At 44.4% G+C, this 144,179-nt stretch overlaps 2 protein-coding genes across 4 annotated transcripts; both read left to right on the forward strand.

The window, feature by feature from the left end:
- The first annotated feature begins 3,580 nt into the window (after positions 1-3,580).
- On the forward strand, positions 3,581-101,834 carry SPAG6 (sperm associated antigen 6). 3 transcript variants are annotated; one of them, XM_006119524.5, is made up of 11 exons: positions 3,583-3,796; positions 3,906-4,001; positions 23,199-23,365; positions 32,893-33,076; positions 60,289-60,494; positions 61,446-61,619; positions 63,611-63,763; positions 71,366-71,557; positions 72,582-72,698; positions 94,660-94,805; positions 100,423-101,834. In XM_006119524.5, exons 1-11 carry the CDS (start codon positions 3,772-3,774, stop codon positions 100,487-100,489), a joined length of 1,527 nt encoding a protein of 508 aa, XP_006119586.2. In that variant the 5' UTR covers positions 3,583-3,771; the 3' UTR covers positions 100,490-101,834. The 3 variants fall into 3 exon arrangements, with proteins under 3 accessions (XP_006119587.2, XP_006119586.2, XP_075778623.1); XM_075922508.2 differs by having other exon boundaries at positions 3,583-3,782; XM_006119525.5 differs by lacking the exons at positions 94,660-94,805; positions 100,423-101,834 and adding an exon at positions 84,220-84,612 and having other exon boundaries at positions 3,581-3,796.
- LOC149525437 (uncharacterized) lies at positions 77,834-78,926 on the forward strand (the record flags this gene model as incomplete). Its single annotated transcript, XM_089775910.1, has 1 exon — positions 77,834-78,926. A coding segment is annotated over one exon (1,092 nt), but the record flags the coding sequence as incomplete, so codon positions are not given.
- Positions 101,835-144,179: the final 42,345 nt, after the last annotated feature.

Genomic DNA, 144,179 nt, shown 5'->3' on the forward strand with positions numbered 1-144,179 from the left:
GCCAGGACGGAGATTTATTTTCTATAGAAGACACTCAGTGGAGCAGCGGCTGCTTTTTCAGCCAAGTGGTTGGCAGCAGGTCTCCTGCCAACCCCAAATGTGGGTTTAGGGAGCTCACCAAAACTAGCCGCCTCCGTCAAGCTGGGTTGCTGCCTGCAGCACAGTCCTCCTCAGAAGGCACCAGCGCTGGCCTTCCAAAGTACCCCCCTCCGGACCACCGGCCAGAGACTAAGGCAGGAGCGGAGCCGAGATTCAGTAAATGCCGGTACTGAGTTTGGAATCACCACCAGATGCGACGCACAGACATCGCTCAGGCAGCGAAGTGAAATGAGTCAAGCCCGAGCCTGGGAACATTCGCTACCCCAGAGCTGTGATTGCTGCTGTGCGCAGTGCGCAGTGCCGTGGAAATCCCTGAGAGTGCCCAAAGCAATAGACGTTGGGCGGAAAAGCGTCCCCAGGGAATGCCCGCAGCATCGGGCCCGTTGGCTGCAGCTCGTGTAGATACCCGGGGAAGCAAGAGCCAGCTCTATATGTTCCCTACTGCAGAGTCCCCCCCCCCCCGCCTCGGTTTACGAGAGACTCGAGCACTGGAGGAGGCAATCGGTAGCCTCGCCTGCTTAGCGCCTCGAACCGCTCAGTTCAATGCCTCCCTGCTTGCCCAAGGGGATTTCTCTCCTCTGGCTTAGGGCTATGGCGGAGAGCAGCGTGCAAACGCAGAGGTTGCTGACTTTCTCTAAAAAAATGTTTTTTTACACTGGATTAATTCTTTAATCCAGTTACAGAGAAAGGAGGGGCAAAGACAAATTGTTTCCGATGTTTAAATCTTTTTTGGTTAAGACCTTAAACAGTTACAGGAGACGCAGCTGGGCTTTGTTAAAATGTCATTTGAGTTCTTGGGAGATATTGATTTTCACTAAACACATTACTATTTCATCCCTTCCAATTAATAAAGCGGAGGGAAAACCCAGAAGTAATGAAAACAAACAGGATTTTAAATTAAACCACAAAAGTAGACCTGCTAAATCTTACTCAATTGAGGGGCCAGAGATCCTTTAATTTGAGATTAATTTTAAAGCAGCATTTAAAGACCCTCCCTCCGTGAAGGAAGGATTTTGCTGTGGCTTTCACTGAACCACTTACAATTTCATAACTTTATTAAATCTTTCTTCTCATGACAGAAGGATTTTTTCCTTCTAGGTCATGAGCACAGTGAATTTCAAATGAAGCTGAAGGTGTTACACACAAAAGGTCCGATTTTAAGAGATGCTTATGTGAAGAAAACAGAAATGTCCCTATAATATGAAATTGCAGGACTACTAACTGTGATATGTAATTTATTAAATCAGCCTCTGTATTAGATGTTGGTGGATAGCTAGTGGGACAGTTTTTTAAAAAAAGGCTTCACAGGTGATCTTGGCAATTACAGGCCAGGAAGCCTAACCTAGGTACCACCTAAATGAGTCGAAACTACAGTGAAGAACTATTTATCAGACACCTAGCTGAACATGATGTATTGGGAAGAGTGATCATGGCTTTTGTAAAGTGAAATTATGCCTCATCAATCTTTGTTCAAGAATACTAACATATGGCTAAGTGTGATCCAGTGTATATAGTGCACTTGGATTGTCAGAAAGCCTTTGATAAGATGACTCACTAAGGGTTCTTAAGTAAAGCAGGCAGTCATGGAATAAGAAGAAAGGTTCTCTTATGGATCAATAACTGGTTAAAAGACAGGAAACAAAGGGAAGGAAAATTGTTAGTTTTCACAGTAAGGGTGGGGGTAAATAGTGAGGTACCCCAATGATTTGTACTGTGAACAGTGCTGTTCAACATATTCATAAATTATCCGGGAAAGGGAGTAAACAGTGTAGTAGAAAAGTTTGCAAGCCATACCAAATTACTCCAGATAGTAAAAACTTAAAAAAACAACAAATAGTTTAGTAGCACTTTATAGACTGACAAATCGTGTAGATGGTATCATGAGCGTTCCTGGGCACAGCTCACTTCCTCAGATGACTGGAGTGTTGAGCATCTGAAGGAGTGGGCTGTGCCCACGAAAGCTCATGATACCATCTACATGTTTTATGAGTCTTTAAAATGCTACCAGACTATTAGTTGTTTTTTAAGTTTTTCCTGTTACAAACTAACTCCGCTACACTTCTTAAGTTTTAGATCAAGATAGTAAGTTAAGCCCAAAGCTGACTGCAAAGAGATGCAAAGGGATCTCACAAAAACTATGCAAGAAAATGCCAGATGAAATTCAGTGTTGATAAATGCAAAGTAATGCATTTTGGAAAATGTCATCCCCAAAATACATACAAATGGAAAGGTCTAAATTAGCTGTTACCACTCAAGAAACAGATCTTGGAATCATCATAGATAGTTCTCTGAAAACATCTTCTCAATGTGCAGTAGCAGTCAAAAAAGCTAACAGAGAATTAGGTCTTATTAGGAAAGGGATAATTAATAAAGACATGAAATATCTTAACGCTGTTATTTAAATCCATAGTATGTCCACACTTTAAATACTGCATGCACTTCTGCTGTCTCTCTCTCTCACTCTCAAAGAATTAGTACAGAGAAGGGCAAAAACATAATTAAGGATATGGAACAGCTTCCATATGAGGAGCAATTAAAAAGACTGGAACTGGTTATTTTAGAAAAGAGACAGCCCAGGAAGATATGATAAGAGGTCTGTACAATCATGAATGGTGTGATGAAAGTGAATAGGAAAGTCCTCTTTATTCCTTCATGTTACATAAGAATCAGGGGTCACCCAACGAAATTCATAGGCAGCAAGTTTAAAACTCATATGAGAAAGTATTTCATACAAATCAACCTGTGGAACTCTGGCCAGGGAATGCTGAGAAGGCCAAAAGTTTAAGTGTTCAAAATGGAATTAGACTCATGGAGGATGGTTCTATCAAAGGCTATTAACCAAGATAGTTACAGACACAGTCCCATACTCTGGGTGTCCATTATTAACCTTTGTTAGATGTTGGGACCAGAGGACAGGGTATGGATTACTGACTTAATTTCCCTGTTCTGTTCACTTGCTCTGAAGCACGTTGGAACTGGTCAGTGTCAAAAGACAGGATACTGGGCTAGATGGACGATTGATCTGACTCAGTATGACCATTATTCTTATGTTCATGAATGTGTGCGCTCCACAAAACGCTCAGTTACTAGGGAGATGGCTTTCCTTCTAGTTAGGAAAAAAAGGCAATGAAATAAACAAGAGCACGATATAACCACGTGATAAAATACAGGCTAGCGTGGATGTGCAACTATAGCGAGTATATACACATGCCATGCATTTTTTGTTGGCAGATATCCGCCGTGACAGCCCGGATCCTGCACTCCCACACTTGTTTAACATGCGGAGGAAGCAGCCAGCAAGTTCCTTGCGCTTTTCGCGCGGCGTGAACACGCTCCTCACAGCCCCTGGCGGGTTTGAGGCACCCAAGGCACCCGCGCCCCCTGCGCCCCCGGCCTGGGCAGCCCCCACCTCTGCGCGCGGCGTGGCCCGGCGGGAGCAGCTCCGCGCGCTCTGCAGCCGGGTCAGCCACCTGATGTCACAATCCAGAGGAGGCGGAGGCGGCCTCCCCCCGCCCCCAGGCCGGCTTCCGTTGGGTTACCTAGGAGAAGATACACACTCCAGCGCGCCTGGTCCGGCGCGGCCCTGCTCGGCTCGGGAGCCAGCGTGAGAGGCTTGGCGCGCGGCGTTGGTAGCCGGAGCAGGGGGCACCAGGTGCCCCTGTCCCCGCCGCCATGAGCCAGAGGCAGGTTTTACAAGGTAGTTCTTTATCGGGGTTGCCGTGGGGCGGGCGCAGCGAGCCCCTGGCTGCAGCCACCGGCGGGGCGGGCGCTCCCCCCAGGCTAACTCCGTCCCCTCCCTCTTGCAGTGTTCGAGCAGTACCAGAAAGCCCGGACCCAGTTTGTGCAGACGGTGGCAGAACTTGCTACTAGGCCGCAGAACATCGAGACCCTCCAAAACGCAGGTGAGGCGCGTTGGTTCTGGCGCCGAGCCGAGCGGGGGCAGGCACCAGCCGTGCTGCTGACTTTGGCCCTGCCCTTAACGCGGGTGCAAGTGGGGTGAAGCGAGAGAGGGAGTCGGTGCTTGCACCTTAATACCAATCTGCATTTGCTTATGGAGCTGATATGTCCCCAACAAAGGAACCCCAAGTGCGGCAGTGGCATGATTAGTTTCATAATCGCTGCTGTGCCAGGGAAAGAGAGGAAGTGAGGGTCATAGAGCGAGTATCTATAGGAGTCTGTAGTAAATTTTTTTTTTACTTCCCTCCGCCCCCCCCCCACTGCAGTTATGAATGGAAAAATAATTCGGGTGTTGCATTTAAAGAAAAAAGCTGGGATTTATCTTCTGCTATTTTCGAATTGTGTATTTAAGCTATTGATGGTAGAAGGATATCATTTTACCTGGCCATAATAATGGGGTCTGACGACAGGGGAGTGGAAATATTGATCTCCATTGATAGAGGCGAAAAGAAAACTTTACAGCTGTACAGAAATATTTGAAAATAGAAATGGTTCCTGTTACTTTTAGCTTTTGTGAACTTATTTTAGGCACATTGTGCTGAAAGAGAAAATATCTGTACATTTTTCATATTCAAGCATTTATATGTGGAATACATAGAGACATTTCACGACTTTTTGTTTTGTTTTTGTTTTATCTGTTGCGTCGGTGTACAACTAGTCAACATGTTAGGTACTCTATAATTCTCACTGCAGTCATATTTGGGCACCTTATCTGTTTTATCGTCCTGAGTGAAATTTAATTATGCTTTTGGATTACCCACACATTTTTCTTAATTGGTTGCAATTTTATTTCTGATTTTTTGAAGACTATGGATACCTTTGATATAATATGCAAATTCTAAATTACTTAGAATTTATATTTAAGGGAACATTTGGCAATATAAATGAACATTTTTATTCTATATATAAAACTGTATTAGGAAGCTTGAGGAATCATTAATAAACAGATTTTTAAATGAGGTTAACAGTGATATTGTAAAGCAAAATCCTGGTCACAAAATAAGCAGGTGTACATTGTGATAGTTGTTGAATGCTTTCAGACAGCCATTGATGGGTTCTGCAGTCATTCAGAATTTTGAACTTATTGCTATTATAGAATGTAATAAATCAAAATAAGAATGGTCAAGCATGTGTACTGATGAACATTACAGCCTGATAAACTTATCAGACTACTATAAACATTTGTTTACAAATATTTGTTTTCCAAGACACTTAAACCAGTAGTTTTCCTGAAATGAAATAGAAAAAAACAGGTACATTACAACTCTATTAATATATTTTGAACCAAACCATATCACTATACCAAAGTTCTTTTTAAAGAAACATTGGGCTTGATTGTGCAAATGATCCATGAATAGAACACCCTTTAGCAAGCCTTTTATAGTATTAGATGACTGTCTGTACTTCTTGATTTTTGTTTTCCACAAAAATGAGGGCATACACAACGTGATCCCAAGATCCTTACTTATGCAATTTGTCCTCATTTGTGAAACAGAACTGTCTGTAAATGAACTACTCATGATTAAGGGATTTGGGATTATGCTGAATATTTTAACACATTGATTTTGTTTTGGAAACAGTCCTGCAAAATGTTTAATTCAGGATCAGGCCTCATATTTGCTATTTTAACAAATGACTGCAGAAAGTCAATTGTTTTGTTCACTCTCTGAAAATAATAGTCAACCAAATTAAACCCACCAAACAAACAAAAAACACCTAACTTCCAAGCACAGAAATACTTTACTTTATTATTTTTTAAACACTTGTGCTTGATTGATTTGGCATAAAGCTATTTGGTTAGTTGAAATTCTGATTACTTTATAAACCTGGAGAAATGCATTGTCTCTACAACTAACTAACAATTAGAAAAAGAAAATATAAAAATAGCTTTCTGAACTTAAGTAAAGCGGGGAAAAAAGTTTAAAATATGGTTTAGATGAACAATAACTAATTTTAAAAAGAGGAAATGGGTTTAATGCACTAGTGTTTCACCCCAGTGACCTGAAGTCAAATAGTAGATTAGCTTGCAAGTGAGAACAAGGGCTCAATATTATACCTGCTGACATCAGTGGAAGCACGACTGGGAGGTGAGTTGGATAGTTTTCTCCTAGTTTCCACTTGTGTGCATCATAAAACCACCATAAAAACAAATTGGCACGATTCAGCCTGTTGACATTATCTGTTCAAGATAGGCCAAAGACTGGAATATCTGAAGTGCTCCAGTTCAGTATTCCTGTTCTGTTTTCTAAAATATGTGTTCTATGAATTACTTTGGGGGAAGTCCTATGGCCTGTGTTATACAGGAAATCAGGCTAGATCACAACAATGGTCTCTTCTGGCTATAGAGTTATATGAGGGGCCTGATACTGTATTTGGTATACAGCCAGAATTCCTACTGAGTTTTGGGTGGGCATGGAATGCAGGTTCAGGCTCCAGCCAACTGTTGTATTAGTACAGCAATGCACCATGTTTGCCTGTCAGGTTTGATTCAGTTTAGTCCTGTTATTCCTGTTTCATAAGTTTTATTTTTTTTCTCCAAGTTTAGATATGAAAAATAATTGTAATAGTTGTGTAATTTCTTCAATTGCTGACATTCACAGACATTAAAAAGGAAACCTGAATCCCTCCTTTAAAACCAATTCATAATCATCTGACCGCAACAATAGCTATTAGTAGGGAAATATCTCAACAGATGTGTCAAAAGGATGTAAGCAACTAGTTGACTACCCGATAAGCATATGCTTATGGGGTAGTCGAGTAGTGACTATACTAGTCGCTCCCCCCATTGCTGCCTCTATCAGAGAGAGGCAGCAAGGGGACAGGGAGCAAGAGCTGGGTGGAACTGGCTGAAAAGCTGATTTCCCAACCTCAGCACCATCTCTGCAGGGAAGGCAGAGGAAGTAGAGATGCAGTGGGGAAATGGTGCAAGCAGGGACTGAAGCAGTCCCTGCTCCTGCCAGTCCAACTGTTGTGCCTCTTCCTTTGAAATGTAGCAAAAGCCTCACGGGAGAGGCGGAACCCAAGGCGAGCAGGGACTGCTTGAGTCCTTGCTCCATCTCTGCCTTTGAAATGTAGCAAGAGCCCCACAGAGCTCTTGCTACATTTCAAAGGGAGAAGCAGAACCTGAGGCAAGAGGGTACTGCTTGAGTCCCCATTGCTCTTCTGCCTTTTAAATATAGTAATTACTACATTTAAAAGGCAGAGGCAAAGTGGGAATAGTGAGCACCACACACATTATTGACTAATCGAGTAGTCAATGGAAATTCCATTGACTACTTGATTAGTCGATTAATCAAAATTTAACATCTCTAATGTCAAATGCATAATTTTTAAAATTGAATGTGGTTAATGGGCCCTTTAAAAAAAAAAAAAAAAAAAAAAGGACCAAGAACGGTGTTCCCTTTAAACTACTACAGCACAGCTTCACAGGTGATTAATCGGCCCTGCCTAGTCAGTCAGCTTCATGCACAGAGCCTTGAGTCTCTGTCTGGGTGGGGCTGATTAATCATCTATGAAGCGGTGCTGCTGCACAGGTTAGATGTAACACTGACCAAGGATCATATTTTCAGCATTGTTGTCTCACAAAAGACTGTCGTGTCTTTTATGGTGGTCCAACTGAAGTTGTTTCTAATGAAACAAGAGTGGGGTGAGGTTCCTTTATTACATAAGAATTAAACCATTCTATATAGTGTATATATACTTTAAAAGTTGTCTCTTTGCTTATCCTTGTGAAAAAGCTCATTATTTATTAAGCAGAGAACTGTTTTAAGAAGAGATAGCACTTGACTATGAAGCTGCTGACTGCCTCACTTTCACTGACTTTAACAGGAATTGACGGTGCTTGTCACCTTACAGGAAAGGGCCCTCATATTGGATTTAAAGGACAGTCAGGCCTGATGCTGCTCCCAGTGAAGTAAATGGTAATATTGCTATTGAATTAAATTTGAGCAGCACTCGGTCTTTAAATAATTTACTTTACGGTGGTCAGTGTGGAACTCCTTAGCAATGAATACATGAAGTTTCTGAATGTCATTTCAAAAATGAAATAGAATTTGAGAGGGATCTTGCTCTCTATTAAACAGTGTCCTTAATCAAAAGCATCCAAGCTAGATATGTTACTTTTAAAAATTTTGATTATGCTTTAAGCACCACTTATCTAATATCATAATAGATGCCATTTGTGGAATCAATTGTGAGTAACTGGAAATGCAATGTCAGTGACAATTGCATTGTGGTAGTAGGTAAATAATACCAATAAAGTAATTGAATTTAAAATGTAATGGCTCAGATTGCACTTTTAGATTTGTGCGTACAGATTGCCACCACGTTTTGCACAAAAAGAGAGTCAGAAATAGTACTTCATTTTAAATGAAAGAGCGGTCAGGATTCAAGTAATTCTTTTACTTTCATAAGTGACACACCAAGTCTAAGAGGTGTCTGGGCTCAGCTCTGGCACAAATGAAACATTGTGCAGAACACTTAACAACACCATTTTGCCCTCTCAGAGCCTGTGGAGACCTTTTGGCATGGTCTGGGCTCCGTGCTAGTTTTGACTGGGGGTGTGTCTATGCTGCAACTTGGAGTGGGCTTCCTAGCCTGGGTACACAAACTTGTGATAGCAGGGCTTAACCGAGTGCTCTAAAATAGCTGTGCGGATGTTGTGGCTCTAGAGCAGCAGTTCCCCATCTTTTCCAGATGGGGACCCATTTTGACAATTCAGGAAGACTTGGTGACCCAAGGGGAGGACAGGGGACAGAGACACCTGGGAAGACACTTGGTGACCCTTTTGAAATGTAATGGCGACCCATAGGTTGGGATAGTTCCTGAACTCAGATGTATAGGATTCAGGTGACCTTGAGAAGCCAAGCATCATCATCTACCGTACTATTCTTAAGCGCACTGCCTTGAGCCCCACTGATGCTACTCTGTCCACCAGCACTTGGAAGTTTGCTGTCAGCTGCAGCCTAGACATATACTGAGAGGATGGAATGGAAGCGACGAATCTTCCCACCCCAAATGCACAGACACCTCTTGGACTTCGTGTAGAGTCCTCAGTAAAGATTGTATATCCCCAGGCTGCATTAGTCTGTATGCAGAGTCTCCCCCGCAATCCTGTAGTCAAACTGACCAGGGCGCTAGGGGCCATTGTAGATCATGCTTCATGGAGGCGGCTCTGGCTTTCCTTGGATACCTACATTTGAAGCAGTGTGTGCCAAGTTTGGAAGCTACCCCTGTGGCTTCTTCTGTGTGGGAGCAATACCCCTCATGGGTCAGTAAGAGATCATTGTGAAAACCTTCACAGAAATTTCCTCCCTTGGAGCTCCTTCTTGCATGTGTGCTTTCCTGCTGGCCATTGTTCCTGCCTTGGATGTTTTTGTGGATGTGTTTACTCACATGTAGTAAGTGGTACTTATTACTCAAGATGAGTAAATGTTGCAGAATTGTGCCTTTTTAATTAATAATTAATACAGATATATGGTAAGGCAAAAAAATCCTCCCTCTAAAACCTGCTTAAATTGATGAAACTGAGACACTGAAAAACAATTCCCTTATCAAGTTTCATTTTAGTGGGTAAGGATTTATGGAAGAAATCTGTTTTGATGTTAATAGTTTTACACATTTCCTTTAAAATAAATCTGTTCCTTTAGCAGGTACAGCCCATGAATTTTGGTACCAGAATAAATTATTAAAAGAAAAACAATGATTTCAAATATTAGAAATTGCATATTTTCAAGAATAATTAAAGATGGACTGGAATCCACTCTCTACCCTGTATGATCTGAGCACAGCTGGGTAAAGATTATCCAATAAGTTCTTGGAATGTCTGGAGACAAATTTTTATTTCAGAAGGTTGAGAAAGCAACTTGGGGGAAGCTATTCTAGATCTGATTTTAAGAAATAGGGTTTGAGAATTTGAAAGTGGAAGGCAGCGTAGGTGAAGGTGATCATGAAATCTCAGAGTTCATGATTCTAAGGAATGGTAAAAGGTAGAACAGCAAAATAGAGACAATGGATTTCAGGAAGGCAGACTTTAGTAAACTCAGAGAGCTTATAGGTAAGATCCCATGGGAAGAAAGACTAAGAGGAAAAACAATTGAAGACAGTTGGCAGTTTTTCAAAGGGACATTATTAAGGGCCCAAGAGCAAATATTCCATTGTGTAGGAAAGATAGAAAGTATGGCAAGAGAGCACTTTGGCTTAACCAGGAGATCTTAAATGATTTAAAAATAAAAAAGAGTCATATAAAAAGTAGAAACTAGGTCAAATTATAAAGACTGAAAATAAGCAAATAATACAAGTATGTAGGGGCAAAATTAGAACGGCAAAGGCACAAAACGAGCTCAGTCCAGCTGGAGACATAAATGGTAACAAGAAAACATTCTACAAATATATTAGAAGAGGAAGACCAAGGACAGGGGAGGCCCATTGTTCAGTGAAGCAGGCCACAAAGTGGTGTGAAGGTTTTAAAAAGATTTTGTGGAAGAAAACTGTTTTTAAGGAGTGATTTGAATGAAATGGTGACTATCAGGTGCAGACTGAAGGAGTTCAAAGCATAATGAGTGGCAGAAAAATATTCTCTTTGTGTCCCTTTACATTAATTTTTTCTTTTTGAAATCAGGTGTTTTCCCCAAGCAGGAAAACCAAACAAAGGCTGCTGTCTCTTGCAGATTATTTTTTTATTTGGCTATAGAGTCTTGGAAAGAAATACCTGGAACCTGTAGCTATCCTGAAGGCTTTTTCCTGATAAAGGTAGGCAGCAGCCAATACTTGTTTGCTGAAGTAAAACAAATCAGGGCTTTGCAGAACACCACTACTTAAAATAGCAAGCTAAAGGTGATTCGACTTCTAAAAGCTTTAAGGTTTATTTGAAACAAAAATGATGAATTAGAAATCATAGCTAGAAAGAGGAGTCAGTCCCTATCCAAGGTTAGTAGTCACTGTGAGGTTATATGAGGGAGAATATTTGGTTACATGTTCTTTGTTACTTCATCTCTGAGTAATTAACAGGAGCTCTTCAAAGACAAATCTAGTCTCTTCTTACTTTCTGCATTGTCTCATGCAAAGAAAAGTTTGGGAATTCCCAAATAAAGTTTTCCTGCCTCTGTAACAGAAGACTTACCTACAGCAGGACCAAAAATCAACCTCTCTTCAAAGCTCTATAGAAGGATACCGTTACTCCCAGTTCTCGGTCTGCTCCTTCTGTTTCTCCATGGCTATGTCTAGACTGCAAGCCTCTTTCGAAAGAGAGCGTCTAGACTGCACGTTGAACTTTCGAAAAAGCGGCTTGCTTTTTCGAAAGAAAGCATCCAGTGAGTCTGGATGCTCTCTTTCGAAGAAGCCCTATTTACATTGAAGAACGCCTTCTTTCGAAAGAGGAACTTTCGAAAGAAGGCATTCTTCCTCGTGAAATGAGGTTTACCGCCATCGAAAGAAAAGCCGCGTTCTTTCGATTTAATTTCGAAAGAACGCGGCTTGAGTCTGGACGCAGGTGAGGTTTTTTCGAAAAAAGTCTACTTTTTTCGAAAAAAACCCTGAGTCTGGACACAGCCCATAGGAATTAGTTCAGCCATCTCCTGCATAGGTAGTAGTGTTGAAAGAAAGAACTTCCTAAGCTTTTTGACTATGTGCAGAAACATTTGGCTCCCCCTTTATCTGGTACATTTTTCTTGTTCAGTTCCACATACTTGGGTGTGGTGGTGGCAGTTCCCTGTAAGATGGCTTCCTTTCCATGTCTGGTCATCTATATTTGTGGGGTAAGGAAGTTATGTTCTTCAGGCTACTTCCTTTCCATGGCTGAATTCTATTTTGGAGCGAAGTTAGGAAAAAGTGATATGGGTCTTTTATACTTGTTCCTCAATAATCATTGCGGGAAGAACCTTCCTCATCTAGTGAGACAAACTGCAGCAATTTGAAGAAGATTAAATCTTCTCCAAGAAGGATTTGAGTTTTACATCTGTTTTGTTCAGGTTCTTACATTGATCCCATCATCATGGTATCTGAGTACCTTCCGGAAGGAGGAAGACGAGTGTGTGTTTTGTGCTACTTGTTGCTTATCAGGAAAGTAAAGGTGAAGATGAAAGTCCTGCACTTTGACCAGAATGTGATGAGCGTTATTGCTAACAGGGGTGTCTAGCAATGTTTGTGCCAAAAATTACTAGATGCGCTTGGTTTGCTGAGGCAAATAGATTGTGTAGCCATTGAGGCCTGCTGGGTATACTGTGGGATAGTTCCTAACATAGGATATTGCAATGAAAAGGGAGAGTGTTCAGCAAAGCAGTGGAAGATATATAGGGATTAACAAATATGAGTAATCTGAATTGTGGTTGGAGTAGAATTAGTAGCATTTCTTCTCTTAAAGGCACAGACCTGTTAAATTGTGTACAATTTAATGTTATATAAAACATTGTTAATCTTAAAAGGATGTCCTCCATATACATTTTATGATCGGTTCCCCTAGCAGAGGGGTGGGGAACCTCAGGCCCGGGGACCAGATGTGGCCCGCCCCAGGCTGCACACCATTAGCGGTGGCTGGGCCGACTGGGCAGTGCATGTGCTGTGCATCCACCCATGCGCCTCAGGGGCGGGCCCGCACATGCGTTGTGCACCTGGAGGCGGGGCCACGTGTCCCGGGGGCAGGCCTGCGCATGCATTGTGTGCCCGGAGATGGGGCTGCGTGTCCCGGGGCGCCAAAATGGCTTGAGCCGGTCCTGATCACAAGCATGTATCCTGCTTTGCATCAAACCATTTTGATGCTGATATCATCCTTGGTGCGCCTAATGGCACAATACTTCAATAGTATATGAATGTTACTCCACCAGGAAGAGGATGAGGATCAATCTCAGATTGGCATGGAGTCACTGTTCATGCAAGCCCTTGTGCTGATGCGAGGGCAGCCACCAGTCAGTCCTGTGGACACAGTAGAACACCATTTTTAGTGCTGTGAGACAAGCACAGACTAGTGGGACCGCATTGTGTTGCAGAGATGGAAGGATCAGCAGTGGCTGCAAAACTTCTGCATGCGCAAGGGTCACTTTCTTAGAATTTTGCAAATGGTTTTCCCTGCCCTGAAGCACAATAATAATCAAATGAGACCCGCTTTGACCATGGAGAAATATGTGGCTGTAGCCCTCTGGAAGCTTGCAATACTAGGCACTAACATTAAGTTGGGAATTAGTTTGGAGTGGGGAAATCTACAGTGGGAGCTGTTGTTATACAAGTAGCACAGGCAATCAATACCATTCTGCTATGGAGGGTTGTGACTTTGGGAAATGTGGATACCATAGTGGATGTCTTTGCTGCAGTGTGGTTCCCTAACTATGGTGGAGTGATAGACGGAATACATATCCCCACCTTGGCCCCCAGCCACCTTACCAAAGAGTACATAAACCTCAAGGGGTATTTCTCAATGGTGTTGCAGGTGCTGGTGGATCACAAAGGCTGTTTCGCTGACATCAACATGGAATAGTTGGAAAAGGTGCACGATGCATGCATCTTTATGCCCTCCTGCTCTTCAGAAAGATGCACACTGGAACTTTTTTCCTAGACAGGACAATCAGAAACAAAGAGGTGGAAATGTCAATTTTGATCCTTGGTGACCCAGCCTACCCCTTACACCTGTGGCTCATGAATCCATACACAGGCAGCCTGGACCCCCGTAAGGAGTGGTTCAGCTATAGGCTGAGCAAGTGGAGAATGGTGGTTAAATGTGCTTTTGGATGTTTAAAAGGGTAGGTTTAGTAGTCTTCTGACTAGGTTGGACCTCAGCGAACACAGCATCTCCTTTGTGGTATCAGCCTGCTGTGTGCTCCATAATCGTTGTGAGAGAAAGTTATCTGGCAGGGTGGGCAGTCTGAGGCAGAGTGCCTAGTCAGAAACTGAACAGTCAGACACCAGGGCAATAAGGAGAGCAGAGCGTGGGACAATGCAAATCAGAGAGACTTTGAAGGACAGTTTTATGAATGGCCAGTTTTGAGACTCATGCATGTTGCTCTCAGCAAGGTGCCCCTGCATTCCTTGTATTTGCCTTTAATCCCCCCACCCCACCTCTGCAGTAGATCAATAAAGAGACTGTTAGGGAAAACATTAGGGAAATAAAAAGTCCATTGTGGGAACCCAAAGGGGGGGCTCAGAAACATGAGAAGGACTACCTTTTGCCTCCTGAAGTCCTGGATGTTAAGGCTGCTCTTTAGTTCCCTTCCCCTGTGTCCTGAGGACACAGGGTGGATATTACGGAACTGGGGGAGGAGGGAAAGTTATTTTGCTTGGGATGGACAGGGTTCTGGAAGGTTGCCTTCTCCAGGCATGCAGTCAGGCACTCCATCACTGTTGTCAGGGAGGCAATGATGCTGTCCTATTGTTGCAGCTCCCTGCACATTCCTTTCCTGGTGTTCAGTGATCCTGCCGCTCTGCCCGCATCTTTTCCATAAGCATATTCATGCAGTCCATTTGCTCCTTGAATATATCTTTCCTTGCCCCGTTATGCCTGTGGATCTGCGCCAGGTGGACAGCTGTTGGAGATGAGGGAGTACGTAGTGAACTCGCTGCTGTTTCCGCTGTAATGAAAAGTTACAAAGACTCACATTACAGGAGATAAATTGTGTTACCTAACCGTAATTTGTTAGCATACAGCAAAGATCTCTGTAAAGACAATGGAGATGTTTTCTGTGCAAGGCCAAAGTTTTGCTTTAAAGTGGCCACTGTACACAGAGTTCTCAGGGGATTATCTGGGTTCATGCAATTCAGAGGCAGTATATTTTGGAGAAATTAAAGCTTACATTCTTCAGAATCTGTATATGTTATGCAGGCCAAAATGAGTAGATCTGGCACTTGAATCCTCACATCTAGATTGCTTTAGTCTCTGTTGCATTGAAAGTTTGATCCACTTAAAACGTTAAAAAGATTGTTGACTTTTAAGCCCATCCACGGATGTTCATAGAAATGCAGGCTTGGAAAAATCTAGGAAAGAAAAATATAGAATGATTATTTTCCTTCTTTTCTCTTGACAACTTAATAGAACATTTTATAAAATGACCTGAAAAAGGACATGTGCTTCCTGCGATATGATTCATACATATTTTATTGATTATAATTAATTAACAGGGTAAGAATGAATGAGTATGGATATGATATGATTGTGGGAGCAGAAAAAAGAGGCCAAAGACAGGCAAAACATCAGGAGACCCGATTACACAAAGTGACTGTGGGACAAACAACATGAGGAACATGTGATTAAGAGCATGAGAAAAGCATAACTAAGGACAGTGACTGTTTGTGTGAGACACAGAGTAAAAGCTTATGCAGCAGTTCCAGAGAGAAGTTTTACAGTTTCTCAGTGAATCATCAACAGAGCTACTGATTAGAAGTGTATAAGGGTCCTTTGCACCAGGGCATCAGTGGAGACGAATCAACAGACGCTAAGGCAACACGTGCACAGCCAGATCTCCAGCCTCTTCCAGCTGCTATCAGGGTTGGCCACCTGATAAGTATGCTTGTGTGAGTATGCTTGAAAAGGGGAATAGGATATATTGCAATTACATATAAGCCATCTTAACACCTTTGTCTGTTGATATATGGAATAAAACTAATAATATACTCATCCTAGTCAGTTTAAAAGTAGCACTGCTCTTGTTTGCTGAGTTCTATGTAGCTGGGAAGATGCAGAGAGCATCTGATCATTCTGTGCTGAAACAGATCTTTGGGGGCATTTTGCATTGTGTCAGGGATGCAGGATTAAGCATTCAACATTTCATTTTGAAAGGAAAGATAAATTAATGGCTGTAAAAGTCAATGAAGAGGAAATTGATGGTTTATCAAAGGATGAGATTATAAAATTTGATGACATAAGATTTTTGGAGTTGGCACTAGGTCTTATCTTTTAATATGCTCTGTAAAGTACCTAGCATATTTCAAAGTGATATATAAATAGGGCTCAACAAATTAGTCAATTTTAAGCCGGCACGGCGCTGCATCGCGATCAGCACATGTGCAGCGCGGTCTGTGCATGCGCAGTGTGCCAAACCGCGCAGCTGGCGAGCAGGGCTCGCCGCCGCTTGTCAAGCCCTGTATATAAATAATTATTAATAATGGGCTCGCAGAATGGGTGGACAATAATTTGGTGGCCAATTCTTTGAAATAATAAATGTCTCCTACAAAATGGTGCTTGAACTCCCATTAATATCATATTGGAAGGTGTATAGAAGGATCAGGTCCTTGATCTTTGAAAAAGTGGAAGTCAAATCCTAGTGAGGAAAATAGAAAGGAGCATAAACACTACCAAATTAAGTGTAAAAAGAAAAGCCAAAAAGGAGTTTGAAGAACAGCTAGCTAAACACTCAAAAGGTAATAACAAAATGTTTTTTAAGTACGTCAGAAGCAGGAAGCCTGCTAAACAGCCATTGGTCCCCTAGAAGATCGAGATACAAAAGGAGCACTTAAAGAAGATAAAATCATTGTGGAGAAACTAAATGAATTATTTGCTTCAGTCTTCATGGCTGAGGATGTTAGGGAGATTCCCAAACCTGAGCCATCATTTGTAGGTGACAAATCTGAGGAATTGTCACAGAATGAAGTGTCATTATAGGAGGTTTTGAAATTAATTGATAAACTTTACAGTAACAAGTCACCGGGGCCAGATGGCATTCACCCAAGAGTTCTGAAACTATGGTATTTAACCTATCCTTTTAAAACAGCTTCTGTACCCAGTGACTAGCTAATATAAAACCAATATTTAAAAAGGGCTCTAGAGGTGATCTCAGGAATTACAGACCAGTAAGTCTAACATCAGTACCAGGCAAATTAGTTGAAACAATAGTAAAGAATAAAATAGTCAGACACATAGAAGAAAGTAATTTGTTGGGCAAAAATCAACATGGTTTCTGCAAAGGGAAATCATGTCTTACTAATCTATTAGAGTTCATCAACAAGGGATCAACAAACATGTGGACAAGGGGGATCCCGTAGACATGGTGTACTTAGATTTCCAGAAAGCGTTAGACAAGGTCCCTCATCAAAGGTTCTTACGTAAATTAAGTTGTCATGGGATAAAAGGGAAGATCCTTTCATGGATTGAGGACTGGTTAAAAGACTGGAAACAAAAGTTGGAATAAATGGGTAAATTTTCAGAATGGAGAGAGGTAACTAGGGGTGTTCCCCAAGGGTCAATCCTAAGACCAATTCTATTTCATTTATTCATAAATGATCTGGAGAAAGGGGTGAACAATGAGGTGGTAAAGTTTGCAGATGATACTAAACCGCTCAAGGTAGTTAAGACCAAAGCAGATTGTGAAGAACTTCAAAAAGACCTCACCAAACTGTGTGATTGGGCAACAAAATGGCACATGAAATTTAATGTGGATAAATATAAAGTATTGCACCTTGGAAAAAATAACCCCAACTACACAGTCCATATAAAGGGGACTAATTTAGCTACAACTGATGAGGAAAGAGATCTTGGAGTCCTTGTGGATAGTTCTTTGAAGCTGTCCACACAGTGTGCAGGGTCAGTCAAAAAAACAAACAGGATGTTAGGAATCATTAAAAAAGGGATCAAGAATAAGACGGAGGATATCTTATTGCCCTTATATAAATCCATTGTACAACCACATCTTGAATACTGTGTACAGATGTGGTCTCCTCATCTCAAAAAAAGATATACTGGCATTAGAAAAGGTTCAGAGAAGGACAACTAAAATGATTAGGGGTTTGGAACGGATCCCATATGAGGAGAGATTAAAGAGACTAGGACTTTTCAGCCTGGATAAGAAGAGAGTAAGGGGGGATATGATAGAGTGGTGTGGAGAAAATGAATAAGGAAAAGTTATTTACTTGTTCCCATAATATAAGAACTAGGGGCCACCAAGTGAAATTAATGGGCAGCAAGTTTAAAACAAATAAAAGGAAGTTCTTCTTCACACAGTGCACAGTCAACCTGTGGAACTACTTGCCTGAGGAGGCTTGTGAAGGCTAGGACTATAACAGGGTTTAAAAGAGAACTAGATACATTCATGGAGGTTAAGTCCCTTAATGGTTATGAGCAAGGATGGGTAGGAATGGTGTCCCTAGCCTCTGTTTGTCAGAGGGTGGAGATGGATGGCAGGAGAGAGATGGCTTGATCATTACCTGTTCGGTTCACTCCCTCTGGGGCACCTGGCATTGGCCACTGTCATTGGCAGAGAGAATACTGGGCTGGATGGACCTTTGGTCTGACCCAGTATGGCCGTTCTTATGTTCTTATTGTTTTGATTTCAGAGACCCCCTCTTGGTTTCATTGGCTTGCACAGAATAGGCCCCAAATATATCTCCATGACCAAAACAAATAAAATAAAATTAGATTAGACATAGGGTATGTCTACGATACTCCACTAGTTCAAACTAGCGGGGTAATGTAGTCATACCGCACTTGCAAATGAAGCCCGGGATTTGAATTTCCCGGGCTTCATTTGCATAATCCGGGCGCCGCCATTTTTAAATCCCGGCTGGTTCGAACCCCGTGCCGCGCGGCTACACGCGGCACGAACTAGGTAGTTCGAACTAGGCTTCCTAGTTCGAACTACCGTTACTCCTCATTCCACGAGGAGTAATGGTAGTTCGAACTAGGAAGCCTAGTTCGAACTACCTAGTTCGTGCCGCGTGTAGCCGTGCGGCACGGGGTTCGAACCAGCCCGGATTTAAAAATGGCGGCGCCCGGCTTATGCAAATGAAGCCCGGGAAATTCAAATCCCGGGCTTCATTTGCAAGTGCGGTATGCCTACATTACCCCGCTAGTTCGAACTAGCGGGGTAGTGTAGACATACCCATAGTGTTTACCTTTTTTTGGAATATGGCCTAATGATGAATAATTGAAAAATTGCAAAATTACCAATAAAAAGAAAATCCTAGTTCACCATTAACTCCAGAGATGCTATTAGTGCCTTCATAATACTGTGCATATATTAGAATGTAATTTTGGATTTCCTGCTGCATATTCTCATTTGTAGAACAGGATTTTAGGAATTTTCTGGGAAGCAGTGCCCATTGTGGTTGCACAAGATTCCTCTTACAGCTCTTGATGCTGTGAGATGAGATTTTGGAAGGGGTTGTGTGACCCTAGATGGTTCTGTTACTTCTTTTTCACAAGCTTCAGGAGTAGCCAAGTTAGTCTGTACACAGGATAAACTTAAAAAACAACAAATAGTCTGGTAGCACTTTAAAGACTAACAAAAAATGTAGGTGGTGGTATGAGCTTTCGTGAACTCAGCCCACTTTTTCAGCTGTGCCCATGAAAGCTCATGATACTATCTACGTGTTTTGTTGGTCTTTCAAGTGCTACCAGACTATTTTTTGTTTTTTAAGTTTATTCTTTTTCACAGTCTTCTACAGATGTAAGGTCATTTTCTCCTTGTCTGTAACAGTGTCTTTTTCTAATGAATATAAAGCTCTTTATTTCAATGTGGTGTTAATTTAGTTAGCTAGCTAGTAAGTGTCAGGCAATTGTATATAATTTTATAAGGGACCTAGGCCATTATATATATTTTGGTCATGAACAGTCAGGCCTCTGAGAACTTAAATAACGAGGGTGGAATCAAGTGGGGTTATTTCGTGTTCTTCTTCCCTGTTCCCAGATGCAGATCAGCATTCTTGCCAGATGTTCTGTTTGGGGAAAACCTATTTCCTGATTTGTTACTTGATGTGTAGGGCTTTTCCACCTTGACTATACACCATTGGGCAGATGAGGCTCTGTGCATTCCTCATGGAGAACAATTACAAGCCTGGCCATGGATCTGATATCATCAGATCAACCATCTGCCCTTGTGATTGGACAGAATCTGCTACTTTCAGCGTCAAACAAGTCAAGTCAGATGACACAGGCACTAAAGAAGTTAGTATGACAGATTCAGATATGTGGCTGTAGTGCCTAAAATCTTTTTAGGCCCAGAGGCTTCATTGTCAGGGAGAATCTCAGCACAATGTTCTGTGCCAGAATTTCAATGATACCAAGCCTGATTTTTGCCTCTGGCAAGAGCCCCTCTGAGCAAGTGTCTCATTGGTGATGGGTTATGTAACCTGACACAAAGTTGTAATAATTCATCTCCACATTATGCATCCCCATAATCTATTCTGGATTATTTCTTGCGTTTGGTCTCTCATCCTCTCCTTGTCTTCTATCTGGGTGAGTCTGTCTGAAACTCCAATGTATAATTTGCAAGTGGACAGTTCTAAATTTTTTCAGTCACTCACCACCACAAGACTCATAAAAATAACCATTTCCACCAAGATCCCTTAAACTAGTGCTTGCAAAGTTGATGTGCTCACTAAGCCCTTGGGAGTACAGGCAGTCCCCGGGTTACATACAAGATAGGGACTGTAGGTTTGTTCTTAAGTTGAATCTGTATGTAAGTCGGAACTGGCTTCCAAATTCAGCCGCGGCTGAAACTGACCGCCAGTTCTGACTTACATACAGAATCAACTTAAGAACCCCAAGCGTCCCCAAGTCAGCTGCTGCTGAAACTGATCAGCAGCTGATTCCAGGAAGCCTGGGGCAGAGCAACTCTGCCTTGGGCTTCCTGTAGTCAGCGCTGGTCAGTTTCAGCAGCAGCTGACTTGGGGACGCCTGGGGCAGAGCAGCTGGGGTGCTGCTGGGTTGCTCCAGTAGCGCCGCTCCTCGGCGCTACTGGACCAACCCAGCAGCACCCCATCTGCTCTGCCCCAGGCGTCCTGATTCAGCCGCTGCTGAAACTGACCAGCAGCGGCTGAATCAGGACGCCTGGGGCAGAGCAGCTGGGCTGCTGCCGGGTTGGTCCAGTAGCGCCCAGAGCGGCGCTACAGGACCAACCGGCAGCGCCCCAGCTGCTCTGCCACAGGTGTCTGGAGAAAAGCCTAGTCTGCTGAGGGGGGGGCGTACTAGGTGCGTCCCCTCCCCCCCCAGCAGACCAGGAAGACGCGGGCGGCAGACCGAGACGCACCGCAGTCCCGCCGCCTGGGTCCTCTGCGGCTTTGCTCCCCGTCTCCCTGGTCTGCTGGAGACCAGCAGACCAGGGAGACGGGGAGCAAAGCCTCTGAGGACGCCAGCAGCGGTACAGCCGCGGGGTGTCTGGGCTGTCCTGCTGCCGGCTTCCCCTGAGGCTTTGCAAAGCCACGGAGGGGCTCGGGCAGCAAGGCAGCCCAGGCGCGCCTGGGCTGCTCCGCTGCCGGCTTCCCCGAGGCTTTGCTCTGTGTCTTCCTGGTCTGCAGACCAGGGAGACGCGGAGAAAGCCCCGGAGTACACGGGCGGCAGGACCGCGAGGTCCCGCAGTCCGTGTCCTCCGGGGCGAGCCCCGTTTGTAATTGCAGATCCGACATAAGTCGGATCCGCGTAAGTCGGGGACTGCCTGTACTCCCCCCATTCCATTTGCCTCTAGGGACAGTGGACAAGATCAGATGATGCAAACTGGTGTAGTTGAAAAAAATGAGATGGAGTATAATTACCATAGCTCTGAACATTCAAAGCTGTGATGCAGTGCTCTTGTGCTTGTTGCAACCACTGCCTTACAGCTGAGAGTGCATCCACCAGGTCTTAGCATATGGAAGCAACTTTCAAAGAACCACAATTTATATAAGTAACCTCCCTCCTCTACAAATTGTGTTCTTTGTGAAGTCATGCATGTATCACTTAACGTTTGTTTTGCATTTGTTCTTTAGATTGTTAGATTTGGCTCTGTATTATAGGTATTTTATGTCAAAATTAAAATGCTGCTCTAAACTGCTCCTGATTAAATTGTTTCATCTCTCTGCATAGTTCAATTATGAGAGGAACAATGTACCCAAACTCCATTCACCAGGGTACATTCATTATGTAAGACCTTTAGGCCAGGGAGTTTTCTTTTTATATATATGTATATATATTAAGCTAGCATGTTGTGGGCATTTGCCATGAATATGTAATAAATAATTATTATAATAATGAAATATCATTAATGCTTCTAGCTGGAGAGCAATATATTACAGCTTTCCCTTCCAAAATTAGTCACTTAAATGTATGTAATGTAATCTGGTGTAATTACATCAATAGGTTGTGGTGGCAGCATAAATCAAAAACAGTGCATTTGTGTTTCATCACCAGAAGCCCAAGATGGAATTGCCTGTGCATATTTACATTTCTTTGGTAGCATATTTGTTGCTGTTGTTAAATAAGAGTTTAAACTGCTTCCATTTGTAAAAATTTTTGTTTATAATTTTATGTTTCAGAAAGTGATTAATACTATTGTGATGTCCTGTATTATTGTAACGTTTATGTTTGCTCTTAGAATTTTCAAAAGTAAAACTGGACGATAGTAAAGTATCTCTAAACTGTTTTTAAGAGAGAATCAAACCTTGTAGTGTTGTCTGGGCATCTAAGTCCCAGAAGCACTTTAAAAGCTGATGGTGGGCACTACAAGGGAAAAAAGGAGAAAAGATGTTGCAAGATGTTCCTGTGGAGGAAGAAAATGTAGACTAGCCACAAGGGGTCAAGGACATGACTGGAAGATCTATAAATGTTGCAGATGGAAAAAAAAAGTGTGTCTAACAGAGTAAACGTGCTACTCTTTCTATAATCTACTTTAGGAGCTATAGCCTCTGTCTAGATATCCTGGTCATTGGGGCCAGGATGACTTCATAAAAGAGCAAAGCTCAAATAAAAAAGATTTTGCTGGATTTCTAAAGATTTGGCCCCAAATATTCACCTCTTTTATGTGTGTTTGTTTTATGCCAAATGGACTATCAAGAGAGGAGTGGAAAGATGATCTTACAGTTATTGTGGTGGATGAAACTGGTTTCTTCATATGTGTAATAGAGATGATAATACTTCCCGAAAACATGGTTGTTTTGGTGATAGATAACAACTGAGAACTTTACAAACATTAATTCAAATGCTTGAAAAAGAGAGAGGCAAACAAGTACCTATATATAATATGTCACCTACCCATGTGTTGCAATATATCTGTACCTGCTGGAAAGCAGGTGGGAATGTTATAGACATTAGCAGGAGCAGGAAAATATGCAATTTATTTTCAATAGAATACTTGTGAATTTCACATAAGTTTCTGCTATTTGTTAAGAATCTGATTTGTTTTTATGAACAAAAAAATCTGTTTACATAAATTTTTGCTTATTATATCATCTCTCTTCTTCTTTCTAATGTAATTTAGGTGTAATGTCTTTGCTGAGGCCTCTTCTGTTGGATGTGGTCCCAACTATTCAACAGACTGCTGCTTTGGCACTTGGGAGACTTGCCAATTATAACGATGACCTGGCAGAGGCGGTTGTTAAGGGAGACATTCTTCCACAGCTTGTATATTCATTGGCTGAACAGAATGTAAGGAATTTTTATTTGCTTACACAATTTAACTGCCAGTAGAAAAAAAAACTTAATGGACTGTCTTGACTCTTAGTGCAGTAGTACATGTATTGAAGTTACGTACAGCATGTGTAATGATCTTTCAGTAGGTCAAAATGTACTGTACTCTAACACAATGAGACTTTTAAAAGTTCTTATTCTTAATTCATGATTTATAATCTGAAGTGTTACTGAAAGGATTTGTAGAAGACTGATTTAAAAAAATTACAATCAGAAATGCTCTACTGATAATTGGTTAGTTTCTATTAATTCTGAATGCTTATAAAATTAACATAAATTGAATTGCTGTTATCCTGCTGTTAATATTTCCAAACACAAACATTTGGAAACTTGTATAGCACAAGAAATATAAAATGAAATTATTGACACAGTACAATACATAAAAATAATTTGATCTGCTTGTTTGTCAAATAAAATGTCCTTTGATATAGCATTAATATATCTGATGGACTCCCCCTCACTTTTCCTACAGTTTTTGGATGGATTCTAATTTTAGGATCCTAACTTAGATTAACTGCAGTGTTTTCAAAGATGGTACCTAGAGATTGGAAAATACAGAAATTTGAGAGTTATAGTATGACTATAATTCTCATTTAACTGCCTTTAGATTGTAGTTTTATTGTTTGAAATTTAGACAAGTTATAATATCAGTGCTTATCACTGAAATGAAAGTACATAGTTTTTAATCTTTTGAGAACTCAAAAGTAATCGCTAATCAAATAATATTTTCATAGCTGATTAATACGTCTACAGTCATAACAAAAGTATGTATTTTGTTATTGAAGGGAATCTCCCGTTCATTCTAAAATATGTATACAGTATGGAAGCAAAAGTAGGACTTAATAGACAAAGTTATAAATAATTTGGTTATTTAACTATATTTTAAAGATAGAAAATTATGGTCTTTGTTTTTTTGATGTTACACCATTTATTTCATAGCAGAAACTATACAAGGTTAGCCTAGATGTCTTGACTTATCTTTTCCATTTAAGTGTCTGTCTTGTCAATGCATCCAGGAGACAGCTGTGATTCAGAATCACTTGGGGCATCAGCAAGATTAGTGTGAGGTCACGGAAGGCCTACCGTGCTTTCGTGACTGAGGGCAAGTGAAGGAAACTAATTATCCAGTTCATACAGAGTTTAGCAAGACATGCAAGTAATTTGTTAGTTCCTATGGGCAACTCCCTGTGCATTCACTTTATGCATCAGTATAAAAAAGGATCTGATCCTGTGAGCACTCCTTAAGTTGAACTTCCATTGATTTGTACGTGTGCAGAACTTACAGGATCAAGCATCAGATCAATGTTTTGTCATAAAAATGGAATGGAAAAAAAAAAAGGTTTTATAGACATTGGTTTTGTGAATGCTTTATTTTAAAAACAACGTATTATGAATAAGAATAAACCCTACAAAAGCATCTCTTCCCATAATAAAACAAGAATAATGCACATGCACATGCATGTGCACATGCACACATAGAGAGGTGTACATTGGGGCAGATCCTCAGCTGGTGTAAACTGGGGCAGATCCTAAGCTGGCAGTTTATACCAGCTTAGGATCTGCCCTTTCATGGGTATATTATTCCTATTAAATTATACTTTGGCCAGAGAGACATATTTTAGGGTTATTATTATTATTCACAATATCTTTTTCATTAAAAGCAGCCTATTTTTCTCAAGGGCCCCATTTTGGGAGGAGGGGACAACAGCCATGCATGCTAGGACACTACTTGCTCTTCTTCCCCTTCCCCTCATTATGAGGGAGCAAGGGGAAAGTACACAGCTTGCATGCATTCTTCTTACTCCCAGCTGGTGAGGGGAGAGAGTAGAAGATTAAATGACACAAACTGTGTACTTTCCCCTCAGTCCTTCAGGGGAAGGAGAAGAGCAAGCAGTATACTGATATATTTGGCTGTAGCCTCCCTGCTTTCCCAAAATGGCACTCTTGATTTTCTATTTCAGAACCTGGTCATTCTGCCACTGAAATCTCAGAGAATACTGCCATTTTTACTTCATTGGCTTTTAGGCTAACATCTCTTAGTGTTCACTTAGGGGCCATAAGGCCTACTGGGCTTGTCACAGCTCATCAGTTTCCAAAGTCCTGAGGTAGGAAGCCTTGTCAGGCAGTCTGAGAGCCTGGTATCTAAGTTACAGTATGTCCTTCTCTGTGTTGCTTCAATTTGGGCTAGGAGCAGAAGGAAGAATAGGGCATATTCTGCAGCTGTTGAGGGATGAGCCCTTCTTGGTTTGGTTTCACTATTTTACTCTTATTGAGGAATCTATAAAACCCATCACAATAGGCATATAGGAAATGTTGGTCTGCAGATCCCTTACTATAACTTGTGCTGCCCCCACAAAAAGGCAAAGTACAAGTACTGGTCTCTATTCAGATAAAGCACACTCCCTTCTAGTGCCCGTAGGGGCACTAGGAACCCAAAGGAGGCAGAGAAGAGAGATGGCCAGGTGCTCAAAGAGGAGCATGTTATGCCATCCCAAGAGAGTCAGAGAGGAAGGGTGAACCAGTGTTTCGGTCCTTGGGACTTGAGACAATGGGCAGTCATTTAGGGATAGTGTGTTAATGGTATGTAGGTACTTAATGATGCACATAGGCAGCCACTGGAATTCATAATGGCACATAAAGCAAGCTAGGTGCCTAATTTTCATTGACTTTACTGAAGCTTAGGCACCCCAACTCACTTTGGAACTTTTAAAACTCGTGTTAGGCATAACAAATCCCCATCCTGGACCCCGACCACCAGGCCTGCAACTATATAAATAGGAAAGGGTGCTTTTCAATGGTCCTGCAGGCCCTCGTGGACCAATAGGGTGGCTTCAAGGACATTAACATTGGCTGGTTGTGGAAGGTGCATGATGATTGTATATTCTGGAACTCCAGTCTGTCCCAGAGAATGCATGCTGATACTCTTTCCCCCCAACTGCACCATCAGGGTTGAGGACATGGCCACACCCATCTTTTCATTTTAGAAGATTGAAAAAGCTATTGGGGGGAAGCTGTTCTAGATTTGATTTTAACAAATAGGGAGGTTTGGAATGAGAATTTGAAAGTGGAAGGCAGCTTGGGTGAAAGTGATCATGAAATCATAGAGTTGATGATTCTAGGATATGGTAGAAGGGAGAAAGGCAAATTAGAGATAATGAATTTCAGGAAGGCAGATTTTCGTAAGCACAGAGAGCTGGTAGCTAAGGTCCTATGGGAAGCAAGACTGAGGGGAAAAACAACTGAAGAGAGTTGGCAGCTTTTCAAAGGGACATTATTAAGGGCCTAAAAGAAAACTATTCTGCTTCTTTTGGCAAAAGACTGCTTTGGATCAACCAGGAGATCTTGCATGATCTAAAAATAAAAAAGGAGTCATATAAAAAATGGAAACTAGGACAAATTATAAAGGATGAATATAGGCAAACAATACAGGAATGCAAGGGCAAGATTAGAAAGGCAAATGCACAAAATGAGTTCAAACTATTACAGGCATAAAGGGAAAAAATATAAATATATTAGAAGCAGGAGGAAGACCAAGGACAGGGTAGGCTCATTGCTCAGTGAGGAGGGAGAAACAGTAACAGGTAACTTGGAAATGGCAGAGATGCTTAATGCCTTCTTTGTTTTGATCTTCACCATGAAGTCCGATGAAGGAATGCCTAACATAGTGAATGCTAGTGGGATGGGGGTAGGTTTAGAAGATAAAATTAAAAAAGAACAAGTTATAAATCACTTAGAAAAGTTAGATTTCTGCAAGTCACCAGGACCTGATGAAATACATCCTAGAATACTCAAGGAGTTGATAGAGGAGGTATCTGAGCCTTTAGCTATCATCTCTGGAAAATCATGGCAGTCGGGAGAGATTCCAGAAGACTGGAAAAGGGCAAATATAGGGCCCATCTATAACCAGGGAAATAAGAACAACCCAGGAAACTACAGACCAGTTAGTTTAACTTCAGTGCCAGGGAAGATAATGGAGCAAGTAATTAGGGTATGTCTACACTACCCCGCTAGTTCGAACTAGCGGGGTAATGTATGCATACCGAACTTGCTAATGAAGCCCGGGATTTGAATTTCCCGGGCTTCATTAGCATAAAGCCGGCTCTGCCATTTTTAAAAGCCGGCTAGTGCGAACCCCGTACCGCGCAGCTACACGCGGCACGGGCTAGATAGTTCGAACTACGTAGCCATTCCGATCTATCTGTACACCTCGTTCCACTAGCTTAGTTCGAACTAGCGCTGTAGTGTAGACGTACCCCCAGAGAAAGCGCCAGCACCAGGAGAGAAGGTGGTAATCCACTGACCAGCCCACCCTGTCCCAGCCCTCTAATAGACAAACGTTTTGAAGCTCAGGTTGGGAGTCGTCAAATTAGTCTCTCCCCTCCTGTCCTTCATGGTACTCCGATATCCATACAACACCTAGTACTGTTCTGTCATCACTGGCACCTTATAACATCCGACAAGTGGGTGCTGGACATCATAAAGAATGGGTACTGTATACTGTTTCTGTCCATCCCGAAGCCCCAACCACCTACCCCATATTTCTTCAGGGACCCATCTCATGAGTCTATCCTATGCCAAGAAATCGACCACCTACTCTCCATCAAAGCAGTGGAACATTTTCTCCATCAGAACCGCAACACTGGCTTCTATTCCTGGTATTTCCTCACGGAAAAGATGTCAGGGGGATGGAGGCCAATCTTAGATCTCAGAGGCCTCAACAAGCATGTTCTTTCCCAGTGCTTCTGTATGGTTACCCTCTCCCATTGTCCCCTCCCTCAACAAAGACAACTGGTTGGCAACTTTTGACCTCCAGGATGCTCTCGACCCAAGAGTTATGAAAGAACTCAAATGTAAAATTGCGGCACTGTTAACTATGCTTTATAACCTATCCTTTAAATCAGTTTCTGTACCCAATGACTGGAAGATAGCTAATGTAACACCAATATTTAAAAAGGGATCAAGGCGATCCCGGCAATTACAGACTGGTAAGTCTAACGTCAGTACCGGGCAAATTAGTTGAAACATTAGTAAATAATAAAATAGTCAGACACATAGAAGAACATAATTTGTTGGGCAAAAGTCAACATGGTTTCTGCAAAGGGAAATCATGTCTTACTAATCTATTAGAGTTCATCAACAAGGGATCAACAAACATGTGGACAAGGGGGATCCAGCAGACATAGTGTACTTAGATTTCCAGAAAGTGTTTGACAAGGTCCCTCACCAAAGTCTCTTACGTAAATTAAGTTGTCATGGGATAAGAGGAAAGATCCTTTCATGGATTGAGAACTGGTTAAAAGACCGGAAACAAAGGGTAGGAATAAACGGGCAAATTTTCAGAATGGAGAGAGGTAACTAGGGGTGTTCCCCAAGGGTCAATCCTAGGACCAATCCTATTCAGCTTAATAATAAATGATCTGGAGAAAGGGGTAAACAGTGAGGTGGCAAAGTTTGCAGATGATACTAAACTGCTCAAGGTAGTTAAGACCAAGGAAGACCGTGAAGAACTTCAAAAAGATCTCACCAAACTAAGTGATTGGGCAACAAAATGGCAAATGAAATTTAATGTGGATAAATATAAAATAAAGCATATTGAAAAAAATCAACTATACATACCATATGATGGGGACTAATTTAGCTACAGCTAATCAGGAAAGAGATCTTAGAGTCATCGTGGATAATTCTCTGAAGCCGTCCACACAGTGTGCAGCGGCAGTCCAAAAAGCAAACAGGATGTGAGGAATCATTAAAAAAGGGATAGAGAATAAGACGGAGAATATTTTATTGCCTTTATATAAATCCATGGTACGCCCACATCTTGAATACTGTGTACAGATGTGGTCACCTCATCTCAAAAAAAGATATACTGGCATTAGAAAAGGTTCAGAGAAGGACAACTAAAATGATTAGGGGTTTGGAACGGATCCCATATGAGGAGAGATTAAAGAGACTAGGACTTTTCAGCCTGGATAAGAAGAGAATAAGGGGGGATATGATAGAGTGGTGTGGAGAAAATGAATAAGGAAAAGTTATTTAATTGTTCCCATAATATAAGAACTAGGGGCCACCAAATGAAATTAATGGGCAGCAGGTTTAAAACAAATAAAAAGAAGTTCTTCTTCACACAGAGCACAGTCAACTTGTGGAACTACTTGCCTAAGGAGGTTGTGAAGGCTAGGACTATAACAAAGTTTAAAAGAGAACTAGATATATTCATGGAGGTTAAGTCCATTAATAGCTATTAGCCAGGATGGGTAAGGAACGATGTCACTAGCCTCTGTTTGTCAGAGGGTGGAGATGGATGGCAGGAGAGAGATGGCTTGATCATTACCTGTTCGGTTCACTCCCTCTGGGGCACCTGTTATTGGCCACTGTCATTGGCAGAGAAAATAGTGGGCTGGATGGACCTTTGGTCTGACCTGGTATGGCCATTTTTATGTTATGTTCTTATGCATATTTCCATATGCCTATCCACTCTGTGCACAGGAAATACCTTAGATTTACTGTGGGTGGACACCACTTTGAATACATGGTATTCCCCTTCGGTCTTTCCACTGCACCGAGAGTATTCTCCAAGGTACTGGCAGTAGTCTCAGCTCATCTGTGCAGGCAGGGAGTGTCCATCTTCCCTTATCTGGACGACTGACTTATAAGGGCCGACTCCCTTCAAGAAACACAAAACTCAGTCAATACCAGCCTGGAACACTTTTGATCCTCGGTCTCCAGATAAACCTCTCAAAATGTCAACTCCAACCAACCCAGATGCTAGAGTTCATAGGGGCCCGATTAGATTGTACCACCGCAACTGCATCTCTGCCCCATCAGAGATTCCTGGTCATACGGGAGTTCATCCAGCTCCACTGCACAGCTCCCCAACTACCCACAAAAGCATGTCTCCAGCTCTTAGGCCACATGGCAGTAGCCACCACGGTAGTCCCTCATGCCAGATTACACATGAGGCCACTACAACACTGGCTCAACACAGTATACAGACCAAGAAGACACAGCCTACTCAAGCTGGTCTTGGTGCCACTCACCATCAGAAACTCGCTCCAATAGCGGCTGAATGCACAAAACCTGTGTGCTGGAGTCCCCTTCCAAAAACGAACTCCCTCCACTACAGTCACCATGGATGCATCCCAAGTAGGCTGGGGAGCTCACCTTGGCATCCTTACCACACAAGCCTGATGGTTGCCCGCAGAGACAACTCTGCATATCAATACTCTTGAGCTCCATGCAGTATTCTACGCATGCCAGCATTTCAAGGACCACATCTCCAACTCCACTGTGCAGATTTTTACAGACAACCAAGCTGCAATGTTCTACATCAACAGGTAGGGAGGGGCCAGATGTTACCCTCTCTGCAGGGAAGCAGTTTGCCTCTGGACGTGGTGCATTGCACACAACATAACCCTAGTTGCCTCACACCTCACAGGCAAAGACAACATAACTTTGGACTCTGTCAGCAGGAACTTCTCATCCAACCACAAGTGGGAAATGGATTCCACCACCCTACACCAAATCTTCCAATGTTGGGGTTTTCCCCATATAGACCTATTTGTGACCCATACCAACAAAACGTGCCCGCAGTACTGTTCACGTGCGGGCATCGGCTCACACTCCCTGGGAGATGTTTTCACAATCCACTAGGGCATAGCACTCCTCTATGCTTTTTCACCAATACCTCTTCTCCATCGAATGGTGAACAAAAGTCGAATGGACAAGGCCAACATTATCCTCATTGTCTCAGCCAACCCGAGGCTGACGTGGTATACTTACTTGCTCTTAATGTCATCCAAGCGGCCATGGCGTCTCCCTCGACTCCTGCATCTCCTCACCCAGCACTGTGTCCTCCTCCATCACCCACACCTCCACACTCTCCAGCTCCAGGCATGGCTTTTCAGTGGCTCACTCCAACAGAATCACATATGCAGCCTTCGGCAAAGAACTACCCGCACAACTTTGTGCACACTCAACCAGAGCCCATAGTTGCATCAACTGCATATATCCAGGGCATTCCCCTGTCAGATCTGTAAACCAGCTACCTGGTTGTCCATCCATACTTTCGCAACCCATTATGCCCTTGATACATATGCCGCTAGGGGAACCCTGTTCGGTCACTCCATTCTCATGGCTGTCCATAAAGACACTACGCCGACTGAAGCTCCCGCCTCCAGCGGACACTCTGCTTCATAATCACCTAAGGTAGAGCACCCACAGGGACACTCCTCAAAGAAGAAGAGAGGGTTACTCACCCTCTGCAGTAACTGAGGTTCTTTGAGATGGGTGTCCCTGTGGGTGATCCACCACCCACACTTCCTCCCCTCTGCTTTGGTGCATCATCACCAGGGCTCAACAAATCACTGAATCTACTCACCCATGGTGAGTAGATTTCAGCCTGTTGCCCTGTTCGCCAGCGATGCGCGCATGCGCAATGCGAGTCTTGCGCATGTGCAGTGCAGGTCTGGCAAGTAGGTTTCACTGCTGTTTGTCAAGCCCTCATCACGCATCCCTGCTGGGGCAGAGAAGAAAATGAAGGGCTTGTAGCCTGTGCATGCACATTAGCTGCCCAGCGTGGAGAGTGTGCTGCACATGAGCAAATTACCTGTCACTAGCATTGCTATTGAAATCTTCCGGACAGGCATGCTGTGGCACCCAAACACCGAAGGTGGAGCACCCACAGGGACATCCATCTTGAAGAACCTCAGTTACTGCAGAGGGTGAGTAACCCTCTCTTCATCTCCTCACCCCAGACCTTTATGAGAACCAGGATCTCCGCACCAGTCCAAGATGGAGCCCTGTCTAGGGACTTCAGAGGTGGTGGACTTCAGCATGCTTACAGCCAGAGGTTTCTTGGAAGGAGCGATGAGGTTTGCCATGCCAGCAGGGAAGGCTGTGCAGTGTTCTGCTGTGTGGCACAGTAGAAGTAGCCCTTTCCCTTCTTCCTGAAGCTTTAAAGCCTTCAGGGGAAGAGAAGCTTTAGAGTTTTGGGGGTGTGGACAGAGTGGCCACCAGGGCAGCTGTGAGAAGCCTTGGAGGCCAATTATTTCAAAATAAGCACAGCTGCACCATCCATACTCACCCTATTTCGAAACAGCAATTTTGAAATAGGTGTTATTGCTCATGAAATGAGGGTTTATTATTTCAAAATAAGAAGCCTGTTTGAAAATAATTTTGAAATAACGGGCTTGCTGTGTAGATGCTCACCTTCTTACTTCAAAATAAGGGGAGTCATTTTGAAATAACTCCTCAGTGTAGACCTGCCCTTAGCTTGTGAGCTGAGTAGGCCAGGATCTGTATGTGTTATTGCTTATTCAGAGTCTTGTGCAATGGAGCCTTGATCCCTAATTTGGATCCTTATGTGCTACTGCAATAGGAATTAATCAACAGTAATAAAAAATACTACTTTTAGTATTTGTTCTGATCTTTTTGATGTTTAAAGTAATTGATAGTAAAAATGTATGTTTTGTTTCCAATGTGTGTAGCGTTTCTACAAGAAAGCAGCTGCGTTTGTGTTAAGAGCTGTTGGTAAACATTCTCCTCAGCTAGCTCAAGCAATTGTTGATTGTGGAGCTCTGGATACACTTGTGATTTGTTTGGAAGATTTTGACCCTGGAGTAAAGGAAGCTGCAGCCTGGGCACTTGGGTACATTGCCAGACACAATGCAGGTAATAGATTTTAGGTATTCTATCTTTTACCTTAATATTGTTTGTTTAAAAGTGATTACACATTGTAATAAGTTGATTTACCCAGAAAATGACTTTTCCTCATCATTTAATCTTATGTTTGGAACTGAATTCTACTCAGTTTACCAGTCCACCAAATGTCAGCTCTTGTATGACATCTGCATATTTGGCAGCCATTAATGCCTGGCAACATGAAAGAAAGAGAGAGAGGCATTCCCCCATGAAATGCCCTTTGGCTTAGGAGGAGGTGCTTTGGAGGTGAGAGAAGGAATTCATAGATTCAGACTTCACATCTTTTTAGGAGTGATTTTAATATTTCTTTGCACTTTATAACACTTAATGCAAATAAGGGCTCCTAACCCTTCCAGCATTCATTCCCTTAAATTAACAAATAGCATAGCTGAGAGTTATAAAACATCACTTCTGGGAAAACTCAGAACTGATGTCACCTAACATCAGAGATACCTAATCACATCTGCTTGGCTGCACTGTCTTTCAGAACAAATGTGCCAAATTTGTTGGCTTGACATACTGTTTGTAACCATTGCTTTTAACTGATAGACCACTCTCTTCACCCAGAGTCCGGAACAGATCCCAGGAAACTGGTACCCAACACTCCACTATTCTTTCATATATAATTGTATAACACCACTTGTAAAGTGTGTATCATGTTCCTATTTAGGGGCTCATTTGGTTAATAGCTTTCTTCTACCAGCTGTTCCTTTAGTTCAAGTGGTAGATGATTGTGCTGTGTGGAGCTAAGGATTGTGAGGTCAAACTCCCCTGATACACTATTTCCCCCCCACATATAAGTGATGTTTGGTTGAAAGAAAGATTAGTGTGTTGACCCTGGAATAATTATAGCTTTGGAAATATTTGTATTTTCTAAACCATTGTATTAATATGAATTTGGATGTTGTTTTTATGTGGGTGGGCACTTGATTATAGATTTTAGGAAATCTTGGTTATAGATTCAGAGCTGTGACCACGCAACTATTTTCTGAGTTCCACTCTGAAATTCAAAGGTCCTATGCAGGCAGGGAGCTCAGCTGACCAGCGGTGGGCAGGGCGTCATATCACTAAGCAAGAAGCTAAACAGAGCTGCTCTGTGTTTGAGTAGCTCCAAGAGAAGGTAAATAAGGGAGATAAGGAGACAGTAAGTGGCTTGGAGGAGAGGAGGAGGAGGAGGAGGAGGGAGTGATTGGCTGAGGCGGAGTCAGAGAGGAGGGAAGGGGAGTTTGGAGAGTCCTGTCTGCATGAGGAGAAAGAGGCAGGAACACAGCATTCTCAAGCCTCCTGGGAAGGGGGAGATAAGGGACTGACTGCATGGGATAAATGGGGGAAAGAGGAGGTGAGTGGGTGCTGGCATTGGGGTGAGGTGGAGGCAGGGAGGGAGTTTGTGCTGTGAGTTGGGGAAGGTGTGAATAACTTTTGCTTTAACTGGGAGTTAGAACAGGACAGACTGCTGGTGCCTGTTAGTTTGAGAAGCAGGATTTTATCCCACCCCCACCTGGGCTGGGGGGAGCAGATTGCACAGGGGTAGATGGGAGAAAGGGAGTGGGCGGATGCTGGCATCTTTGCAGTGAGGTGAAAGTGAGGGGCTGAGTTTGTTTGGGGTGTCCCTGATTCATTTGCTGAAGTCCTCTCTGGCTGGCTGGGTTGGAGAGAAGCAGGCTGCATGGGGTATGGTGTGTTCCAGGAGACATTTGGATGGTTACATTTTGAACAAAATTTACATAAGGTGTTAATGGCTTAAGGTAAGAAATAAAAAGATTCTTTTAATAGATTTTTTTGGCAAGTTGCAAATATCTAAAACTCTGATTTTAATAATTTTTTAAAAATCTTTTGTTACTAATTAATACATGGTATATTGTATTGCATTAAGGCCAGATCTTTCTTTGTGGTAAAGTTCTATCTCTTTTGAGTCAAAAGTAGGAAGTACTAGGTGTGATGCTAGTTGTTTTGTAGGATGAAACCTTATTTGCAAGCTCTTTGAAACATGCATCTATCTACAAACCCTGAAGCCATGTGTTAATTCTTTTTCTGGGGCTTTATACTATGCGTATGTGTTTTGTTTGTATCCGTGGTACACATTCACACACTACCTCAATATTGGTGTTGCATATAAGAAATTTCAAGCCACCCAAAAGAAAATTCAACTCGCCCAAGGATAGAAAATGTTAGAGGGAAAACAGGTCCACAGTGTAGGAGACCTTCCTTGCATAAGCTCCCAAAAGGTCAGCACTTGACTTAGTAAAAACATCTTCTGTCTTTGTACACCAATCTCCTATCTCTTCCTGACAGAGCAGCTCCACTTCTGATAAAATCTGACTTTCATTTCTGTCCAGCCCACTTCCCATCCTTCAGAAGGAGAAGAAAGCTACTAGAAGGGAGGCTATTCTAGATGTGATTTTTGCAAATAGGGAGGAACTGGTTGAGAGTTTGAAAGTGGAAGGCAGCTTGGGTGAAAGTGATAGAGTTAATGATTCTAAGAAATGGTAGAAATGAGAACAGCAAAATAAAGATAATGGATTTCAAGAAAGCTGATTTTAGTATATTCAGGGACCATGGGAAGCAAGACTAAGAGGAAAAACAGTTGAAGACAGTTGACAGTTTTTGAAAGGGACATTTTTAAGGACACAAGAACACACCATTTCACTGTGTAGAAAAGATAGGAAGTATGACAAGAGAGCACCTTGGCTTAACCAGGAGATCTTGAATGATGTAAAAATAAAAATGACTTTTACGAAAAATGGAAACCAGGCCAAAGTACACAGGATGAATATAAATAAATAACGCAAGTATGTAGGGGCAGAATTAGAAAGGCAAAGGTACAAAATGAGCTCAATCTAGCTAAAGACATTAAAGGGTAACAAGAAAAAAATCTACAAATATTTTAGAAGCAAGAGGAAGACCAAGGACAAAGTAGGACCATTGCTCAATGAAGAGAGAAAAACAATAACATAAAATGTGGAAATGAAGGAGACATTTAACAACTTCTTCGTTTGGTTTTCACCAAGAAGGTTGGTGGCAATTGGATGCTTACCATAATGAATGCCAGTGAAAATTGGGTAGGTTCAGAAGTTAAATTAAGTAAAGAACTAATTAAAAAAAAATAGAAAAGTTAGATATCTTCAAGTCACTAGGGCCTGATAAAATGCATCCTAGAATACTCAAGGGGCCAATTGAGGAGGTATCCAAGCTATTAGCCATCATCTTTGAAAAGTCATGGAAGATGGAAGAGATTCCAAAAGACTGGAAAAGGGCAATTTTAGTGCCCATCTATAAAAGAGGGAAATAAGGATAACATAGGAAACTACAGACCAGTTAGCTTAACTTCTGTATCAGGAAAGATAATGGAGCAAATAACCAAGGAATCCATCTGCAAACATCTGGAAGATAAGAAGATGGTAAGTAACAGTCAGCATGGGTTTGTTAAGAACAAATCATGTCAAACCAACCCTATAGCTTTCTTTGATAGGATAACAAGGTGGAAGTGGTAAATATGGTATACTTAAACTTTAGTAAAGCATTTGATACATGACCTTCTTATCAATAAATTAGGGAAATATAACATTACTATTAAAGGCTACTGTTAGGTGGGTGCATAACCAATTGGATAACCTCTCTTAGGGTATGTCTACACTACAGTGCTATTTCGAATTAACTTGTTTCAAATTAGTTAATTCGAAATAAGCTAAATCGAAATAACGCATCTAGATACAAAAACTAATTCGAAATAGCGTTTTGCTATTTCGAAATAGTGCGTCCACACTGATTGGACACTGGATTGCATTTAAGGGCAACTGAAACTGGTTCCAGCAGGGCATCAGGTCAGTAGTTGCTTTGTGTGGTTGCTGTCTGAGGCTATCTGAGGCTCGTGCTTAAGGGGACCCCCCTGGACAGCCGGTTCTCAGCTTTCCCGCTTGCTTGCCTACCTCGCCGAGGGAGAGCAAAGCGTTTTCCTCTCTGTCTGCTTTGGTTGCTCTCGTTTGGGACACCACAGCACTCAGCACCATGGAGCCAGAGCTGCTCCTGTGCACTCTGGTGCTCATGTTGAACGTCTTGCTGTAATCCTGGCAGCAATTGCTGGAGGCTGCCTGGCACCTTCTGCTGCAGGCCAGCCCCCTGGCTCTCCTCCTGTCCCCTCTGGGGGCCCTGGAGGAGTAGCGCCCGGATGCCAGCGTGCCCTGCCGCATCTGGTGTCTGGACACCAGCAGCGACTGGTGGGACCACATCATCCTGGAGCTCTGGAGCTCTGGGGAGACCAACAGTGGACCCAGAACTTCAGGATAAAGAAGGACACCTTCCTCGAGCTCTGTGAGTGGTTCGCCCCTGCTCTGCGGTGATGGGACACACTCATGAGGCCCGCCATTCCCCTCCACAAGCGGGTGGCCATCGCCCTCTGGAAGCTCTCCACGCCAGATAGCTACCGATCCGTGGGGAACCAGTTCAGCATGGGGAGATCCACCATCGGAGCGGTGCTCATGCAGGTATGGCACTCACTGGCCACTCGTCCAGTAGGGGGGGCTGCAAGGAGGATATGGGCTGCCCCAGAGACAACGGGGGGAAGGTGGTGAAAGTGCCCTCCCCGGGACAGTTCGGTCTGTCCAGGCCATGTTACAGATCGCCTGCGGTGGCCAGGATTGCAGCTGGAGTTGCTCCTCAGAGTGGGGCGTGGGGCAGTGGCGGGGAACGAACACTCCCAGCCACCCGGGCACCCCAGCGAGCCTCGGTTTTGTGTGTCTCTCTGCAGGTGGTGAAGGCCATCAACAGGGTGCTGCTCCGCAGAGTTGTCCACCTTACCGACCTGGACGCGGTCATCCAGGGGTTTGGTGCCCTGGGCTTCCCCAACTGCGGGGGGGCAATAGATGGGATGCAAATCCCCATCCGTGCCCTGGACCACCAGGCCTCCCTCTACATAAACAGGAAGGGGTACTTCTCCATGATCCTGCAGGCCATGTCTGACCACCGGGGCCAGTTCACAGACCTCAGTGTGGGTTGGTCCGGCAAGGCACACAACGCACGGGTGTACCGCAACTCCTCCGTGTGCCAGAGGCTGCACGCCGGGACTTTCTTCCCCGACCGCCACATCAGGGTCAGGGACGTGGACATGCCAGTGTGCCTGCTGGGAGATGTGGCCTATCCCCTATAGCTTTGGCTGATGAAGCCCTACATGGGACACCTCAGCCAATGCCAGGCTCAGCAGGGCCCGCATCATGGTTGAGGGGACCTTCGGCCAACTGAAAGCACGGTTTAGATGCCTCTACACCCGCCTCGACCTTTCCCAACACAATATTCCGCACGTGATGGCAGCGTGCCGTGTGCTCCACAATTTATGTGAGAGAGAGGGGGAGGCTTTCCTGCCAGGCTGGATGGCAAAGGCTCACCGCTTGGCTGGCCAGTACGCACAGTCCCGCATGGCTGCCAGCTGGGAGGCCCTTCGAGGGGCTGTCCGCATCCAAGAAGCCCTGTGAGAGAGCTTCCAGGCGGACGAGGACTGAAGTCCCCCTGGCGTGCTCCACAGGGGCTTTGTGCCTTACATTCCACCCCCACCTCCTTCCCCTTTTCCCTACCTAACCCCCTTCCTGATATACAATAAAAACACCTGTGTTGCCACAAAAAACTCTCTTTATTTAACATAACGGCGGGAGGGGGAATGAGGGTGGGAGAGGGGAGGGGGGAAACTGGGAGGAGGGTTCTGGAAGGGGGAGGCAAGGGGAGGAAGGGAGAGGGGAAGCTCAGGGTTGGGGGTCTTGCCAGCCTTCCCGTCTCGCAGCACTGCGGGTGTGGGGGCCTCGGTGTTCCCAGGGGGGAGTGGGTGCGGAGGGTGCAGCCGGAGGAATGGGGGGTGCGGAAGAAGCGGGAGGGGGAGCAGGGGTGGGAGGAGAAGCGATAGCTGAGGCGGCTGCAGGGGCTGGAGTAGCAGGAGGCAGAAAACGGTCCGCCGGGGCCTGCAGGTGCTCACAGAGGGCACGGCCCTGCTCCCGCAAGCTCTCCCGCCACAGCTGCAGGTCCTCTTGCACCCACTGCTCCTTGCTGTGGACCTGCTGTCCCTGTAAGCGCAGCTGCTGACTCTGGAACTCCTCCAGGTTGCAGGTGCACCTGCTGGCCCGGGTGCAGGTGGATGGTCCAGGTGGGGTGGTGCGTCCTGCACTCGCAAGTGCTGCGGCTGCAGTGAAACAAGGGAAGTGGTCAGTTCTTCCAGGGGACACAGCAGGTGAAACCCAGCCTCCCTCTAAAAGGTGAGGATGGCAGGTCTCTGCACCTGCTATCCCTGGGAGTGTGAGCTGGCCCAGGACTGCACCCCAGTCCCTTTGCTGCCTATAGTGTCGTGTGTGTGGGGTAGAGGGAGGGGAGATGTGCCCTGCCTCTGTGTAGAGGGGGCGTCTGGAGGGAGGGCAGTGTGCAGTGTCTATTCCCGGGGTCAGAAGCATGTCATGTGCCTTCATGCGTAGATGCATGTGGGGAACAGGCCAGGGCCCATTCATGGCACTCAGCTGGGGCCACATGTCCTGGATGGCACGGCAGAGGCACAGGTTGCCGCCTGCTCCGTTGTCGGCAAGGCTCACATGTACCGTCCCTGGGCTTCCCCTCCGCCCCAGCCCGCATAAGGGGACCGTGATGGCACTCACATGTGGAGGCCTCCCCAGCCTCAGATGAGGCTGCTGATGGGCTCTCCAGTTCCGCTCGAGGGTCCTTGGTGCAGGGCATGCTCCTTTCAGGCTCCTGGCTGCCGTCCTCCTCCTCTTCCTTCTCTTCCCCTGTGTCAGGGGCAGAGCCTTCTGCCCCGGGGTCGATGACGACCAGGAGGGCACGGACCATCTGACCCCCCAGGATGCGGTCCAGGGCCTCAAACTGCGGGCAGGCCTCCGGGTCAGCCGCTGGTTGGGAGTCCCTGGCATAGGCCTGCCGTAGCTCTTTGATCTTGCTCCGCACCTGCTCCTGTCTGGCATGTGACCTCTGGTGGCCAGGCTGGCAACCATGCGGCTGTAGATGGCTGCATTCCTGCACGTAGTGCGGAGATCGTGGGCATTGGAGGCCTCCCTCAAAACCTCAATGAGATCCACGATCTCCGCACTAGACCAGAAAGGCACCAGCCTTTTGCGGCCCCTGGCAGGCTCCTGGGAGCTGCCAGCCTGGTCCTGGGAAGCGGTGGAGGGCTGGGTGGCAGCAGGTTGCTGGCTCATCCTGTGCTTGGTGCACGGTCTGCTGGCTGTAAGCTGGCACAGGCATTGTGGCCAGAGTCTGCCCCTTTAAGGGTTCCAGGGGGTGGGAGGCGGAGGGAGCAGACAAGTTTTCCTGATTGTGCCCAGAGTGGCCACCAGGGCTCCCTGGGAAGGGCTGGAGGCCCCCTAATTCGAAATAAGTGTCTACACAGCACTTATTTCGAATTAGCTATTTCGAATTTGGTGTTATTCCTCGTAGAATGAGGTTTACCAAATTCGAAATAAGGGCTCAACTATTTTGAATTTATTTTGAAATAATGGTTTGTATGTGTAGACGCTATTAAAGTTAATTCGAAACAACAACTGTTATTTCGAATTAACTTTGCAGTGTAGACATACCCTTAGAGTACTCCCTCCCAGGCCCTGTGCCCCCTCCTACACTCCTCCTCCAGGCCAGAATCCTCTCCTCGATCCTTCACCCCAAGCTCCTGCCCCAGATCATAACCCCCTCTTTCACCCAAACTTCCCCTCAGACCCCACACTCCCTCCTGCACCTCAGTGCTCTATCCCAAGCTTCCTTCTATAGCCTACCTGCCGTCCAAGACCCCGTGGCCCCTCCACAGAAGTGTGGCCCTTGATCACTTACCAAAATCTTGGAGTTGCCCCCAATTAAAAATTATTGCCCACCCCTGATCTAGATTATGATTGGTCCTGCCATGAAGGCTGCAGATTGGTCTTGATGTCCTCTTGAGGTCCCTTCCATTTCTAGTGTTCTATGATTCTATAATGAAGTTCTTTTCTGAAAAAGACTAAAAATGCCATGTGGGATTCTTGTAAATTTTCGGGTCGAGAAATAGCGAGCTTGCAAAATTTTCCACCATTCAAGAAAACAGAAATGTCATATGATTAGTTGACTTTGCAAGATTTGTTGTTGCCAGAATCTCTTAAAAATAGCTCCCAAGATTTGTTACCCACAAATCTAAACTTAAACTCTCCTAGGGTTGACCCTTGAAATTGAAACTCAGACACTAACCCAAACCAGATGTAGAACTAAACACTGTCTTCTTGATCCCTTTATCATTCCCACCACTTACTTTACAGTTTGAGAGGCCGTGCATAATGTGTACTTAAGAATATCTATCCTGGGTCAGACCAATGTCCATCTAGCATAGTATCCTTTCTTGTGACAGGGGCCAATGCCAATCACTTCAGAGGGAATTAACAGGCAATAATCTAGTAATCCATCATCTGTCGGCCATTCCCGACGGAGGCTAGAAACGCCATCCCTGCCCATCCTGGCTAATAGTCATTAATAGACCTATCCTCCATGTACTTACCTATGGGTGCGGTTTTTTTGAAACACCATTGACTATTGTGGAATCTGTGCAACTTTCCTTGAAATTTTGTTCAGATACCATAATGAGTGAGGATTTAAAAATAACAAAAAACCTTGCATTTGAGAAACACATGAAAATAATTTTGTTTCTCTTTGCTTTATCCACATAAAATCTATAATCTTGTGTTCTGCAAATAACCACTGAATATTGCAAATGGTCAGGAAGGCAAAAAATATACTAGCTACTTTCACTGAAGCACCTAACTGAGGAAGTATTTGTTTCTAATTTTTCCAGCTCTCTGACACAGCATAACTTGAATGATTCAGACTAATTTTCACTCCAGCCAGTTAGAAGCCACTCCATATATTTAATGATGCCAAACTTTCTGCCAATGAAAGCTCTTTCTATGTCCTCAGCATAGCCTTCGCTATTATGGTTGAATTTGTCTGTCTACACCAGCGGTCTAACTGTGCATTTGGTTCTCTGTAGCCAGATTTGCACTCTTAGGGTATGTCTACACTACCCCCCTAGTTTGAACTAGGGGGGTAATGTATGCATACCGAACTTGCTAATGAAGCCCGGGATTTGAATTTCCCGGGCTTCATTAGCATAAAGCTGGCGCCGCCTTTTTTAAAAGCCGGCTAGTGCGAACCCCGTGCCGCGCGGCTACACGCGGCACGGACTAGATAGTTCGGATTAGGAAGCCTAATCCGAACTATCTAGTCCGTGCCGCGTGTAGCCGCACGGCACGGGGTTCGCACTAGCCGGCTTTTAAAAATGGCGGCGCCGGCTTTATGCTAATGAAGCCCGGGAAATTCAAATCCCGGGCTTCATTAGCAAGTTCGGTATGCATACATTGCCCCCCTAGTTCGAACTAGGGGGGTAGTGTAGACATACCCTTACTTATTAAATTGCTCATTCATTTCTTTTGACACTTCCAGGGCCTGATCCAAAGTTCATGAATCTCAGCATAAAAACCCACATTGACTTCAGTGGACTTTGAATCAGGCTCTTAGGGTACGTCTACACTAGCCCCCTAGATCGATCTAGGGAGGCTAATGAGGGCGACCAGAATTGCAAATCAAGCTTGGGATTTAAATATCTCACGTTTGATTTGCATGTTCCCGGCTGGTTGCCATTTTAGAAATTGACTAGCCTGAAGTAACTGCCCGCATTTACACATGGCAGTGAAACGGGATTCTGGAATACAGCCCTAAATTGAATTAGGTGGTATTCAAGGCAGTTACTTCGGGCTAGTCAATTTCTAAAATGGCAACCGGCCGGGAACATGCAAATCAATCGTGGGATATTTAAATCCTGGGCTTGATTTGCAATTTCGGTTGCCCTCATTAGCCTCCTAGATCGATCTAGGGGGCTAGTGTAGACATACCCTTAGAGACAGAAGAACTTGTCAGGTATAACTCCATCCTCTCCATCTCCCTGTTCCAGATAGACTTTCTGTTGCATTCTATTGTCTGTAATCTTGGTATCACTGTTGACTCTGAGATTTTCTTATCACTCTATGTTTCCCATTTCGAGAAATTTTCCTGTTGGCATCTCTGAATTGTTATTCATGTATGTCAGTGCCTTGACTCTACCTTGCTGGAATCCTTTGATCATAGCAATTCCTTTTTACAAACCTCTCCTGTTTCCTAATATGTAGAAACTAATGTTTCCTACTTTTGCTTGTGAAAAGAGAAAAACTGTCACATCATCCATGCGACCACACAATCCCCCTGGCTCCCCATTTCAGGTTCTAGTTCAAAACTGCCCCTGTTTTCTAAAATCTTTCAAGGACCAGCTCCAGACTGCCTAAGGAACCACTTATCTCTCTTCTTTCCTTTACTGTGTTCATTAAGCACTAGCCTCCTCTTGGTCTATCCACATAATCTTTACACATTTTGTTATGAAGATGCTTTTATATGAAGATGCTGGAATAAATTGCCTAGGGAGGTTGTGCAATCTCCATCTGTGGAGATATTTAAGAGTAGGTTAGATAAATGTCTATCAGGGATGGTCTAGAAAGTATTTGGTCCTGCCATGAGGGCAGGAGACTGGACTCAACGACCTCTCTAGGTGCCTAACCAGTCCTGTTATTCTATGATTCTATGATTTTATTGCATCTGCTTCCATCTAGATCAACTTATCTTTTTTGTCTCTCCATTTGCTTTCAAACTTCATATGAAAAAATAGTTTCTCCTTGATCCTTATCAGTTTTTCCACTAAGTATGTTTGTGAGACAGAGAAGAAGCGTGAAATTTTGCAATTGTATAATTTAATTTTCTGAAGTGACTTGGGAGTATAGTTTGACTGAAAGGCACTACAGAAAGTGAAACTGTATTATATCTCCTTTTGAGAGGAATGAATTTGGTTTTACATGTGCACTTTGCAAATAAATACAAGCAAATGAGAAGATTTCTGAAAACAGATTATTAGTGTTTTTTTGATTGCTGCCCTTGTTGCTGCATGTTGGCAGGACTCAAAATGGGCTGTGTTGACCCAAAGAATGTATGAACGGAAAAAATCATTTGCCCATGGTTAGGGGGAAAGCACAAACCTAATGACAGCATATGGAGAGTGCATTTGGAATTGTGGACATGGAGAGCCAAGGAAATAATGGGCTCAGGTATGGCAGTAAGAACAGGTAGCAAGATTGGGGGTGGTGGGGAAGTGAACAATTGGAATCTTGCATCTCTCCTTAAACACTGACATGAGCAAATATGGGCCTGGTCACCTCCACTATGCTATAGGAAAGCTTATCGGAGAAGGCTAAAGGGACAAAAATGTCCACAAGGTGAATGTCACAGAGATTTCTCTGCAATTTTTCTGTTGGAGGAAGAATGTATTCCTCTCCTCCCCCCCATCTCCACCCTTGGCATGTCTATACTAGGAAATAATTTCAAAATAAGTAAAATTGAAATAATAACTCCAAAAATAATAAAATGAAAATATTCAGAGGGGTAGCCGAGTTAGTCTGTAACAGGAAAAACTTCAAAAACAACAAATAGTCTAGTAGCACCTTAAAGACAAACAAAAATAACGCATCCACACTGTGGCAGAGCATTGAAATAGCTCAGAATTATTTTGAAATAGTGCGTCCACACTGATTGGAGCCTGCCTCAGATTTAGAGCCCCTGGAAGTACTCTGGGGAGGACACCAGGAGGGTGGACACTTCCTGTGGCTCTTTGGTCTGGCAAGCTGAGATGCGTGCTTTCAGGGGCTCCTCCCTATGGCTGCATCTCACATGCCATTCCTATACTGTCAACCCCCTCGTGGGACACCAAACTGATGCAGTGTTCTCTGGTTGTCCTTTGGATGCCACAGCACTGACATCATGCAGCCAGAGCTGCTGCAAAGCAGTACCATGCTCATGGGCATCTAGCTATGCCTCATGGAGCAGTTCATCCAGACTGCACGCATGGTACTCCAGGAGGACAATGACGAGCCTGAACTGGAGAACCCCTTCATCCAAATCCTGGTGCTCCTGCTGCTGGAAATGTCCCTCGGTCCCATGGACACCATGGAATGCCGCTTATGATGGAGGGAGACCAGTTCTGATTGGTGGGACCGCATCGTCCTGCTGAGATGGGATGACCAGCAGTGGCTCCAGAACTTTTGCATGTGGAAGGCTACTTTCCTGGAGTTCAATGGCTTGCCCCTGCCCTCAGGCAACAGGACACCCAACTACAACCCACCATCCCTCTGCAGAAGTGTGTTGCCGTTGCTGTTGCCCTGTTGAAGCTTGCCACGCCAGACAGCTACTGTTCTGCTGGGAATCAGTTCTGCATGTAGAAATCCACAGTTAGGTCCGTGCTTTTGCAGGTAGCCAAGGCCATCAACAACATGCTGTTATGGAAGGTCATCACTTTGGGGAACGTTGACACCATTGTGGATGGCTTTCCTGCCATGGCCTTTCCTATTGCGGGAAGGGGGGGGGGGACATAGATGGCACTGATATCCCAATCCTGGTCCCCGACCATTGTGTCTCGGAATATATATATACAGGAAGGGGTACTTCTTCTTTGAGTTATGTCCCCATGGGTGGTCCACTGTTAGTGTTGAGTCGTCCTGGTGCCACAGATCAAAGTTTTAGGTAGCAGTAGTCAGCCAGACTGCACGTGCATCCTGTGACTTTTGCACCCTTTTGCATATGCATGTGGTCCAGATCCCACCAGTTCCTTCATTGCTGCCCTTGGTCGCAGACGGAGTGAGCTCTTCTCCTCAACTGTTCTAGTAGAAAAAAAAAGTAGTTAGTTAAATAGCTTAGTTTATACTCAGTTCCTAGTTATAGTTTAGTGTTAAGAAGTTAGTTGTTCAGTAAATAAATAAATTAAATTAAATTTATAAAACAACGTAGCTACTGGCCATTTTTAAGGCTGCAGTTGACCAAAAAAAAAAAAAAAGAAGAAACAGAAAGAAACATGCGGCTAGCCTGGCAATGACAAGAGCATCCCTCGTGATGCTGGGCTCACTGGTCTTGGCTTACAAAAAATGCGTGAACCCATGCCTGCCTCTGACGGGCACTTTCTTGTATTAGGTGTCTCAGGGAGGCACATGTGTCTCAGAAATGCTCACACTGCTATAAGCTGACTGCGAGGGCATGCCGGGACAGAGAGATGAGGCTTTGAATGCTCTTATTTGACAAAGCATTTCAGCCATTGGACTCTACTTTGTCCGCTACTCACTCAGATCCTGTCAGAGTCCAAAAATGGAGGGCCTCTTCCCCGAGTTTGGGGTCTTCAGCTAAGAAACATGCCTCACCAGCACGTTCACTTCTGCCGGTTCCAACAAGTAGAGTCAGTGCAGGGGACAAGCCAGGAACATCCAGCACTGTGTCTTTGTGCTCTAAGGCTGCTCTGGATATGAAAGCGCGACACAAGGCACCGTTGGTGCCAACAGCAGGGGTGTCTCTGACCTTTCAGCACTGATGTCAGCAGTGGCACCGACAGTCTCAGCTGCAAAGACTGCAGCACTGGTGCCCACACTGGCAGTGGCACCAGTAGTAACCACCATACCAATTCGAAATAGGTAGCCAGAACTGACATCTCAGCTTCCTATTCCAGTGCCAGATGTGTCCAGAAGACTACTGGCACTGATAAAAGCCTGTACCAAATCTAGTAAGCCTCAGAGTCTCTGACTTTCTCTCCAGCACTGGCACATTCACTGCCGATACCGGGGTCACCGGTACCACAATGTTCAGGAACTAGGCACAATTTCCCCTTATATATAAGACATCATACATTGATGTTCCCACTATCTCCGGCACCGGAGCATGCATTTCCATACAATGCTTATTAAAGACATATGTGTCTGTCTCCTCCCCCACCTTCGAGGGGCTCAGTAACACTGCCTCTCTCTCTGATGTTATTGGTGCATGCAGCTTACTGTGAGGACCATAGAAGTGTCTTCTTCTTGAGGCACTCATCCCCTAGGAGGTCATACTACAATTACTATACACAAAGATACTACCATGACCATCCACCCCACTGGATGACTGGCTACCACCATCACCGGCCTGCATATTCCAGGCACTGGTCACCTGGATGCTATAGGTCCTCTCCCAGACATAGATAAGCTACTTCTTCAGCACCTGCTCACAGACAACATACTCCACCATCTCCTCCGAGTTCTTCCCCTCCACCTCATCATTTTGAACCTGAAGAGGGTCAATAATCAGAACCTGTGGGGGCATCAGCCCGATACTTCCCCCATGGACCAGCCCTCTTCATCTCCAGACAAAGCAGTTATTGCAGGGGATATGTCACCCACTGATGACCTGAAACAATTCCAGTACTTGTTTAAGAGAGTGGCCACTAGCCAGGAGGTCCAACTAACTGAGGGTCAGGAGAAACAGTATTGCCTACTTAAAAATCGTTAACCCTCCCAACGAGCCAAGATTGTGCTGCCTATGGATGAGGCTATTATGGAGGCTGCCAAGGAGATTTGGCAGATCCCAGTCTCTGCTCCACCAACCAATAAGTGAGCAGACAAAAAGTATTTTGTCCCACCAAGGGGATGGAATTTTTACTCTCCCACCCTCAGCCTAATTTCCTAGTCGTGAATGCGGCTCAACAGAGGTCCAAGATTCCCCAGTACAAAAATGTTGCGGCTGACAAAGAAAGTAAGTGCATGGACCTTTTTGGCAGAAAGGTATACTTGTCTTCAACACATCTGCTTCGCATCACCAATTATTCAGCTCTTTTGTCCAACCATGACTTTGACAATTACACCAGGCTTACTATTATGGAGTACTTACCAGACTCAAAGAGACCGCTCCTGAAATCGATCATTCAGAAAGGCTACGCCTCTGCTAGGAAAGGCCTGCAGATCGCACTTGATGTGGCAGACACAGCAGCTTGTTCTACGGCAACCTTTATAGTCATGCAGAAAGTCTCGTGGTTACAAACTGCTAGAGTCCTGCGGGAGCTTCAAAATAAAGTGGAGGACATCCCTTTTGACAAACAGAAATTATTTGCTGAAAAGACCGATGAGGTCCTCCACTGAAGCACGTACTCCAGAATGACTCTCCATACCCTCGGTATGTACACTCCCCCATATTGGCGTAAGCAGTACACACTCTATCATATCGCATGATATTCTTATTGATAAACTAGGCAAATATAACTTAGATAGGGCCACAATAAGGTGGGTGCATAATTGGCTGGATAACCATAGTCAGAGAGTTGTTGTTAACGGTGCTAAATCCTGCTGGAAAGGGATAACAAGTGGAGTTCCGCAAGGGTCTGTTTTGGGACCCGTACTGTTCAATATCTTCATCAATGATGTAGATATTGGGATAGAGAGTACGCTTATTAAGTTTGCAGATGATACCAAACTGGGTGGGGTTGCAACTTCTTTGGAGGATAGGGACATAATTCAAAATGACCTTAGCAAGTTAGAGAAATGGTCAAAGGTAAACAGGATGAAGTTTAATAAAGAGAAATGCAAAGTACTCCACTTAGGAAGGAACAATCAGTTCCATACATACAAGATGGGAAGCAACTGTCTAGGAAGGAGCATGGCGGAAAGGGATCTAGGGGTCATAGTGGACCACAAGTTGAATATGAGTCAACAGTGTGATGCTGTTGCAAAAAAAGCAAATATGATTCTAGGTTGTATCAACAGGTGTGTTGTAAGCAAAACTCGTGAAGTCATTCTGCCACTCTACTCTGCACTAGTTAGGCCTCAGCTGGAGTACTGTGTCCAGTTCTGGGCGCCACATTTCAAGAAAGATGTGGAGAAACTGGAAAGGGTACAGAGAAGAGCGACAAGAATGATTAAAGGTTTAGAGAACATGACTTATGAAGCCAAGCTTCATGAACTGGGCTTGTTTAGTTTGGAAAAAAGAAGATTAAGGGGGGACATGATAGCGGTTTTCAAATATCTAAAAGGGTGTCACAAGGAGGAAGGAGAAAATTTGTTCCTCTTGGTTTCTGAGGACAGGACAAGGAGTAATGGGCTTAAAGTGCAGCAAGGGAGGTTTAGATTGGACATTAGGAAAAAACTGTCAGGGTGGTCAAATATTGGAATAAATTGCCAAGGGAGGTGGTGGAATCTCCCTCTCTGGAGATATTTAAGAACAGGTTAGATAGACATCTGTCAGGGACGGTGTAGACGGAGCTTGGTCCTGCCTTGAGGGCGGGGGGCTGGACTCGATGACCTCTCGAGGTCCCTTCCAGTCCTATGATTCTATGATTCTATCAGAGAGACTGCGATTTCTCATATTCAGGATATCAGCAGTGGGGATTCAATCAATCCCGGACAAGACAGAGAACCCAGAGGTGTACTCAAAATAACCACAATTCTAACCAACAATCAAACAAACAGCAGGTTTGATTCCGTGGTCGAGGGCTCACAAATCCTCCCTGTTGCACATCCACACAATCGCACGGTTCCTATTTTCCACCACCACCTCAGACCCTTTTACCATCATTGGTCCACCATTACATCTAATCGTTGGGTTCTTGAGATCGTCACATCCAGCTACACCAGCTACTACCAATACGTGGCAAAGGCTTCTATTCTCACTACTTCCTCACGCAGAAAAGAACAGGCAGTTGAAGGCTGTAGTGGGGCGGACTGGCGGCCCACTGACCCAGAGACGAGAGAACCCCTCCGAGAGCCATTTTGGGCACAGCCTAGCCCCTCCTCGTCACCTGACCAGAAGTCAGTGGGCGGGGCTAGCGCTAGGGCTATAAGTAGCCAGGCTGAGGACTCATTTGGGCCCTAGACTCTGGAGGAGCCAGAGGCCTACCCAGAGCTCCCTGCCGGGGAGGCCTAGACCTGGCTTGGGCATCCAACTGCCTCTGACCTGGAGGCTCACATAGAACTCTCTGACTGGGAGGCAGAGACCTGGCTGGGCCCTCTGACAGGCCTGGCCTTTGACCCAGAGGAACCAGAGGCCTGCCCAGTGCTCCCTGTTGGGGAGACTGGGACGGGCCCTGGGCCTCGGAGTGCAGCTGACCCGGAGGACCTCCCTGAACCCCGACACCAGCCTGTACCCTGGGACCCTGAGGATTAGCTGGAGCCACTGGACCTGCAAGCAGCTGAGGCCTGGAGTGGGCCGCCGGAGTCCCTGCGGGATGACATGGCCCTTGACTCCCCGTGTGACCTGCCAGAGACTCAGATACCTGCTGAGGGGGAGAGAGGAAGTGGCTCAGGGAATAGCACGGGCTGGTAAAGGCCCTAGGCCAGCGCGTTGTGGGCAGGAGCCCCTGCTGAGCCAGCAGCAGCTGCTCTACTGCATCCAGGACCCTGGGCTGAGATGCAGTGGAGTGGGTGGGCTTATGCTCCCCCTGCCACCCACCTACCGGGTGGCAGTCTCTTCCTCACCACCACTGCAGATGAACTGCCTGCCCCCCTCCTGAACAATGACATTTTTTATTGCTGTCATGATCATGAGGGTTAGCCAGCAGCCTGGGAATTAAGAGGTTAACCTTACCTAAGTCAGGTAGATTCAGCCAATAGGAAGGTAAGTAGGAATTTCAAACTAGGACAAAGGAATGTTTGGTTTCTCCCTCCTTTGTCCTGAGCAGTTTCTCTCCATCTACTGAGGGGGCAGACAGAATGTTTTCCTCCAAGAATAGACTCTTCACTCTTCTGTAAGTAGGGTAAAGTTTAGATAAATCTATTAGGTTTTATTGTTTTATGGTTTGGGAAATGGGATCTGATGTCTGTGCATTAAAAATGATTTTTGCTCTCTTTTGTAACTAAGCTCCTGGCCCATGGTGGGTTTCTCCTCCATAAGTATATCATAGTATGTCTACACAACAGCACTAATTCGAACTAAGCTAATTCAAATTAGTGCATCTAGACCTAAAAATTAATTCGAATTAGCGTTTTGCTAATTCAAAATAGCGCGTCCACATTGAGTGGACCCTGAACCGAAGTTAAGGCTGGCCGGAACCAGTGCCGGCAGGGCATCAGGTTAGGACTTAGAGTGTGGAGCTGCTGCCTCAGGCTAGCTGAGAGCTGTGCTTAGGGACCCGACCCCCACCCCGGACAGACTGTTCTCAGGGTTCCCCGCTTGCTTGTCTAACTCGATGAGGGACAGCAAAGCAGTCCTGACTTGGAGTGCCCTGAGTGCCCACACTCGGCACATCGCAGCACTTGGCCATCAGCCTGGCTGCACTTGCTGCAGGCTGCCATCCAGGGGGGGTTAATTGGGGGGCTGTCAGGATCCAAGAGGCCCTGCAAGAGAGCTTCCACCACAAGGAGCCTGCAGAGCCACCCCAGTCCTCCCCATCGGGGGCTCATGCCCCATTCCTCCCTCACGTCCTTCCACTTACCCCTCCCTAGCCCCCTTCCTGATGTAAAAAATAAAGGACACGTGTGTTCAAAAATAGAAACTCTCTTTATTTAACAAAATTGGGGGGGGAGATTAACCTCTGGGGAGACTGGGAAAAGGAGGTGGGAGAAGGGAAGAGAGAGTGTGGAAGAGGGGAGGGGGAAACCTGGGAGGAGGGAGCTAGAAGGGGGAAGCCAGGGGAAGAAGGAGGAGGGGAAGTATAAAACTATGGTACTCCATATCTTCAGTACTGTGTACAGATGTGGTCTCCTCACCTCAAAAAAGATATTTTGGCCTTGGAAAGTGTTCAGAAAAGGGCAACTACAATGATTAGTGGTTTGGAACAGGTCCCATATGAAGAGAGGCTAAAGAGACTGGGGGTATGTCTACACTACCCCGCTAGTTCGAACTAGCGGGGTAATGTATGCATACCGCACTTGCTAATGAAGCCCGGGATTTGAATTTCCCGGGCTTCATTAGCATAAGCGGGGAGCCGCCATTTTTAAATCCCCGCTGCTTCGAACCCCGTGTAGCGCGGCTACACGGGGCTCGAACTAGGTAGTTCGGACTAGGGTCCTATTCCGAACTACCGTTATCCCGGGCTTCATTAGCAAGTGCGGTATGCATACATTACCCTCCTAGTTCGAACTAGGAGGGTAGTGTAGACATACCCTGGGACTTTTCAGGTTAGAAAAGAGGAGACTGAGGGGGGATATGATAGAGGTCTATAAAAGCATGAGTGGTGTGGAGAGGGTGAATAAAGAAAAGTTCTTCATTAGTTCCCATAATAGAAGGACTAGAGGACACCAAATGAAATTAATGGACAGCAGGTTTAAAACTAATAAAAGAAAGTTCTTCTTCACACAGCACATAGTCAACCTGTGGAACTCCTTGCCACAGGAGGCTGTCAAGGCTAGAACTATAACCGAGTTTAAAGAGAAGTTAGATACATTCATGGAGGTTGGGTCCATGGAGTGCTATTAGCCAGGGGATAAGAACGGTGTCCCTGGCCTCTGTTTGTGGAAGGTTGCAGATGGATGGCACGAGACAAATCGCTTGGTCATTGTCTTCGGTCCATCCCCTCCGGGGTACCTGGTGTTGGCTGCTGTCGGCAGACAGGCTACTGGGCTAGATGGACCTTTGGTCTGACCTAGTACGGCCATTCTTATGTTCTTATGTTCTAAGCTCAGGGCTCAGGGTCGGGGGTCTCACTGGACCAACTTGATTTTCATGCAAACCTGCTCCTGGGTTCGCATGTGGCTTTTGGTGGCCAGGCTGGCAGCTATCCTGCCCTAGACAGCCGCATTCATATGCCTAGTGTGGAGGTCATGGATGTTGGAGGCCTCCCCCCAAACCTCGATGAGGTCCACGATCTCCGCACTAGACCAGGTGGGAACCCGCCTAATGCGGCCCCGGGCAGGATCCTGGGAGCTGCCAGCCTGGTCCTGGAAAGAGGAGGAGGGCTTGGTGGCAGCGGGTAGCTGGCTCATGCCATGCCAGGTGCAGGGTCTGCTGGATGGATGCTGGCAGGCTTGTAACTGGCACGAGCACTGTAGCCAGACCATGCCCCTTTAAGGGCTCCGGGACCAGGAGGGGGGCAGAAAAGTTTCCTGGTTTGGCCCAGAGTAGCCAACAGGGCAACCTGGGAAGGGCTATCCTCCAACTAGTTCGAATTAAGTGGCTACTACTTAATTCGAACTAAGCGTTACTCCTTGTAGAATGAGGTTTACCTAGTTCGAATTAAGCACTCCCCTAGTTTGAATTAAATTCGAACTAGCGGTTTGTATGTGTAGCCACTATGAAAGTTAATTAGAACTAACAGAACTAATGTAGTGTAGACATACCCTTACTTTGTTACTTTTCCATCTAGTCATTGTGCTTGCAACAGGAATATTGTTTTGATGATAAAAGTTCTTTTTCTTTTCTTAACCTGGCATTGGTTAATTTTTGTGTCCTGGTTTGTACTTTAGGGTGAGATTTCCCAAGTGATCTCTCCCCTGCTTTTCTTATCAGTACTTGGGTTGTGGCAGCAGAGTTTTTATCCCCAAAATCTAGGTTGTTAAGATTTTGGGGGGAAATTTTACCAAAGCCTGGAAAGATAAGGTTTTGGGGTACTTTTGTGGGCCCTCCACTTCTGCATTTACCGTGCCAGAGTGGGGAAGGAGCCTTGACAATTGCCCAGCCGGGGGATCTAGCCTGGGCCTCTTAAACTCTGAAATGTTTGTTTGCTGCCCCGCCCTGAACCAGGGCCAGGGCCTTCCTAATTAAGGATTTATTGCCTGCCTGAGACAGGCCAAGGCCTTCTGAACTGGTGATATGTGTGTATGCTGCCCTGCCCTGCCCTTGGGCCAGGGCAAACTAACTTTATAGATTATTAACTGTGGCCCCGCCCTGAGCCAGGGGAGGGAGCCCGAACTGATTGGGTTTGTTTGCTGCCCCGCCTGGAACAAAGCCTGGGCTAAGGAACTACTGTCTATAACTGTGCGTTATTTGCTGCCCTGCCCTGATCTAGGGCCAGGGCTCTGGACTGGTGTTATTTGCTGCCCCGCCCTGACCGAGGGCCCGGGCCTTCTGAACAGACTCTGGTTGTTTCCTGCCCTGCCCCAGGGCCAGGACGTTGTGACTGATAAAATTTATTGAACTCTTTACCTCTGGCCTGGACCTTAAGCAAGGTCGAGCACCTGAACTATTTGCCTCTCGCCTGACCTGAAGCAAGGCCGGGACATGGACTGTTTGCCTCTTGTCAATCCGGAGCAAGGCCGGGTTGTGGGACTATTGATTTGGGACTATTTTAAGTGGCTATGCAGTGGGGCGGACTGGCTGCCCACTGACCCAGAGGCGAAGAAACCCCTTCGGGAGGCCTACCGGCCTACAGAGGCCTATTCTCGTCTCTGAAAACTCAACTGATATCTTCGAAAGCAGCAGTTCAAAATGGTAACCCTTGAATCTATAATCCCAACGCTAGACAACAGGGATTAGTGTGCAGCCCTCGACCTCCAAGACGCTTATTTCTACAACCTCATCTATCCCGCTCGCAGGCGGTTTCTTCAGTTCACAGTCATTGTAGAGCACTTCCAGTATCGAGTGCTACTCTTCGGACTCTCCTCTGCACCCAGGATATTTTCGAAAACACTTGTGGTAGTGGCAGCGCATCTATGATGACATGGCATTATAATCTTCCCTTACCTCGATGACTGCCTCATAAAGGGCCCATCTTCTGCGGAAATGGGCCACACGATAGCAAGGCGGACATTCAAATTGCTCGGACTGGTCATTAATGACCAAAAATCCATGCTCAAGCTGTCACAAACCTTGGAATTTATAGGCGCCTGACTCGACTCCAACATGGCATGGGCTTACTTGCCTATTCAAAGGTTCCGAGCAATCCAAGATCTTGTCACGGTGGTTACCGTGAGTCTCACAGGGCTCAGGGCGCATCTTCCTGCAGGTTTTGCAGGATCTTTAGCCACTGAAAGCCTCACGCAGTAATATCCTTATCCTCTATTTATTGACAGTTCCCAAACAAGCAGAATACACATGCTAAGCACACAGTGTCATGCTCACCAATCCTGATAAAGGCAGGCAAATTTTCCCTGTTGTCCAGGCAAGGTCAGTCTCTCTGGATCTTAGCTGCTGCACGTCATGGTTGTGCAGGAGAGTCCTGGCATCTCTTATCTTAGGCTGGGTCTTGGAGGTGAGTTCTTCTTCTTGGTGTTCCTTGTCTCCCTTTGGTCTCCTTTCTGCCTTTTGCTTCCTTCCTTCCTTTTGCTTCTGTTACTTCTGATCTTCTTTTTTTGATCTCCTTCTTGGACCCCAGTTTATATAATGAAACCCGAGTCTTGCTTATCTATACCTTAACCAATTATTTTAGTATAATTTTACTAACCAATCATAACAAAATTACCTAACCAATCACACTCCACCACCTTAATTGATTTACACCTAGAAAAATTAATTATACAACAGACAGAAACAGTTACAAACCAGACAGGAATCACACAGTCAAATAATAGGAAAGCATAATGACAATGATCATAGAATGAAGATTGCACAACATTCTCTATTGATAAGCAGTTTCTTTCTAGCCAGAATGGTGTTACTTAAGTTTTCTTTACCCATCTTGAGATCTGTTTCTTTATCTGGTGACAGTAGGAGAGCTATCAGGGCACAGTCCCCTCCTCACAGCCTGGTGTGAAACTTTTTAATACAAAATAGATGGAATGTGAGTATGTGACTCCAGGCTTTACAGTTAATGGCTGCTGCTCTTCAGTCTGGCTGCAGAAGGCAGCTTTGGTTCAGGCCTAGCACAGGTCTTCCAACATGGCTACAGAAAAGCCATTTTGTTACACTGTAGTGACATCCATGTCTTTCCTACAAGGGGTTGCTCTCCAAGACATATACCATGCAGCCACATGGTTCTCTAATTATACTTTTATGAAGCATTATGTTATCTTACATCATTTAACTACTGATTCCTCAGTAGCCTCAGCAGTACTTACAACTGCTGTTAAAACAGGACTCCAAGACCCAGCTGCCATGTGTTCTCGAGTACCGTTACAAAGTCACCAGAAGTGGAGCACCCATGGGACATCACTCAAAGAAGAGGAAGTTACTCACCTTGTGCAGTAGTGACGGTTCTTTGAGATGTGCGTCCCTGTGGGTGCTCCACTACGTGCCTTCATCCCAGCTTTGGAGTCTCTACTCTTAATTATGTTTTTGTCAGATACTCGGGTGGATGAGAGGAACTCGTGCACATGTGCAAAAGGACGCAAACGTCACAGGACGCCTACTACGTACCCGCGGTCTGGCTGACTATTTCTACATAAAACTCCAATTTGTAGCACCAGGATGATCCTGACACCAACAGCGGAGCACCCATGGGAACACACATCTCAAAGAACCACCATTACTACACAAAGACCAGTTCATGGACATCAACTGGGTGGTTGGGGAAGGTGCACGACATCTACATCTTCTGGAACTCCTGCCTGTTCCAGAAGATGCATGCTGGCACTTTTTTCCACAACTGCACCATGAGGGTCGAAGACGTGGACATGCCCATGTGCATCCTGGGCAGTGCAGTCTATCCCTTGCTCTCCTGGCTGATGAAGCCCTATATGGGTAGCCTGGACTCCATCAAGGAGAACTTCAATTCCAGGCTGAGGAGGTGCTGCATAGTCATGGAATGTGCATTCTGCCACTTGAAAGGGAGGTTCAGGAGTCTCCTCACCTGCCTGGACCTGAGCGAGCGAAACATCCCCTTCGTGGTGGCCTTCTGTGTGCTCCACAACCTATGCAAAAGCAAGGGTGAGACTTTTCTGCCAGGTGGAGCAGGAAAGGCACACAGGGGCATGTATATAGGGAAAGTTATAGAACTCACCTGAAGTGCCTTCTGTGGGTTTGTCCAATGCCTTGGAAACATCCTGGGGGGGGGGGGGGAACACCAGCTCCAGGGTGAGGAGCAGCTCCTGGCTGGTGGGCATGGTCACCTCTCTGGCCGCATTCTCCTCCTCCTCCTCCACAACACCACCCTTGTGGAGGCTGACACCAGGCAGGAGTGTCCTGGCTGGAGTCAATGACGTGGGCGGAGGTGACTGGCCCCTCTGCTGGGATGATATTGAACTGGTGGTAGTACCGGCATGTGTGCGGTGCCACCCCAGAGCATCTACTCTGCTCCCCGGCCTTATTATAGGCATGCCAGAGCTCCTTTATTTTCATGTGGACCTGGTCAATGGTCTGCATGTGTCCCTTCTTGGCCAGGCTCGTGGCCATCCAGCCATACATGTCAATGTTGCGCTTTCTGGTGTGGAGATCCTTGAGGTTGGTCTCCTCTTCCCAGACCTTGATAGGTCCAGGATATCTGCGCCAGTCCAGGCTGGTGCTTACTTGCGTCCCTAGCCACTTGCGGCTGAGGATGCTACAGGAGTGCTGGCAGCTGTGGGAGATTCAGAAGGAGTGCTGGAATTGGCCATGGCTCTTGTGATTTTGCAGTGTGGCGTGGGGGCTGTCCTCGTGCCGCAAGCCCTTTTCCTGCAGCCTGCTGCTTTAAAAGCTCTGCAGGAGAAGGGGAGCAGTGGAGCTGGCAGGTGTGGCCAGAGTGGCCACAAGTGCAGCTCTGAGAGGCTTCTGGAGGCCAATTATTTCAAAATAGTAGCAGCTGAGCGTCCACGCTAATGCTATTTTGAAATAACAGTTTCAAAATAAGTGTTATTCGTTGTGGAAAGCAGGAGTACAGATTTTGAAATAACCAGCCTGTTATTATGAAATAATGGGTTTGGTAGTGTGGCCCCTCCGCTTGTTATTTCAGAATAAAATAGTGTAGACCAGAGCCTAAAGAACAGGCCACAAGGAGCACATGCAAAGATTGTGACTCTTGGGGAATCAGAGATAAGCTGGGGCGCTGAATTAGTCATTGGCTTTCTGTATCCAATGACCCTACTCTTTGGCAGTACAGCTCCTACAAAGTCATACCAAGACCCTTTTAATGAAGATTTTCCTGTCAGCCATGTTACATTTCTGTCTTGGGCTACACGAGGCACTAATGGGGGATGGGAATGATAGGCGTTTCCCTGCGGTCCTATTTTAACGGTCTCATTCCTCTGCCAGCCCACCTGTCCCCTAAGCCATGTGGTAGGTTAAGTATATCTTTATCTATGCAAATGGGTACTGTTCTGCAATGTGATTTGTCCTTTTCATATTTGTTCATTTTTTTTAATTGTATCCTTTGGTATATATGGTTGTGACTACTTTCTTCCACTATTTGATCTGAGGAAGTGGGTCTGGCCCACGAAAGCTCATCATCTAATAAACCATCTTGTTAGTCTTTAAAGTGCTACATTGTCCTGCATTTTGCTTCTTACAAACAGTATCAGAAAAAAAAAAAGACTAATATTGGTCATACTTAAATAAGTATTTAGATCACTTAGTTTGAGGGGTTTTTACATTTTGAGTATCATTAATTTTAAAAAAGTATTAGGGGTTAGCAATGAACTCAGGATGTTATACCATTTCTCTCCCTCTTCTCCCTTTATGAAAGGTGCTGACAATATCCTGACAGTGAGCCATGAAATACATTTTTCCAGCAGCATCACCTATCTCCTTGATGTGATTCCTTGGCATCATCTCCTTGGCAGTCTTCAGGCAATTGAGATGGTGGCTTTGAAGTTGTCTCTAAAGAGACTGTTACATTAGTAGTCTGCTCAGCTGGACTGTCTGTTTTGATTTTTCTGGATATCCTCTTTCTGTTAATGACCTTTTGATTAGAAGTAAATCATGTGTTTATATCAATTAGTATACAATACCAAAATAATTTTTTTGTTGGAGGCACATATTACTTTACACATTTTTCATTAAAATATTTTAAAATGCAACAGATTGTCACTTGAATTCAATATCTTTGTGCTCAAATAAACTTCTTTATTTTGTTTCGAAGTAGTGAATCCTAGATACACACTCCAACTCAGGGTTTTGTTGAAATCCTGAGCTTTGTGTATATATATATATATATATACATGTTTCTTTGTCTTTTAGAGAGATGTTTTTGCTGTGTGAGTATGTATTAGACACATATGTCTTATTTCAAGAAAATAGCTGTTTAAAAATGAACCCTGGAAGATTAATTGTAATAATCTTTAATTTCTGTATATATACTATGAATGTTGTTTCTCAAAAACAATTTTCTTTTATTATTTTAACCATGTAAAAACTTGTGTGTGCAGTGCAATTCAGGTATGCATCTGTGGTGGTCTAATTAAAAAATCACATGTAATCATAAAGATAATTTGGCTACTAACAAAATACAAGCAGCCTAACAACTGCATAACTATGCACACTTAATGAAAGATTGTGTGTAAAATATATGTATTTATTTCTTAATATGGAAAGCTTTGATTGATGGACTGTAAATGAAAAGCTAAGCTAGGTCCTTGAAATACAATAGCCATATGTTGCCATGGTACTGTAAGCCAAGTTAAATGTTAAAGATAAGAACGGATATGCGTAATAAGAATAGAACATAGAAAAACCTTATTTAAGAAGCTAATAGTTTATTTGAAACGTATGTGTTTTGTATTAATTTCTCAACATCTTAAAATGGCTATCGTAATTTTTGCACTTCATTATCTAATAATTTCTTATTTCAGTACTGTGATTAATGGCAAATATAGAACTAATGAATTTCTAATACTGCAGTTCTTGAATAAGTCAGCTAATTAAGTTTTTTTAATTAAGATGAAGTTAGCTAAGGATGTTGTGCTAAACTCAAATGCATAATCTCACAATGACAATACCTCTCATTTAGCTATGTATATGTGGTAGAATTTGTATTTCAGTGCCATCAAAATGTTCTTTTAAATTGACTTTGGCAACTCCTAGTTTGGTTCTATTACAAAACAATGTGCATTTTTTCAATGAACAGTGTAAAATAAGTTTTTAAAATAATATTTCTGTATTTGACACATGATCCATATTAATATCTGTTTACCATTTAAATGGGAAAATGTTGTCTAATTAGGGTGGTTGGTTAAATTTTGGTACTTTAGCTTTCTCTGGTGTTAGCCATGCATAAAATGCTTTCCTATTGATCAGTGCAGAATAGCCAGGGCTTAAACAGCTGACATCTGCTTACTCTTTTTTTTAAACACAGAATAACAAACCATTTCAGCCTAATCTACCTCAAATGTGTGCATGTAAATGGGGGTCCATCTATTGACCTGTATTCTTTTCAGTTGTGGATTGGTCCACATGGTTTATGAAACCAGGAGGGCTGATTTGAAATGCAGATGTCGAGACAGTGAAGTGCACCCTCCCCTTTTTTCTTTGCTCTATCTGTCAGGGTGAAAAATGGCTTGCACAAGGGTCAGTCACCCATACTCACTTAATTACTTTTCTTGGACCTACAGAACTGTCACAAGCTGTGGTGGATGCAGGAGCTGTTCCTCTTTTAGTACTCTGTATCCAGGAGCCAGAGATTGCTTTGAAAAGGATTGCTGCCTCAGCCCTCAGTGATATTTCAAAGCATTCTCCAGAGTTAGCCCAGACAGTAGTGGATGCAGGGGCTATTGCTCACTTAGCCCAGATGATCCTGAACCCTGATGCTAAACTGAAGGTACTTTAAATTTTTTCCTAAATTACATCAACCATTATTTATTACTAAACTGAGGTAATTAATATCCTTTTATTTAGAAAGATCTTGTTTAAAAGTCTAACAAAATAAAAGCAAAACTACACAGTTGATAACAAAGAGTTCTGATTATGTTTGCATGTTCAATGGCTCTTCAGTTATGAACAGTGAAACTAGTCTTTCAAGTGAATAGTGTTTGTGTTCTAGGCCAACAGTGCACAGAGAGGTTTAGTTACATTTGAGAAACAAATTTGATGTTATATGTAAAATCCAAATATTAAATGTTAAAACATGTTTGATGGATTTAATAGGTATTATGTGCACAATGCAGTTACGGGCAAGCAGTTATACATTACTGGTTGCAGTATAAAAACATTTTAGTTCCATATTTAAATATAATTATTTTTGGAATATATTGAATATCTGTTTAAATAGCTCGTAAGTTGTAATATGTATGATTTAGTTAATAGAAAATATAGTTCTATTCCTGTGTACAGTTTTATTGCCTTATTCTTACAACTATAAATACATTATAAAATATCATTATTAAAAATCATATACATATTTAAAATGGAATATTTTAAATCTAAGATCTGTAGGCTCAGTTTATGATTTGCAAGGCAAAACAATTACTGTATGTTTCTATATTATTTTAAAGATAGTGTTAAATTTTAATTTACTGTATTTGCATTTATGTTTTATAGCAAATGTTAAGGGGTAGACCTATGGAGAAACTTTTAAAAGATACAGTACTAGTGAACACTTTAAGTTATTAGACTGGTATATGAACAGACTCAATGAATTATATAATAGCAATAATTGTTTGCTCTGTTTGCTTTGTTTTTTGATTAAGTAGATTATGTGCATGATGACGCTGTGTGTGTGCTGTGGGGTGTTTGTATAATAATAATTTATAAAACAATTTCTGTTTACCAGCGTCAAGTGCTTTCAGCTCTCAGCCAAATAGCAAAGCATTCTGTGGATCTTGCAGAAATGGGGGTTGAAGCAGAAATTTTCCCAGTTGTACTCACATGCCTGAAGGACTCAGATGAATATGTCAAGAAAAATGCTGCAACTTTAATTAGAGAGATAGCAAAGCACACGCCTGAGGTAACACCTTGAAAATGCAATACAAGGTTGCATTATTAGATTTTACATTTTAAATACAATGCTGTATTGTTTTGTCATTTGCTTTTAGAAAGGGAGGGCAAAAGACTGTGTCATTTCCACTGGAAAAATATGGAAATGTTTTTGTTGGTGTTCTGAGATGTGTATTGAATATGAATTGGATTAGGAAACTAGGAACAATGTACATACTTAGCTTTTCCTTACCAGTAGGCGTCAGTGCAGGGAATGGGGAGTACACTAAGGATATTGCCAGCCACAAACATTGAAACATTGTGAATCAAAATATCCCTCTTATCCTTCCCAGTTATGAGATTGGCCATCATGAGATATTTTACTATTTTGGGATTTTTTTCTTCTTCTGGTTGTTGAGCCTTTAGATGACACTTGAGTCACATTTTCAGGTTTTTTCTATGCATCAGAATTTGCTTTTAATAAGAAATGAAACTGGGCTTCTGAAGTCCAGGAACTGAAGACTTGAAACCAAAGATTGAATAACACAAGACTCAAGATAAAATCACAAGAATTGGCAATCCTCAGTGAATATTTGCAATTGTTTTCTAACCAGGCTTTAGATATCATTCTAATGACTCTCATTGACACTGGAAAGTTCTGATACATATGCTTGATTTTAGACTGATAGATAGTAGACCAAAATAATCTCTGCTGTAATTCAACTGAAGGAATTTATGCTACACTAGAGCTGACTTTGGCCTCAGGACTTTTCTGGACTAGGCAGATGTCACAGTTATATGAACATTCTGGAAATTGTCCCATTGTGCTCCTTCTGCAATCACAAGGGAACTACTATGGCAGCAGGATTTGGAGAGCTTATACAAAGTTCAACTCCCCCCTTTGAGCTGTGGAGTGCATCTCTGCTGGCCTCCCCTATGCATAATAGGGGGGAACATTGTGGGGGATATAAGTCTGGTGGGTCTGGAGGCTGTAATAGTAGCTATGGAATGGCTTTGCTGCTGTTCTACAGCCTGAGAGAAGGATTCCTTCCCATCTCTCTTGGATATCTGTTCTGTTTTCTGGGGCTGTGCACAGATATAAGATTTTACCCTAAGTGACTGCTTTACAGCCATGTAGAGAGTATTTATATTTTAAAGTGCTTTAAAAGTTTAAGTATCTTCTAACCAAACTGTTACATTAATAAAATGTAAAAGCAGTATGGGTGTGTGGGTGTGTGTGTGTGTGACACATAGATGAAATACTGTTATTTATTTCTGTGCATTTAATCTAATTTTTAAAATGGCTTATTTATTGCTTTGGGAACTTCAGATAAAACTGAGAATACCCATCAATATAGATGGAAAAATCTTCCAAAATAATAAGAAATGAATAAAATCTCTAAATTTTGGTGATGTCAGAAACCACTCAGATGCTACTAAGTGATGTTAGAGGTAACATCATTTGGAAAAATATAAACCATAGTTTAATCTAATGTGTGGACATTTAAACCCCTGTCCTAATTATCCTTTGCACCAAGGCTTCTTTGAGCAAACTACTCATGCACTTACTTTATGGACCCTTCACACACTCAGAGCAGTGTAATTGGGTGTTAGTGTAAATGAGCATCTGGCTCAGTATGTATATTTCTTCAAGTCATTAGCATGTTAAGGTTTTGTCTGCATAATTCATCAATAAATACTTACTAACTGGATTTTTGTATTAGGTAAGTCCATAACATTCTATGTCCAGCTTTCCTTGAAGTAAAGTTAATAGAAAATGAAGATGTTTATTGCAATATAAATATTTTGCTACATTATTAGCACTTATAAGGCCAAATAATGAATCTGATTCACCGCTCCATTACTCCAGTATTACTGCAGTGTGATTTGATTGTCAACAGTAGAGTTAAACTTTTTAAAAAACAGGAGTGAAAGGTTGAGCTTATTGAAGATCACTATTATACTGCTTTATGGTTATGGATACTCTACAGTATCTAATTTCTCTTGTTTATCCTCTTTCAGCTTTCACAACTTATAGTCAATGCAGGAGGAGTTGCTGCTGTGATTGACTGTATTGGCAACTGCAAAGGAAATGTCAGGCTGCCTGGCATCATGATGCTTGGCTATGTAGCAGCTCACTCTGAGAACCTGGCAATGGCAGTGATCATCTCCAAGGTTAGCTCTGGCTTTCTTGTCTTCCTATAGCCATTACAGTGAGATTCTGAGCAGAAGAGGTAGAAGAATATAGTCCCACAGATAATTGGGTGGAGTGGTTTATTGATTTGTTTAGTAATGCACACCACAGAAAAAGAACTAGCATAATTTCCTGTTTTGTATGTCTCTTAGGTTCTGATCCTGCAAACAATTTCATGCTTAACTTTCAGCATTGAAATCAGTGATATTCTTCTTCGAGTGATTGCTCATGTCCATTTGAATAAGGTGTGCGCGCCACGTACACCGTCTCTCTGGAGCGTTTTCCCAAGCAGTACCCGTAGCACCGGCAGGTCGCCCCCTGGAGTGGCACTGCTATAGCGAAACATAAGTACCCCTGCCGGCGCTCCCCCTTCTCAGTTCCTTCTTACCGCCCATGATGGTCATTGGAGCATGTCTATTTTCTGTAGTTAATGGTTCCCGTTTCTAGTTAGAGTAGTTAGATAGCAAGTTTTTTGTTCTCCTTCCCCCCCTTCGGGGATAAGGAATGCCAGGGCCACAAGGCTTTAAGGCTTGCGTGGTATGCGCGAAGTTCATGCCTAACAGGGACCCTCATGATAGCTGTTTAAAGTGCTTGGATGAGCCCACTTAGCAGACACCTGTAAGATCTGCAGGTCGTTCAAACCGCGCACGAAGAGGGAGATTCGCGTTTGAAGCTCCTCCTCATGGAAGCGGCCCTTCAACCGACACTGGCTGGTCACTCCACCGTGTGCAGTGTACCGGCGTTGATGTGAGATGCCCTGTCCCGTTCGAGGACATCGGTGCTAAGGGCCAGGCACTGTTCCCACTCCTCGGCACTGAAAAAATCAAAGACATCACAGGGTAGGTCGCCGAGCCGGAAGTCAAGGTTGGGCCTACACCACCAGTACGGGTCGCCTGCGGAGGGCTCTCCAAGTGTTGCTGTGTGGCGGAAGCGAGTGGGCCGGCCATCCAGTCCTGGTCAGCTGCATTCTCATCGACCCTCGATGCCGGAGACGTTTGAGGCAGCACAGGACTTAATCAGCCTCACCACCTCCCCTCCGTCATCTGTTGAGGCGGAGAGGTCGAGGTCTTCTACGCTGGGGGCCATCTTGGCACCAGTTTCTCCACTGCACAGTGTGGAACGGTCTTCACCTGCCATGTATGCGGCGGGACCGTCCCCTGTTGAACCAGTACTGCTCGCAGCAACATCAGTGCCAGACTTGGTGCAGACGGGCAGGCCTCACCCGACGCTGGCGGCATCGATGAGCGTGGGCTGGACTCGGCCTCCCGCCACAGTTCCAGTACTGGGTCCTCTGCCGGAGCCAATTCTGGCTATGCGGGTACCATACTATCCAATTCCGTACTTGGCGTCAACACTGCCAGCACCGGTGCAAACTGGCCATGGGGCACCATCAACGGCACTGCCAGCAGTACCAGCACCAGGCCTGTTGCCTGGGGCGCCAGTACAATTATTGGCTCCGCTAACTTCGGCACCGCTGCAAAGTGTTCCGGCACCGACACCGGTTTCGGCACCGGCACCGGCCCTGTAGGCCACACCAGCACCATCCATGTCAATGACACCGACACCTTCTAGGGCGGCGCTGATGACACCGGCTCCATCAATATTGCCGACTATAGTGCCCACGGCGGCTCCGGTAGGGGCGCCGTCTCTTGGGCGGTTGGACTCCACGGTGCCTTACTCACAATTGGCACCGAGTTTGGCACCGCATGAAATGTGCGGTGTGTCAGCACCACAACCAGACACAGATGCAGTTTTTCTGGTGCTGGCACCTGTACAACCTCCTCGCTGTGCACACACAGGCAAGCTGGAGTCAATGGCCAACTTCGTGCCCGCAACAGTACCAGTGTACTCGTCGTCAGCCACACCCTGCCCCGAATCTGATTATTCCTCAGATTTGGATGTGGGCTCAATCAGATCGGGGTCCTCAAGGGCGTCATCGGGGCACAGATCCTACTCTTGGCACCGGCAAGATCGGTCCCACATGCAGCAGACCTGGCATCCTCAGCCTCAGTGGCCGTTCTGGACGCCGTGAGCATATCATCAATGGCAGGGGCCTGTGCCCTCTTCCACGGCATCTAGTGTTTTGGGGCAGCGAGTGCACCTGTCGGCATCTCTGTTGCGACCCCCTTCCTCACCTCAGAGGAGTGGTGCCCTGGATGCAACGAGGGACCCCGCAGCCTCGGTACCGGAGCCACCACCGGCGCCAGTGGTACTTGCCCAGCCGTCCCCCCACCCAGGCCCTATGCTGGACCCGGTGCTGATTCAGGAGTCTTCGTCATTGTCGTCTCCTGATGAGGCTTTAGCAGATCTGGCTACAGCTTTGTCAATTATGGATGCCAGGTCGCATCAGGAGCTGCTTCGCTGCCTAGCCTCCAACCTGAATGTCACGGTGGAACCTGTTATAGAGGACATGGATCCTATGATAGACATCCTGTCCGATGATGCTCCCGCCTGCTTGGCTTTGCTGCTTAATAAGACCGTGGCTAAGGTCACGAATGCCCTGTGGCAGACCCCGGCTTCCTTAACCCCTACCTTAAAGGGAGTCAAGAGGCGCTATTATATCCTGCAGTTGGGACCCGAACACCTGTATTCCCAGCCTGTCCCGGGGTCCTTGGCCTTCCAAGCTGTGGCTCAGAAGGAGAGGCTTCCGCAACTGGGGCCGTCCCCGAAGGCCAGGGAGCCCAAGCGCCTCAACCTTATGGGGCGTAAAGTATATGCCACTGGTGGGGTGCAATTCTGCATCGCAAATCAGCAAGCGATGCTGAGCTGCTTCGCAGACAATACACGGCAGGCAATGGACAAGTTTAAAGACAAACTTCCCCCAGAGGGGGCTATGATCATGGTGGTCAGAACCATAGCCCACATGGCGCTTCAGGCCTCCCTGGACGCGGTTGACTCTGCAGCCCCCGCCATGGCTTCAGGGATAGTTATGCGCCGTGTGCCTTGCTCCAGGTTTCTGGGATACCTGCTGATGTCCAGAATACAATACAGGACCTGACCTTCGACGGCAAGTCATTGTTCTCGGAGCATACCGACTCTAGGCTCCATACGCTGAAGGACACTAGGTCGACTCCTTCGCTCTTTGGGGATCCACACGCCGGTCCCTCAGCAACATCAGCTCCCCTACAGACAACAGGGGAGAATGCAGTCCCAGGTCCCCCGTGGGGATTATGGGAGACACCGTCCTCATGCTCCCAGTGGGGGTATGGGGGCGGCTGCAGCCCCCTCCTTGACGAGGGCTCGTTGTCGCCGCCTGAGAGGAGACAACTCCCTTGGGGTTGGACAGGGCCCCTCTCAACAATCCAAACACCTGTTTTGATGGATCCCTAGAGAGTTGCGTACCAGTCGCTTCCCCTGGCCCTCCGCAAAAGGGGGTGCACGTTTTTCCATACCTAGACGACTGGCTCATTCGTGGCCGATCCTACGGACAAGTGGAGGCCCGTGTATCCCTTACAAGGGCTCTCTTTGAGAAATTAGGCCTCATGCTCAACGATGAAAAGTCGTCGCTGACCCCCTGTCAGCAACTGGAATTTGTGGGGGCCCTCTTGGACGCCAGGGTGGCACGAGCCTTCCTCCCCAGGAACAGATTTGTGACTATAGTAGAGCTGGTCTCCGAGTTAACCCGGTTCCCCATGACAACCGCCCAAGCTTGCTCGAGGCTGCTGGGGCACATGGCAGCACGTACGTCTGTGGTGCACCACGCGCGCATGAGACGCAGGCCTGGCTAGCGAAGGTGTTTGATCAGTCCAGGGGTCTCTGGGACGTTAGTCCTGGACGCTTCCAACCTAGGTTGGGGAGCGCACCTAGGGCAGCACAGGACCCAGGGCTTGTGGTCTACCGCAGAGCGGGCTCTGCATATAAATGTCCGGGAGCTCAGGGCAGTCAGGAGAGCCTGCGAGGCATTCCTGCTGAGACTGTCACGCCTCTCGGTCCTGGTACGTCTGGACAACACGGCGGCTGTTTTTTATATCAACAAACAAGAGGGAGCCCAGTCGTCTCCCGTCTGCCGTGAGGCTTTGCTGCTCTGGGACCTTTGCATAAGGCACGGTATACACTTGCAGGCGGTGTACCTGCTGGGGTGCAAAAACTTTTTGTTGGTCGATGCATTGAGCAGGTCCTTCAGAGCCCATGAATAGTCCCTGAAGGATACAGCCCTACATCAGATTTTCCTCAGGTGGGGTTGTCCCCTAGTAGACCTGTTTGCGTCGGCACACAACAGGAAGTGCCAGAGTTACTGCTCTCTACTGGGGCTGGGGGAGCACTCCAGAGGTGATGCCATGACCGTGCCTTGGCCAGCTGGCATCCTATATGCATTTCCACCGTTTCACCTAATTCCCAGGGTTCTGACCAGGGTCAAGATCTTTAGGTCATTCTGATAGCCCTGCGGTGGCCCAGGCAATTCTGGTTTCCTATCCTGGTGGACATGCTGTGCGTGGAGCCTATAACGCTCCCCCCAGATCAGGATCTCCTGACCCAGCCCTGGGACAGGGGACAGCTGGTTCACCCGAATCTCAGCTCTCTCCACCTGACAGCCTGGTTTATCCGTGGCTGACACAACCAGAAAGGAAATGTTCCCAGGAGGTGCAGATGGTCCTCCTAGGTAGCAGGAAGACATCCACCAGGCGATCCTATGCAGCCAAGTGGTGGCGTTTTACGCACTAGGGGTCCAGAAGGTAGGTACACCCGTCCTGTGCGCCTGTCCCGTCCATTCTGGACTACCTGTTCGAACTCAGGTCCAGTGGGCTCTCTACCTCCTCTGTGAAGTACATGTAGCCTCACTCTCCGCCTTCCATGTTGGATCAGCAGGAGTCTCTCTGGACTCTGACCCTGTGGTCAAAAGGTTCCTCAAAGGTTTAGATAAGTTGTTCCCCTCGGTTAGACCCCCACTCGGTTAGACCCCCTTAACCTTGTACTGTCGAGGCTTGTGTCTTCCCCCTTTGAACCACTGGCCATGCGTTCCTTCAAGCACCTTTCTATGAAGGTTGCGTTCATTGTAGCCATTACCTCCGCTCACAAGGTCTCCGAACTGAGGGCGCTAACTGTTAACCCACCCTACCTCGTGTTCTCAGAGAATAATGTGAGACTCCGTCCTCAACCTGCTTTTCTCCTCAAGGTAGTGTCACTGTTCCATCTGTCCCAAGAAATTTACCTCCCGGTTTTCTTTCCAAAGCCCCATGCCTCACCTAAAGAGCAAGTGCTCCATTCCCTAGATGCTAGGCATGCGCGAGCATTTTACATTGATAGGACAAAACCCTTTCGTAAATCCATGCAGTTGTTTATTGCTTTCGCCGACAGAATGAAAGGGCTCCCTATTTCAACCCAGAGGTTGTCCAATTGGGTCGTGGGGTGTTTCAGGGAGTGTTACGACTTGGCCTAGAAAGTTCCGCCCTGGGTTACAACACATTCCACCAGGGCGCAGGCGTCCTCTGTAGCCTTTGGAGTGCAGATTCCGATTACCGAAATCTGCAGGGCAGCCATGTGGTCATCAGCACACACCTTTACAATGCACTATGCGCTGACACAGCAGGCCAGGGAGGACGCAGGGTTGGGTTCTGCGGTCCCCAGGTCTGTGTTGTGACTGTGTTTGTTTCTGTACCACATTGCATCTTTCGATCAGTTCTCTGTGTTCTGTTAGTTGAATAAATATGTTCTCTGTTGTTCAACTATCATTTGCTTGTCTTTCTGGGTGCTCCGACCCCTCTTCCGTAAAGTGGGGTTAGCTTGGAAGTCACCTTACTCAAATGGACATGAGCAACCACTCAAAGAAGAAAAGAACGGTTACTTACCTGTAACTGTTGTTCTTCGAGATGTGTTGCTCATGTCCATTCGATTCCCCCCCTACTTCCCCTTCGTTGGAGTGTCCAGCAAGAAGGAACTGAGGAGGGGGAGTGCCGTCAGGGGTACTTATGCTCCGCTATAGCGGTGCCGCTTCAGGGGGTGACCTGCCGGCGCTATAGGTACCTCTTGGGTAAACGCTCCGGAGAGACGGTGAATGCAGCGCACATGCCTTATTCGAATGGACATGAATGGACATCTCGAAGAACAACAGCTACAGGTATGTAACCGTTCTTTTACTTAAACACTTAAAGTTAAATACATGCAGTATAAGTTAGGATCATGGCCCTGGTTTTCAGTTATGTACTTACAGATAACTATTATGGAAATAGTAAAACTACACTAAAAATAGTATTAAATTTCAAACTTGGTAGTAGCAGTACACTTACTCTGGATAAAACACATCCATTCTTTTCAATAATACGTCCATACAGTTGAATATAATTTTATATTAAATTATTCAACACAAGAATTATAATTTATGTGTGCCTTTATTAAATAAACAACTTAACCATAGTACATTTTAAAAAACATGTATACTTTAGATACAAGATTTCATACCAAGTGATAAGAGTGCATTTTCTGTAATATTATTCAAAGTAGTCACAAAAATGGGATTTTATTCTTTAGTCTGGAAAAGTAAGGTCCTTAACAGGTTTCTGCTTTTGTGCAATATTGGTATGGATTGGTTTACTAGAAAAAAGCATGTGTTGAAATGAAAAATTATGCTGAGTTGCGTTTGCACATACATTGAAAAGAAAATGTGTGACTTTCTATAGCCTGTTTCTGTTAAAATGAATATTTGTGGCCACATTATAATCCTTTTTGGAAACAAGAATTTATGATAATATATCCTTTACTAAATCAATATAACTGTACTGCTGCTACTGTAATACATTTATAAGAAAAATCATGATGCTTACACAAAATCTTGGTCCCTGAAATGCACTGCATAGTTTGATTCAGCTATTCACATGATACTTTAGGTTTAATAAGGTTGATGTTTGTAGATTTTACAGTTTTAAATGAATCTGATAGTAGTGTGGAGGGGAGGGAATTACCACATATTCAACAGGCAATAAGAAGGTTTAATATTTGTTAAATATAGTTGTTTCTACCATAACATTTTGATGTGTGTTAAAGCATGTGGATAGTTAAATAATTATTATGAATTCTCAAAATACATAATTTTAGTTATAAACTGGGCATGATTAAGGGAACAATATAACTGATGAAGGTCCCAACTCATGTGAGCATAGGTGAATGTCTCCCTGTGTAAGAATGTGTTTGTCGTTCTTAGATTAATTGTGTCTAATGCAAAAGAGAAAAAACAATAGGAAATATTCCTATTAATAAAAAAATATAACATCAATAAAGAAATACTTAAGAGCTTGGAATATCAATGTCTGATAAAAATGGCATGTTTGCTTTCAGCTGCAGCCTGAATTGCGGCATCTGCTCTTTGAATCCTTTAGAATAGCTGACGTGTTCATTAAAACTGCCCTCAAACTCAGAGAAACTAGCAGATTTAATATTCTTTGTCCAGTTAGACTTGTACTGTATAGATTTAAAAAAAATTCTTTCTGGCCATGTAGTTGATTTGAAAAATGAGCCCCATCCTATGTTTGTCTACAGTTTATTTAAGACAGAAAAATAGAACAAGAGAAATAAGCTTTTCCTAATAATGTTTCAGAGTCTAGTCCTGCCCTAGATTCATAATGTTTGTGTTTTTTTAATGAATACTACAGGGGGTTCCACAGCTGTCTATCTGCTTGTCAGAGGAACGAGAAGATCATATTAAGGCAGCCACTGCTTGGGCTTTGGGGCAGATTGGAAGACATACTCCAGAACATGCACGTGCTGTTGCTGTAACAAATGTTTTACCAGTGCTACTTTCCCTGTATATGGAAACAGAAAGCTCAGAAGATCTTCAAGTAAAAGTAGGTGCAGGGTCTGAAATAATATGCATAATTAGCAGATTTAAGTCCCTCAGAATTACAGTGTTAATTGTTATTCAGTACTATCATTGCTACAAGTCAGGGAGTGATGTCTAATGGTATATTTTTATTTTTTGTGCACATAACCCTTACAGTTTTATATGTGCTAACAATTAGAAATGTGCTTGCATTTTTGCTGGCTTGCAAAAAACCTCTTGGGTAAAGAGTTGTCCATATTTAACATCATCTTTGCACATTTATGGGGGGCAATTACTGTCTGCCTATTAGTCTTTGTTGAACTAGATTTTTGTGTGATATTACAGAAAATAATGTTATAATATAATATATGATATATATCTTACCACATCAGGTCTTGTAATTTTGAAGGCAACTAGAGAATGATCTGCCCCAAATCTGTTGAATAAGAAAATTCCACCTTTACATAGCTAATTTCAGAGTGTTAAGGCCAATGATCACAAGAAAAAAAAAGTCATCTGTTCTCTGAACCTGCAGTCCTAACAATTAAGTAATTATTTTGTGTACTTTCTCTGGTTTAGGACCCACACCCTGATGTACATTCACTTTCCTCTGCTGACATGGTAGTTCAAGGTGCTGCTCTAGACTAGCAGGATCTCCTAATAAATGACTGCTCAATTTCAATCTTTTAAAAGCATGTTTTTAATTACGTTCTAGCATGATACAGTAATTTAATTTATATTTACTTAGGGATCCTGCTCCCTTTCCCATTGTGCTCAGAGAAAAATTGCCATGACTTTGATTAGATAATTTAATAGGAATATGAGCCACTGAATGTTTGTTTTTCAGTTTGATAAGATGAGCTGAAATTGATTTTTATTAAAATAATTGATACATTGTGTAGACTTGATTCCGACAAATGCCCCTTTGAAATAATTCCCACCAAAGAAACAAACTGATCAGACTTCAAAGCCCAGAAATATGGAACATAAATTCACCTTGTTGTTTCATTGGTGTCTTATTATAGACATTTTGTTTTGCATTTCAATAGACTAAAAAGGCTTTAAAGAACATCCTGCAGAAATGCACATACCTGCCAGCACTTGAACCCTTGCTGCATGATGCGCCTCCCAATATTTTGAAACATGTAGTTGGGCAGTTCAGTAAGGTAAGAAATAGTTGTTTGGTGAATGATATATTAACCATCTATCATATAGACCACATGTTTACAATATTATTGTAGTTCTGTTGGTCCCACAATATTAATGAGACCGGAGGGACAAGGTAAGATTTTTTTCTTCTTTGAGTGATGTTCCTGTGGGTGCTCTCCATTGTTGGTATTGGGCTTGTTCCAGCACCGCAGATTGGAGATTTTTCCAGCAGTATTTGGTCAGGTCGCACATGCGCAGTTGCAGGCACAAGCCATTCGCATCATTGGAGTTTGCACACGTGGCCCGACTCCCTTTAGTTTTCTTCTTACCATCCTCAGTCATAGATGGAGTCAGAATCTCTCCTCCCTTTAGAGTTCCTGTAGATAGAAATTTACTTCATAGTTATTTGAAAGTTCTGTTGTTACTGTTGTTCTCTAGTTACTGTTGTCTTTAGTTGCATTGTTATTGTTTAAAAAAAAAGGGTTATTTTTATGGACAAATAGTGATGATTTGGGTGTGCTGGTGCTGATGACTAGATCGCATTCAATCTGACCACCATCACTCAGAGAGGTGGCTCATTCACCTTGATCACCCATTCTCTCACATTTCAGTGATTATGAGGAGGACCTTCGCAGTGTATTCTACTCCTAGCACTGCTCTCCAGATAGACCAGACACGCCTCATCAACGACACTGATCACGATATTCCCAACATGGTACCCGGAATGGTCCTATTATTCACATTACCCATCAAGGTGGTCTCCAAATAGACACTGAGCACCACTTAGCGCTCCATGCCACCATCAACTCCCTCTTCAGATTGGGGCCACCTTCCCGCTCCCACAGCCCTCCTCCTCCAATGGAAGATCTGGAAACTGAAGGACAGATTATGGATGATGGCGACCCTAACCAACTGGGAACCTCTCTGGGGGTATGTCTACACTACCCTCCTAGTTCGAACTAGGAGGGTAATGTATGCATACCGCACTTGCTAATGAAGCCCGGGATTTGAATTTCCCGGGCTTCATTAGCATAAGCGGGGAGCCGCCATTTTTAAATCCCCGCTGCTTCGAACCCCGTGTAGCGCGGCTACACGGGGCTCGAACTAGGTAGTTCGGACTAGGGTGCCTATTCTGAACTACCGGTACACCTCGTTTCACGAGGAGTAACGGTAGTTTGGTATAGGAACCTAGTCCGAACTACCTAGTTCGAGCCCCGTGTAGCCGCGCTACACGGGGTTCGAAGCAGCGGGGATTTAAAAATGGCCGCTCCCCACTTATGCTAATGAAGCCCGGGAAATTCAAATCCCGGGCTTCATTAGCAAGTGCGGTATGCATACATTACCCCGCTAGTTCGAACTAGCGGGGTAGTGTAGACATACCCTGGTGGATAAGTTATCTTCCTCACCGGATGAGGCCATCATCCCAGATGATTCATCCCCAATCGATGACTTAAAACAGTTCCAGGAGCTCTTCAAGAGGGTTGTTCCTAGCCAAGAAGTCACTCTATCTGAAGTGCAAGGAAAACATCACAGGCTTCTCAAAAACTTACAACCATCCACAAAGACCAAGATTGCACTCCCAATTGATGAAGCCATCATGGAGGAGGAGGAGGAGGTCTGGCAAATACCAGCCTCAGCTCCTCCCACCAATAAGTGTTCAGACAGAAAATATTTTGTTGCATCAAAGGGGATGGACTTTTTATTTCTCCGCCCACAACCCCATCTCTGGTTGTGGATGCCGCAAACCTAAGATCCAAAAACCCCATGTACAAAACATCCAATCACAATAAGCATCTCAACTTATTCTGCAGGAAAATGTATTAGTCGTCCCCACTACAGCTTTGGATAGTGAATTACACTGCATTACTGGCCAACCATGACTTTGATAATTATGCCAAACTGATGAATTTGATATAACATCTACCAGATGATGAGAGACCTATACAGTAGAGTCCCAATTATCTGACCTAAACAGCACCGACAAGTGGTCGGATTATCAAAACTGTCGGATGATAGGGACTCTACTGTAGCCGGAGCCGCTTAGTCTCCATCCCTGCCTGTCCCTGGCCCCTTCCCTCCCTGCAGCTCCCGGGGGAAGGGGCCATTCTCCCGGCCCGCACCCTGGAGCTGCTGATGTCACTCCTGCCGGTGCCGCTTCATCCCCTCCCTGCAGCTTCGTTTCCTCCCTGCAGCTCCCGGGGCATGGGCTGGGAGAATGGCCCCACTCGCTGCCCCGTCACTTTCCTGGAGCCGCTGATGCCTGTCGCTCCTGGGGACAAAGCGGCGCCGGCAGGAGCAGCATTAGCGGCTCCAGGAGAGCGATGGGGGCAGCGAGCGGGGCCATTCTCCCAGCCTGTGCCCCGGGAGCTGCAGGGAGGAAATGAAGCTGCAGGGAGGGGATGAAGCGGCGCTGGCAGGAGTGACATCAGCAGCTCCAGGGTGCGGGCCGGGAGAATGGCCCCACTCGCTGCCCCATCACTCTCCTGGAGCTGCTGATGCTGCTCCTGCCGGAACCATTTTGTCCCCAGGAGCTGCAGGCATCAGCAGCTCCAGGAGAGCAACAGGGTAGTGAGCAGGGCCATTTTCCCTGCTCGCGCCCTGGAGCTGCTGATGCCGCTCCTGCCAGCGCCGCTTCATCCCCTACCTGCAGCTCTTGGGGTGCGGGCCAGGAGAATGGCCCCACTCGCTGCCCCATCGCTCTCCTGGAGCCACTGATGCATGCAGCTCCTGGGTGACAAAGCGGTGCTGACAGGAGCGGCATCAGCGGCTCCAGGGCACGGGCAGGGAGAATGGCCCCGCTCGTTGCCCTGTTGCTCTCCTGGAGCCACTCCTGCCGGCGCCGCTTCGTCCCCGAGAGCTGCAGGCATCAGCGGCTCCAGGAGAGCGACAGGACAGCGAGCGGGGCTGTTCTCCCGGCCTGTGCTTTATCTGATCCTGCAGCTCCTGGGGACGAAGCGGCACCCAAGAGAGCGACCGGGCAGTGAGCAGGGCCATTCTCCCGGCCCGCGCCCTGGAGCCACTGATGCCGCTCCTGCCAGCACCGCTTTGTCCCCGGGAGCTGCAGGTTCGGATAAAGCAGAACATCGGATTACTGAAGGTTGGATAATCCAGACTCTACTGTACTCAAGTCCATAGTCCAAGAAGGGTACACAACACCCCCACTTGATGGCATTTGATGCTGCTGATACTGCCTGCACTCCCAAGAGCACACTCTACATGGGCTGTAGCTATGTCAACTGCCTTTCTGAAGGGAGTCCTGCTGAAGAATATTTGCACGGTGGCTACATATTCATCCAGTCTCACCTTCATGAGACAATATGCAATACCATCACAGACTGACACAATTTTCTGTGCGGCAAATGCAGTCCTTTCTTCCGCACATATCACATGAGCCAAAGCCCACCTTCCATATTAAGGCTACTGCATATAGTCACCAACAGTGGAGCACCCACGGGGACATCACTCAAAGAAGAAAGGGAAGTTCTTCTTTGAGTGGCCCCGTGGGTGCTCCACTCTAGGTGTCGGGTCCCGTCCCGGCGCCGCGGCTCGGAGAATTTTCATAGCCGTGTCCCGCCAGCCCGCGCATGCACGCTCCTTCAAAGTGCCGTTCGCGCCTTTGATCAGCCGCGCGCAGGCTGGCAACCGCCAGTTCCTCTCAACCGCCTCAGGTCGCGGTCGGAGCTCCCTGTGTTGTAAGATCTATGTTTCTCATTAGCATTATTAGTTCGTTTTCTCAGTGTAAATAGTTACTTTTAGGGTTAGTCGTGTTCCTGTTCTACAGTTCTATTGTTAAAAAAAAAAAAAAAGGTTTCTCTTCAGACCAACTCCGTTAGCGCTACGGCCAAGCGCTAAAGAAAGCTGAAATTGACTAACAGCAAAAAGACAGAGATTGCTTGGGTCGGCATCCAGCCACCCTCTTCGGCTCCTAGCAATCCCCCGGTTTTAAGAAATGTTCAGTTTGCCGTGAAGCTATGCTGGCAGCTGATGGCCATGACGCTTGCATAAGGTGCCTCGGTGAATCGCACGTTCCCCAAAAGTGCACCCATTGTTGCAAGCTTACGTCCAGAGCCCGCAGAGAGCGGGAATTAAAGCTCCGGATGATGTCGTTTGACAAGGCACTGCAGCCTGATCAGATACCCTCTTCAGCCTCAGCAAAAACTTCTGATTCTAAGAGGAGAGCGACTTCTCCCAGACCGGTGACTTCAAAGAGGGCAAAGCCGTCCCCAGCTCGCTCCCTCCCTCCGGCAGCCTCAAGGGCTTCGGCAGCCCCCAAATTGACCCCCGGGGGGTCCCGCTCCTCTACTGACCCCGGTGATAGGGGATCGCAAACACCGAGGGCTCGGGCTGCTTCAGTGCCGGCATCGGCGGCACCGGCTTCAGCTTTGCCAGCTGGCGGTGCAGCGCTAACGCTGAAACTGACAAGCCAACCGGTGCCGGGTTCAGAGGCATCAACGTCAGCGGTGCGGGCTCCAGCGGCACCGCTTGTGACGGCACCGGCGTTGGCGGCACCGGACCTAGCCATGCACATTCCTGACATGGCGCCACCGGCAAATTTAATGACGTCGGCACCGAGCACTCAATCGGCACCGACAGCAGAGCAGCTACAGCTGATCTCCCCAGCACCGCTCTGCTTTCACTCTGTGCAGAGCTCCCCAGTTGCCATGGAAACTGACAGTGCCTCAATACCTAGGAAAGCTCTATCAAAGACTCATGGGAGGGACAGATCTGCCTCCCAGTTTTTTCACCAGGACCATCTCCATCACCACCAAGGCATGCACGGTATCGAGACTATAGTGTCTCTCCGATCCATGTCGCATACAGGCGGCGTGATTATAGAGACACAGTATATCTAGAAGCACAACGATCTCGTTCACGATCTCGTTCGCCGGGTCCGTCATCTAGATATGGGTCCTCTAGATGTTCTCCACGCCGCGTCTATTACATTCAACACAGTAGTGCACGTTCGCGCGTCATTCTTCTCCGTCACGTTCTGAGCGCTACTACGGGCACTACTATCGCTCGTGCGATGGCGGTACCCACCGTGAACATATATTATCTTCACATAGGGGATCATCATGCAACTGCCGATCACCAATCACACAATACTTACCTCAACAACCACAACAGTTAAACTCACCTCCTCCATCGACAAACCAATCTGTCCAACAGGATCAGTCTGAGCTGGAAGAAGGGCAGCTGTCTGACAGACCCCAAGCCAGAAACCTCTCCAGCGGACTGTGCATCTTCCTCACCAGATGAGGCAGTCTGTCCAGGTGAATTGTCTCCACCGGATGATCTAAAACAATTCCAAGACCTGTTTAAACGAGTAGCAGGCACGCAGGAAATACAGCTGGCAGATGTTCCGGTGAAGACACACCGTCTCTTAAAGAACCTCCGTCCACAGCAGCGTGCAAGGATCGCCTTACCAATTGACGAAGCGATCATGGAAGTGGCGGACGAGATATGGCAAACGCCAACTTCAGTTACTCCTACCAGTAAAAAGACCAACAAGAAATACTTTGTGCCGGCAAAGGGGCTAGATTTTCTATTCCATCACCCTCAGCCCAATTCGTTAGTGGTTGACGCAGCACAGCGAAGGACCAAAGCACCACAGTACAAAAATGCGCTCCCTGATAAAGACAATAAAAAGTTGGATATATTTGGTAGGAAGGTCTATTCTTCAGCCACGCTTCTATTACGTATTGCAAACTACTCGGCTCATTTATCAAACCACAATTTTGATAATTATTCAAAGCTAGCGGAATTATTACATCGTCTTCCTGACACTAAGAAACCTCTACTAAAAGCGATAGTACAGGAAGGATACGCAGCATGTAGCACTGCATTGCAGATTGCAATGGATGTGGCCGACACAGCAGCGTGGGCCACGGCTACAGGTATCGCAATGAGGAGATCATCATGGCTTTCGTCTGCGGGAGCACCAAAGGAGCTGCAAAGTAAAGTTGAAGATCTCCCCTTTGATAAGCTTAAGCTTTTCGTAGCAAATACTGACGAAGTCCTCCATTCGGGCAAGGATTCTCGTGCCACCCTACGTACACTGGGGATGTACACGCCCAATTTTAAGCGTAGGCGCTATTATCCTTATCAGAGAAGGTACGATTTTAATTTTCCCAGGCAACAGACACACATGTCGGATAATCAGGGTCGTAGGCAACGTCCTCAGAGGAAACGGCCCCAACAAAATCGTTCAGTCAATCAATCTTCAACCAAACAGCAGATTTGACTTCCCCGTCGAGGTTGCAAGCACGCTTTCCTTGATTAATGCAGAAAACGAAACTCCTCATCTCTTCCACCATCGAATGAAAACATATCACCACCAGTGGTCCAACATCACCACAGACAGATGGGTACTAGAAGTGGTAAAGTACGGCCTCTCAATTCCTTTTCTCTCCATTTCCCCCTCCCACCCCACCCACCCCGTCCCTTTTCAGGGACCCTTCTCACGAGCAACTGCTGAAACAAGAAGTTCTTCGCTTACTCGCAATCGGGGCAATAGAGAGAGTACCCAAACAATTTTGGGGAAAAGGCTTTTATTCCCGATATTTTCTCACTCCGAAGAAATCGGGAGGCTGGAGACCCATCTTAGACCTTCGAAGGTTAAACCACCACCTTCGAAAATGCCGATTCAAGATGGTGACCTTATCAACTATCATTCCGTCGTTGAACAAGGGAGTTTGGCTTGCAGTCCTCGACCTGCAGGATGCTTATTTCCATGTTGCTATTTACGTGGCTCACAGACGTTTTCTTCAATTCCAATTAGGGAACGAACATTTTCAGTACCGGGTTCTACCATTCGGATTGGCGTGCGCCCCCCGTAGTGGCGGCTCATTTACGCAGGACGGGTGTGACAATATTCCCTTATTTGGACGACTGTCTAATCAGTGGCTCAACATATGTGGAGGCATGTCATATGGTGCAGACAGTGTCCAGTGAGTTTGCATCCCTGGGCCTCCTCATAAATGTAAAAAAAGTCATTATTAATTCCGTGCCAAGACCTGGTTTTTATAGGTGCACGGCTCGACTCAACCGTGGCATGGGCGTACCTACCATTGGAGCGTTTTGTGGCGATTCAAGACCTTGTACATACTGTCACGCATGCTCCAACAATTCCTACACGCGTCTGTTTGCAACTGATGGGCCACATGGCGGCCTCCACCGTAGTCGTACAAAACGCAAGGTTACATTTTCGTTGCCTCCAGCATTGGTTGGCCATGGTTTACAGTCCGGCAAAAGACAGTATCCACAGACCGTTGGTGGTACCCCAACATGTTCGAGAGTCTATTCAGTGGTGGGCCAAACCGGGCAATCTCCTCACGGGCATCCCATTTCATCGTCCGCAGCCTACAAGGCAGATAACTACAGATGCTTCCCTCACGGGCTGGGGGGGGCACATGGACAACCTGACGATTCAGGGTTGCTGGTCAACTCAAGAAATGATATTACACATCAACATACTCGAGTTGCGGGTGGTACAACATGCTTGCAAGCATTTTCAGTCCAACATACGGGATACAACTACCAGAATCATGACGGACAACATGGCAACTATGTTTTATGTCAACAGGCAGGGAGGCACCCGATCTCGTTCTCTATGTGCGGAGGCTGTCCGGTTATGGAATTGGTGTATTCACAACAACACCATCCTAGTAGCATCCTACCTTCCGGGTACCGACAACTTAGTAGTGGACTCACTCAGCAGACGTTTTCCCCACGACCACGAGTGGGAACTCTGCACAGAGGTTTTAAGCCATATATTTGTGCGGTGGGGGTTTCCGACAATAGACTTGTTTGCCACAGAAAACAACAGGAAATGCCCCACCTATTGTTCAAGAGCGGGAATAGGACGTCAGTCATTAGGAGACGCCTTCCTTCTCCACTGGGGACGGATGCTGTTGTATGCTTTTCCCCCAGTCGTTCTAATACCCAAGATTCTCGAGAAAATCAGCATAGATGGGGCTATAGTAATTCTTATAGCCCCAGTGTGGGCTCGTCAACCTTGGTTCTCAATGCTCCATCAGATGTCGGTAAGAGCACCGTACCCCCTACCTCTCCTTCCAAATCTCTTGACCCAGGACAACGGATCTCTGCGCCATCCGAAACCCGAGATTCTACACCTCACAGCATGGATGCTCATTGGTTTAGCAGTTTCGAACAACGTTGTTCCCAGCAGGTCAAGAAGGTGTTGATACATAGCAGGAAAGATTCTACACGAGCTACTTATATAGCTAAGTGGTCCAGATTCCAGGCATGGTATGCGGTTAACAACCTGGACCCCTATTCCACACCTTTACCTCGTATATTGGACTACATTTTGCAACTCCAGGATAATGGACTGGCCATAGCTTCCCTACGGGTGCATTTGGCAGCGATTAATGCCTTTCATCACATGGACGACTCCTTCTCTATATTCGCACACCCTACTACGAAAAGATTCCTAAAGGGGCTCGCGAACCTCAACCCACCCCGCAGACCCCCTTCACCCTCGTGGAATCTGGATTTAGTATTGGAATTCTATCTCATCCTCCCTTTGAGCCTCTAGCCACTATTCCGTTACACATACTTACCACCAAGCTTTTGTTTCTCCTAGCCCTTACTTCAGTTCGTAGGGTCAGTGAGATAGCAGCGTTCATGGCTTCATCTCCCTATACCGTTTTTTCTAAAGACTCAGTCACTTTGAGAGCTCACCCAGCGTTTATTCCAAAGGCGTCATCTGAGCTTCACATTAATGAACCAGTGGTTCTACCGTGCTTCTTTCCTAAACCCCATGCCTCAGTGCAAGAAACAATATGGCATACGCTGGATGTAAGAAGAGCCTTGGCATTCTACATTGATAGAACGCGAGACTTTAGGAAAACGGACCGTTTAATAGTGTCATTGGCAAACCGTTCTAGAGGCCAACCATTGACCTCCCAACGTATTTCGAGACTTATCGTTTCATGCATATCTATGTGCCATTCTATACGAGGGAAACCTCTGCCAAACCCTCCAAAGGCCCACTCCACCAGAGCGGTTTCCACTACTACGGCCTTCCTGAAGGGAGTCCCATTCCGGGACATTTGCAGGGCAGTGACATGGTCCTCTAATGTCACTTTTATGAGACATTATGCTATAGTTGACCAGTTTTCTTCGGACTCTTCGGTAGCTACAGCAGTACTTAGTCGTGATCATAAAGCCTAATTTCAGAGCGCTCTGGACTCTTTTTAGGTACTGCTCCGGAGTCACCTAGAGTGGAGCACCCACGGGGCCACTCGAAGAAGAAAAAGAAGTTACTCACCCTGTGAAGTAACGATTGTTCTTCGAGATGTGCCCCGTGGGTGCTCCACGACCCGCCCTTCCTCCCCGCTCCGGTTTTCTTTCTTCTCTCTTTCAGATGAGCGGATGAGAGGAACTGGCTGTTGCCAGCCTGCGCGTGGCTGATCAAAGGCGCAAACGGCACTTTGAAGGAGCGTGCATGCGCGGGCTGGCAGGACACGGCTATGAAAATTCTCCGAGCCGCGGCGCCGGGACGGGACCCGACACCTAGAATGGAGCACCCACGGGGCACATCTCGAAGAACAATCGTTACTTCACAGGGTGAGTAACTTCTTTTTACTCACCTTGTGCAGTATTGACAGTTCTTCGAGATGTGTGTCCCTGTGGGGTGCTCCATGATCCACCCTTCCTCCTCTTCTCTTCAGATCCATTCACTGCAACTCAGCGTACAAGAAAACTGAGGGGAGTTGGGCCTCATGCGCGAACTCCAATGGTGCAAATAACTCATGCCTGCAACTGCATATGCATGGCCCGACCAGATACTGCTGGAAAAATCTCCAATCTGCCGCACTGGGACGAGCCTGACACCAACAGTGGAGCACCCATGGGGACACGCATCTTGAAGAACCATTGTTACTGCAGGACAATGTAGCACTTAACAAGAATTTGAACTATCTCACCCATTACCAAGACAGTTTCCCCAATTATCACCTGTAATACCATTAACTCACAAACATCCCACTCTCCCTACCTTTAATATCATCAATTCACAGACACTTACCTTCCTTCCTCCCCTTCCCCCCCCCCCCCGCATCCCCCTTCTGTTCTGCAATGTGATTTGTCCTTTTCATATTTGTTCATTTTTTTAATTGTATCCTTTGGTATATATGGTTGTGACTACTTTCTTCCACTATTTGATCTGAGGAAGTGGGTCTGGCCCACAAAAGCTCATCATCTAATAAACCATCTTGTTAGTCTTTAAAGTGCTACATTGTCCTGCATTTTGCTTCAACTACCCCAGACTAACACGGCTACATTTCTATCACTATTGTTACTGCACAAGGTGAGTAACTTCCCTTTATTTGACCAACTTCTATAGGCAAAAGAGACAAACTTTTGAGCTCAACAGAGCTCTGTCTTTCACCACAACAATTGGTCCACTTGTATCTCCAGTTTAGACAGCATGCCAGCCAATATTCCTGAAATATTCCTAAATTTAGTGTGTGCAGGGCGTTTAGGAGATAGGGAGGACCTCAGTCTCTCAATTCCTTTGTTAACCTAAGTTTCTGTATGGTATCGACCAGTTCTATCAGAAGATGGGCAGATACTGCTGTCTCTGGAGCTGTCAGCAATAATCCTGGGTGGAGAGAAACCATTCACTCATAAACGAGATACTGTTTTCCTCCTCTGCCATAGTTGAAAACTACCCCTTATGCAGAGTACCCCACTAGGTCAGGGCATAGCTTAAGTCCCATGGAAGCCATGTCTTAGTTCTAGTGCAAGCTCTCCTCACAGGGGAGAAGTGAATCAATTCTTTGAAAAATTGCTTTAAAATAAAAGCTTCTCCAATTCTGAGTTTTATCTTTCAACTCCAGTTCTGAACAAGGTAGAAGAATCCTAAATTATTATCCAAGCTCTTTAAAATATGCATTTGTCTCTATTATTTAAGTAACAGATTTGAGCAAAAATAAAATGAAAAAATAAAAATTAATTTAATTAAAATATTGTATTTAAACTGTGAATACTTGTGATGGATTTTAGATATTTTGAGTTTCTGCCATGGCGAGCAGCTGTTAAGGATTCCTATTCCACAACAGTCCTTTCTTCTTTCAAATGCCAGTATAGCACAATTCTTTAGCAGCGAGTGCCTGATTGCCTTGCTGAGGTGTTATTTACTGGAATTGCCCAAATAAAACAATCTGATATTATCTAGTGCTACCTACCACAGGTTTGGAAATGCTGCTGTTTATACATCTGGCTATATCAATAGGATTGTAAATTTGTAGTGCCATGTTGCTTATGTATGTTGACCACTGGAGCTGCCCAGGAAACCATTTTCCTATCCTCCAAATTTTTTTGAGATATTGAAAAATTTTCCTCTTTCAACATTGACTTTTCAAGCCAATCTCAAAAAATGTTTGTGAACTGGAAATCTGGAAAACAAAATCTTGGTTCAGCTAATTTGAAACATACATTTTGATGTTTGACCCTTTGAAATGTTGATATTATTATTTGAGTGCTGTCTATGTGGATATTCCATTTCAGGTTTTGTTCGTGGTCTGGTGCTGTTGATTAGAGATTTTCAATATCAGTGTTTGGACAGGACATGCATGTACGGAAGCAATCTCATGGCACCGAGCGTTGTCTAGTGCATGCCTGGCCTGACACTTTCAGTTCCTTCTCAACCATCTTCAGCTGAAAACAGAACTCAGAGCAGTGCATCAGTTTTATGCCCTGTAGGTAGAGAAAAAATAAAAATATTAGTTAGTTGTAATTCATATTAGCTTAGCTGATAGCTGTTTTTTTTAAAGATTAATTTTTCCATTCATTGCTCCTTTCAGAGCACTCTCTGAAACATGTCTTTAAAAGATGGAACTCCTGCCAGGAAGCAATGCCAAAACCTTACAGAAACTCTGTGAGAGATGTCTTGGTGACTTGTATATACCCAAAAAATGTGTCATACAATACAAGGCAGGTGGTTACAAATGGAAAAACATGTCCATATTAACTTATTGGGACTGAGAGTGGTATGGAATTCTTGACTCTCATTTCCTTCCTCTTATAAGGAATGAGACAGTACAGGTGATGACAGACAGTATCACATACATATTCTGTATCAACTAGCAAGGGGAAGTATGATCCCACTGCTTATATAGCAAGACCATAAAACTGTGCAACCAGTGTATTCATCATCACATCAACATCATAGCCTTTTACCCCCCTCCCTCAGATTTCAAAATACCATAGCAGACACTCTAAGTAGATGGTTATCACAGGAAGGCAAATGGAAAATGAATCCCTCAGTCTTACAACATATATTCCAACGATGGGAGTTCCCCACCTATTCATTGCATCTCAGAATCACAGATGTTCACTATTCTGTTTGAGAGCCAGATTAGGACCTCGATCCTTAGGGAATGCTTTTCTCGTTACCTGGGACACAGCATTCCTATATGCAATCCCACTAATCCCCAGGGTTCTATGAAATATATGGGATGACAGTGCCAAAATCTTACTGATAGCCCCAGCATGGCCCATACAGACCTGTTACCCTTACTTGATGCGCATGACAGATTGTGCCCCACAGACTCTCCCATTGAGATCAAATCTCCTCTCTCAAGTCAATGGTCCAATCATCCATCTGAAGCTGGAGAAACTCCATCTGAAAATGTGGCTTCATCTGAAAATGTAGTATTCTTCCAGCAATACTAATTAACCTGTTTGGAACATGTCAAACATGTTATTGAACAGCAGACATATATCTGTGCTCAATACATACCTACATAAATGGAAAATGATTCTCTGTATGGAGTCAAAACAAACAAATCACTCTCAGTACTACTGTTGCCAATGCTAAAATATCCCTTAGAACTAAAGAACTCAGGAGCGTCCTGAAGTTCTATTAAAGCACATCTTAGGATGACCACTGCTTTTCATTATAAAATCAATAGATTCTTGGTAGTTGAACACCCAGCCAGCAAGCAGCTTCTGACTGATGTACAGAATCTCTGCCCAGAAGTATACCAACTCACACCACTTGGGATCTAAACCTAATTCTCAAAGGCTTTACTAGATCATCCTTTGAGCCACTGGTCACTTATTCCTTGCAAGACGTCTGGATGAAGGTGGTATTGTTGGTGACTTATCTTTTCTCATCTTTTTGATGAGTGAGTGAGATAAGTGCATTAATGTCTAATCCACCACATACTATCTTCTTTAAAGGAAAGATCATGTTGTTACCTCACCCAAAGTTCTTTCTAAAAATAGCTTCAATTTTCCATATCAACCTATACACCTCCTTACATTTTACCCCAAACCACACAGAAGCACACAGAGGGCAGTGTTATATACTCTAGATCAGTAGTCTCCAACTTTTTTACACCCAAGATCACTTTTTAAATGTCAAAACAAGCCAAGATCTACCGCCCCATCCTTCCCCTAAGACCACACCCCTTCCTTGAAACCCCGCCCTCTCTATTCTTCTCCTCTCCATCACTTGCTATCCCCTGCCCTTATACACTTTACACTGCTGCTTTTTTTTCAATTCTTCTGTAGGAAGAGGGTTTTCCAATATTTGGCCTGTCTAGACTGGACCAAATGTCAGAAAAATCCCTTCTTTTGGAAGCCCTCGTATTCCTTGTGGAACGAGGATTACAGGGATTACCGAAAGAGCATGTTTGCTCTTCCACTAAAAAAGGGAGAAGAACAAATGCGTCCCTGGACACGGAAGAGTTTTTCCGGGATATCTCTGGAATCCTGGAAAAACTCCTGGGCTGTGTCTACACTGCACCCCTTTTCCAGAAAAGGGATGCAGATGAGACAAGTCGGAATTGCAAATGAAGCGGGGGATTTAAATATCTCCCTCTTCATTTGTATAAACATGGCTGCCGCTTTTTTCCGGCTCGGGGCTTTGCCAGAGAAAAGCGCCAGTCTAGACGGGATCTTTCGGAAAATAAAGCCTTTTCCGAAAGGTCCCTTATTCCTGATTTTAAGAAGAATAAGGGACCTTTCGGAAAAGGGTTTATTTTCCGAAAGATCCCGTCTAGACTGGTGCTTTTCTCCGGCAAAGCCCCGAGCCGGAAAAAAGCGGCAGCCATGTTTATACAAATGAAGCGAGGGATATTTAAATCCCCCGCTTCATTTGTAATTCCGACTTGTTTCATCTGCATCCCTTTTCCGGAGAAGGGGTGCAGTGTAGACACAGCCCTGCAGTCTAGCCATAACCTCACTGGGTTGAGACAGAGTATGTGGGCTCTGGTGTGGGAAGAGGGATATGGGTGTGGGAAGGGGTGAGTGGTGTAAACTCTGGGAGGACATTTGGATGCAGGAGGAGGTGGAGAAGAGGACACTGGCTCAGGGAGTGTTGGAGTCAGATGGAGGGTTGGGGTACTAAGTAAGCCATAGGCTTGTGGATGTGAGGGTGCAGGAATTTGAGTTGGGGTATGTCAGGGGTTCAGGACAGGGGATTCCACTGCATGATAGGCGCAGATCTAGGGTCTGGGGTGTGTGTGCAGGAGTGTTATGATGCTGCAGCCAGATGGGTGCTTGGCTCCAATTGGGGGCTTGTTGGCCAGGCTTCATTTTTAAATAAAATACTATGTCAAACACAAAAAGTTTCTGCACTGTCTTTATTTATGAGAAGGGCAGGGAACCTGTTTTGAATCAGGGTTACTGACCCACAGAAAAGTCACTTTGGGCCACACAAGTGAGATGCAATAACTCCTCCAACCCCCCCCCCCCCAAGTCTCACTAATGTGGCCCCAACTGTGCTCGTGGGAGCAGGGGACATGGTACTGGGGAAGGGTGCTAGTGGTTTCTGGGGCAGGGGACAGGGTGCCAGGGTGGGGACAGGGTGCCAGTGGGAGAGGGGAGAGGAGACAGGGTGTTGGGGGGGCAGGGGACAGTGTGCCAGTGGGGACAGGGTACCAGTGGGGACAGGAGTCTGCACAGGGTGTTGCTGGGGTCAGGTGGCAGGGAGTCCCCCGCACCCGCTTCCTGCTGGGACTCCTCTGGGGTCAACTCCCCCTCCTCCCTGCAGAGGAGGGAAAGCCCCGGCACGCACCTCCTCCAGGGACAGCTACCTCCTGCCGAGGAGGGAAAGCCCTGGCGCGTACCTCCTATAAGACTAGCCTCCTCCCTCCACAAGTTCCCGGCATACCACAGACCTGGGGGAGGGGAGCAGCCAGCACACTTCCGGACTTCTGTCCACCCCGCAGGAAGCCGGTGCTACCTCCATTGTTGCTGGAGGTAGGTGGTGGGGGGAAATTGGACTGGTGGGGGGCCCGAACGTCTCACAATTGACTGGTCGAGCCCTCGCGATCAACCAGTTGATCACGATCGACGGGTTGGTGACCACGGTTCTAGATATTTGACCAGTGATAACATTTTACCTGAATAAAACAAAATCTTTCTGCAAATACCCAAGACTCTTTGTCTCGACAATAGAATTATTCAAGGGCTCTGCTATATCTACTCAGAAATTTCTAAGTGGATCTCGAGCTGCATCCAATTATGTTATCAAACAGATAAGACAGAGCCACCAATGGGGACCAGGTCCCATTCTGTTTGTGCCATGGCAGGGTCTATAGCATTTTTGAACAATGTACATATTTCAGAGATCTGGAGAGTTGCTTTATAGGCTGTAGAACATACATTAATTTACCACTAAGCACTTACACAAGACTCACAAGCTGATGCCATGCTGGATCTAATGGTTCTCTCCTCCACCATGCATGTAACTCCAAAGTGACTCCAATCTTAGTGGACATTTTTCTACAATCTCCTGAAGTGTAGCAACCACAGGGACAGCACTTGAAGAAGAAGGGAGGGTTACTCACTTGCTTCAATAACTGAGGTTCTTTGAGATGTATGTTCCTATGGGAGCACCGCTACCCACTTACTTCTCTTACTTTGGTATTTGATGCAAGGACTGTATGGATGAGAAGGAACTGAAGGGATTAGGCCATGCACGCTGGCTACGTCTACACTGGCACCCTTTTCCAGAAATGCTTAAAACGGAACAGTTTTTCCGTTATAAGTATTTCCGGAAAAGCGTGTCTACATTGGCAGGATGCTTTTCCGGAAAAGCACTTTTCCGGAAAAAAGCCCCGATTGTCATTTTCGCGATCGGGGCTTTTTTGCGGAAAAAACTACTGTGCTGTCTACACTGGCCCTTTTCCGGAACAGTTTTTCCGGAAAAGGACTTTTGCCCGAACGGGAGCAGCATAGTTTTTCCGGAAAAACACTGACAATTTTACAGTAGATCATCATTGCTTTTCCGGAAAAGCAAGCGGCCAGTGTAGACAGCTCGCAGCTTATTCCGGAAAAGCGGCTGCTTTTCCGGAATAAGTGGCCCAGTGTAGACACAGCTGCATTGTGTGACACTCCAATGGCACGGTAAGACAGCTACTATGCATGCATGTCCCAACCAAACACTACTACCAACATTTTGCTCAGGGGCACCAGAACTCACCAACACCTGAAGAACCTCAGTTATTGCACAAGGTGAACAACCCTTATTTTTTAATTGTAATTAACTTACATTTCAAAAGGAAAAGCAGTTACAACCTGGAAAAATGGATTTTTCATTTTAAAATGTTAAAGTATTGTGACAGTTTTGAAATTTAGTTTTTCAAGTAGAAAGAATTGTTGAAAATGATTCTTCCCTTTGAATGGTTTCAACAAATCAGCTTTTTCTGATTAAAAAAATTGTCAGAAAATCCCCAACCAGCTTCGATGACTACAGAGAATAATGCAGGGAGCTCATAGTAGCCAGTTGTCCATTGTATGGATTCCTGCTCTGTTTAATATTGTAAATGGCTTGGACAGTTTGTTGGTTGACATATTGGTTCTTTGTGTTTCTCTTCCCCTACTGCATTAAACCAACTATGTTTGGGTGGTTTTTTGTATAATGAATACAAAATATAATATGAAATTCTTTACAGTTTCTCTTACACTATAACTCCAGAATTCTTTGTCCTTGGACATTAGGAAAATTGCTTCCGTCAGTTTACTTACAACCAAGTAAAAGCATTATTGTCTAAACTACATTTCACTATGGGGAAGCTGTGGCCATTTAAGCAATGCATCACTATACTGCCTCAAAATTGAGGCAGGGACTATTCCTCTTTGAAAAACACAGTCCCTCCCTAAGATCTTTCTTGCTGAAAGGGGCAGGGTGCATCCTGATCCCCCAGCCAGCTCTAGGAGCCTGTATGGAGGGAGTAAGGGGTGTGATTTCCCCACTTGTTAATACATTTTAAGTAGTTTGTGCACTGGATGCAGCAATCCCACAGTAAAGGGATTGTAATTGTTCCTGGCCCTTCCATGGAGTGGTACTGGGGCGAAAGCTCCTTCCTTCCTTCCTTTTCCCCCTCTACCTGCATGAGGACCAGCATAGTGTAATGTTAATCTCTCTGTGGATGTTTTATATGGCACAAAAGGAACTACAAACATGAAGTTTGGCTGATTAAATTGTTAGCTCACCTACATCATGGAGAACACGTCTCATTCCTTTTCCCCATGCTTTTAGCATAGTTGCTCTTTTTCCCCTAATTTAAAACTTGGTTTGCCCAGCCAACATGAATGGGGCTGGATCAATATATGTGCTTTTGCCCATGCAGAGTTTAACTTTTGTTATGTGCACCAATATGGAGGTGATTTGTACAGAAAAAGTCATTCTGCTCATGGAGAGGATGTGGCAGAAGTGGGGTCAAGAGGTTGGGGTGAGGGCTCTAATTGGGGACTCCAGAGGTGCGTCTGCACTGCAGCCGTAACTCAAAAAAAGCTACACAATTTGAGCCTCACAAATTGTGTATCTTATTTTGACTCAATTTTGAAATAGCTTATTTTGAAATTTGGCACTGTCTACACAGAATTTATTTTGAAATAAATCGCTATTCTGAAATGTCCCTTTAACCCTTGTGGAATGAGGTTTACAGGGACGTAGGACTAGCAAGCCTGTTATATTTCAAAATAATGGGCATGCTCAAAATACATGGAATGGCTATTTTGGGATATCTCCAGTATCCCGAAATAGCTCTGCAATGTAGATGTCGCCCAGATATGGGAGGGGGCTTTGGGCGAGGGCAGGTAGTTGGAGTGCGGGATAGGGTGAGGGCTCCAATTGGGGTTGTAGGCTGTGGAGTGGGGTCGAGGATGAGCGGCTTGGGGTAAAGGAGGAGGTTCCAGGCTGCGAGTGGTGCCAATGGACTTGGAATACAGAAGGAGGCTGCAGGTTGAGGCAGCAGCTTGGCTGCAGGAGAGGATACTGGCTCTGGTCTGGAGGTGTGGACTTTGGAGTAGGACTAGGGAGGAGGAGTTTGGGGTACAAGAAGTGGCTCTAGGTTTGAGGGGGCCGAAGATGGGATGGGGCTTGGGGCTTGGGCTTACCTGGGCAGATCCTGGCCAGCACCACTAAGGAAGGCTCTCTATCTGGGGGGGCACTGTGTTGTTGCCAGTTTCTCAGAAGGGGGGGGCAGAAGGCTCCGTAGCATACTGAATGCACTGCCCTTATGCACAAGTACTGCCCTCTCGCTCTCATTGGCCAATTCCCAGCCAGTGGGAATGCAGAGCTGGTGCTCAAGGCAGGGAGAATGTGTGGAACCCCATTGTTTCCTCCACCACGTAGTAGCCGGACGAGCTGGTGACACTTTGCTGTCAGCCCCAGCACAGAGGTGCCCTGGCTGCAGCAGCTCCATGCTGGTGTTGAGGGGGAGGGGTCATAGAATCATTGAACATTAGAACTGGAAGGGACTTTGAGAAATCATCGAGTCCAGTACTCTACCCTCATGACCAAACATGGTTTATATCGTCCCTGATAGATGTCTGTCTAACCTGCTCTTAAATATCTCCAGTGATGGAGATTCCACACCTTTCCCAGGGTATGTCTACACTACCCTCCTAGTTCGAACTAGGAGGGTAATGTAGGCATACTGCACTTGCAAATGAAGCCCGGGATTTGAATTTCCTGGGCTTCATTTGCATAAGCCGGGCGCCGCCATTTTTAAATCCCGGCTCGTTCGAACCCCGTGCCGCGTGGCTACACGCAGCACGGACTAGGTAGTTCGGACTAGGCTTCCTAGTCCGAACTACCGTTACTCCTCGTGGAATGAGGAGGGTAGTGTAGACATACCCCCAGTGTTTAACCACCCTGACAGTTAAGAAGTTTTTCCTGATGTCCAACCCAAACCTCCCTTGCTGCAGTTTAAGCCTGTTGCTTCTTGTTCTCTCATCAGAAGCCAAGGAGAACAATTTCCCCCCCCCCCTCCTCCCTGTGGGTATGTCTACACATTAAAGTTAATTTGAAATAACAGCCATTATTTCGAATTAACTTTAATAGCATCCACACAGGCAAACCGCTATTTTGAAATAAAATCAAAATAGCAGGGCACTTATTTTGAATTTGGTAAACCTCATTCTACAAGGAATAATGCCAAATTCGAAATAGCTAATTCGAAATAAGCACTGTGCAGACGCTTATTCCAAAATAGGGGGCCTCCAGCCCTTCCCAGTTTCCCTTGGTGGCCACTCTGGGCCAAACCAGGAAAACTCTTCTCCTCTCCCACAGGCCCAGAGCCCTTAAAGGGGTAGACTCTGGCCACACTGTATGCCAGAGCCAGGCTTGCCAGAGAATGAGCCAGACAGCCAGTGCCAGACAGTTGTCCCCTGCCCAGTCCCCCAGCTCCCAGGAGCAAGATGATGATGCAGGGCTTAGCTGCAAGAATGAAACATCATAAGGAAAACTGCTTATTGGGAGAAAATGATCTGGATGAAGATGTGGATATGTCTGAAGAATAATGTGGATCAATTTTGCAATGTATCATTCTTCAAGACTCTCTCTATGCCTTTTAATATAACTACAATTTAGCAAGTAAATTCCCAAGCTGTTTGCTGTTTTGGATGTTGCTAGAAAAAAAAAGATAGTTTAGCTAATCCTTATGAGTTTTTTAATTTGTTTAATTAGTTAACAAGGTTTAGAATCTATTATGAGTTTGTTTAATTAGTTAACAAGGTTTAGAATCTATTACCCAAGTATACAGTACAGAAAGCGGCAGTAACAGAAACCTAGAGTTGCCTGTTGTCACTGTAATTTTCTTATTTTATATTACATAATACATGCCTCTTATTTTGGATTATCATGGTCACAATCCAAGTGGTGATGCCATAGCTAAGTAAAAAATTCCCTACTTTACTTCAGCAAAGTAACTCAGCTTTCCCAAAGGAATCACATCCTATATTTGTTTTCAGTGGGGGCCTACTCCAAAATTAAGTGCACTCTAAGCACAGTCTTGGCTTTTTTGGTAACTTGGAATCAAATAGGCATCAAAATGACAATGAGAGTGGGAAAGATGAGGCAGGTGTAAAATGTTTAAGGACACCATATAATGAGTGTAAAATTTTTAAGGACACCGTATAATGAGTGTTGTGAAGACTGGTCTATTAGAGTTCATAACATTTGAAAATTTGAAAAAATAAGGGGTTTAAAGACAGCTGTCAGCCAGCAACTTTGGAGATTGCTGAAATTGCAAATATAAAACATTTATGTAATATTTATAATTTAGTTTAATAAAATATAAGTGCTATTGTGTTTGTGTGTGTGATTTAATTTTTACCATTCCTAATGCACTGCTGCTGCATGACACAGGTAAACAGTGTTCCCTCTAAGATTTACCATCCAGGAGCAGAGTGAGTTTTGTCTTGTGTGCCAGCAATGAGGTCATGTGCGCTTGTTTGGATGTGGGCCACTGTGGCACCCACCCATGGGAGAATTACACCTCGCCAAAGGAGCAGCTCTGTGCTTCCCCTTTCTTGCAGCTCCGGGCAAGGGGGCATGAAGCTGAGGGCAGGGGTGGTATGGACATACATTTGGTGCATTGGTGATGGGAAAGAAGCCCATAGCATGACCTGCTAGAGTGAGATTAGGCACTCAGATTATGTCTACACTACAGGCTTCTTGCACAAGAAGCTTTTTGCGGAAGAGATCTTCCACAAAAACTTCTTGTGCAAGAGAGCGTCCACACTGCAAAAGCACATCAAAAAAGCGATGCACTTTTGCGAAAGAGAGTGTCCAGACTGCATGGATGCTCTCTAGAAAGGAAACTCTGATTGCTATTTACAGAATGGCCACCAGGGCACCTGTGCATTTTTTGATTGCCTCTTTTTGTGCAAAAACCTCCTGTTGCCCGTCCATACGTACCCGAGCAGTCACCTGCCTCCTACCATGCCGATATTCGGCTCTGCTTAGGAGGTGGGTGGGGTAGAAATTTCCTCTGTGCACGTGCACCAGTGTGCAGCTTACAGGGAACTATGGTAATGAGTATTATGTATTATTTCCTAAATTAATACAAATCAAATTATCTAAAAAAATTATACAAAATTTATCCTCTTAGGGTACGTCTAGACTACAGGCTTCTGTCGACAGAAGTTTTGTCGACAGATACTGTCGACAAAACTTCTGTCGACAAAGAGCATCTACACTACATTGAGTTCTGTCGACAAAGCAAGCTGCTTTGTCGACATGGTAGTGTGGACGCAAAGGACAGTTTACATGCAATAACACCTTCTGTCGACAGAAACTCTGTCGACAGAAGGTGTTATGCCTCGTAAAATGAGGTTTACCAGCGTCGACAAAACTGCTGAGTTCTGTTGACGTTATGTCGACAGAACTCAGCGGTAGTGTGGACGCAGGTATAGTTTTGTTGACAAAAGTCCACTTTTGTCGACAAAACCCTGTAGTCTAGACGCACCCTTAGATGTTGTAAAATGCTGTATTGAGCTATAAATTAATGTTTTAGTGGTCAGATTTGCATCATTGTTTAAGAAATATGTGAAGAAGTATCAGTGGGAAACTTGATTTAAACCAGTGATTTTTTTGGGTGATTAAAATTGTAATTTAAATCAGTTATTTAAATCACCTTAATTTAAATCAATCCACCCTGCTCTTTTTTAAAAGAAAAGTTTTTATTATGTATTTCATTTTTGTAGGTGCTGCCACATGATAGCAAAGCACGACGTCTCTTTGTAACAAGTGGTGGACTTAAAAAAGTTCAGGAGATAAAAGCAGAGCCAGGTTCACTTCTTCAGGAGTACATCAATACTATTAACAACTGTTACCCAGAGGAAATAGTAAGGTGAGGAAATTTAAATCCTAGCAATTCATAATTGTTACATTGTTTGAGAGTCTTCAAAGGAATGGCACAAAATGAGATTTAACATATATTTTAAGGTCTGTATGAATGGCCTTTTAAAAGAGTAGTAGGGTGAACAAAACATTAAACACTTTCCTGTCTTTGTGAACTTTATTATTATCTTTTAATATTGCTTTTTAGATTCAAATGTACTTCTTCTTACATAAAGTCCAATATTATCCTTTTGTAGGGAACTAAGAGGGACTCTCTCAGGGTATGTCTACACTACAACGTTAATTCGAACTAACTTAGTTCGAATTAGTTAATTCGAACTAAGCTAATTCAAACTAATGGATCCAGACTAAAAAACTAGTTTGAATTAGCGTTTTGCTAATTCGAACTAGCATGTCCACATTAAGTGGACCCTGAACCTGGCTTAAGGATGGCCGGAAGCAGTGCCGGCAGGGCATCAGAGGAGGACTTAGAGCGTGGAGCTGCTGTCTCAGGCTAGCCGAGGGCTGTGCTTAAAGGGTCCCGACCCCCACCCCGGACAAACAGTTCTCAGGGGTGCCCCGCTTGCAAAGCAGTCCTGGCTTGGATTTCCCGGAGTACCCACGCTGGGCACATCACAGCACTCGTCCATCAGCCTGGCTGCACTTGCCACAGGCTGCCATCTGGGGAGAGGGGGCAATTGGGGGGCTGCAGGAGAGCTTCCACCCGAAAAGCCCACAGAGCCAGCCCAGTCCTCCCCATCAGGGGCGCGTACCCCATTCCTCCCTCACCTCCTTCCACTTACCCTTCCCTAGCCCCCCTTCTTGATGTACAAAATAAAGGGACAATTGTGTTAAAAAATTGAATCTGTCTTTATTGAACAAAACTGGGTGAGACTGGGAAAAGGAGGTGGGAGAGGGGAAGAGAGAGGCTGGGAGAGGGGAGGGCAACTAAAATAATCAGGGGTTGGGAACAGGTCCCATATGAAGAAAGGCTAAAGAGACTGGGACTTTTCAGCTTAGAAAAGAGGAGACGGAGTGGGGACAGGATAGAGGTCTCTCAAAGCAGGAGTAGGGTGGAGAGGGTGCATACAGAAAAGTTCTTCATTAGTTCCCATAAAGAAGGACTAGAGGACACCAAAGGAAAGGAATGGGTAGCAGACTTCAAACTAGTAACAGAAAGTTGTTCTTCACAAAGCAAAGAGTCGTGTGGAACTCCTTGCTGCAGGATGCTGTGAAGGCTAGAACTAGAACAGAGTTTAAAGGGAAGTGAGATCAAGTCATGGAGGTTGGGTCCATGGAGTGGTATTAGCCAGGGGGTAGGAGTGGTGTCCCTGCCCAAAGTTTGTGGAAGGCTGGAGAGGGATGGCACGAGACAAATAGCTTGGTCACTGTCTTCGGTCCATCCCCTCCAGGGTCTCTAGGGTTGGCCACTGTCGGCAGACAGGCTACTGGGCTAGATGGACCTTTGGTCGACCCAGGACGGCCATTGTAAGCTCAGGGTTCAGGGTCAGGGGTCTCAGTGGACCACTTTGATTTTCATGCACACCTGCTCCTGGGTGGCCAGGCTGGCAGCTCTCCTGCCCTAGCCGGCCACTTTCCTGTGCCTAGTGCGGAGGACGTGGACGAGGTCCACGATGTCCACACTAGCTCTGGCGGGTGCCCGCCTCTTGCGGTCCCGGGCAAGCTCCCAGGAGCCGCCAGCCTGGTCCCGGGAAGAGGGGAAGGGCTGGGAGGCATCGGGTGGGTGGCTCGATCCGTGCCAGGTGCAGGGTCTGCTGGCTGGGTGCTGGCAGGCTTGCATCTGGCACGGGCACCGTAGCCAGCCCGTGCCCCTTTAAGGGGTCCGGGGCCAGGAGGGGGGCAGACGAGTTTCCCTGGTGTTGGCCAGAGTGGCCACCAGGGAAACCTGGGGAGGGCTAGCCTCCCACTAGTTCGAATTAAGGGGCTACACACCCCTTAATTCAAACTAGCTAGTTCGAACTAGGCTTAATCCTCGTAGAATGAGGTTTTCCTAGTTCGAACTAAGCGCTCCGCTAGTTCGAATTAAATTCGAACTAGCGGAGCGCTAGTGTAGCGCCTATGAAAGTTAGTTCGAACTAACGTCTGTTAGTTCGAACTAACTTTGTAGTGTAGACATACCCTCAGAGTCAGGGAATAGAATTAACTCTCATACCCATCAGGCAGTCTCTGGAGCTGCACTGTGTTTCAGGATGCTGTGCCAATCAGCAAGCCGTAGCTGCAGTCTCTGCTCCATACATAGGGTATTTAGGCCTTTGAATCCATGTAATGTATTTTGTGGCATAAAATAAGGAGGGAAATGTTCTGAATTTTGATAACCATTTCCCAGTTTTTCACTCCAACAACACACTGGATGTGTGTATGTGATATTGTACTTTTACTCTCCCTGAACTGGTTCTTTGCATCAGCGTAATCAATTTTAGCTATAGTAAGCAGCATTTATTAGCTATTAGCAGTGCTTAATTTGTAATGAAAGAGGTGCTGGGGCTCAAGCAATTAAATGCTGAGGCTCAGATCATTTTATTTTACTTGAATAACTGATGTGGCAAGCCTAGAGGTGCCACAGCTGTTAACTAGCAAGCCTAGAGGTGCCAGGGCTCAGCCCTAGCAAGCACTGGCACAAATTAATCACTGGCTAATAGATGCTGCATATTAGCAATTGCACAGAAATGGAGCCAAATTTGCTTCTGCAAGGGAAAATTCAGTGACTGTCATATGGGTAAAGAATAATTAAGACATTTTCAAGCTATAAAGAGTAACAATATAGAATAAAAAAGATATTTATTTACATTTTTTGGCCTGTAAGTCATGTTTTCTTTTGTTACAAACTACCTTTTTTTGTTAGGAGAAGCAATGAAACATGCCTCTGGTATAATGAAGAAAATGTGCCCTTGAAACTTCTTCCCCTACCTATTTGTGCAGTAGAATCATGCTGGTTCCACTGTGTGGGGCTGCTGCAGAGATCAGGGCTGGATTTGTCCTGTAAAACTGCTATTTCAGGCTGTCTCTCTTCAGATTCAGGAAGACAACTGTGTTAGTTTGCATTTGGAAAGTCATTTTGACAAAAGCTAAAAATGGATTTATAAAACAACTATATAATGTTTACATTTTATAGAAATCAACGAGGAGAATGGAGCAAGCAAAAATTCCACTTATTATTAACTCCCTGTGGTAGCATTTGGGATTTCTGATTGAACATGTTTCAGTTATAACAAACCTTAATCCTATCTCCTTCCAGTCAAGGCTTTTAGTGTTCTGAAATGTGCAACATACATCTTTAATAATGGCGGTATGGTTCTTTAGAAATACAGTATTCCTGTGTTTTCTTAGGAACGTACACAGTAACACAAGTTTCTGATATGTTATTAGGTATGGTTTAAGAGCCTAGATAGACAGCTAGCAGTGCAAGACTTCAGTTTATCTAAATTGAAGGCTCTTTCAGGTGTAGCACTGAAGTGATTTTGCTTATATACTTAGGGCATGTCTACACTTATGAGAAGATCGACACTCTGGGGGGTCATTCTTCTAGTGTTTGATTTAGCAGGTCTAGTATAGACCCCTAAATCAAATGCTGAGGGCAGCCGCCACAAGCGTCTAGTACTCCTCATTCTGTGAGGAGTAAGGAAAGCTGATGGGAACATGTGGCCCTTTGGCCTCCTGCCGTGTGGATGCCACCAAAACTTGGCTTTAGGTAAGCCAGCTCCAGGTACACATTTTGCATAGCTGGCATTGCGTACCCTAAGCTGATCTGCCTGGTCTAGTAAAGACAAGGCCTTAGGTATGACTCCAATTTTAATAACTTTTAGAATTAAGAATAAATATAGCTATTGGACATACATTGATTATGTCTCTACTCAAACCTTATTTGTTGTTCTCTGATAAGATGACCATAATATGATTTGGAAGTGTTAAGGTATGTATAGCTACTCCTATTCCTCATTTCTTTCCTGGTCTGTGTGTTGATTTTGAAACTTCATTCAGCTTTCTTATGTCTGATATTCATGTAACATCAAGGAACCATGAGATGTTTTTTTAAAGCTTGGATTGCCTGTATAAAAGGGAGCAATTTTGGATTGAGGAATTTACAATAGTCAAGTCTTCAAAAAATCCTACTGACAAAGGACATTCTCCAGAAATTTCTCAAGGGAAAGAGACTTTGACCATTGTTGTTTCTGAGCAAGCCACTGGAAAAATTTAATGTTGTTTTTCTTCATCTTATCTTGCTAAATTGAAATAGAAACAACTAGTCCTGTGTAAAGAAATCAGTATGCAATGAACTTTCAAAACCCTGTTATGATTTTATTTGTGGGTAAATAAAGGATAAAGTTCTCATCTGACCCTTTTAAGTTAACAGAATTAATAACTATTTTAGGTGATTTCACCCCACAGATACAGGTTTTTAAAAATTCCATGAATGACTTACCAAGTCGATGATCCTTTGTTGTTTTGTAGGTCATAAAGATAGGGCTTAATTTGCAAACAAGGGAGCATACAACTGTACATCTGACTTAGACATGTAAATACCCTGGAGTACATAAGTGAGATTTTGCATACACAGCTGGGTATTGGCATACCCCCTGATTTGTGCACATGCTGGGGAATGTGTGGGTTTACATCAGATGTACATAAAAATGTACACAAATTTTAAAATGTGGCTTCTATGAAGTCTAAACTACACATATTTATTAAAAATCTCAATGCAGACAAATTCTAGTGTCTATGTCAAACCATGAACTAAAATGTAATATGCTAGGTTGGAAAGATGTCGTGAATTGTCACCAATAAACCTTTAACTAAATGATATAGTTTAGTTTAAAAAGCAAAAACTCTTCAGCCGGTCAGAAGCAATCTTATTCAGAAAAGGACAGCCTACTTAAGAAAAAAAAAGACCTCTGATTACTTGAGGCACACCATTGGTCTGTTCTCAAAGTTCATCAGAATGCATCAGATTAGTAAAGGTACAGTGAATTTCTACTCTAATCAAAACCTCTTGAATAATATAATTTCCATCAGCCATTTAGAATTACAGAAATAAAATCATCGCCATAAAACATTGATAAAGCTCACTGTTACTATTGTTATACAGTAATCAACTTTTTGTCTTTGCAGTCGTCTTCTACACATACACTTGCATTCTCTGGCAGCAGTAAACCATTGTGCTGTGACAGTCACACTATGGAAACTAATGCTTTGCATAAAGGGCCAGGGTTTCTCAAAAGCTCAGCACCCAGCAGCTCCTATTGAGAAGCACACTGTTGGGTGCTGTGCCCTCTTGAAAGATGGCCACTTTCTTTAAGTGCCTAATTTTGAGCTGAGCTCTTTTTGAAAATCTGACTCCAGCTGAATACTGAGCAGTTCTGAAAATCTGTTCCTGTCGGTCTCAATGATGGCATTTTACAGTCATTTCTCTCAGGATAAACGATGACACAAGATGAAATGTAGTACAGAAGCAATCTCTTAAAGGATTACAGGTGGATAATTACAGAAGTGCGTGAGGTTTACTCAAAGTTTGAGTCTAGCAATTTTTCTAATAAATACACTAGATATTAATATAGTTTCAATATTTAGAGTAATATTGTCTAATATAAGACAAAATGTTTCTTTTTCAGGTATTATTCTCCTGGATATTCTGATGCACTTCTGGAAAGGGTGGAAAATTATCAACCAATTTTATAAATGCTTTGATTTTTTGTTAAAAACTCTATTTTACCTGTGTGCTTTTATGATATGCATGAAAATACAGTACAATGTAGCTAGAAATTCTTGCTGAATTCTGAAATGTTTACCTTTCTCCTATTTTCTGAACTATTAATCACCATTATTAATCCTTTGTCAGTTTGAAGAAATAACCTTGACTCTGTCTTGTGCTTTAATGTTTGTGTGAACTTACATTTAGAACAGGGATTTTCAAATGTCAGGTGTACATGTTTCTCAAAAGTCACCCATCCTGCATGTATTTGGGAGCCCTCTTCAACTCCCACTTCACTCAGTGGAAGGTGAAGGAGCCCAGTGCCCCCAGCAAGTTCTGTTTTGTATATAATTATTAGTTTATGAAGTTTTTCTCTTTTTCTGATTTTTTGCCTGATTCTTACAAGCAGTTATTATTCCATACTTCGCTGGAAATCTATGTGAGAGCAAGGATTTGTGATGGAGAAACTCTTGGCAGAATCAGTCTTTTTTTCTTTATTTCCTCAAGGAAAGCTAGTGCTTATCTGATCTGGGCCCAGGCTTTGACTTTCCCAGTATTGTAACCATTTGTTTGTCCCTTTTATGTACAGTTTAGAGCTCCTCAAGTCTGAGAGAATTCTAGCTCTTTTTTATTATGCAGTCAGTTCTCCTCTGAAACATTTCCATCCCCTCCCTGATGGTAAGCAAGAGACTGAGTTACAAGGTACAGTTTTGGTCTCCATGGGCCAAATTAGGTGTAAAATAGATAAGCTGTCAGGGTCTGACAGTTATATAAAGACCAAACCCTACTTTGGTCCATTCAGTATGGTGGACGAGGGATCCTCTGCAGGCATCCTGCTGCTCAAGACAAGATTTCTCATGATAGAAAGGGGCAGCACACTTCTCTGCCCCTCTCATCAGGAACAGTGTGAGCACCCAAAATGAACTTTCTGTACGTACCCTAAGAATTAGATCCTCTGAGGTCCTGTCAGATTCAGGATAACTTCAACTCTGGCTAAAAGTACTTGGCATCTGGCAGGAAGTACTCAGCATCCCACAGAATGGGCCCTCAGAACTCTGGGTTGCACCTCCTCCTCTTGTGGCTGGAGGACCCCCATGGACACTGATGCTGCACAGGGAACGATTTAGGTCTCAAACCTCATTATGATTTTTTTCACTAGTTCAATTACCACTGTTTTCTTCAGTGCTTCAGTAGTTGTATTTTAGAGCCTTCTCTCACATTTTAAATAACATCTAGGCCTATATTAATATTTATACCTAATACTGTGGCAACTGTCAAGTGTTTATCTTTTGTCTCAATTCCACATAATAAAATACAGAGGTTTGCATTTGATTTAACTGTACAACCCTGTTTTTGTACTAGTTAATGATACCTTGTGCCACCCAAACTCATGGAACTTGGCTTGATGAACTGGCTGATTGAAGTAGCAGCTGACCCTTAAACAATTGACCTCTGGAATCTCATGCACCCAGGTATTTCAAATATCATTCCCACTTGTGAGGACTGGTCTGTATTACCCATAACACAAAATAAATATAAACTGGCCCTTTTGCCTTTCCATGTATAAGCAGTTAAGTTCCTTTAAATTCACAACTCCTTTAGCCCTTCTCTGGGCTCAGATAAGTCTTTGTCCTACTATCAGGCTTTCTTAGTTCAAGTCCTTGTGGCTCTTAGTTGAAAGTTCTTTACAGCTTTCCCACTAGGGCTATGTCTAGACTGCAAGCCTCTTTCGAAAGAGGCTCTTTCGAAAGAGACTCTTTCGAAAGAGGCTCTTTCGAAAGATACTTTCGAAAGAGACTCTTTCGAAAGAGAGTGTCTAGACTGCATGCGGAACTTTCGAAAGAGCAAGCCGCTTTTTCGAAAGAAAGCACCCAGTGAGTCTGGATGCTCTCTTTCGAAGAAGCCCTATTTACATTCAAGAACGCCTTCTTTCGAAAGAAGCACTTTCGAAAGAAGGCGTTCTTCCTCGTGAAATGAGGTTTACCACCGTCGAAAGAAAAGCCGCGTTCTTTCAATTTAATTTCGAAAGAACGCTGCTGCAGTCTAGACGCAGGTGTAGTTTTTTCGGAAAAAGGCTACTTTTCCCGAAAAACCCTGAGTCTGGACACAGCCATGGGGTTAGATTTGAATACTGGAAGGTTTCCTCTTGATCCAACAATCCTGGTGGAGTTGCTCAATGCTGACTTTGTCTCAGTCATCTCAGAAAAAATAACATGACCAGACAAACAGTGGAATTACCATAAGACAATAAAGGAAAAGGGATGCAGATTGGGATAAACAAAGAACGCCACAGAGATATTCTGACCAATTAGAATGAATTCAAATCACCGGGGCCTAATGTTTTTCACCTGAGGGTATTGAAGGAATTAGCTGAAGAAATCTCAGAACCACTGGGAATAATATTTGCCAACTCATGGATGACAGGAATGGTCATGGAGAAAGGCTAACATAGTATCCATCTTTACAAAGGGGAAAATGGAGGAGTCTGGGAACTATAAACCAGTCTGCCTTACTTCAATACCTGGGACGGTAATAAAGCAATGTATAAACCATTCAGTTTGTGAATACTTGGAGGATAAAGGCATAAGCATGAGCACCTAGCATGGATTTACCAAGAACAAATCATGACAAACCTGCTTGATTTCCTTCTTTGATAGGGTATCTGATTTGGTGAATAGAGGGAATGAGTGTATATAATATACCTGCACTTCAACAAGACGTATGACACAGTCCCACATAAACATTCTGATAATAAACTGGAGAAATGTGGGCTCTGCAGAACTATCGCTAATTAGACACACAAATTAAACAACTGCAAACAAAGAGTAACTATTAATGCAATGATGTCAGAATGTAGGGAGGTCTTAAGTGAGCTTCCACAGGGATCTGTTCTAGATCTGGTGTTGTTTAATATCTTTATTAATGACCAGGTAGGAATAGAGAGCATACCTATCAAATCTGCAGATTACCCAAAGCTAGTGGAGAATGTTGCCAACACTTTGAAGGAGAGAGCTAAAATTCATAGGGATCTTGATAAACTGGAGAACTGGGCTATAGATAATAAAATAAAATGTAATAAAGGTAATTATAAGTTGCTGCACTAAAAAAATCAAATGACCTGAACAAATACAGAATGAGGGAAAGCTGGTTTGGCAGCAGTTCTGCTGAGAATGATCTGAAGTTGTGATCCACTACAACTCCCAACATGAGTCAGCAATTCAATACTATTGCTAAACAATGCAATTGTAGGTTACATAGCACAGATCATGGGAGGAGATAGTACAGGTTTACTCAACATTAGCTAGGCCTAGGCTGGAGTACTGTGTCTAATTTTGGTGACGAATATATAGAAAAGATGCAGAAAAACTGCCAGAGGCAAGTAACAAAGATCATCAAAGGTATAGAAAGCAAGCCATATGAGCAAAGGCTAAAGGAACTGAGTGTGTTTAGTCTGGAAAACAGGAGAGTGAGATGGGGACATAACAGTGGTCTTTAAATCTTGAAAGGCGGTGTGATGTGGGGGGGACTCATCACTCTGGTGCCTGTTGCTGGCGGTTATGGAAATTAGCTCTGCTCACCAGGGCGCCCTCTTCTGGTGGTGCCTCACTGCCCTCACTTTCAGTCAAATAACCATGCCACTCCCTGCACTGTATAGCATCCTCTTCAGTGACACTGCTGTCAGGCAGGGCCACACTCTGCATTTGTCCCTTCCAGGGGACCTGCAATCTCAATCCAGCCACTCCCTAGTGGTAATTACAGTCCTTTGCCCTCAGGCTGGTTCCCATACTTCCCGGCACCCTTTTCTGCCCTTTCAGAGCCTCAGCCTGCAGGCTTCAGCAGCCCATGAGGAGCTCTTTCTAGCTCCCCTGGTCCCTGCTTGCAATAGTGAATTATCCTTTCTCCTTCTAGGAGCCTGGTCTTCTCTCCACAAGCTCCAGTCAGCTATTGAACTCCCCTCTGCCCAGCTGCCCTTGTTATATGAGCCTGCTGGGCTATGGTTGACCACTCCTCTCAGCCCCTTTCTAAGGCTATGTCTAGACTGCAGGCTTCTTTCGAAAGAGGCTCTTTCGAAAGCATCTTTCGAAAGAGCCTCTTTCGAAAGATCGCGTCTAGACTGCAGGCGGATCTTTCGAAAGAGCAATCCGCTTTTTCGAAAGAGAGCACCCAGCGAGTCTGGATGCTCTCTTTCGAAGACGGCCTCTTTACATTGAAGAACGCCTTCCTTCGAAAGAGGAACTTTCGAAAGAAGGCATTCTTCCTTGTAAATTGAGGTTTACTGCCATCGAAAGAAAAGTCGCGTTCTTTCGAAATAATTTCGAAAGAACGCGGCTTGAGTCTGGACACGGCCTAACTGACTGTCTTTGGCACAGTCACCCTAAGACTGCTTTTAATCCCTTTTCTGGTAGTGAGGGGCAGACCCCCTCACATGCTGCCATGAAAGAGAGAGAGAAAATTTGTTCTCTTTTGCCAAAGAGGCAGGAAAAGAGGGAGTGGGTTCAAACTGCAGCATAGCAGATTTAGATTAAATCTCAGGAAAAAATTATTACCTGTAAAGAACAGTAGGATAATGGAACAGACGGCTTTGGGAGACACTGGATGCTTCTTCACTGGAGGCTTTCAAAAAGAGTCTGGACAGCCATCTGCTTTGTTGGATTTGTTGCATTTAAACCATCCATCTTGGCAGGGAGTTAGCTAGATGACTTTTGTGGTCCCTTCCAACCTTCTGATTCTATGATTCTACAGAATAGCCGATTTAGATTAAATCTCAGGAAAAACTTCTTAACTGCCAGCAGTAGGACAATGGAGCAGCCTGCCTTGGGAGGTTGGGGAAGCTCCTTCACTTGAAGGTTTTCAAAGGGCATCTTGATAGCTGTCTCTCTTGGATTGTTTGGACACAGCAAATCCCGCATCTTTGCAAGGGTTCTATTAGTTGACCCTTGTGGTACCGTCTAAGTTTTATGATACTATTTTCTGTTCTGTAGACCTTCTGTCCTATTTTTTATGTGTTTAACAGCAGACCTTTGAGTTTAACAGGCCCGTGGGAGATTCAAGGACCATTTCTCCATTTTCTTTTCTGGAGTAAGACATGATGTTACATTTAGTGACAGAAAGAAACTGAGTTTAAATCCTCAGCATCTATATCTAATTGTCTCAGAGGGATGGACATGTTAGTCTGTAACTTTAAAAATAACAAGTGGCACTTTAGGGACTAACAAAAATATATAGAATCATGAGCTTTCATAGGCAAAGCCCACTTTGTCAGATGAGTTGGAGTGGAAATAACAGAAACCAAGATATATATATATATATATATATATATATATATATATATATATATATATATATATATAATCATAGAATAATAGGACTGGAAGGGACCTCGAGAGGTCATCGAGTCCAGCCCCCCACCCTCAAGGCAGGATCAAGCTCCGTCTACACCATCCCTGACAGATGTCTATCTAACCTGTTCTTAAATATCTCCAGAGAAGGAGATTCCACCACCTCCCTTGGCAATTTATTCCAATATTTGACCACCCTGACAGTTAGGAATTTTTTCCTAATGTCCAATCTAAACCTCCCCTGCTGCACTTTAAGCCCATTACTCCTTGTCCTGTCCTCAGAAACCAAGAGGAACAAATTTTCTCCTTCCTCCTTGTGACGATTTTTCTCCTTCCTCCTTCTAATCCGAACTAGCTGTACGCCTCGTGGAACAGGGTGTACAGCTTGTTTGGATTAGGAAGCCTAATCCGAACTAGCTAGTCCGTGCCGCGCGGCTACACGCGGCATGGACTAGCTAGTTCGGATTAGGCTTCCTAATCCGAACTAGCTAGTCCGTGCCACGTGTAGCCGCGCGGCACCGAGTCCGAACTAGCCGGCATTTAAAAATGGCGCCGGCTGGCTTCATGCAAATGAAGCCCAGGAAATTCAAATCCCGGGCTTCTTTTGCAAGTGTGGATGACTACATTACCCCCGCTAGTTTGAACTAGTGGGGTAGTGTAGACATACCCTAAGGTGCCACAGGACTACTCATTATATCTAATTGGTTTACTAGATTTGTGGACCAAATTGGCCAACTGGATCTCTGAGTACCATGGCATAGCAAAAAGAATTAGAGTGCACAGAAGCAGTTGACTGTGATCCAGTGTATTGCTGTCCAGAGCAAAGAGGTGGTTGCATATCTGTTTGAAAGTATGTTTGACCACATATCATCTTCTGTTGGCTTCCAACCAACAATGTCCTGTCCTGTTAAACCAATGGATGTGACCATTGGGAGGGGCACAGTGGGAGGGAAAAGAGAGGATGGTCTGGTTAAAACCACCAGACTGTAAATCACAAACTCAAGGTTCTGTTCCTTGCTGTGCTATAGATTTCAACTGTGACTTGGATAATTCTGCTTACTCTATGCTTCATCTGTAAAAATATGGGTTATAATAATTCACTCCATTGCAGGAGTCCACATTCATGGAATTCTGTAAGGAATTATGGATTGAAATATAATGACTAATATAATGAAAATTCTGATTAGGAAAGGAAGATTATTCTTTTAGAATTTTAGTTGCACTAAACACTTAGGGATTCTGTGCATTTTTCTCAATTCTTTCTTATCTAATTTGAAGGAATTTTCTTAAAAGAAAGAAAAATATACAGAACCAATTCCAATGACAGTCCCTTTCTCACTGTTGTATTAAATGTCATGGTGTCTCATCTTTTTTATAACATTTAAGTGTTGTTATTGGTATTACTAGAAGAAATCACATTCTGCAGTCAACCCTGTAATTTGAGTTAGTGTGAATACTAATTATACCATCACCACTATCCTGTAGTTATATATACTGCAGAAAAAAAACAGATTAGGAACTGTACATTACCAAAGCATTTTTTGGTGACTAAAATTATTGCCTTATATGCTTAGAGCAATAAAACTCCCATTTATATTGTACTGCATATCACAAGCATCTACTTTCCAAAGGATTAAATGTATTAGACATTATTGTTTTCTGACACCAAAGGCCTGCTCCTGGGAATAGCTGAGTGGCTCAGTGAAGGGCGGAGGCCCCTCAGTTTGCCCTGCCTTCAGTAGGAATTAACAGTGCCTGGTATCTCACATAGAGTTCTGAGTGGAGACAATTTGATATTCTTAATGTATCTCAAGAGGGATTGTCCATTTGCCTCAAAAACATTTTATTCAGTAATCAGGAGCAAACACTTCTAGCATGAGCATATCCTAAGCAGTATGAGAGAATAGTGATTCTAAGCCTATGGTCTATGGTCTCCTGGGAGTCCACAGACTGAGATTTCTTAAGGAGCCTGCACCTCCATTTGAAATTTTTAGGGGTCTGCAAAGGAAAAAAAGGTTGACAACAACTGTACAAGATCATACTAAGAGTCTAGTATATATGCATGAAAATAGAGGGGGGAAACAAAGACCAACCACCAACCAAAAATGGGAGATAACAAAAAGTCAAACATAAGAACAAAAGAAGTACTGGTGCTGCTCAGTCGAGCATACACTAAAACTCTGTGCTCTATATACACTTAATCCCAATTATGCTTCATTTTGCAGCATCCTCACACTTTGGTTCATTTGTTTTCCTGATACTGTTCCCTATTCAGCATCCTCTGCATGTTTGTCTATTAGGGCTGTCAATTAATCAAAGTTAACTCACGCGATTAACTCAACAATTAATCACAATTTAAAAAATAATCATGATTCATTGTACAGTAGACTTCTGATAATCTGGCACCTTTGGGACGTGGGTGGTGCCGGACTATCAGATATGCCGGTGTATCGGGAGGTCCTGGTACAGCTGCACGACTTAACAGCTGGCTGGAACACAATCTCCCTCCCTCTCCCCTCCCCTTTCCTCTTCGCTTCTCCTCCGTGCTGTAACCTGATTCTCCTCCCACCCCCTCTCTTTCCTCTTCGCTTCTCCTTTTCCCTGCTGTAACCCGATCTCCTCCCCTCTCCTTTCCCCTTCGCTGAAGCAAAATGCTCGTCTCCATACTGTAACATGATCCCACTCTCCCTCCCCCCCCCCAACCATATGCATGGTCTGGGTACAGCCAGCACGTGTGCCGAGCGGCAGACTTTTTAATCAGCTGGACAGGAGCGCTTGACATTTTGATGCCGGAGTAACGGGAATGCTGAACAATTGGATGCCGGACTATCAGAGTTTTACTGTAGTTTTAATTGCACTGTTAAGTTTATTAAATATTGTTGTTTTCCACATTTTCAAATATATTGATTTCAATTACAACACAAAATAAAAAACATACAGCAGTCACTTATTACAAATATTTGCACTTCAAAAAGATAAATGAAAGAAATAGTTTTCAATTCACCTCACACAAGTACGGTAAGGCAACCTCTTTCTTGTGAAAGCACAAGTTACAAATATAGGTTATTTTTGTTACATAACTGCACTCAAAAACAAAACAATGTAAAACAAGAGCCTACAAGTCCACTCAGACCTACTTCCTGTTCAACCAATTGCCAAGAGAAACTAATTTGTTTACATTTATGGGAGATAATGCTGCCCACTTTTTATTTATAATGTCACCTGAAAGTGAGAACAGATATTTGCATGGCACTTTTGTAGTCAGTATTGCAAGATATTTATGTGCCAGCTATTTCCCTTCATGCTTTGGCCACCAATACAGAGGACGTGTTGCTGATGCTTGTTTAAAAAAAAGTGTTAATTAAATTTAGTGACTTAATTCCCTGCCAGAGAATTATATTTCTCCTGCTCCATGTTTTGCCTGTATTCTGCTATATATTTCATGTTATAGCAGGCTTGGATGATGCCCTAGCCTGTGTTGTTCATTTTATGAACACTTTCACTGCATATATGACAAAACACAAAGAAGGTACAGTAAATCCTCACTTAACATTGTCCCAGTTAATGTTGCCCTATTTGGCAGGTCTGCGCACACTGTGTCTGCACATCTGTCGCTCACACACACCATAAGTGTGTCTCTTTCTGACACACACACACGCCCCTTGGCACTGTGTAGCTGTGCATGTGCTGTCCAGAGGCGGGAGTGGTGCACTCTAGTGAGATGGTGTGGGTTCATCATCAGTTTCTGCACAAAATGTTTGCACATCTGTTGTGCTTCCTCCTTCCTGCCTTGGTTCATGTTGCCTTCTATGAGGCTACTTTAAAAACATGTTAACCTTTAGGGCTCAGCTATGTGCGAGTTCATTGTTTAGTAGCAAGATATTCCCTGAGGCTATGTCTACATTGCGCTCGCTTGCGCAAGAACATATGCAAATGAGGTGCGGCGATGAATATCACCACACATCATTTGCATACTCAGGAGCCACCAGTTTTGCACAAGGGGCTTTTGCGCAAACTGGTGGCTCATTAAGTATGCAAATGAGGTGTTATATTCATCTCCGTGTCTCATTTGCATATGTTCTTGCGCAAGAGAGCGCAATGTAGACGTAGCCTGAGAAATATTCCATCCTCTCACTCCACCACTTCACCAAGCTTCACAATCATTGCTGTGTACAGTGTTAAATTATGTTTAAAATTGCTTAAAGCTTATACTGTGCTTGTATAAACTGTCCTTGAATGAAAAAGTTTTCCCTGACATTTAATCCCTACTATTTACATTAATTCATATGGGAAAATTGGATTTGTTTAACATTTTCCCACTTAAAGTAGCATTTTTCAGGAACATAACTACAGTGTTAAATGAGGAGTTACTGTACCAATATGGATAGAAATGTAGCCGTGTTAGTTTGGTGTAGCTGAAACAAATTCGACACTCTATGCGGGGGGCTCAACAAAGACTCAAGCTATCTTACCCATTACAAAGATAGCTTCCCCAATTATCACCTCTAATACCATTAGCTCACAGACATTTACCTTCCCCCCCCCCCCCGCATCCCCCTTCTGTTCTGAAATTTGATTTGTCCTTTTCATATGTGTTCATTTTTTTAAATTGTATTCTTTGGTATATATGGTTGTGACTATTTTCTTCCACTATTTGATCTGAGGAAGTGGGTCTGGCCCACGAAAGCTCATCATCTAATAAACTATCTTGTTAGTCTTTAAAGTGCTACATAGTCCTGTATTTTGTTTCTGTACCAATATGGTTTTTTTTTTAAGATAGACACAGCACTTCACCCAAGGTTTAAGCATCTGAAGTGCCTTCCAAAATCTTTGAGGGAAGAGGTGTGGAGCCTGCTTTCAGAAGTCTTAGAAGAGCAACACTCCAATGTGGAAACTACAGAACCTGAGCCATCAAAAAAGAAAATCAGCCTTCTACTGGTGGCATTAGACTCAAGCTATGTCTAGACTGCAGAGCTTTTCCGGGATACCAGAGGTATCCCGGAAAAGTTCTGCCGTGTCCAAGGAACACATCTGCTTTCTGAAAAAAATGTCAGAAAAGTGGACATGTTTTTTCGGCATCCCTGTAAACCTTGTCTTACAAAGAAGGGATGTTCTGAAAGAGGGTTTTTTTCTGAAATTTGGCCCTGGGTAGATGGGCTAAATTTCGGAAAATCCTCTTTTGGAAATAAATCAGAAAAAGATTTGCGGTACGCCAATTGCATTTCTTTTTCCAATTTATCTTTGTAGTGTAGACATAGCCTCAGATGATGGAAATGAACATGCAGTGATCTGCACTACTTTGAATTATTATTGAGCAGAACCCATCATCAGCATGGACATGTGTTTTCTGGAATGGTGGGTGAAGCATGAAGGGACATATGAATTTTTAGTGAATGTGATATGTAAATATCTCGCAACACTGGCTACAATAGTGTTGTGTGAATGCTTATTCTCACTTTCAGGTGATGTTCTAAACAAGAAGTGGGCAGCATAATTTTCTGCATATGAACAGTTGGCTGAACAAGAAGTAGGACTGAGTGGAACTATAGGCTGTAAAGTTTACATTGTTTTATTTTTGAATGCAGTTATTTTGTACATAATTCTGCATTTATACATTCAAGTTCATAAGGAGAATACATTACACTATTTGTGTTAAATGATTTTAAAATACTATTTCTTTTATTTTTATGATACACTCATTTATAATAAAGTGAGCACTGTACACTTTGTATTCTGTTATAATTGAAATCAATATATTTGAAAATGTGAAAAACATCCAACATATTTATAGAAGCGATATTTTATTATTAAGAGCATGATAAATCATGATTCATTTTTTAATTGCTTGACAGCCCTAGTGTATAACACACATTGCTCACCTATGCAGGTTATCATGCATTTAGATTGTGATTGAAGTGAAGTTGCTGGATTATAATACAAAGGGGCATAGGAACCTCACATAATTCAACTGACTTCAGTGAAGACAGGCTAGCCTAACTAGGCAGAGAATCAGGGCCATGAAAACCAGCTCTCCTCTAACCAACATGGGTTAAGGCTACTGTGGAGGTGAGAAGCTTGTGAATACAAAGATGAAAAGCATTACAGCCATTTCTTGCCTGGCCATGCTGTGTCTATGCCAGTATTGCCAACCTCAAATATTGTGAGTCAGACTCGCCAAAAATAATGAGATTGGTTTTCAAATCATAAGAGCATGTAAAAATAATAGATTTAAGGTTTCTTTTATTTGCCTTCTAGATTTTGAACCCATAGGATGCAATGGGGGTCAGATTTTGAAGCTTTTTCTATAGCCATTAGAGCTAGAAGTTTACTTTTTCTTTAAGAATGATGGCTGATACTAATCATCAGGTATCCACTTGACTCCACTTGTTTGAGATTTAAGGAAAACAATTATCATGAGACTTATAACAAAATCATGAGAGTTGGCAACACTGGAATATGCGTGAGAGAGAGCATGAGAGTGCTGAAGGACTTAGTATGGCAACACCACCAACAGCCATATGCAAAATAATGCAGTGAAACTGAACAAGGCTATGAATTCATCTCGGGGTCTAATGCCAGCTCTTGTTCGTGGAGAGCTTTATTCTTCAGGTTATTGCAATTTCATTAGCCATCCATGCTGTGGAGTATTATTTGGCCATTCTTTAATAATGGGCTATACCAGATAAAATAATAGCATTGTATCACCGTAGGGGAAGGATTGGTAGCAATCCCAAACACGTTTTGAAGGTTTATATTGGCCTTAAACTCACTTCTGAGTTAAAATGCACATGCACATACAAGCTTACAGTCTTAAATATATTTGACAAACATTTGAAAGACTGGAAAAACTTAAAAAAACAATGAATAGTCTAGCAGCACCTTAAAAACTAACAAAATATATAGTTAGTATCATGAGCTTTCGTGGGCACAACCAACTTCTTCAGATGACTGACTGAAGAAGCGGGTTGTGCCCACGAAAGCTCATACCACCATATATATGTTTTGTTAGTCTTTAAGGTGCTGCTAGACTATTTGTTATTTTTAAATTTTTTCCAATTACAGACTAACTCAGCTACCCCTCTGAACATTTGAAAGACTGTTAGGGTATGTCTACACTACAGAGTTAATTCGAAATAACAGACGTTACTTTGAATTAACTTTAATAGTTGTCTATACATATAAACTGCTATTTCGAAATAAATTCAAAATAGTGGAGCCCTTATTTTGAATTAGGTAAATCTCATTCTATGAGGAATAACACCTAATTTGAAATAGCTAATTCGAAATAAGTGCTGTGTAGACACTTATTTCAAATTGGGGGCCTCCAGCCCTTCCAAGTTCCCCTTGGTGGCCACTCTGGGCCAAACCAGGAAAACTTGTCTGCTCCCCCCTAGCTCCGGAGCCCTTAAAGAGGCAGACTCTGGCCACAGTGCCTGTGCCAGTTGGCAGCCTGCCAGCACACAGCCATCAGACCGTGCACATGGCACACCATGAGCCAGCCACCTGCTGCCACCCAGCCCTCCACCGCTCCCCAGGACCAGGTGGCAGCTCCCAGGAGCCTGCCAGGGGCCGCAAAAGGAGGGCGCCTTCCTGGTCAAGTGCGGAGATCGTGGGCCTCATTGAGATTTGGGGAAAGGCCTCCAATGTCCATGACATCCACACTAGGCACAGGAATGTGGCCGTCTACAGCCACATGGCTGCCAGCCTGGCCACCAGAGGCCACATGCGCAGCCAAGAGCAGGTGCAGCGCAAGATCAAGGAGCTGCGGCAGGCTTATGCCAGAGCCTCCCAACCAGGGACTGACCCGGAGGCCTGCCCCTACTATGAGGCCCTGGACCACATCCTGGGGAGTCAGATGGTCCATGCCCCCCTGGTCATCATTGACCCTGGGGCAGAGGGCCCTGCCCCTGACACAGGGGAAGAGAAGGAGGAGGGTGACGGCAGCCAGGAGCCTGCAGGGAGCCTGCCCTGTACCCAGGAACCGCAAGCCGAACTGAAGAGCCTGTCAGCAGCCTCATCTGAGGCCGGGGAGGCCTCCACATGTGAGTGACATTAAGGTCCATTTTTGTGAGGTGGGGAGGGGAGGGGGAGCCCAGGGACCTTACCCCGGGGGGAAACACTGCCCCCGCTCCAGATGCCCCCTCTACACAAAGGCAGGGCACATCTCCCCTTCCCCCCCCCCCCACCACACTGTAGACAGCATAGGGGCTGGGGTGCAGTCCTGGGCCAGCTCACACTCTCGGGGATAGCAGGACGTGATGCTGCAGAGACCTGCCATCCTCGCCTTGCAGAGGGGGGCTGGGTTTCACCCTCTGTGTCCCCAAACAGAACTGACCACTTCTCTTGTTTCACCACAGCCGCAGCACCTGCGAGTGCAGGACACACCACCCCGCCTGAAACATCCACCCGCACCCAGGCCAGCAGGCGCACCCGCAGACTGGAGGAGCTCCAGAGGCAGCAGCTGTGGTTCCAGGGATGGCAGGTCCACAGCCAGACGCAGTGGGTGCAAGAGGACCTGCAGCTGTGGCGTGAGAGCTTAAGGGAGCTCCAGGAGCAGGCCCATGCCCTCCGCGAGCACCTGCAGGCCCTGGTAGACCGATTGCTGCCTCCTGCTGCTCCAGCCCCTGCAGCCACCCCAGCTATCACTCCTCCTCCCACCCCTGCTCCCTCTCCCGCTTCTTCTGCACCCCCCATCCCTCCTGCCCCACTCTCCACACCCACTCCCCCCTGGGAACGCCGAGGACCCCGCACCTGCAGTGCTGTGAGATGGGAGGGCCAGCAAGACCCCCAACCCTGAGCTTTCCCTCCCCCTTCCTCCCCTTGCCTCCCCCTTCCAGCTCCCTCCTCGCAGGATTCCCCCCTCCCTCTCCCGTCCTCATCTCTACCTTCACCCCACCCCAGTTATGTGAAATAAAGACTTTATTTGTGACCACACACGTGTTTTTATTGTAGATCAGGAAGGGAGGTTAGGGAGGGGAAAGGGGAATGAGGTGGGGATGGAATGTAAGGCCCCAGGCCCCAGTGGGGCACGCCAGGGGGACTTTAGTCCTCGTCCGCCTGGAAGCTCTCCCACAAGGCTTTCCGGATGCGGACCGCCCCCCGAAGGGCCTCCCGGCTGGCAGCCATGTGGGGCTGTGCGTACTGGCCAGCCAAGTGGTCAGTCTCTGCCATACAGGCTGGCAGGAAAGCCTCCCCCTTCCTCTCACACAAATTGTGGAGCACACAGCACACTGCCGCACACACGCTACTGTGCTGGGAGAGATCGAGGTGGGTGAGGAGGCATCTAAACCGTGGTTTCAGTCGGCCGAATGCCCCCTCGACCACGATGCGGGCCCTGCATTGAAGGTCTGCCGGGAGAGGCTGAGGTGTCCCGTGTAGGGCTTCATGAGCCAGTGCTGTAGGGGATAGGCCGCATCCCCTAGCAGGCACACTGGCATGTCCACCTCCCCGACCCTGATGTGGCAGCCCACATTCATGTCCGTGAACTGGTCCCGGTGGTCAGCCACGGCCTGCAGGATCACGGAGAAGTACCCCTTGTGGTTAATGTAGACGGAGGCCTAGTAGTCCGGGGCAGGGATGGGGATGTGTGTCCCATTGATTGCCCTCCCCGCAGTTGGGGAAGCCGAGGGCGCCGAACCCCTGGATGACCGCATCCAGGTTGGTGAGGCGGACGACTCTGCAGAGCAGCACCTTGTTGATGGCCTTCACCACCTGCAGAGAGACACACAAAACCGAGGGTCACTGGGGCACCCGGGTGGCTGGGAGTGTTCTTTCCCCACCACTGCCCCGTGCCCCAATCCCAGGAGCAACCCCCGCTGCAATCCTGGCCACCGCGGACGGTCTGTAGCATGGCCGGGATGAACCGACCCCTCCCAGGGAGGGCACTTACACTACCTCCCCTCTGTTTTCAATGGGGCAGCCCACATCCTCCTTGCAGCCCCCTGTCCTGGGCCAGTGGCCGGTGAGTGCTGTACCTGCATGAGCACCGCTCCGACGGTGGATCTCCCCATGCTGAACTGGTTCCCGATGGATATAGCTGTCCGGCATGGAGAGCTTCCAGAGGGCGATGGCCTCTTGCAGAGCTCCAGGAAGGTGTCCTTCTTCAACCCAAAGTTCTGGGTCCACTGTTGGTCTCCCCAGCGCTCCAGGACGATGTGGTCCCACCAGTCGCTACTGGTGTCCAGATGTCAGATGCAGCGGGGCACCCTGGCGTCCGGGCGCCGCTCCTCCAGAGCCCCCAGGGGAGACAGGGGGAGAGCTAGGGGGCTGGCCTGCAGCAGAAGGTGCCAGGCAGCCTCCAGCAATTGTTGCCAGGCTTACAGCAAGACGTTTAACCTGAGCACCAGAGTGCCCAGGGGCGACTCTGGCTCCATGGTGCCGAGTGCTGCAGTGTCCCAGAGAGCAACTGAAGCAAGCAGAGAGGAAAATGCTTTGCTGTCCCTCGGCGAGGTAAGCAAGCAAGCGGGAAAGCTGAGAACCAGCTGTCCAGGGGAGTCCCTTTAAGCACGAGCCTCAGATATTATTTCAATCTATTTTGAAATAAGCTATGCAATTGATGTAACTCAGTTTGCAAACAGCAGCCACACAAAGCAACTACTGACCTGATGCCCTGCTGGAACTGGTTTCAGCTACCCTTAAATGTGATCCAGCGTCCAATCAGTGTGCACGCACTATTTCGAAATAGCAAAACGCTATTTCGAATTAGTTTTTGGGTCTAGATGCATTATTTCGAATTAGCTTATTTTGAATTAACTAATTCGAAATAAATTAATTTGAAATAGTGCTGTAGTGTAGGCATACCCTTACTCTGTCATGAACAATGAAATATTCCTTTTTATTGCTAAAGGGAACCAAGAGCTCCCAAGGAGTCTAGCCACTGGCTTTCAGGGAAGGTTAATGAGAACTTTGATTTTAGTTAGAATAAAAACATGGTGGTTAGTTTTTTATTTTGGGGGGAGGAGTGGGGTGGGTGACAGAAGCAAATAAAATTCCAAAACACTTGAATTAAGTGGGGACAATTGATCCTTAGCTCAAGCTAATATGAGATTTATTAAGACCAAATATTATTTTGGAGGAAATTAAAAGGGGGAAACTTTCAACTATTCTATAAATATATCAGCAGCAGTGGATATCCCTGGACCTTTCATCCCTCTTGCACTGAGAAACTCTGCTTCAAATAGGGCTCCATCTGTATTGAGGTGAAATGGGTGATGGTGTTAAGAAGCCACGGGTCATGCTCCACCTTAAGGTAAGTCTACACTGCAACACTATTTTGAAATAACTAGCGCTATTCTGAAATAACTTAGTCCGTGCCTACACAACAGGCACTTATTTCGAAATAGTGTCAAAATACTGTCAAGCTGGAGAACTTCTTACTCCGACTCCTGTAACTCTCATTGTACGAGGAGTATGGGAAGTCGGAGGAAGAGTGCTCTATTTTGAAATAAGTGCTGTGTGGATGCTCTCTATGTTGAAATAAGCTATGCACTTGATGTAGCTCAGTTTGCATAGCTTATTTCAAGTTAAGCCCTGCAGTGTAGACTCACCCAAAGTGTATGAATCCAAACACACATTCCTGTCCTGAAAGTAAGAATGTATAGGGGCTATTGTAGTATTCCCTTTACCTTCCCCACCTGCCACTATCCCCACAGAGCCACCTGCACCAACTTTCTGTACTTGGCATTTGGAAGAGGATTTGATCCTGAGCATTTCCCATGGGTTTTGTGTGAGGATTCATTAGTGCTTTGAAGATGAAAACTGCTGTATAAATACTAAGTATTATTGCTGTTTACTGAGGTGATCAATGTTCAGCTGATCATTAATTTATTTTCATATGGCAATTCTGTTAGTTAAAATGCCATCAAAATTGTTCATTTTCTCCATAGTTTACAAGAAAGTTATTTCACATTTACAGCATCACACATGTTTTATAGAAACAAAAGACAGGACTATGCAGCACTTTAAAGACTAACAAGATGGTTTATTAGGTGATGAGCTTTTGTGGGCCAGACCCACTTCGTCAGATCAAATTGTGGAAGAAAATTGGCATGACCGTATATATCAAAGGGATACAATCAAAAAAAGTGAAAAATCTGATTTGTCTGTTTTATATGTGTTCACTTTTTTTGATTGTATCCTTTTGGTGTATATGATCATGCCAATTTTCTTCCACAATTTGATCTGAGGAAGTGGGTCTGGCCCACGAAAGCTCATCACCTAATAAACCATCTTGTTAGTCTTTAAAGTGTTGCATAGTCCTGTCTTTTGTTTCAGCAAGACCAGACTAACACGGCTACATCTCTATTACTATTCTACATGATTTATAGGCATGGTATGACAACAGGGCCATGAAACCTGACCTTCATTTGGCACAGGGGTGAAGGGATTTTTATTTTATTTTATTTTATTTTATTGCTATATTTATTTATCTACCTACCTACCTATATTTATTTAGGGCATGACCTTGCAGCAAACACCAGTGGGAGTTTTGCCACTGACTTCAGTGAGAGCAGAATCATTCCCTCCCTACTTCTGATAAAAGAAACACCCAACTCACCCTGACAACTAGTGGAAAAGTTTTTAAAAGCCCTGTACATTGGTAATGCAACTGTGTGCCACTGAATGGAGTGCTTTGTAAATTTGGGTATCATTAGGAATAAAGCTTAGAATGCCCCAATAACAATTTGAACTAATGCAAACTTAATTACTGCTTGTTAGGAGATTAGAAACTAATTTAAAAGGTGACAAAGGTCAAGGATTTTTCTCTCATCTTGTCACCCTTCACTGTTTATTTTTTTTAAACTGCTTTTGAAACTGCTTTATAAACAGTTTGAATTCCTGTGCATAATTCACACGGGCAGAATGAACTCTAGTTTTATTGGTACTTGTTCACTGACCATGCATGGAGAAAATGAGATTCTTTCCTCCTCTTGACTATAGTTGGGATTTGTAATAAACGAAATTCTTTCCATGTGAAATGAAACAGATGCATATTGCCACTCTAAAGAGGAGCACACAGAGCTGTAATAGCAATCCACAGTCTAGATTAAATTTCTTTTCTCTCTTCCCCTCCATCCCCAGCATTCCCTTTCCCCTGCAGGATCCAAGTAACTCTAATGACTGCAGTCATCATTATTTTGTACCTGGGAGAGGAGGGAAGGGGATGGGGTCCTTAGATGTGATTTGTGTTTACACACTTTCTGGTAATGCAGTGATCCTTGTACCTACCTTCAAGCACTCTAACAATTTCAATGTGAAAAACACTAGCAGTACTATCCCATTTTCACAGGATGGATGTTGAAACCACAAATCAGTAGAAAGTGACTTGAAGGATATACAGAAGTAAAATCATTTTATTTATAAACAGACTAATTTAACTTCAACACAATCTGTCGCATGCAAATGAAACCTGGATACTACAGAACTTCAGTATAATGGCGGTAGATGTATTAGAAATATATAAAAGCTAACTATTGGGTGCACTATATTAAACATTGTGCAAACTTGTAAATGATCCCTAATGTTAGTGAATAGACCTGCTCTTGCAAACCCTTATTCATCTGAGCAGCTCCACTGTTGTAGGAATATACACATAGGCTAGGTCTACACTGCAAGTTTTTGCAGCAGAAAATATGTTAATGAGGGACTCATTAGCATAAGTCACAATATCATTAGCATCTTTTCTGCCATTTCTTTTTGCGCAAAGGGGTTTTTATGGAAAAAGAAGCAGTGTAGCCTCTTCTGTTTTGCGCAAAAAAAAAACCCAACCTTACTATAAGAGATCTGATTATATCACGGCAGGTACTACTATAAGATGAGCAAGCAGAAGGCTTGCCTTTCTGAGGAAGAGCTCCAAGGTGAGAGCACCTGAAAATCAGTGGGAGCTGCTGATAGTGTATTTTGCAAAACCAAAGTCACAATGACAAACCATGGCTGTCAGGGAGACACCATGATAATTAATACTGATGCACTTAGCTTTAGTTTCTAATACCCCATATGGGCGAAATCCCAAATCTTCTGCAATGGCCAGAAAGTTGAAGGGGAATGGGTGGGACTGGACATGGGGTTTCCCCACTTAAACAAATAAGTGAGGGCACCAAAAACATGATGGAGTGCATGGGTGAGAACAGTTCATATCCACTAGTGCTGAGATAGCTGATGTAATGAACGACAAGGATACTCACAACAGAGAAGTGTTTCCTGAAGGCGAAGAGGAGAACATTCTTCCCTTTTCTACAGGGGGATGGGACTCTAAGGCTATGTTTACACTGGTGGGTTCTTGCGCAAGAACCTGCAAAGCATCCACATGGCCTGCAAGCTCTTGTGCAAGAAGATTTACAGTATGGCGTTGGAAGAGAGGACTTCTCACTCAAGAGCTACGCTCTTTTCTAACAGGCGTAAGCCCTCTTGCACAGGAGCTCTTGTGCAAGCAGGCACTGTGCATGGCAGGGTTTTCTTGCGCAAGGAAACCCTATGGCTAAAATAGCCATCAGAGCTTTCTTGCGCAAGAAAGCGTCCACACTGCCATGGATGCTCTTGCACAAAAGCACAAGGCAGTGTGGACGTGTTCTTGTGCAAGATGTTCTTCCACAAGAACCCTTGTGCAAGATGTTCTTGCACAAGAAGCCGCCAGAGTAGACATAGCCTAAATATAGCAAATGCATGTGGTGCAGACAACACAGTTACATAAATAAGATAAATATATGGATATGACTAGACCCTGGTTCTTCAGATCCAAAATGAAGGGCCTTTAAGCTGAAGGAGGTCTCCTCACCCTGGCACTAGCAGCAGGCCCCTTATCGTTCCGGGGGACAGACACTAGAGGAAAATAAAATCTTGTTCTCCCTATCATGCCATTATTTTCCCCATTACATAATGGCTTCCAGAAAGAGTGAGTTGCAAATGTGGATGAAAGATTTGAGAGGTTGATGGCAGAACTAACCCTCCACAGCTGATGTCCAAATAGGAGATGGAATCCCTTGCAGGGTCATGTCTCAATCCAGGTAAGAATTACTATCCGAGGTTTTACGAGAGGCTCAAACTATTAGTGTATAAGGATGAAAATGAGGATTGAATGCACATGACCCACCTTCCTGGGTAAAGTAGGTCAGGCAATAGAATAGAACAGCATAGGAATGACTAAACCAGGTGCATGCTTCAAATCATTCTAATTGCCCATCTCTGGCCCACTTCTTTTTCTGTTTTGGTTTTTTTGGTTTTGGAATATTTTTTAGACAGGATGACCGGTGCTTAACTTAAGGATGTTTTTTTGATTTATTTTCTGTCTCTTCTTTATGTAGCTCATTTTGTTTGCTTTTTGCTCAGTTTATGCTAAGCAAAAGTTTTCATTAAGAACATAAGAACGGCCATACTGGGTTAGACCAAAGGTCCATCCAGCCCAATATCTTGTCTGCCAACAGTGGCCAATACCAGATGCCCCAGAGAGAGGGATCACAACAGGTAATCCTGAAGTGATTCCTCCCCCGTCACCCACCTCCAGGGAGATAAAAGCTAGGGACACCATCCCTACCCATCCTGGCTAATAGCCATTAATGAACCTAATCTCCATGAATCTATCTAGCTCTTTTTTGACCCCTGTTAAAGTTCTAGCCTTCACCGCTGGCAGAGAGTTCCACAGGTTGACTGTGTGCTAAGTGAAGAAAAACTTCCCTTTTGTTTGTTTTAAACCTGTTGTCTATTAATTTCATTTGGTGACCCCTAGCTCTTAAATTGTGGGAATAAGTAAATAACTTTTCCTTATTCACTTTTTCCATACCAGTCATGATTTTATAAACCTCTGTCATATCCCCCCTTAGGCTACGTCTACACTGCATCCCTCCTGCAGAAGAGGAAATGTAAATGAGGAATAAGGGTTCTTGCACAAAAGGTTTTTTTTTGCGCAAAACGTGTTACCCCAAAAATATTCTCACTGGAGACCACCCAGGGTTACACTAGTATGGGTTTATTTCTACTAGGTAAAAGTAAAGAGGAGAAAGCAGCCACCAAAGGTTTAAACTAAAGAAGATAGAACTCTCTCTCACACACACACACACAGGCAAGCAAGCAAGCACACACCCCTCAATTCATTCACTCACTCATTCACACCCATTCATTCCTGCCCTCAGGCAAATCACACTCTTACACAGACATATGGGTTGCAAAAGGAGCCAAGGCATGTGGATCCTGGAGGGTCTGTCTGCTCATCATGGCTAGGGAAGCTGGTCAGGAGGGACACTGGAGAGGAATTTCTCAGGAGCAGGGGAAGGAAAAAGAGGGAGTCTCACATGTGCTCCTTCTCCTTCTATTGTGTTTGAATGGCCCCTGTGACTCATTCACCTTGTCATCAGGGAGCATGCCCAGACTTCCCTTTATCCAGCAAGGAGCATGCACATACTGTGATGACTCATTGAAATGTGTTCCATTGTTCCAAGCCTTCTTCAAACACACTCATACTCTCTCTGTTCACTCAGGAGAGAATGCAGCTTAGGGAAAGTTACAAGCAAGGTGGCTGCATGTTACAAAGATCACAAAGTTGTAGTTTACAGTAAGTTTGAGAGTTACACAGATTGCAAAGATTGACAAGGATCATAATAAGTTGCAGTTTAAAACCTTAGACCTTACAGTTTGGTGTAGCTTTAGAAAATCTACGTATGTAACATTTATGTAAATCTAGTGAGCTCAAGTGGAGGCTTTTTATGCAACAAAACGGACCCATCTACGCTGCATTGTTTTGTGCAAAAACCTCTTCCGCAAAAAGCATCGGAAGAAAATATGCAAATGAAGCACGAGAAGTTGCTAATGAGTACTTCATTTGCATTTCCTCTTCCGCAAGAAGAATGCAGTGAAGGTGTAGCCTTAGTCTCCTCTTTTCTAAGCTGAAAACTCCAAGTCTTTTAATCTCTCTTCATATAGGACCCATTCCAAACCCCTAATCATTTTTGTTGACCTATATTGAACCTTTTCCAATGCAAATATATCTTTTTTTGAGATGAGGCAACCACATGTGTATGCAGTATTCAAGATGTGGGCATACCATGGTTTTATACAGAGGTAAAAAGATATTTTCTGTCTTATTCTCTATCCCTTTTTTAATGACTTGTAACATTCTATTTGCTTTTTTGACTGCCACTGCAACCTGAGTGGATGTTTTCAGAGAACTATCCACAATGACTTCAAGATCTTTCACTTGAGTAGGTGTAGTCAAATTAGTCTCCATTATATTGTATATATATTTGGGATTATTTTTTCCAATGTGCATTACTTTACATTTATCAATATTACATTTCATTTGCCATTTTGTTGCCCAATCACTTAGTTTGGTGAGATCTTTTTGAAGCTCTTCACAGTCTGCTTTGGTCTTAACTATCTTGAGCAGTTTGGTATCATCTGCAAATTTTGCCACCTCACTGTTTACCCCTTTCTCTAGATCATTTATAAATAAGTTGAATAGGATGGGTCCCAGGATAGACCCTTAGGGGACCTCACTAGTTACTTCTCTCCACTCGGAAAACTTACCATTTATTCCTACCATTTGTTTCCTGTCTTTTAACCAGTTATCAATCCATGAAAGGACCTTCTCTCTTATCCCATGACAACTTACTTTACTTAAGAGCCTTTGGTGAGGGACCTTGTCAAAAGCTTTCTGGAAATCTAAGTACACTATATCCACTGATCCCCCTTGTCCACATGTTTATTGACCCCCTCAAAGAACTCTAGGGGCTCGTCTACATTGGCCCCTTTTCCGGAAGGGGCATGGTAATTTTTGAGATCGTAATAGGGAAATCCGCGGGGGAATAGAAAAGCCGGAAAAGAGCGTCTACACTGGCCAGATCCTCCTACTTTGAAGTAAGAGATCCTCCGGAAAAGGGCTTTTTTCCGGAGGATCTGGCCAGTGTAGACGCTCTTTTCCGGCTTTTCTAAAAGCTGGAAAAAAGCGGCGGACATTTTTATTTAAATGCCGCGGGGGATATTTAAATCCCCCGCGGATTTCCCTATTACGATCTCAAAAATTACCATGCCCCTTCCGGAAAAGGGGCCAGTGTAGACGTAGCCTAGCAGATTAGTAAGGCATGATTTCCATTTACAGAAACCATGTTGACTTTCCCCCAACACATTATATTCATCCATGTGTCTGGCAACTTTATTCTTCGCTATAGTTTCAACTAATTTGCCTATACTGACGTTAGACTTACCAGTATGTAATTGCCAGGATCACCTCTAAAGCTGTTTTTAAATGTTGGCGTCACATTAGCTATCTTCCAATTATTAGGTATGGAAGCCGATTTAAAGCATAGGTTACATTGAGCTGATTACAATGTCTAGGACTTTTCATAAGTGGTTGCAGTTTAATATAACTCCCTGCAAGGTATGTGAGCAGTTCAAATTATTCCTTCCAATGTGCATTACCTGGCATTTGTCAAAACTGAATTTAATCTGTGGCATATTGCCCATTTACCTGGCTTCACTAGGTCTCTCTGAAGTGCTTCACAGTCTTCTCTAGACTTAACTAATTTAAAATATTTTGTGTCACCTACAAATGTTGACACCATGTTGTCCACACTCTTTTGCAGATCAGTTAATTCATATATTAAACTCTAGTCCAGCTACAGACCCTTGGAACAACTCATGATTACATTTTACTGGATGAAAGTTGGTCATTTATCCCTAGTTTTTGCTTTCTGTCTCTAAGGCCGTTTCTAATCCAAAACAATATTTTACATTATACTACATAATTATTTTAGTGTTTTTATTAGCTTCTTGTAAGGAACTTTGTCAATGGCTTTTTGAAAAGCCAAATAAATTAGCTGAGCCAGTTCTCTTTTACTAATCTTTTGCTGACATGCTCAATGAATTCTGGAAGATTAGACAGGAATCTTTTTCCTTTACAGAAAGGTGTTTGTCCCTGTCACATCATATTTCTCTAGGGGTTTTGTCATTCTATTATTTCAGCCAGGTTACTTGATACTGAAGATAGGCTTACTGGTCTGCATTCCCAAACTTGCCCCTCCTGCCTGTTTAAAAGGTAGGTTCAAGATTTGTTATCCGTACATAATAAACAGGAGCTTGATAAGATAGTGGCTCAGTCATTTTGCTCTTATTTTGATCCCTTTTCATCAGAGCAGTTGGGAAATTGAGCACATTGTAGGTTGTTTCAGTTATGAAGGGAGATTGATGATAGAGTCAGGTATTTTATTTGTTACAATCCTGTTTATTTACAAGGAATGTACAATGTCCTGATTCTCCAAACTTAGGAAGAACCAAACAACAGAAGATACTTTATTTGCTTAAAGCCCAAACCTTTTTTGTAAGTACTACACCCAAAACCTCTTTCATCAGTCTTCTCCCAAGATCACACAGCTTGGAGAAGCTGTGTATCTCTCTGTCTAGGCTGATTCCTGATTCTCTTTTTTGCACACATACTCAGCTGTCTCTTGGGGTTCTTTTTGCAGGCACACACCCTTACCAAAAATAATATGCAGCAAAAGCCCTCTGCTCACATGGTGTAGATTCCTGGGCCTACTCACATCAGTCTTTTTTTAGGTTCAGGGCTACTTGACCATGTTGCATAGTTATCTAAAATGAAAGGAGATCCACACGCACCAGCCTCAATGCTGCTTCACCTAACTCGCATTATAGTCCTACACAATTGTTGAATGGCAGCATCATTCAGTCTGGGTGACATGTTGCTTTTTATTTTTTCAGCACATCTTCTTTGACACTTAAGTCTCTGACAGTAGCTCATCTTTAGGTTGAGGTTAACTATCTCCACAATATGCTCTGTGCGGGAGACTGATGCAAAAGATCTCATTTAGCTCCTTTGCAATAACCTTATTCTCCTTAATTGCCCTCTTCCACTGCATGAGACCACAGGCCCACTGATTCTCTTGCAGACTTCCTGCTTCTTATGTACTTAAGGAATGATTGTTTTATTGTTTCTGAATCTTTGGCTGTTTGCTCTTCATATCTCCCCTTCACCCTCCTTGTTTCCATTTTGCATACTGCCTGTCATCATCGTGTGCCTTTCAATTGACTTCACTTTCTGAGGTAATAGTTACATTATCTTGGCAGAATTGATGTATTATCACAAAAATTGCCAGTGTATGCCATGAAAACAGTTGGATGTCTTCCTTAGGAACAAGCATACTGAGATTAATTATGACTACATATGATATAGTGATCAGCTGAACAGTGTAAATTGAAGCATTTTTTGTACTACAAGTTGGTGAAGGCAGAACATCTGCAAATCCAATTTCTCCCAATGTTTTCTATAAATTAATGTATGGATGAAACATCACAAAGAAATGAAGCAATTTATTGCAAATACAACATCCCCAAGATGCTGTGCAAAAAGCTTGATAAGCCATACAGTCTTTTTAAATGAGCTTGTGTTAATGGCTAATATTCAAGCTCCTGCATTGCACTGAGGGGCAACAAGAGGAACTGAAAACATATTTAGGAAGATACATGCATACAAAGCAGTAGAAGCTCAGAGAAAGACCTGGAGAAGACCTCCAATGCTTATAGTATTTTATATCCCAGCACATGCATCAAATGCAGCTGCACTTTCCCTGCTGCCCTTATTAATTTGCAGAGCACAGCCATTGTTTCAGATTAACTCATCATAACAACAATAAACCAAACTCCAAATCCTGGCTCTTGCACACATTCCTTCATTCCGTAAAGGCTTATTTGCTTTAAAGTTGCTCAGAGTATTTTCTCTCTTTTTCCTCCCTCAGTTTTGGTTGGTTGGTTTGATAGGCACGTGCTGGGTGGTATTGATGGCCTATAACATACAAGATGTCAGACTAAATGATCATGTGTTCCCTTCTGGCCTTAAACTCTCTGGCTACGTCTACACTCGCATGAATTTCCAAAAATGCTTTTAACGGAAAAGTTTTCCGATAAAAGCATTTTCGGAAAAGTGCATCTAGATTGGCAGAATGCTTTTCCACAAAAGCACTTTTGGCGGAAAAGCGTCCGTGGCCAATCTAGACGCGGTTTTCCGTAAAAAAGCCCCGATCGCCTTTTTCACAATCGGGGCTTTTTTGCAGAAAACAGTACTATGCTGTCTACACTGGCCCTTTTGCGCAAAAGTCTTTTGGAAAAAGACTTTTGCCCAAACGGGAGCAGCATAGTTTTTCCGGAAAAGCACTGATGATTTTAAATGAGATCGTCAGTGCTTTTCCGGAAATTCAAGCGGCCAGTGTAGATAGCTGGCAAGTTTTTCCAGAAAAGCAGATGATTTTCCGGAAAAACTTGCCAGTCTAGACACAGCCCCTTACTCAGCCTTCTTCCACCTTTAATTCACCATCTTTCACCATTGGGTGAAAGTGATCATGAAATTATACAGTTCACAATTCTAAGGAAGAGTAGAAGGGAGAACAGCAAAATAGAGACAATGGATTTCAGGAAGGCGGATTTTGGTAAGCTCAGAGAGCTGATAGGTAAGGTCCCATTGGAATCAAGACTGAGGAGAAAAACAGCTGAGGAGAGCTGGTAGTTTTTCAAAGGGACATTATTAAGGGCCCAAAAGCAAGCTATTCCTTTGTATCGGAAAGATAGAAAATATGGCAAAAGACCGCCTTGGTTTAACCACGAGATCTTGCATGATATAAAAATAAAAAAGGAGTCATATAAAAAATGGAAAGTAGGACAAATTACAAGGATGAATATAAGCAAACAACACAGGAATGCAGGGGCAAGATTAGAAAGGCAAAGGCACAAAAGGAGCTCAAGCTAGCTATGGGAATAAAGGGAAACAAGACAACTTTTTATAAATACATTAGGAGCAAGAGGAAGACCAAGGACAGGGTAGGCCCACTGCTCAGTGAGGAGGAAGAAACAGTAACAGGAAACATGGAAATGGCACAGATGCTTAATGACTTCCTTGTTTCGGTCTTCACCGAGAAGTCTGAAGGAATGCCTAACATAGTGAATGTTAGTGGGAAGGTGGAAGGTTTAGAAGATAAAATAAATAAAGAACAAGTTAAAAATCACCTAGAAAAGTTGGATGCCTGCAAGTCACCAGGGCCTGATGAAATGCATCCTAGAATACTCAAGGAGCTGAAACAGGAAGTATCTGAGCCTTTAGCTATCATTTTTGGAAAATCATGGGAGACAGGAGAGATTCCAGAAGACTGGAAAGGGGCAGACGATACCAAGCTGGGAAGGGTTGCGACTAATCTGGAGAACAGGGTCATAATTCAAAATGATCTTGACAAATTGGAGAAATGGTCTGAGATAAACAGGATGAAGTTTAATAAAGAGAAATGCAAAGTGCTCCACTTAGGAAGGAACAATCAGTTTCACACATACAGAATGGGAAACGACTGTCTAGAAAGGAGTATGGCAGAAAGGGATCTAGGGCTTATAGTGGACCACAGGCTGAATGAGAGTCAGCAGTGTGATGCTGTTGCAAAAAAAGCAAACATGATTCTGGGATGCATTAACAGGTGTGTTGTGAGCAAGACACGAGAAGTCAGTTTTCCGCTCTATTCTGCGCTAGTTAGGCCTCAGTTGGAGTAGTGTGTCCAGTTCTGGGCACCGCATTTCAAGAAAGATATGGAGAAATTGGAGAGGGTCCAGAGAAGAGCAACAAGAATGATTAAAGGTCTAGAGAACATGACCTATGAAGGAAGGCTGAAAGAATTGTGTTTGTTTAGTTTAGAAAAGAGAAGATTGAGGGGGGACATGATAGCTGTTTTCAGGTAGCTAAAAGGGTGTCATAAGGAGGAGGGAGAAAACTTGTTCATCTTGGCCTTTGAGGATAAAACAAGAAGCAATGGGCTTAAACTGCAGCAAGACAGGTTTAGGTTGGATATTAGGAAAAAGTTCCTAACTGTCAGGGCAGTCAAACACTGGAATAAGTTGCCCAGGGAGGTTGTGGAATCCCCATCTCTGGAGATATTTAAGAGTAGGTTAGATAAATGTCTATCAGGGATGGTCTAGATAGTGTTTGGTCCTGCCATAAGGGCAGGGGACTGGACTCGATGACCTCTCGAGGTCCCTTTCAGTCCTAGTATTCTATGATTCTATTATCTTCTTTCCATTAGTTCTCGGATTATTGCTAAATGGAAGCATCAGAAGAACAAAAGTTTGTAGCTCCTGGTGAGCATCATACTCCCTAAGGCAGGGGCCCACAACCTTTTCAAACCAAAGAGCCAAACTACATCAAAATTCAGAACAAGTGGTCAACAAACAGCCAGTATAAGAAAGCCCATTTGCATGACTGAAAATATACACCTTACTATTATTGATAATCAACATGATGATTACTAATAGCATAAATGAAACATTGTACTCGAAGGCTACGTCTAGACTGGCCCCTTCTCCGGAAGAGGCATGCAAAACAGGCAAGTCAGAATAGGGAAATCCGTGGGGGATTTAAATATCCCCCGCGGGATTTAAATAAACATGGCCGCCGCTTTTTTTCCGGCTTGGGGAAAAGCTGGAAAAGAGCGTCTAGACTGGTGCGATCCTCCGGAATAAAGCCCTTGCAAGTAGGAATAAGAGATCCTCCGGAAAAGGGCTTTATTCCGGAGGATCACGCCAGTCTAGACGCTCTTTTCCGGCTTTTCCCCAAGCCGGAAAAAAAGCGGCAGACTTTATTTTTAAGGGGACTTCTGCTGCTGCATCTTCTTGCACATTTCTTTGAAATTTACATCATAACTGGTCAAATTCAGGTTCATGCACGCAATCAAGCTACATGAGTAATTATGCGTTTTCAAACTTTTAAATTTTAATTGTAAAAGTTGCATGTATTTTGGGAATGACAAAAAAGCCATATTTGATTCCATACTGAACTATATTTGGCTCGAGCTATAGGTTGCAGACCTCTGCCCTAAGGCTTCCTTATAGAGATGGGCCTACAAAAGGCAGAGACTTTCCTTCCCAATGACATGTTTCTCCCAAATGCTACGTGGATAATACTGCAGAATTGCTAAGAGTGTGCAGAAGGGGGAATGGGATGTTTCTCTTCAGGGAGTCGACAGCTAGCAGGTGCCACACTCCTGGAATGAACGGGGCCTCAGGTGGAAGGGGCTGAGTCTAGGTCAGCTGGCCCTCAGTGACACCCAAAGTGCTCCTCCTCTCAGCACTGACTGGAACATGCCACGTTCTAGTAATTATTTAAAGGGCTTTGGGCTCTGGGCTACAGGCGCCTCTGCTGCCGCAGCAGTGGTTGAAACCATGGGCCACTTTGAACTATGAGGCCTCAAGGCAGTTGCTCCCTTGCCCTCCCCACCCTCCTGTAGGCCCGCCTGCCCCTTTTAAAGTGGCAACAGGAGGCTTTCTCTAGGCTCAACTCATCAGGGTTCCTCCTGATAAAATGACCTGGTAGTGGAGTCTGAGAGAAAGTGCACCTGGACATTAGCAGAGGGGAGTGAAGGCAAAGAGGAGTTAATTACACAAACCAAACAAAAAGGAAGCAGGAGTAGCTGGAAGAAGCAAGGAATTTACCCCTTTACCTATTAACACAGAAATTTAACAACCTGGAACTAACAAGATATCGCCACACACACAAGACCAGCTGCTTTTTTTTGTTGTTGCACCCCTTTCCCTCTTTCTTCCTATTTTGTATTGTCAGCATACACACTTTTGGAGCCCAGGACTTTGTCTGTGTAGGGTTGTGAAAGAACAAAGTAATTGTGACAGTTTGGGGATCTGTCTGTGTAACCTCACAAATTCCATTTGATTTCTGACTTTGACCCTCAGTGAGGATTCAAACATCCATTTTATGACAGAACACTGACAGCTGAGCTGTTGACTTGGAATGACCCTCAGCCAGGAACCTCACTCACAGGCAGGGAAAATGGAAATTCTCAATGTGAGAAGAAAGGCAAGAAGAGGTGGCATCAGACCTGGCTTGTAAAAGGGACTAGCTCTGTAGCAAAGAGGTCATAGCAGGATATGCTCTGCTCCTAGCTTTTAGCAGCACAGAAAGCATTGCAGCTTCACTAGCTGGGTATCCACACTGTACCATTAACTTATGTTTCATCCACCTACACCTTTACAGTCCTATGCAGCAATGCGATTTTGAGTGTCCCCTATGGTCTCAGTCCTTTCCCCAAAGTCTGTAAGGGCCCAAAGTCTCCCTTTTCTGATATCTTTGTCAGACTGTGCTCACATAGCCCTGTTCCTCTGCCCTTAGCTTCCTTCCTGTGCCCCTCTTCTTAGTCTTGAGCTGATGGACTAATTGACTTATTAGCTCACCCAATTCTCCCGTGATTGGATAATTAACTTCAATTCTCCTGGGGAAACTAATTGGTATCAGAAAGCAGAGTCACCTGTTAGCTCCCAGCATGCTGTCACGGGATAGTAAATCATTGTCAGAAGCAAAAGACTGAGCAGAAGGACAGGAGACAGAGAATGGACCTGGCCTCCCCCTTAAGAACATTGACCAAACTCCAAAGGACTCCAAAGAATGAGGAGGGAACGGAATGCAGGTGCTTGTTGTTTTACATAGATCTAGAAATGCAGAAGCTCCTTTGCAATTGAATTAACTAAACACACACACACACTTCACTCATACAAAACAGAAGAGATTTTCAGAAGATAAATATGGCCATACTGAGTCACCAATGATCCATCTAGCTCACTATCCTGTCTCCCAACAGTGGCCAATGCCAAGTGTTTCAATGGGAATGAACAGATTAGGCCATGATCAATTCCCTGTAATCCAGTCCTGGCTTCCAGCCATCAGAGGTTTAGGGCCTGACCATCTTGGCTAACAGCCATTAACTTATCTAATTGTATATTTGACTCATACTGTTGGCCTTCACAATGTCCCTTGGCAACCAGTTCCACAGGCTGACTGTTTGAAGAATTTCCTAGTGTTTGTTTTAAACCTGCTGTCTTATAATTTCATTGGCTTACACCTGGTTTCTTGTATTGTACAGTATGAACTCGTAAATAATACTTTCTGGTTCACTTTCTCCATGTCATTCATGATTTTATAGACCTCTTTTTTATCTCCCCTTGGTATTCTCTTGTCCTGGTCTTTTTAATTTCTCCTCTTATAGAAACTGTTCCATATCCCTAATCATTTCTATTGCCTTCATCTGTACCTTTTTCAATTCTAATATGTATTTTTGAGATGGGGCATGTAGTATTTAAGTTGTGGGTATGCCTTGGATTTATATACTGACATTATGGTATTTTCTGTCTTATTATCTATTCCTTTTCTAATGGCTCCTAACATTCTCTTTGCTTTTGACTGCTGCTGCATATTCAGCAGATGTTTTCAGAGTTCTGTCTACCATTACTCCTATCTCTGTTTCTTGAGTGGTAACAGCTAATTTCAGCTCTGTCTTTTTGTATGTATGCTTGGGATTTATGTTTTCTAATGTGCATCACTCTGCATTTAGCAACATTGAATTTCATGTTCCTTTGCAAAGGATCCTGGATGTTTCTTGCTTTAACTGTCATGTGGTCCTCAAAGAATTAAACTGTAAATTGAAGTGCCCATGAGGGTGGTGCTCCAAAGGAGCATGCACAGGCTACTGGGGAGAGTTGGAAGTCCAACACTGATTTTGGGATCAAGGGCAACCAGATCATAGATCCCACATTCCAAGGAGGGCTCAGAGTAGGAGACAATGCCTCAGTAGTGCCAGCCTCAGGAGATCGTATCTTGAGGTGTAACCCTCCCTATGTTGTGTGTTTGGTCGGGTTTAGGATCGCATGACTCCCCCAGCCCATCCCCAATGTGTGTGACAATTAGTGCTGCTCACACTCCAACATATGTTGAGAGAGGTATTTTTAGCTCCTGCTGCAGGAGTTCTCATTCTGTCATCTACCCACCCACCCCGTAATTAATCTTGTGCCCCAGGGCATCCTAATCAGTATTGTCTTCCAGTTTGTTCACACACCTCACCTCTGCTCTTCCTGGGATTCTTCACCTCACTCTCTCAGGTCTGTGGGGGTTACAGTGGAGGCCCTCTCCTCCTTCCAGTCTGGGGAGAACAGCACCAGAGGGTCTTTCCCACCCTTTCCCAGCCAAAGTGTTGCAGAGGAACTGTCACAGGAAAGGAGGAGGGAGTAAAGCCTCCCTAAGCTGTTGGACTCCTTAGCCTCCTGCTCCCCTCCTGTGAGACTGGTTGAGGCTTCTGAGAGGGAGGTGAGAAAACTCTCCTGTAGCTGCTCTGATTGGTTGTTCAGCACCAGGTGGTGGGCAGGTGTATGGACACCACCCATCTCCAGTTGGCTTAACAGTGCGGCTGGTGCAAAGGCTGAATCCAGTACAGCAGACTGCTATCTGTCCATTAGCAAGGGTTCAGCCAGCACTGTAATCACAATATTTTCAATACTGATATTTACAGGTATAGCACAGAGTGAGATTTATGGTATATCCCAGGGGCACCTTTACTGCATTATTAAATTGCCTGGTTCATCCGAAGAAGAGGAAGTTCAAATAGGAGGTTGAGTTCCAACTAGAGCATTGGGGAAGCTGTTCAGTGTGGCTCTTGGCTGGAAGCTCAGCAGTGCCAGGCTGGGAAGGCCAAGATTGGGTGGAGGCAGGAAACTGACCTTGGAAGAAAATTGAGGGAATTAGATGCAGGGACTAGCCCGAGTGTGAGAGGTTACTAAGTAACCTCTTGTGCGGTCAGAGAAACCCAATTCAAAGAGAGTTAAATGGTAAATAAAGATTGGTAAATCCTCTCTATGTAAAGGAGAGCCAGGGAAGGGAAGCAAGGAACCACTAGGAGACATTACTGTGACTGTTTCTTATTGCAATACAGTTCTGATCAGCTTCTCAAGTGGGTGTTCTGGTACTCGCATAGTCCTCCTTCCACCCCCCATAGGAACAGGCATTGCACATGTGTAGATGGTTCATCATTCAATCTTTTGAGACACTGCAGAGAAGTTGCATAGAGATATTATTGCAAATCATTTACATTACTAATTATTGTTATTTCTGTGCATAATTGAAAGTTGGTGAGCTGGAGTATGTTGGCATCTGCAATCAGTAAAAGATGAGAGAAAGAAATCAGAATAACAAATTGGAGCGCTGGTGGGCTTTATAGGAACAGCATTTATCAAGCAGCCAAGTGCAATATGAGAAGGGAGAAGGCAACAGAAAGGCAATATTATATATGAGGAATTAACAGAGCAAACACAACCCTAAAGAGGCATCTACTACAGAATTCTGTGACCGGAGAACGAAAACAAAAAGTGTCTGGAGCATCTGTTAAATAGATCTAAATCGCAGGCGACTGTTCTCATGCAGGATTTCTACTGAGTGAAGAATACTGCTAAATAGGAGACTCACTGAGTAAATTCTTGACATGCATGGAAATTTCATGACTGTAAAGGGGCTATAAACCACCAAACCCCTTTCACAGAGGTCAGCTAGTTTTACAGCAAGGCCCTTTTTTTATGTCAGGCTGCTCTTCTTAACCAAGCTGACAAAGGACATTAAAAGACAGAAAGATAAACTAACAATGGACAACAAATAAAAATGCATTGAGTAACTGAAACAAGAGCTAGTCTTTCAATAGATTAAAAGTGACTACACAGATACCTTTGTTATGGAGCAAGTTGAAGTAGTACAGGATCATGAGAATGCTTGGATGTTACATCTGTCATGATTATAAGCACTGACAGATGAAAATGATCTCTCCATTCTGTTTCTATTTTTCTCAGTCCAGAGAGAGCATAATCCAGCTGTTTCCATCATAGAATTTATTTAGCATTATTATTTATTTACTTTAAGATTTGTCTGGCATTCTTCAGGTCCTTAACTCCATCAATTTTTGTTTTTCTTCATTTGAATTATTGTTCTGGGGTGGGGCTAGAGATGAGGCATTCCTCATGCAGGCTGCCCAGGGGAGAGAGGAGAGCCACAGCCCACTCTCACCAACTTGGGGCCAGGTGAGAAGTGCCTCTCCATGGCTGCTGCAGCTCTGGAGAGCACATCCAGGGGAGGAGTGCATGTCCCTCAGCTGGGGCAGGTCCAAGTGTGTCTGCCTCCTGCACTCCCCACCCAAAATAAGTAATGGAGCAAACTGTGCACTTTCCCCTTGCTCCCTCACTAAAGGGAACAGTCATCAATGTTCCTGTATGAATGAAGGTGGAGAACTGCAGCCGCCCTTGCTCTCTAATGGGTGCCTGAAGGATGAGAGCAGTCCAGGTCGGAGGGGGGGGGGGGTGACATGCCCTTCATCAGCCCTTTTCAACTGCTTGGTGATTCTGGCTCTTTTCTGTATGGTTTTATGTGTCCCTATTTGCTTTGGGGAGGGAAAGGAAGCTTCAGCCCTCTTCCCCGCACAACCAAACCTTTAACACACAATGCAATAGTAATGGAAATCAAATGTCACTGCAGTGGGTGATTTGCACATGTCACCTTCCACTTATGAAGGTAGACAAAATCTTTTTGGGAAGATTGTGTGACGGGGACTATAAGGTAATAATAAATTAGATTGGGTAAAGAGTTTTGTCAAGAAAAGAACAACTCTATGTTAAGTACATGACTAGCTGATGAGCTTAGCCACACCTAGTACAGGCAGTCCCCGGGTTACATGGATCCGACTTACATCGGACCCTACTTACAAACGGGGTGAGGCAACCCCGCACTAGCTGCTTCCCCCCAGCAGACCAGGGGGACGCGAAGCTAGCGCCTCCCCCCCCCCCCCCCCCCCAGCAGACCAGGGAGACACGGAGCGGCTTTTCTCAGCAGACACCTCAGCTTGAGAATAAAGGACTGAGGGAAGTGAGGTGTGGGAGAATAAAACTGAGCTCTGGAGAAATGTTTGGCTAGAGTTTCCCCTACAATATGTACCAGTTCCGACTTATATACAAATTCAACTTAAGAACAAACCTACAGTCCCTATCTTGTACGTAACCCGGGGACTGCCTGTATTGCCAATGATAAAGCCACCGATACCAGAGCATGCCTAGTCCAAAGGACAGAACGTTTTGGTGGAGAAAGCTGAGCACATCTTGAGTAAGATGAAGTGACCTATATGAAAAGTTGATCTTATAATCTGTCATCCAGTGTACAACCGAAACATTTTTTAAAACTTTATAATACACCTGAGGTTGGACTGGTCCAGATGAGAGAAAAGTACACTTTTTTTCCCCAAAGCTGACATGCTGGCATGGTACCCACCTCTGACAAAGAGAAAAATGACGTCTATAACATGCCCCAGCTGAATTGGCTCTGGCACTGTCATGCTAAGGGGAGGTTTCAGAAAAGGTAAAAAGTCTAGGAATTTAAATAATTTTAGCAAAGCAATATACTGCTGCTGCCTCTTTGAGCCTAAGTCACTTTGCTGGCCACTATACTTCCCTTGCATCCTCTGGAGCTGAAAGTCTGTAGCTGAAACCTACCATCAACTCTGCAATAACTGACATTATTAAATCTTTCCCAGTTCCTATGGACACACATAGTAAACTAGATTGGCTGCTGAAGCAAAAGACTTAATGAATATGACCAAAAGCCTCTTAATTCAGCTCAATTGGCACACAATATTATTGCGCTAATCTAATTTCTATACTAAGTACAAAGATTTTAAAATCAGTTTTAGAATCAGCATCATGCTACAATTTGTCAGTGTGTGACATTCTATACTAGTGGTGATTAATAAAAATACAGATAAAATCTTAGATGCAGGTGTTATGCGGGGGGGCATAGGTTGGTGCTCTTGGATTTTTCACTTCCAGAAACACCTTCTCTGTACTGCACAGAGACTTATTTTCTCTGTGGCACAGCTATAATTCTATGCACCCAGCCTTTAAATATCTGAAGCAGCAAGTCTGTCTGCTAAGGCTGTGAGACTTCAAGATGGAAGAGAAACATGCTCTGCTTTCTCTTATAGTTGGTCTTTCCTTTTGTTTTATTTTATTACAGTCTCATCCTGGTTGCCAGTTTTCTTTATATTTTCTACACACAAACAGAAAAATGTGTACTTTCCCTCTGTACAGAAAGAAAATGAGGAAAGAAAAATAGAAAATATCCATGGAAGAAAATAGTGTGTGTCCTTGCATAGGACCCTCTGTCTTCAGTCTTCTCACAGCAGACAGGGAGGCAGACTTCTAGCATTTAAGATTGTAATACACAGAAAACAGAATTGCAGATACATAGCACACAGTCTCCAATTATTATTTCTGTTCTGTATTGACCTATTCTGAACTAACACAGTTAGAAGCTTGAAAATATGCACTAATGAATAGGAGACCCAGTACAGATGATGGAGTTTTGCAATTTAGGGATTTTATATTTCATTGTCACTTTGCATCCTTAAATATTTCTTTTCTTTTCCTGTAGCATAGTCAAATCTTAAAGTAAATGAAGGTTAAAATTGTATGTATTGTCTTTGTTTAGAAGCAGCAGCTCATTTACTAATATAGCAGAATAAAGGCCTGATTCTATAATCCTTTACCCACATGAGTGAGTAAGAACAAATCCTATGAATAAGGGTTGCAGGATAGGACCTTTACTTAGCTATATCAGCACATGGACTGCTACTAAATGAAGGTAACAGTTTTCAGGGTTGGCCCCCAAGCTTCTAAAAGCCAAAGTCATCTTCTACATGCCTGACAAAGGTTTCAGAATATGAATTGTGGAACATATTCCTGTAACTGGGTGAAAATTTCATACTGTTCACCTGATCAGGAACCATCCTGCTATATGTCAGGTTAAATCATTTTGGTATCATTTTAAAATAATAATCTTCATGGAAAAAATAGGACCTTTGCTATATCAACATTTGACGTCTGTAACTGAAAAGTGCCAATTGTCTGCGTGTATGGTTGTGAGTCTCCTCAGGGGTTGCAGAACTCCAGGGGGATTCACCCCCAAGGGAAGGCACACAGTGTTTGCATCTCCACCCTCCCTTATGGTATCAAGGTATTACAGGGAGTCTTGCCAGCACAAGCTCTCCGAGAGAGGCTGTACCAGTGCATACCCTATGCCTAGCTCTAGCCAGCAACAACAACTTTGTAAGCTGCACAGCAGAGTGAGGGTCATGGGTATCTTGTGTGGGGCCAACTCCTTCCCTGTCCTGGTATTGTTAATGGACACTGATGAGAGACAGCGTTGAATCATGCCCAGTGTTTGTAAAAAGACTGAAGAGGAAAAGCTTTATTTAAGCACTAAATATAGCTCTTTGGGTATGTCTACACTTGCAGTCTAATTCGAACTAGGGCTGCAAATGTAGGCATTCAGAATTGCAAATCAAGACCGGGATTTAAATATCCCGCGCTTGATTTGCATCTTCCCGGCCGGGCGCCATTTTTGAAATTTACAAGCCCAAAGTAACTGCCCGCATCTACACGTGGCAGTGAAATGGGCATTCGAAATAAAGGCCTATTTCAAACTACCTGTTAAACCTCATTGCAGGAGGAATAACAGGTAGTTCGAACTAGGGCTTTATTTCGAACGCCTGTTTCACTGCCACGTGTAGATGCGGGCAGTTACTTCGGGCTTGTAAATTTCAAAAATGGCGCCCGGCCGGGAAGATGCAAATCAAGTGCGGGATATTTAAATCCTGGTCTTGATTTGCAATTTCGAATGCCTACATTTGCAGCCCTAGTTCGAATTAGGCTGCAAGTGTAGACATACCCTCTGTCATTATTGGAGTCAAAGAATGAATGTCAGTTTTCCTTTGGGTACCTGTTCTATTTGACATGTAGAATCATGTTTCCTTCAGCCATGTTCTCACACCATTAGTCTTGTAATTTCCATCACCTCCATGTCTGGCCTCCTGAAAACCTCCGATTGCTCAGGTGAGGTATGATCAGAAAACTATGGCTTTGAGAAGTGCTTAACAGACTTCTTTCTGAAATTTAGCATATCTCCATGATATTTTCCACAGCTCTTTTGTTTGCCATTCTCCTGTCAAGATCTTCCCTTCTTTCCAATGCCAGACAGCAGGTTTTGATGCTGACACCTCAAACTTTTAAACATGTCTCACTAATTACACAGACAGGGTCATTTTTGTTATTTCCCTTGAAAAACTCATTTTAAAAACTTTAAGCCCCCACACACCCAGTATTTTACTGAGGTTGGCTGGCTCCATACAAAAAAATTAATTAGGAACAGCCATTAACTAGCTTTGTTGATAACACAAAGTACTACTTGAGAGCCCCAAGTGGCTGTAAAGGAGTTCAAATGTAATTTTGTTGAGAAAAGGATTCATTCAGTTAACACTGCTGCAACACAGTCACCTGTTTGTACATTTTTGGTGCTTGTCTTTTACCCTTGTCAACTGAAGTTGTTCAAGAAGAACTTTCAGCTTATTTTTAATATCAGATTGTCCTTTGTCCAACTCTCATTCATTCCTGTTCCCTCATCCTACTAATTCCCAGCCTTTTAAAATATTTTTCCTAGTGTGATGATCTCCTAAAAATATTTAGAATATTTGGTTAATATCTTCAGAACATCATCACTGCATAACCTCCAACAGCCTTGTCACATTCATATTGCTTTACTGGTACTGGGAAGGTTAAAGCAGTACAACTCCCATGTGTGGATGCAATTATATTGAGGAATCTGTGCTTATACTGGGATAGGTTATTTCTTTGCAGCTTTACCAATACCGGTATTAGAGATTGAACCAGTATAACTACATTGATCAAAAAAAATCCCAACCTTAACTGACATAGTTCTTGGGAAAGAAATAACCGCTGCATCTTTGTCTAGTCACTGACCAAGGCAGTGGTTTATTCTTTGTCAGGCTATTTTCAGGCTAAACAGAAGTTAAATATAGCATTATTCTGTATGTGATGTATATTTTTTTTCAAAATGGTAAAAGAGCATTTTCTATCTTTGTCTTTTATCTTTATCTTTTCTATCTTTCTGCACAAGATCTACAAGTCAAACAGTGGGTTTTCACCAATGTGCTTCCTATATTTAGAGTTAAACAAAGTGTGGCAATACTGACAAGAGAGTCTTCCATCAAGAAAAACTGGAATGTATCCAGTGTCTAACAATGACTTTTGTCCAATAATAAAAAGAAAGTTATATTTCTTCAAATGTTGAGAAACTTCTCAATATAATTTCTCAACTGAAAACAAATGTTGACAATGGTAAAAAAAAAAAAAAAAAGCCTGCTGACAATAACTCCATATATATCTGTGTTAAATCTGCTTTTGGCTAATTTGTCAAGCCTAATTTGATTTGAGGATAATCCATTTTCCTCCATCTGTTTGTAAAAGTGATGTTGTAGCTACATCAGTGATGCAACACTTGCTGTGGAAGCAGCTTGTTTTGCTTTACTGACAATTGGGAGGTGCCTGTAATGTGACAAGCTCTTAGTCTGGCTACCAAAAACCTCACATGATGGCCTATTCGGAGGAGGGCAATGCTGGGGGACTATTGCCACCCCAATATTTGCCTTAGCTCCCTTGTAGCAGCTGCTGCTCTCCAGCCACACAGCTCTGAAACAGTGCTGCCACCAGCAGCAGCTTGTGAATAAGCCTGGAGAGGACCGGAGGCCCCAAAGCTGTTCACGTTCCTCCCTGCCACCACCCAGGGCAGGTGGAGGGTCCAGGGCTCCCCATAGTAGCCCAGACTGATCTGGTTCTCTAGGCACTTCCCTCTGTGGTTACTCATCGCCAAAGGCTGTGCGGGCCTCTGAACCAGGTCTTCCTGCCCAAGCAGCTGTTCCCGACTGTGAACTGTCAAAGGATGGTGAGGAGCTGAGGAGAAGTGGCACCCTCAGCGGCCTGAGCAGCAGTAGGAAGAGATGGGGCAGTACCTGCAGCTGCCCACACCATGGTACTAGCTAGCACAGCAGCTGCTGCACACTGCCTGGCTCTAGCTTCTGGCCTCCAAACTGGCCAGGGGGGCAAGGCTGTGGGGTGAAGAGAAGGGCTGGCACTTACCTGAGAAGGAGCAGGAAATGGGTCCATGAAGAGGGACAGGGTCTTTTGACAAGGGGAATGCAATCTCCTTAATTTTCTATCTAGCTCACCTTAGTCCCCTACCATAAAGAGGCTGGCACCACCCCGATTGTAATCAAGTAGCCTGACCTCCTGTAAAACTGAGATCCACAGGATTTCCCTGAATTCATTCCTGCTTCAAGTCCCCTTGCTGTGGTTGAACTATAGCACATCTCTTAGAAAAAACATCCATTCTCATTTAAAAGAACTTCAAGTGAAGGAGAATCAACCATGACCCCGGATATGTCATTCCAGTGGTTACTAACTTTCAGCACCCCCCCCCCCCCCTTAGTACCTTATTTCTAGACTAGTCTAATTTTTTTTCTAGCTTCAATTTTTACTACAGGTTCTGTCATAGCTTTGCTTGGTAGACTGAAGAGCCCTGTTATCAAATTTCTATTACCCATGTAGGTACTTACAGGCTGTGATCAAGTCACTCCCTAACTTTCCCTTTGAGGAACTAAATGAATGAGCTCTTTGAGTCCCCCACTAGAAGGCACATTTTTCCAGGCCTTTATCATCCTTAAGGTTTGATTCCGGAACATCCAACTTTTCAATGTCCTGAAGTGAGGACATCAGAGCTGGAACCATTTTTGCAGTTTAATTGTAGACCTGTCGGTCCCAGGGTACTAGAGAGACTAGATCTGTGATTGGGCCAACTTCTTTTGGTGAGAAGGAGATGCTTTCAAGTCACAAGAGCACTTCCTCAGGTCTGGCAAAGTGACTTCTGGTGTCACCACAAAATATACGGTGAAACAGATAGCTTAGCATTAGTAATTAGCACATATTGTAAGGGACCATTCAAGGCAGAGTGGCCCATGAACAGCTCTGCAGTCATAGGACAAAAAAAGGAGGTTACAACAAAGAGATTGTTGTAATCTATATATATTTTAGAGTGCATCTGTCTATTTGTGTGTTTGTCTGAGAGTCCGTTTGTTCAACAACTCCTCAACAGTGAGGCTACATCAACACTACAAGGTTTTTGTGCAAAAACCTGCAGAGCGTCCACACCTCAAGCGCATTTTTGCACAAGTAAATCAGCAGAACAGAGGGCTTTTTCCAGTAGAGTTATTCCTTGTTCTCCCAAAGAGGAATAACTCCTTTTTGCGCTACAGTTCTTGTGCAAGAAGGGAGATGTGGACACTCCAGAGGGGTTTTTGCGCAAGAAACCCCTATTGGCAAAAGCACAGGTGCTCTGATGGCCATTCTGCGAATGGCCATCAGAACTTTCTTGTGCAAGAGTATCCATGCAGTGTGGATGCTCTCTTGCACAAAAGCACATCACTTTTGTGACGTGCTTTGAGGTCTGGATGAGCTTTTGTGCAAGAAGTTTTTGCGAAAGATCTCTTCCGCAAAAGGCTCCTTGCACAAAAACCCTGTAATGTAGACGAAGCCTAAGAGCAAGGGCCACCAAACTTGCTATGCAGCTTCCTCTTCTAACATAAAGCAACATCAGGGTTTAGTTGCAAGGGCAGAGCTACGAGAGAGTGGGGGGCAGCAGCTGTGTGTGAGGGGATGTGGCTTGCTTTTCTTCCCGTTCCTTTGACAATGAGGGAGCGAGGGGAAAGTACTTGCATTCTATGCATGCCTCTCGCTGCTGGCTGGTGAAGGGAGGGGACAGATCATGGCATCCACGTACTTTCCCCTCACTCCCTTATCAGGGGAACGGGAAGAAGAGCAAACCTCGTCCTGGTGCACATGGCTGCTGCCCCCTTCGCCCCGCTCTCTTGAAACTCCACCCTTGTCTGGGTGTGCCTAGAGAACCGGCTGCCCCGGGAAAAGGAATGGCTGTTTTTATGAGGGACACAATATGCGAGTAGCCAGTGGGGGCAGCCGTACCACCAAGGGAGTGGCCAGCAGGGCTGGGGATCCACCATCTTGCCTGTGAGCACACACAGTAAATACCTCCCCTACCCCAAACACTCCCCCCACCCGCCCTTTGCACCAGAAGCAGGCCATGGGGGGTGGTGCCGGATGCTGGGACCAGCCCCAAGACTTTCCCCCGCCTCTGCCAACAACCTGAAAGCTGTGGGGGAGGGAGGGTGAATGCTGCAGGCTAGAGGCAGCCCCCAGAGCCTGTCCCTCCCACCTCCATGCAGAGAGCTTGCAAGCTGTGGAGGGGCTGCTAGAATTTGAGCTCAGCCCTCAGAGCCTTGCTTCCCATCCCGGATAGGCTGCAGGCCACAGGGAGGCTGCTGGAGGCCAGAACTGGCTCTGGGAGTCTCATCGCACACCCCTGTACTGGCTGCAGGCCATGGGGCAGACACTGGAAGCTGGGGCCATCCCGCTGAGCCTCACCCCTATTAGTCAAGCTGTAGGCCAGGGCCAACTCACGTAGCCTGGGCCTCTGGTGAGGAGCCGTCAACCAGGAATTTCCTGGCCCTGCAGGAGAAACCACCAGCCAGAGAGCACAGCCCTGGACCCCTGGGCTGAGCTGCTTCCAGGTGGTCCCAGTAAATTCCTCTCCCAGCCTCCTGCCTTGGACCCCCCCCCTCCGCCATAAGTCCTGAACCTCCCATTTCTCGCCCTCATTCCTGCACCCAGCCCCATGCCTGAGCCCCCCGCTCCAAACCTCTGCTCTGAACTCTCATCTCCCTTCCCCCTGCCTGATAGTCACGTAAATAAATCATGTACATTTTTCCTTTTAATTTACAAAAACAAACCCCATACATTACTACAGTTATAAGGACCTGAGCAGTGCCGGGTACATCTGTTAGTAAGCCTTAAATCCAGTGTCTCTGCTCCGTCCATGATTTCTGGTGTCTAGCAGAGTAATGAATTTAAACTCCAGGTTCATCTTTTGAAAATATTGTATCGGTTTATTTCACCCACCTTTTCTCACAGTATTCCTGTAGCAGTTTCACTAGAGCCAGAAATGAAGATCAGATGACCTCTCTACTTCCCTTTTCATATATTCATGCCCCTTTGGAAACAGCATTGCACTAGGAGCCATGTTCAAATGATTATCTAGCATGACTCTTGACTCTTTTTCAAAGCTCCTGTTTCCTAGGATATAGTTTCCCCATCTTGTAACTAGGTCCTATGTTTTGTTCCTAGATGTATGTCCTTACATTTGACCATATTGAAACTCAGATTGTTTAACTTGGCCCAGATTATCAAGTGAGATCACTTTGCATCCACGACAAATTATCTTCATTATTTACTATTCTTTCAGTCTTTGGGTCATCTGCATAGTTTATAAACAATGATTTTATGTTTTCTTTCTTAAATAGCACAGGACCTGAAGGGCCCCATTAGAACTAGTCCCCTCATAATAATTGTCCTTTGCAATTACATTTTGAGGCCTATTAATTAGTCAGTTTTTAATCCATTTAATATGTTGATTTTTGTATTTCCTGCTTTCTTAATCAAAATGTCATTAAGTAACACATAAAATGCCTTACAGAAGTCTATTACATTAACAGTATTTTCTTCATCAAACTTGTATGCGCATAAAAAT

Source organism: Pelodiscus sinensis, chromosome 2 (genome assembly GCF_052426305.1).
Source record: "Pelodiscus sinensis isolate ZL-2025 chromosome 2, ASM5242630v1, whole genome shotgun sequence".
NCBI classification, from domain to species: Eukaryota; Metazoa; Chordata; order Testudines; family Trionychidae; genus Pelodiscus; species Pelodiscus sinensis.

What these genes read in the sequence shown, in the direction of transcription:
- SPAG6 (XM_006119524.5), top strand. Translation starts at nt 3,772, where the DNA reads ATGAGCCAGAGGCAGGTTTTACAAG. An exon ending in CAGAAGATCTTCAAGTAAAA is followed by an intron (nt 71,558 to 72,581) that starts GTAGGTGCAGGG and finishes GCATTTCAATAG; the next exon opens with ACTAAAAAGGCTTTAAAGAA. An exon ending in TACCCAGAGGAAATAGTAAG is followed by an intron (nt 94,806 to 100,422) that starts GTGAGGAAATTT and finishes TTTCTTTTTCAG; the next exon opens with GTATTATTCTCCTGGATATT.